Below are 144,179 nucleotides of genomic sequence, written 5' to 3'. Positions count from 1 at the left end.
GGTTCTGGGACTCAATCCCAGGCCTGTGGCTCCAGTGTCCATGGCTTTCCTAATTTGCTGCTGACTGCAGAGGTAGGTGCCCTCTAGGGTTGGAAGGGTACTTTATCTCTGACTTGTCTACCCTGACAGACTGAAGCAAGATGCCACCAAAGTCCCCCCAGGAACCATTGTGTTTATTGGGCCTAGTAGCAGAGTGTGGATAACGAGATGCCTGAAGGAGTGTGGGGGGACCCCAAAGTAGCCACACTGGAAAGTCTTCACCTAGCATGGATGGTGACCTCCCTGCAGCCACATAGAAACCCTCTCAGTTAATCTTTCCAGCCTATATATTCCAGCACCTCCTGAGTCTTCTATGCCAGGTGCAGTGGGGGCGAAATCACATAAAATATCTGGGAGGAGCCACTGGAATCTTGGGTAATGGTCCAGTGATCGCCCTTCCACCTTCTCCTCAAGCCTAATTATAATGGGCTGGGAAAGCGGCCACGGCTGATAGAGTGAAGACAGTCACTGTTTTGCTCAGCGATGGCTTGGCTTGCTTCCTGCTTTGGGATCCACACAGAGACAGCTAGGACATTAGCCAGGGCTGAGGTTTCGTCTGCAGGCTTGATGGAGGAAGGATTCACTTCCAAGTTTACGTTGTGTGAGATCTGAGTCTTTACCACTTGCTGTGCTGAGTTGGGCTTCAGCTCTCAGATGGCTGTGGGGTGGCCAGGAGCCCTTTGCCATACAATGAAAAGTAAGGGAGAAAGAGCACTCGCCAAACAGAAGATACGGTCTTTCAAAGGAATCTCAGAAGGGAGCTTTTGTTACTTTGTAAAGAAGGAGCTTAGGAAAGAGTGTAAACACTGGGATATGGTGTCCTATTAGATCATCTTTGAGGTGGTCTAGCATGGAGGTCAGAATGGCCAGCCCTACTCCCCATGCACCAGGTTAGGAGAGCATTAATGCAAGCCATCAAGTATGGACATCACCCTTGCGGACATCACCCTTGCTCAGAGTTCAGCTCAGTGAGAGCCTGACCTTCTCAGATCTTTGTCCCCAGCCTCCTTCCTAGGGGTCAGGATGAGTTCATGGAATCTGGCTTCTGTAAATGGTACTGAGTGTTGCAGCCACCAGTGGAAAGCGACTTCCGTCCAGCAAGCCTTGGCTCTCTTCTTCGCCTCACAGAGGGATCGATCTATTTGGTGATGCAAACATTTATCGAGCGTCTATTATGAAACCACACAGAGCCTTCTGTTAGAGAGAGAAAATGCACCGTTCTTGGCTCCCAACATGCTCCTGTGTGAGTGGAGATTGCTTTGAATGTGGTCCAGCTCTAGAAGAGGGGCTCAAGAGAATCTTTTTCACTCATAGCATGAGTCACCGCTCCGGTTAGCACAGGCTGAGCCGAGATTCAGAGCCGGTGGAGAAAGTATGGCCTGTGGATTTTTTTCACCATGGAAGATGAAATTTGAAGTGGTCCCTGGAAGGATGATAGGGAGTCGGGAAGGTGGTGGTTAAGGACAGGATCCTCAAATAAGGTTGCTGACACAAATCAAGGAGCCCAAAGGGTGTGGCACTCTCTTGGAGGTGGGGCTAGCCTCTATCAGGTGGATGCTGTAGATGGACTCTGACTGTCTCAGAGGTTGGTGTCCCAGCAAAAATGCACTCTAGGAAAAATGCATCAGGAAGACTTGCTATGCAGCATGTGTGAGCCTGGAAGGGAATCCCGCTCAAACGGCCTGGGCTGCTTCCCTTCTGATGACAACTGGCAAGTTTGGGGGCTTCTCAAGACCACCTTCCTATTCAGTATGGACTCACAGAGCTCAGCAAAGCCATTACTCTGACAGTGATGGCTTGCATCATGGAAACTCGCAGAGGAAAGAGGCCCACAAAGGTGGGGTCCTGGTGGGGGCCCACGTGGGGCCTCTGGGATCCTCTCCCATTGGAGCTGTCGACAGCAGTGACATGTGCCCACGAACATGTAACAGTGCTAACTCAGAAACCCACCCCAGCGTTGAAGCCAAGAGATCTTACTGGGGCTCAGCCACGTGGAGATGGTTGATTGCCTGTGTGGCTGACCTCAGTCTCTAGCTTCTCCAGGGGTCAAGTTGATACCACTAAGCCCATTGCCCTCTATAAATCACATTGTTAGCATAGTATGTCAGGTGTGCCCAAGACTCCAGGTAAAGAAAGACACTGTTATCAGGCAGGGCATTCCAAGGGCTCTGAGGTGGCCTCCCAGCAGCCACAGGAACATGACAAACTGCTCTTTGGGTAAAGTTAATCCATTACTGCTCTAGTAGCGATTTTCTTCCGGCTTGACACCACGATTGCTATCTTGAAGCGGAGCAGCTGTGATGACCCGCACCCCAGACCAGGCTTATTAACATTCCCTTGTAGAAGAAGTAGGGAGGCTCCCGGGACACCTGAGGTTCAACTACTCTCCTGCATCCTCATGCAGTAGATCTTCCTAGTGCTGCTGTGAGGCCACGCTCCTCCTAAGATTCCAATTGCTACCCCATAAGGCATAAAGAATTGACCGGGGTGGGACTTCTCTGTGGGACTTGCTGGTGATGTAGCTGCTCAGGAGTCACCCATGTTACCGTGGTTCACAGCTGGGCTTTCTTTGGTCTATCAGGGCTCTGTTTAAGGTGAATAGACATGTCTCCATATCTCTGCATATGTACAGCCTAGATTCATCCTGGTATATGCATCTCAGCAGAGAATATAGAGCTGTGCAAACCACCACCATCGTCACCATCATCACTACCAGTACCACCATCATTATCACCACCATAACCACCACCACCATCACCATCATCACTACCAGTACCACCATCATCACAATCGTCATCACCGTCATCATCATCACCACCACCACCATCATCACTACTATTGCCACCATCATCATCCCCACTACCACCACCACCATCACCACCACCAATACCACCATCACTATCATCATCACCACTACCACCACCACCTCTGCCATCACCGCTAATCCACCAACAAAATAACTGTGGCCCAAAGAGTCAGGGCTGTCTCTTGAATCCAAGATGAGAGAGTGGGGAGACTGAGTAGTTAGTGGAACTAACTCTGAAAGAGGAGACTTTTAAATGTTGAGACGTGAGGGATGAGAATAAGCCAGCATGTGAGGTGAGAGCTTGAGGGAACTCAGTCTAGGGCCACAGACATGGGTACAAAGCATAGAAGAATGGATATGCTGTGTTTGCATAGGAGGGGAATGAATGAGTTTGGACCAGCGATACAGAGGGAGAGGGGTGTGCAGCAAAGCTGACCTACATGTGGGATGTAGCTTATGGGTCACTGTAGGGAGCTGGAAATCTACACCTGCAGCATGGCAAACCAGTTCACGGCATGCGTTAGATTTCTGACTCAAGGGCAAGGGTGGCAAACTGGAAGCTAGTCATACTCCAAACCTTGGAAGGGATCTTCTGGAGACTGGGTACCCGGAGAGCCTCTGGGGGGAGGAAGAACAAGGGTGGATGAAGGGTCAAGGGACCATGATAAGAACAAGGGAAGAAGAAAAAAGAATATATATATATACATACAAATAGCTTTATAGGAACTGAGTTGACTGTATTTATAAATTTACGTGTGTGTATGTGTGTGTCTGTGTGCATGCATTGCACAGACATACACACATATGTACACAAATATGTAAATATATATAAAATAACATGTGCATATATAATGAATAAAATATGTTTAAAAAAAAAGAACAAGGGAAGAGCTTATCAGTGTCACCAAGGAATGCTTAGGGATTGTGCAGGTCAGAAGGGCAGCTCTGGGTGCCTGCTACGTGGTGGACAGTGATGATGCTGCAGTGGACAGTCCAGAGGTCTCCAGCACTGTGCCAAGCGAGTGAAGAAGATTCTAGAATCTGGAGCCCTGATCATTCTCTCAGTGGCTTATAGTTGAGGGGTAGCAGTGATGACCTCTACACCTCAGAATGACCTCTGCTAACCTAGACTACTCGGGATTTGACAGCCACCGCCACCGTGCCTGCAAAGCCAGAGCCCATTCCTATCATAGCTGGGCCTTGAAGAAACGTCGTTCTAGTTCTCTCTCCTCTTAGAGAAGCTCAACAGATGATAATGGGGTCATGCAGGGAAAGGGGACAAAGTTTAAATGGTTGATGTAGGAAGGGGCAACTTGGACCTCTGTCCAAGAGTCCCTTCCATCAGCAGGTCCTCCCTGACTCCTCTATCTTGAATAGCAACCACCTGAGCTGCTTTCTGACCTTCCAGGCTACCTCTCGGTGATGCACCCTGCTGGGTTCAGAGGCTGCCTGAGTGGGCTGTTATTTTTAGCTCTCTGCCTCCTAAGTGAAGATTGGCCATTGGAAGTCTCTGGAAAAGGGCTGGAAGACAGAAGGAGTATCAGTTTGGGGTACCCAGTTCTATCTGTTCGTTCCTCTTTCCTCCTCCCTTCCCTCCTTTCCTTTCCTCCTATTCATGACAGTATTTCAGTAGCCTAGACTGGCCTTGAACTCATCATGTAACCAGAGTTGACCTTAAACTTTCTGATCCTCCTGCCTCCACATCTCACACGCTGGGATTTCAGGCAAGCACCCATTGACTATTTTATGCGGTACTGGGCATCACACCCAGGGTTCTGTGCGTGCTATGTAACACTCTGTGCGTACTATGTAACACTCTGTGCATGCTATGCAACACTCTGTGCACAGTACACCACACTCTGTGCATGCTATGCAACACTCTGTGCATGCTATATAACGCTCGACAAACTGCATTACAACATGGGTGGGTGTTTATTCTGGGCTCATCCCTAGTGAGCAGCAGATGACTGCGGGCTGGCCCTCTTTACTCTTGGTTTTCACAACTGCCCCCTCCCCCCGAAAGTAGGAGCAGCCGACGTGGCCAGGGTGTCTGACTATCTCCATACAGCCCCTCTTGACCCAGTCCATTTCTTTGCCCCTTTAACTCAATGGCCCTGTAGCACCAGTTGCAAATGGGTCTGCTGTCTGCCTGTTGCTGACTGATGCCCGCCCCTCCCCTCCCTGCATCTTCATTCTCTGCCCTGCTTTACTGCTCTCTGAAGCACGGATCATTAACTTGGATGGTATTCCATATTTACCGGGCTATTTCTGCAGTGTGTCTCTCCCACTCTCTGAAGGCAAATGCAAACACAGCCTCTGCTTTACGGCCAACAGTGTCCCTGGTGCTGGGACAGCGTGTCCATGCCACAGATGTTCGCTGAATGATCCCTGATGGGTCAGGATCTGTGTGTCTGTCAGCACTCTGTCCTTCTAGCCTGTGACAACTTCTGGGAGAGGCTCCCAGGAACACAGGCTCCGCAGGTCCCAGCTAATACTGGAATCCAGGAGGACAGGAGTTCACTGGGAAGAGGAAGAGAGGCATTTTGTCACTGGAGCCAAACTCACATCTGAAAATAAAACGCTTTCACCTTTATTAGCACGGTTAAGAATAATAGTCCATTCTCCCGGCTTCTAAATCTTACTCTATCACTGTTTCCAAGCAAAGCCGCTGAGCACAGCACAATGACAGGCCTAAGGCGGCTACATCATTCTTGGTGTCTGGTGCCTCTGCCAGCGCTAGCCTCGGGGGAGGGGCCAAGGCTTCTCTCTTCACCTTGAAGACAAGCAGAGAGAGGAGAGGGTCGTTAAGGAGAAGGACTGGCCAGCCCAGATCTCTTACGACATGCCTCTTGTCCCAGCCTGACCCAGAAATGATGGTGCTATGGAGTCTGGGGGTTGAGACCCGGAATTTCTGGGTTAGGATCATGGCTGGACGTGTAAATTTTGTTCTAAAGGTCTTCCAAGGTCCTAATATTTTAGAATCACGCCTTTAAAATGTATTTAGTATGTTGGGGGTGGGGCGGGTAAGCATGTGAGCATGTGCCGCAACACACATGTGGAGGTCGGAAGCCGAGTTGCAAGACCTGGTTCTCATCTTCTACTGTGTGAGTAGGGATCAAATTCAAGCCATCAGACTTGGCAGCAAGCACCTTACTCCACTGAGCCATCTCGCTGGCCCAGACCCGGGCACTTACTGGCACACGTAGTCCTGAGACTAGTCTCTCTGGACTTCTGTTTTTTTTTTGTTTATCAAAACAAAGCTGTTTGTGGTAAAGAACTATAGCACTGTGGCAAGGATTAAATGAGTTAATGCAGATGAAGCGGCCCCTGGTAAGTGCTCGAGCATGTGTGGGCTGTGATTCTTATTAATCGGGTGCTCACTCTGCATCATGCAATAACCCAGGCAGAGCTTAGCATCCCCAGTGAGCGGATGAAGATTCCGATGCTGCTGGGTTAATCACCCTCATCCAAGGTCGTGCACCTTGCTGAGGACAGAGGTGGGACTTAAGCTTGGCCCCTTGACTTAGGTGCTGTGTGTGTCTAGCCACCTAGACCCATGGCCTGCTGCTGACTGCTCAGGTTAACGTTCCTTTGCCATCCGTGTGCCCACCCCAGAGCTAGCCACGGGTTATGGATTAGGCCCCGGTCTCTGAAGCAGATGCAGCTGTCACAGATGGCCTAAAGGAAGCCTAATGTGGTGGTGCATGCCTGTCATCTCAGCACTTGGGAGGCTGAGGCAGGAGGATTGAGAGTTCTAGGTCAGCTTGGGTTTGATAGTGTGACTCTGACAAAGACATTGAAAGAGAGGAAGTGGAAGAGGAAGGCTAGGGAGGAGAAAGAGGAAGAGAAGAAGAGGAAGGGAGGGAAAGAGGGAGAAAAATATCTTAAGCCTGAGAAGGAGATGGAGGAAGGAGGTTTATGGTCCATAGGAGCTGGGTACTTTAGGGACTAATCCAATATATCTCACTCAGTGGAATGACTGGGTACCCTAGAAATCAACCCAGTATCCAGCTCCTTCCTCTCTCCCCTCCCCCTTTCTCCCCCTTCCTTCCTCCCTCCTTCCTTACTTCCCTCCCTTCCTTTTCTCCTCTTTTTCCTCCTCCTCCCTCTCCTTCCTCTCTCCTCCCTCTTTTTCAATTTCTTTGTCAGAATGTCACAAGATAGCCCAAGAAGCTGACCTAGAACTCTGAATCCTCCTGCCTCAGCCTCCCAAGTTCTGGGAGAATAAGCCCAATTCCTCTCTGCTTTAGGGTTCTGCTGGACCACTTCTGGAATGGTGGCCTGAGGTAAGCCAAGGGATTTGAGAGCCTGTGGATGTGGGAGGGAGAGCCAGGAGGCGGAGCCCAGTGCCCAGCTGTGCTGGCTCCTCAGCAGACAGCACCATTCATATTGATCCACCCAATTTTCAGAAGCAAATTGATCTTGGCTTTCAACAACAGATGTAGGACAGCGGAGTCTGAGAGGGTTTGCACGTGGTTGACTGCCTCAGGCGGGCAGCCATACTCGGGAGAGCAGAGCCCTTTGTGATTCCCCAGGGCCAAGACCAATGGCAAAGCCAATGAAGAAGTGCTGCAGGGCTTTGGACTTTCGTGCCCACCTGCAGGGCATCAGGACCCTGCATGCCAGCCACTCTGGCTCTGGCAATGCTTGCCCAAGATGTCTCAGACCTTCAGATCTGGAAGGGCAGGGGAAGGCCCAGGTAGTGACCCAGTCAGGGATTGGGTAGCCATTCTATTGGGGGAGGGATTGAGGGACTGTCCGGGGAAGGCCAGATGTGTTGATTGGGATTGGGATATCTACAGCACAGCCTGTCCTAGACTCTGAGAGGCCAGCCCCAGGGAATGGTCTGCTCTTTTGAGACAAGTCTGTTCCCACAAAATGTCAGGACCATTTATTCACAGAGAAGGTGACATCTCTTTCCAGTATTAACAGGAGGGTGGATATAAACTATGGTAGAGCGACCCCAAATCCCAGCACTCAGGAGGTAGAGGTAGGAGAATCAGGAGTTCAAGGTCAGCCTTGGCTACATATCAAGAAGGAGGTCACACTCCATCTCAAAAAATTCCAAACTGGCAATAACTCCAAAAATATTAATACAAAACAAACAAATAGAAAACAGAAGAAGGGCTAAGAAGATGACTCAACTAATAAGAATACCTGTCGTGCAAGTGTAAGGACTTGAGTTCAAATCCCAGCACCTACAGGGAAAAAAAAACAGAGTGCAACCCTGTAACCCCAGTACTGTGGGATGTTGAGATAGGGGGATCTTGCTGGCCACTAGCCAAGCTCCAGGTTCAACGAGAGACCTTGTCTCAGGGAATGAGGCAGTGAGTGACAGAGCAGGACACCAGATGTTCTCCAGTGTCTCTCTGTGTGTCTGAACGTGTGTGTGCATAAATGCACACACACTTATAGAATAACATTGAAAAAGGGGTGGTTGTCTCCAGAATGACCGTATCACTTCTGTCTTCACAGACAGCATCATAGAACCCTCTCTGGTCTCTAGTGGTTGGCAAAGGTTAAAAGGACATGCCCAGTGGCTCCAGACCCAAGGAGGTGAGTAGACACGCCATTTGTGAGTCCTGAGGCCTCAGGCATGGCATGTACGTCACGGTGCCTGAGAGAAGGAGAGAGAGAGGGGGGGGGAGGGAGAGAGAGAGAGAGAGAGAGAGAGAGAGAGAGAGAGAGAGAGAGAGAGGGCAGAGCCATGCCCCTTAAACCAAGGGAGGTGAGAGCTATTGCCCATCACACAAACCCTCACTGAGCTCAGCAGCCTGAGGTGGGCACTCACTGTGGATAAAAATCTGTCTCCCTGCCAGCTTAAATTGCTGCTTAAAACGCTAATGTATAATTTAGACTACAATTTGAGAATGGGCGACACTGGGCTGCGGCAGCCACTCTCCGAGGTGGGCAAAGAGGCCCTGGAGGAAATGACAGAGTGAAGTCGTCCTTCTAGCATTGACTAGAGGGACGTACATTTCTAGGGGACAGTGAGCGCAGGGGCTGGCTCTTTAAAAGCAGGTGTAGAGGGTGTGGAGGGGGACTTTACTTTTCCTGATGACTTATACTTCCCAGCTCCCCCTGGGAGACACTAAGTTTCTTTTTAAGTTATTTTAATTTTCCATTTGCTTTATGTTTGTGATTACTTTGCCATCATGCATGTATGCGCATGACATGTGTGCTGCTTTCCTGAGGAGGCCAGAAGGGGGCAGTCAATCTCCTGGAACTGGAGTTACAGATGGTTGCCAGCCACCACGTGGGTGGAGGAATTGGACCCAGATTCAACTGTGCCATCTCTCCAGCCCTGTGAGAACTCAGGTCTGTAGGGATCCATTTTGACAAGGTGACATCCCTGCTTCTGAGCAGTTCTTGAGAGGGGACAGAACCAGGAGTGTCCCCTGGAGGGAGTCCATCACCAGTGTACCAGTTACTGGCCTCATTGCTGTGACCAAGTCTGACAAACCTAAGGAGGGAAGGCTTGTTTTGGCTCACAGTTTGAGGGGCTTGTCCATTGTGGTTGGGGAGGGTTGGGGGCGGGAACAGGAGGCAGCTGGCCACATCTCCCCCACAGTCAGGAAGCAGAGCTGAACACTGGTGCTGAGCCTACTTCCTTTCCATTCTGTCAGGGCTCTTGAGATGGTGCCACCCACATCCAGGGTGGATCTTCCCTGCTCAGGGCAACCTCCCTGGAAACATCTTCGCAGACACATCCAGAGGTGTGCTTTCATGGTGGATCTAAACCCACTCAAGGCATTGTAAAGATTAACCCTCGCTACAGGGACTCTGTCGGTTTCCTGGGAGTGGGCCCTGTTGGGAGCAGTTCAGGCACCGTCACCCCAATATTACTGTAGAGAGGCGGTATTCCCTCAAAATCTTGATCTCCTAAAACCTTGGTTTGGAAATGAGATCTCTGCAAATTTAATTAGTTACGATCAGGATGGCCTGTGGTGAACCCTGAATGCAATGTCTGGTGTTCTAGGAAACCGGCAGGACACACAGAAAGAAGGGCAGGTGACGGCAGAGGTAGAGAGAGGTGATGCATTCGCAGGCCAAGGCATCCCAAGATTCCCAGAAGCCACCAAAAAGCCTGGGACAGCTTCTACCTCAGAGCTTTCCAAAGGATGCCCCTCTCTATTTGTTTGGTTTCTGACTTCTGGCATCCATACCAGTGACCCATGAGATGATCACTTCTGTCATTTCAAGGTACCTGGTTTGCACTTGTTTGTGACCCCAGCCCTGGGAAATGAATGATGGCTGCAGGGAAGATTAGCCAACTCCAAGAGGGCTGCGCTGCCCAGGATCAGGTACATTCGGGCCCCATGTCTGACTTTCATCCTTTCCTTTGACAACTCTGGGAACCTGGAGGGCCCCTGTCACCAGTCACATTCACACGGCTGAGCAGCCTCCCTCACCTTTGGCCACCCACTCAGGGCTGCTCAGAGATGGGGCAACCAATCCCCGTCACCCCTCCTATATGCCATCCCACTGCCACTGAATTTGGCAGACTATGCCAGCATAATAGCTGGTGGGAGACTCTTGGCTGGTTGCTAGTGACGCTCGCAGCAGGCATACCCATACGCACACAGCTAATCATAAAAGGAGTTCAAGTTTATTGTCTGGACCATTTTGGGTACGGGAGGACAAAAAAAAAAAAAAACAATGTATGAATTCCAACGGCGAAAGATTTACTGGCTTTGTCGGCGCAGATAGACGGGCTGGCTGGAATTATTGCAGCTGGCAAGAATAGTGTTTTAGGATCTGCCCCAGGTATTAATTTGTGGCGGGCTTATCCTGTCAGGAGCACACAATGCTTGTGGTGGAGAGAACTAATACTTTAGAGCCCCTTCCCGCCAATCGGACAGGAGCTGCTGTCGGAGCTCGGGAGGCGGCAGGTCCCCTGAGCAAGGTTTTCCAATAAGTTCCAGAGGAAAGCGTGAGTCTGCTGTGAGCTATCATCGTCCGAGATTCTTGAGTCAGATCTGTCCTCACCCACGGTACCAGCTGGTGGACTGACCCTGAAGTCCAGAGTGACCCTTCTGTCAATTCATGGGGACCTGGCAGGCCCCAGGGTGCCAGGGGTAGGCCCCGTTCCTGAGTCCTGCATGGAGATCAGATGATCCAGACAGAGGGTTTAACAGATGCCTTGGGAGGAAAGGAGATTGGGGAGACCCCTGAAGACTCTGTGACCACTGTCGTGCCACCAGTTCCAGCTTTCTGGGTATCAGAGATGTCCCCAACAACCTGATTTTGCTGCATACCAAATTTGTATTATTATTGTTTTGTTATTATTGTTGTTGCTCTTTTTTTTTTTTTTTTTTACGCAGTCCAGGACTTCAGCTCATGGAAGGGTGTCCCTCACATTGAGGGTGGGGTTTTTTTTTCCACCTCAATTAAACCAATCTAGATAGTCTTCCACAGAAACACCCCAGGACTGTCTCTTGGGCGATTTTAGACCCTGCCAAGTTGACAGTCGGTATCAACTATTGCAAGAGTCAAACCAGGAATTAGTTCTAGAATGTGCTTCTTGCACCCTCCCTGGTCTCCATTTTGAGTTTGTGTGTTACGACTATCCCAGAGGTCTCAATGTATGTCTAGGCCATTCCCTTATTCACCTTCTTCCTCTGAGCCAAGCCTTCTGGGACCTGATGTGCACAGCAGACAGCAAAGCCCAGTGGGGGAAGAGACAGACCAGAAGTCCAGAGTCCCTGGAGTTCTGTGGGTCACCAATCTTCAGTGTACCCAACCCACTTCCTGCCCCACTGCAGGCTGCAGGAGCCAGCAGAAGCCATGAGGAGGAAGAATACAGCCACATGGGGAAGAAAGAGTTTCAGTGGCCACGGAGGACATGTGTGGCCTGGTGGGAAATTCTAGGCATTGGGCCTTCTGGTTGGCGATATATGTGCCTTTGGAGATGCTCCATGTAATTGGGGTACCTGTGAGTCAAGTCCAAGGCCAGGGTCCTCCGAATTTCATCATGAGACATGAGAGTATCTATGGAATTCCAGGAAGCTCCTTCATCAGGGCAGAGGCATTGTGGGAAAAGAATAGAGTCTGCCCCACTGCCTGGAGCCCCCAGGAGTGCTCCCTAGGGCCAAATTGCACCAAGGGCTTGCTGAGCTTGTAATAGCAAGGCATGCTTGCCTGTGTCTGCTGACCACTTGGGTCACCGTGGGGTGTGCCGTGGAGAAGGGTCCTGAGTGGGTGACTGAAGGGTAATGTTGGTCCTCTCTGGGACACTGTTGCTTGAGCAAGGCTGGGCCAGTTTCAGGAACAGCAGAAAGGAACTGGGGGCTGTGTGAGCAGGAGGCATATCTAGGTGGCTTTCTTTCTTGATAAAACTAGGGCATTTTTCAAACACTCCTAGCAGAGGACTCGGGAAATCTACCACCAGGCCCAGGCGGACTTATGGGGCCCTAACAAATGCACAAAGCCAACTTCACACTCTCTGGGGTTAGTGAGTTCTTAGTAGCACACACCTCTTCCTATACAGCTTCCTGTACCACTGCATAGCCCCCGAGGGCTACCCAGGAAAAGAGGGAAGGGCCCTGACAGTAGCAATTGGCCAGACTTACATCCCCTTTCGCCTTCATCTGGCTCCAGAGGGCACCTCTAGCCTGGGTAGGGCAGAGCTGGTGGTATATTTTCCACTGGCAGAGCCATAAACAGTAGCTGTAAAAGGTACAGGGGTCCAGATGTCCTCCTGACCAAGAGTGATTTAAAACCGAAAGCGCAGTTTTCTCCCATTGATCAGCCACCACAGAGCCATGCTTTCAGCCTGGGGGGGGGGGGGTATTTCCTCCTGGTCTCTGAACGGTGGCCTCAGGGCTGCACCCAGTATCCTCGGGTCTCTGCAGGCGGCTAATGTAGGCCGAGTTTTCCTTCCCACAGGCCAGCTCCGAAATAGCTACACAGAGACTCCTTATCAATTATAAAAGCTCAGTCGATCGTTTATGCTCGCCACCAACTAGCTCTTACAACTTAAATTAGCCCATATTTCTTATCTCCGCCCTGCCTCGTGATGGTACCTTCTTTCAGCATGGCATAATCATCTCCCGCTTACTTCTTCCCAGCATCCTCCTAGTCTGGCTCTCCCGCCCAATCTCTTTCTGCCCAGCTATTGGCCAGTCAGCTCTTTTATTAGCCAGTGAGAGTAATGCATATTTACAGTGTATGAAGATTGCTGCTCCTGAGGACCTGCTGAGTCTGCAGGACCTGAGCGGAGCTGTGCTGCAGAGCCAGCCACCATGGAGATGCCAATGAACCTGTGTCAGGGACAGCATCCAGAGCCTTCATGGTTGGAGCTAGGCAAACAGATCTCTTCAGTGAGTCTGTTTCGGTGGACCCAAGGCTCAGAAATATTCACCTTCTCAATATTCACAGATCATAGAAAAACAGTCCAAAACTTTTTTCCCTCAAACAGCATGTAGAAAAAATAACTAACTTTGAACTCCTTATCCTCCTGCCTCTACCTCTTAAGTGCTGAGATTACAGGCATTCATCACCACACTGAGACTCGAACCCAGGGCTTCATGTGCTAGGCAAGCAGTCTGCCGAATGAAATACCTTCCCAGACCAAGAATTTCATTTTGTTTTGGTGGGGCTAGGGATTGAACCCAGGATCTTGTCCATGCTAGGCAAGTGCTCTGCTGTCTGGCCACACTTCCAGCCTCTCATAACTCTCAAGCTGATTGCCCATAAAAGCTGGCATGGATAGTCACATCTCCAGATGTAAGGGCGCATCTCACTGATTGAGAGCTACCAAGATATAGAATTCCAAGACAGGGAATGGCAGCCACAAACTTTGCCCTACTAGCTTTGGATAAAGCATAAGGGAAGCCCTCTTGGTATAAACTCCTTGGAATTGGTCAGGACAGGCCTAGACGGCAAGGGGACTAACCCCGGAGGTGACCATCAGATGGAGGAACACATGCACAGGGGACCTGGAACACAGTGAGGTGTTTGTGTGAGATGCAGATGTCACTACGAACCGTAGAAGGTGTTAAGGAAGGGATTGGGTTATCTGATCCGCGGGGGAGGTGGAAAGGGCACTGATCCATATAGGAGCTCCCTTTTCTCCCCAAATCCAGTCTTCCTTCTGCAGCCTCCTTGGGGTTCTTTAATTCTGTTCTGCTAAGGGTGACCTTTGGTTGTCTGCAAGCTTGCCTCCTCAGCTTACCCTAGGCAGATCTGTGGGTTCTCTTGCTCCTGAGTCCTTGGTGGGGGAGGAATTCATACTTTTGTCCATAGGGGAACTCCAGTTCTTGCTTTCTGCTTTTTCTTATGAATGACTATTGTAGCCTTGGTCCTCTCTATGCATTCCCAAGAGTCCCAGGCAAGTCAGTCTCCTTCTGTTTTGAGCCCCAAGCTATCTAGTTTGGTGTCTGCTCAAAGCAGCTGCCCCGCAGCCACCCTCCTCATCTCGCACCCCGTAGCTCGGTAGCCTCATCCTCCACCTCTGTGAATGCTAATGGCTTGATATTTGCTTTCCCCTGCCCTTCCTTCTAGCCTTTCCCCTCATCAAATCTGCACCGCCACAAATTATCCGCTTCCCCGTGACCTCCTTTTCCTGTCTGAAGTCACCACGCTCTAAACTGCTTCTCATGGGCCGTGACCTCCCTCCCTCCCTCCCTGCTCCAACTCTGAGTCTGATGGACCCCAGCCCTCTTCTGCATGGCCCCCTGCCCTTGCCAGGCGCTCATGGCCCCCAGTCATTTCATTATAGCCCTCTTCATCTCCCTGGGAAGTCTCCACCACCATCCACCGTCACAATTAACTTCTTAAAAGGCTTTCTGTTTATAAAGCAGCATAAAAACAGGTCCTGCCCCGGGACATCCCTTTAATGCACAATTATTCTGGTGCGATGATGGAGACACTCGTGTCACAGTGGGACCTAGAGATGAGTTCTATTTTGTTTGCAATGAGTTTTCAGAGTTTCCTACAGGGCCCAGCTGTCTGCAAATAGCACGGGTGGGAGTGGGCTGCCTGTGACTGGAGACATCCAAGCGTCAGGTGGCCTTGGAGACCCTTCCAGAGTCAACAGGGTGTATTCGAAAATGACTATGGAAATGGCAGACTGAGAACCTTTCAGTGGTAGAGAAGAAGTCAGTCTGGGACAGAACAGGCGGGGTGGGAATGGCTCGAGACAGGTCTTAGGACAGCTTGTGCACGGTGGCGGAAGGACGAAGGAGACCTGGGCCTGCTAGATTGTGGGAAGTGGCTGTGATCACGATGTTTGGGTTGTGCCCAGCTGGAAGGGCCAGCGAGAACATGTGACCCTGTTCTCCAGAGGCTGTGGACTCGGGGGCTGCATAGAGACTACATGTTGTCATGGCGATGCCAGGAGGCCCTCACCTTGCCCTGCTGTGGGTCAGGTGAGAATTCCCAGCTGTGTTGCAGAGTGAAGGGTGCTTAGGAACTCCCTAAGGCCTGCCCTGGCTTGCTTCTGTCTGCTCCTCACTGGGATGCCCCTTCAGCTGCTGTGTGCCTTCCTTTACACACTGGGAGAGAACCTGGGAGAGGCCCAGACACAGTATCTGGATCATAACAGGTGCATAATTGTGTGTGCATGCGTGCATGCATGCATGTGTTTTGCATGCACGTGCATGTGTGTGTGTGCATGCCCTGCATGTGTGTGCACATGCATGTGTGTGTGTATAGGATTTTATTTTTTGAGATAGAGTCTCAGGATGGTTTCAGACTCACTGTGTGGCTGAGGATGACGTTGAACATTCTGATCCTCCTACCTCTGCGCCCCTTGTGCTAGGGGATAGATGTGGCCCACCATGTCTGACTAGAGGTAGAGCTAGGGATCCTACTTGCTAAGCAGAAGGCGGCCTACCAGCTAAGCTGTGTCTCGGTTGTGTGTATCTTTTTTTTTAACTAAATAAAGTTAAACAGATTGCTTACATGCTGTCTAGGCAGATTGCATTTTCCAAAGATGACCCTTATATCTCCAGGGACTCTTCTTTTCTTTTCTTTTCTTTTCTTTTCTTTTCTTTTCTTTTCTTTTCTTTTCTTTTCTTCTCTTCTCTTCTCTTCTCTTCTCTCCTCTTCTCTTCTTTCTTTTATTCTTTCGTTCTTTCTTCATTAACCATGACACTCCCCAATCCCTTGATCCGGGGAGGACTTCTAACTACCTTGACCAGTGGAGTACATGAAGTGACTTCAAGGTCAAGATTACAAAACCACCTTGTACTTTCAATCCAGCCCCTCTTTCTTTGGAGATATTTGCTCTTGGAACATAGCAACCATGCTGTCTGGAGTTTCAAAGCAATGCGCTCAGACAACTCCCAAAGGCATTCCAGCTGAGGGCCTACTGAGGTGTCCGCTGGCAGCAGGTGGCCATCATCAAATGCCCTGGATGATTCTAGCATTGAACTGTTGAGCTACCCACAGCCTTCTAGTCTTCCAGCCAAGGCCCTGGCCATCAGAGAACAGAGATGCATTTCCACTGTAGCCAATCAGAATTCCTGACCCACAGACATGGTGAGATGGCCTACAGGGAGTCTTGTTCTAATTTACTGAGTTTGGGGCTGACTTGCTACCCAGTAATGGTTAACCAGCGTGGTCAACAGTCACGTGGAGTCCTATTGCCCCCTTTGTGTTTCTGACCAGAGTGCAGTCTTCCTGCCTGCCAGTAGTTGCCAGGGTAACAGGGTCTCCTGCCATAAGGGACGGGAGCAGACTTTTCATGGAAGCCCCCCGACTGCCTTTCTTCGAAGAGTCAGTCAGGGCTTGATTGGTATAAAGGGTCTGCCTTTGAGATTTATTTTGATACCAAGTTTCTAATGTCAGACCTAGCCTCGTCTTTCCCCTCATGCAGAAGAGCAGACATGCTCAGGTGAGTTATTCAGACCCTCTTGGGTATAGATTGTGTCTGTTGCTCTGGTTTTCAGTGGAAGTTCTGATTTCAACCTGAAGGGGGTCCAGCATGTGGTGTGAAGAAGAGGGAAGGGTCCTGGAACTCCGTGGGAGAAGGGGGTCTCTCCTTCCTTTTACAAATTTGTAGAATGCTAATGGGTGCTAGGTCCCAGATCTAAGTAATTAGCAATGTTCTGAACACATTGGCTTTCTGTACTATTTCCGTGTCTCCACTGAGGGTTATCTGAGGGTAATCAGTCTAAACATTATTCAGATTCTGTCTAATCATTTCTTCTTAGACCAGCATCGATAACCACAGCTGTCTCTAATACAGCCAAGAGGTGATCATTTTCCACGGAAGGGACAGATGCACTGATGCCTGCTTTCCCAAGAAGACCCAGGATCCCCAGAGCCAGCCCATGGCTGCTAATCATTGCCTCAGTTTCCCACCTTGAAACTTTCCACAGGGGAATCTCAAAGACAGGTTTGTCCAGGAAACTACTCTTGGGACTAGAGAAATGGCTCAGGAGTTAAGAATACTTGCTGCTTATTTCTGAGGGGCAGCGTTTGGGTCCCAGTGTCCACATCAGGTGACTCACAAAGCACCTTTAACTCCACCTGTAAGGGATTCAGGCCCTGCCTCCACGAGTATCTATAAACACACATGTGCACATACACTCACGTGGACACACACACACACACATACACACACACTTAGCGCACATGTAAATAGTATAAAATAAGACTTTTAAAATATTAATATTTTTTTTAAAAAGAAACAAATTTTAGGCTCTCTACCGAAGCATGTGAGTTAGCATCTGGTCCTCTGAGTCAGGTCCCAGAAACTACCGTGTGGGTTTCCTCGATCCTCAGCAGGCCCAAATCCTTCATCCTCAGGGCCTCAGTTTCCACCCTCCCCAGCCGCTGCCCTAAAGCCAGGCAAAGCAGCCCCCTCCGCGACTGGGAAGGAACAGAAATTCAGGAGCCCCCGCTACAGGAGACTTATCTCCACCTGCCACCTGGATGGAGATACTCTTGAGAGCACTGGCCAGGTCTCTTTTTTTCTGTGCTGCTCCAGGCATTATTCCGTCCCCCGGCTCCCTGTGTGTGCTCAATAAATGCTTGTTGAACAAATGAGTCAGTCTGAGGGCAGCACTTTCCAGGCTCAGACGGCATGGTGGTGAGAGCCAGTCCTCCTACGGGATGGATGCCTGCGCAGTTAACAGGGCCACAAATGACCTAAGCAGCTTGGAGTGGGATATGTCTTCATGAAAAGGCCGTTTGGATCTCACCAGTCTACACCAGTGTGATGGAGGTACTGCTCACTGCAGGGGGAGCCAGGGCTCTAGGGATAGAAAAGACGACATCGGGGGCCCGGACTGAACGTGGAGTGCAAATTCTAAAAGGAGTGCACACATCAGCTTCCCTGGCATCCTTTAGGATACAAACCTCAGGATGTCATAGACTTAGCATACGCGCCTCCCAGATTTCATTGCACCGTGTGCTTCCAGATGCTTCTCTCTTGCCAGCCATCCATTCATCCACTCATCTGGAAATCCTCTCTGGGGCAGATGAGAGGGGGCCTCAACTGAAGTTGTCCTAGTCCAGTTTGGCAGCTCCTCTGTCTCTCCTGGCCCAATCTGACAGTTCCTCTATCTCCTCCCCCGCCCTTGGGCCCCCTTTCTGAGAGGAGGCAGAGCTCTGAAGAGGGCAGGGAGCACTGAGATCATGGATGGTGGGTGCTGTGCAGCCATCTGCAGCTGCCAGTCCAAGGACAACCACAGCAGACTTCAACAAACAGGGGAGAGAAGCGAGGCCACTCTGGGGGGTATCAGGAGAGGGGCCGTTCTTAAGAGATGTCTCTCAGGGGGACTGACTGACCTGGGCTTTGGAGAGTCTCAGAAGCTGGGCAGAGCCCTTGGCCTCATCTTGGGGAGACCCCGCAGCAGCCTGCTTCAGAAGGTGAGCTTCCATCCCCCCACCCCCCCATTAGCCTCCAACTCCACAAACTCTGGAAGTAAAACCCCAGGGCATAATCGGGTGTGGAAGGGAGAAGCAAGAGAGGGTATTACACCGTGAAACCCCTAACTGCCTGGCCTGGCAAATGAATTAACTTGTTAAACAAAATGCATACATCTGCATACATTTGAATACATGAATAGGATCCACCCAGGCCTTGCCCAGGTTTAAGTTCTCCAGGGAGGCGGAAATGAAAAAGATCCCAGGGAAAAGGAGGTTTGGATGGGACTCTTGCTGTACCTTAAAGAGCCCATGCTTTTGCATGCTATATTTATAGATTAAACACGAAAAGCATCTCCCTGCTGCATTAAAAACTACCCATCAAGGCCGAGGACTCCAAGGAGCAGTAAAATCAATCTCATTGCATAAAGACAACAGCAAGCAATTGGCATGACATTTTAAGTAAATGCTACAGCCATTTGTAAATGTTCATTTTCCGGGAGACCCCATCTATTATATGACAGCTATTTTCTTAGCATCCCAGTGTGAATTCAGTCGGTTTACAGATAAGCCCGTTGAGGAGAATGGATATCAAGATGTAAAGTGCTATAATACGGACAATTTGTTACCGCTACGCCACATCGCTCTGTCATTATGTATCTGCCTCTTTCAGGGGTTAGAAGGCACTTGGCTTTTTTCTCTCTAGGTTGATGTTAGTAAGTGAGGGGTCTAAGTGGGTGGAGAAGAAGTCAACGGAAGCGAGGGCTGAAAGGTGGGCTGGAGGTGGCAGACTCAAGGGAAAAGGGCCAGCCTTGGATACAGACCCCCCTGGTAATGACATGTCCTTGTCTGACAGTCTTCTCCCAAAGGAGCTCCAGGTGGAGAGACAGTTCTACCCAAGAGCAGCAGTGAAGGGGGCAGTCCGCTCATTAGAGACGACAAGGTCCCCACACTTCTTATACAGGGTTAACCACTATAGTTCTCGGGGGACCACACAAAGATGGGCTCGTCGGAGGAACCTTGGGTGGGCCCTCCGTCCTTAGGTCTCATCACTAGCACCCTGTACCTCTTGGCAGAACAGAGGGGCTGACAGGAACTGAGAAATAGCAAAGCTGCCACGGGGAAACTTCCCAAGTTGAAATATGACCAGAGAGAAACTGAGGGTCCCCTTGTTTCATAAGTCACCGTTAACTCTGACAACGTAGACATTTCCAAGGAGGAAATAAACGACCTCCTCGGTAAGCCTGGAGTTGCGCCGAAGAGGTGCCAGGTGTGGTGGGTGACAGATCGCACTGGGCTCCCAAGGGTGGGTGCCTTGATCAGGAGGGTCTTGGTCGTCAGGTGGTGAGGAAAGCAAATGCCTGGGCTGGAAGTTGAGTGCAGCTTCAAAAGGATGGCAGCGCAGACATAAGCAGCGCCGTTGTCATTCAGGGCACAAACCTCGGGGCCCCAGGGGCCCAGTGAGCAGTCTCATCCCTGACTTTATTGGACCCTGTGCTTCTAGCTCTTTCTCGATTGCCATCCATCCATCCACCCATCCATCCACCCACCCATCCATGGTGTGGAACAATTGTCTATATTCTGTCAATTTAAATAAACGTTGATTGGCCAGTATAATTATTAATTGGCAGGAATTATAGGCAGGACAACCAGACAGGAAGTAGAGGTGGCTCAGTGAGAACAGAAGTATTCTGGGAAGAAGGAAGCCCTTTCTGCAGTCCTGTACAGACACAGAAGAAGCAAAATGTGAACTGCCTCGCTGAAAAAGGTACCAAGCCACGTGGCTAATATATACTAGAATAATGGGCTAATGTAAGTTATAAGAGTTAATAAGAAGCCTGAGCTAATGGGTCAATCAGGTAATAACTAATGTAGACCTCCGTGTGATTTTCTTTGGGACTTAACGAATTGTGGGAACCGGGCAGAACAAGGACTGGACAGGACAAAAATCTCAGACAACACATCCATCCACCCATCCATCCCTCTGGCAAGCATGTGGAAGCAATTCTCTGACCCTGGGCAAGGAGCTAATCTTGCTACAGCTCCTGTGCCATTTCTGACACAGAACAGGGCATACATAGTTGGGTGAACAAATGACTGACTGAATGAATGCCTGCATGTCTGCTGCTACTCATCAGGTGACCAGACCTGCAGCAGCGACTTCTTTGGGGTTGGAGATGACTCTCTGCCTCATAACCATGGTTGATTTGGACACATTTCCTCAACAGGCAATCCCATTACCCTGAGCTAAAATCCCAGGTCTGGTCTGAGGGAACTGGGACCTGAGCACGTGGCTTCTGTCATTTGTGGAATAAATTCCTGTGACTCACAAGAGCCTGTGGCCCCAATAGAGTTGCTGACAGTGCAGAGGGGAGTCTGTGTCTCCATGATGAAGCAGAAAATGCAGGTCGAGAATTTTGCATGTTCTTCTAGGCCGTCCCCATTGCCATTAACCATGGAAGCTACCTATTTCATCCTTAGGATCAGGGGTGAGCCTGTGAATGCTACTCTCTGGGAAACTACTACTAAGAGATGCCCACTCTGACTTGAGGCCAGTCTTCCAGGAGTAAGTTACTCAAAACTGTCCTTTCTTGGCTATGTTAGTTTGTCATCACTTTGGCATGTGGTCGCCAAAGTCTGGAAAGTTTGTTGTGTAATGTCACCCTACAGGCTCATGAATGCTTGGTCCCAGATGATGTCACTGTTCTAGAAGGTTTTAGAAACTAAGGAGTTGAGGCCAAACTAAAGATAGTGGGTTTTATGGGGTAAACATTGGGGTAGCCTTGAACTCACAGAGCTCTGTCTGCCTCTGTCTCCAGAGTGCTGGGATTAAAGGTGCATGCCACAACTACCTGGCCTCTTGGCTAACGAGTGTGGCTAGCTCCACACTCTCATCTTCAGGCAAGCTTTATTTGTTACAGCACAAACAAAATATTACCACAGGTTGTCATTGGGACCTTAAGAAATGTTCACTTCTCTCCCAAGGAAGGAATCCTTGCAACAATCCAGCTGTAGATCTATGTATGCATGGTTTGATCCAATGACCAGGTCACAAGCCCTCAGGTCCAACCTCTTCCCAAAGTCCCATCTTTGAGCTTTGCATTGTGGGCAGAACCTTCAATACTTGTGCCTTAGGGGACATTTCAGATCAAAGCTGATGACGTCTTTACTCCTATACTAACTTTACTGGGTTCCACCTCACAGAGGGAACAGGATGGATAAGTTACACTTCTGAAAACTGGTTAAGGAATGATGCCAAGGGATGCTAAGGTGATGTGGAACAATAATTTTGTACACTATGGATATGTGTTAGTCTCATTCACTGAGAAAAAGTTGATTAGTACTCCAGGTAGCAGAGTGCCAACAAAAAATATGGGTTAAATTAAAATGTAAGAGCCTGCTAGTAATAATCCTGAGCTATTGGCCAAGAGTTTATAATTCATATAAGTCCCTGTGTGTTTATTTGGGTCTGGGTGGTTAGGATAGAAAGTTTGTCTACACTAAGGTCTCAGAGCAGATGAGGCAGTGAGTCCTTGGAGTTGCTCTAAAGTGACTTTCCCAGCACTTTCCTCATGGTTCCCAGATTGAAGTACATGAAGGATGTGTTTCCATGAATGGTCAGAGACATGTTTCACGCAGTGCCCAAGAAATATTGCCTGGTCAACAACACAGTAGACAGAGCCCCATGGAAGCCAGAGGACTGACCTAAGGTAACAGAGGGTTGAGTCCACGAAGGGATGGGTATAGGCTGGTCTGAGTTGGGGAACATTTGAGTTGATAAAGAAGTGTGTAAGTCTAAAAATCAGTTCTTCTAAGATAAATAAATGAGCAATCGCCTGCTGAGGTGCCACTGAGAGTACTTAGCTTAATCAAGCAGTGTCATCCTGAGGTAATTTAGAGGCTCCATTCATCACAGCTCTCTCGTCCTGTGTGTCACAGCTAACAGCCAGGCAGGAAGCAGCAAAGAGAACTAACTTCCAGGTCCTTCCTCCATTAAGCAGTTTTTGCATCTTTGGATAGAGGCAGAGGTGACAATAGGAAGAGCTGACAGCAGCGTGGGACTGTAGGACTGCCCCAGGTAGTCCCGGTCAGCATTGCTGGAGCTGGGAACACGCTCTTCAGTTCTTACGGCAGCAAACCTTGAAAGCTAGGAATTCTCACTTTAACAATAAACCCAGGGAGAAAATATGCATCTCCCAGCAAACTCGAGAGCATAATAACCATTGGCTATATAATAACCATTGGCTATATAATAACCATTGGCACACTGTACCCACAGTGAATGGAACCAGGCTCTCCTACTTGGAGTTGTGATGAACTTGAGCTAATCCTGGATCCAGATTCACAACTAACTCACCTGCTGCCTTTTGTGTGTGTGTGTGTGTGTGTGTGTGTGTGTGTGTGTGTGCTTGATTTTGAGACAGAGAGGAGTGGGTTCTGAAAACTGATTGAGTCACCACAGAGACTGAAAGCAGGGCGGTGTGGTGGAAAACACCACTAATTCTCGAATTTGGGTGGTGGAACAGGGGAATTAGAAGTTCAAGCTGATTTTGGTTACTTAGAGAGTTTGAGGACAGCCTGGGCTACTTGAGACACTGTCTTAAGAATACCAGGAGGAAGGAGAATTAAAAAAGAATAGAAATTTGGCAGGGCTAGGGAGGTAGGGCATTGGGAGATGTCACTCAAGATGAAGTTTCAGGTAGACAGGATGAGTAAGTTCTAGAGAGCTTCGTATAACACAGTGGCCAAAGCTGATGATACTGTTTGGCAGGCTTGAAGATCGGGAAGAGCCCATCTAAGTACCCGACACGATGCCTCTGTGGGTTTATCAACTCATTTCATAGTACCATCCATATCAAACTTATTACCATATAACATAAATATATGCAGTTTCCAGGTGTCTATTATAGCTTAATGATGTGAAGCAAAAAATAAAAAATAAAACTGCCAAGCCTGAATCCAAATCCTTGTTCAGTCCAGTAGGAGCCGTGCAGCCGTGCAAAAATTCCGCACCTCTCTGGCCACCTCCTCTTACTCCTCATTTTCCTCACTGAAGAGGAAGTGGCATCGCTGGGCCTGGGACAGAACAGACATCTAAGAAGTAGAAGCCAATGACAAGAAAGTGGGGTGACTTGTGGTGGAGGGGACGAGTGTGGTGGGTAGAGGCAAAGTCCAAAAATCCCAGGCTCTCCACTTTCCTGGAGCAGTTTCCATAGCAACAGAGTCCAACCTGTCAATGAGTGCACTAGATTTTGTGACATCCTATAGTATATAAAATTATCTGAAGGCCATCACAAAATAATCAAATCATATGCTCTGCTGTGCTCTCTCTTGGTGGGTTGTCATAAAGATTTGACAAAATGACAAGATGTCAGCTTGGCTCCTACCAAGTCAGACGTCCCAAGTTCAGCCCGTTGAGATGAGTTTTGCCTTTGACTCTGACATGGGAAAAGTTCCAGTCAGATTCAATCGTTTGTGTCCTTCTAATTAACCCCCAGATACTAACCTCCAATGCCCCAGCATCCTTTATCTCTCAAAGTCCCCTTCCTTCTCCATCGTCCGTAGCTCTGCTACAGAGAGCTCCCACTCTGAAAGTTCTCTCACTCCTGCCCAGCAGCCTTGCACACTGGTACCAACCTAGAAGCGGCCGCACCCACAGTGAATAAAACCAGGCTCTCCCACTTGGAGTTGTGATGACCTTGAGCTTGAGCTAGTCCTGGAACCAGATTCACAACTAACTCACCTCCTGCCTTTTGTGTGTGTGTGTGTGTGTGTTTGATTTTGAGACAGAGTCTCTCATAGCCCAGGATGGCCTCAAATTCCTTCTGTAGTCTTTGATTTTGTTTTTTTGAGACAGGGTTTCTCTTTGTAGAACTGGCTATCCTGGAACTCACTTCATAGACCAGGCTGGCCTCAAACTCAGAGATCTTCTGCCTCTGCCTCCTGAGTGCTGGGATTAAAGACATGCGCCACCACTCTCATAAACTACACACGCTTTCCATCTCCACTCATAACACACGAGACCACGCCCAAAGTGGGCTGGTATCTTAAAGGCTATTGGCTGAGGGAGTTCCCATAGCACCCCAGCACCTTCTGTAGTCTTCTGACCTTCCTCCTTCTTCCTTCCCCCTTCTGTGTGCCGTCATACCAAGCTCTAGGCTTAAGGCAGCCAGCTATGCCCTATCTCCAGATCTGAGGCAGTGAGTCTGGGTTGAGGCTTGAGAAAGCTCCAGTCTAACAAGCTCCGGGTGTTATGACGCTGAGCTAAAGGCTGGAGTGTAGGCAGGTGGTGTAGACAGCCTCCCACCTCTCTAACCTGGTAGCAGTGTGACGACCAGGGGTTCTCCATTGGGCCATGCTCTTCCTTCCTTCCTCCCATCTCTCCCTGGATGAAGTTCCTGCTCCAAGTCTACGCTTCATCACAGGGTGGCCCCATCCCTCCGTTCCTCCATCTCTGCATCCTGAGTACATATCTATGTACCCAGCTAGACGGAGAGAGACTAATTTTGCAAAATCTGCACAAAAAGCAGCTGAATTTATGTTCCCCCTGCAAGAGGAATGCTGCCGAGTGGAAATAAAAAGCAGGATTCCCGGGCACTTCCATTACCTCTTCATGTCACCATCTGTGACTGATGGCAAAAGGTAAGATTGCAAACAGAATCGCTTTCGCTTTGCCCAGAACAAACTCCGCCTGGCGCCAGAGCCTCCTGCAAAACCTAGGTTCTCCAGAGCGTCACAGACAGCTGCTGCCACCGAGGGAGAGAGAAGGAATCTGGGGACAGCAGCCCCAGTTGTCACCTAGAGCACCCTGGGGGTCCCATCTGTCACCTGTAAGCGAAGGCCCCTACAGGCACAAGGGAATCCAGCTTGATTTAATGGGCTCATTTTTCTTCCTTGTTTTAATCAGGGAATAATAATAATAACCCCCCCCCCTTTATATAGTGTTTTTCATTGCCAGTGTATCATCGAACACTTTACAGATTTAATAATGGAGTTTCAGAAATAAATAACGGGAAAGAATAATAGGAAGGCTAAACAACATATTTATGGAACTGTATTGTTGGTTTATGGCGGCAAGCAATTGCTCAGACAGCCAGCAGCAGGAGATGAAGACGCTTGCGAGGGAGAAAGAATGGGAATGGAGATTCCTTCCAGGTGCCTCTGAGGTGTGTATGTGTGTGTGTGAGAGAGAGAGCATGGGGAGCCTTCCAGGTAACTCTGAGCTGTGTGTGTGTGTGTGTGTGTGTGTGTGTGGCGGGGGTCAGAGGCAGAGAAGATAGAGGAGAAGATATGGGAAAAAGAGATATGGGGAGTCCCAAATCTGGGGAGGGCTTCCTGCTGGGGACAGGAATAGAGGACACAGTGAGATTCCTCTACCATGAGGCAGATGACTGGCCTACTTTGTCTTCTCTAGACACTCCCGCCAGGAAGGCAGGTATGTGATACTTGCTGGGGATTCGGCCCTGTAGGGGGATAGAGAGCCAGATAAAAGTGGAAGTTGGGGGCCAAGGAGATAATGCTATTTTTCACATGAAAACCTGAGTTCTGTCTTCCAGAAGCTGTGGGGGGGGGGAGGGGGAAGGCAGGTTTAGTGGGATAGGTAAGCCATCCTAGCACTGTAGAGGCGGAGCAAAGAGGACCTGGGCACACTGGCCAGCTTAGCCGGATCAGTAAGCCGCAGGCCAGCGAGAGAGCTTGTCTCAGAAGACCAAGGTAGATGGTCTGATGAACAAGTCCTGGGATTTAATTCTAGCGCACACCACACATACACACACACACATACCCCGCACTACACACACACCACACACACCACATGCCACACATATCCACATACCACACACACACACACAAACCACATACCACATACACACACACACCAGATACCACACACCACACACACATCACATATCACACACACACATACTCCACACCATACACACACCACACACACATCACATACCACACATACTACATACCACACCACCCCTACACATACCACCCCTCACACCACCTCCATACACACACACCACATACCACACACACACTACAAACCATACCATACCATACTAACACACACACCACACCACACATACACAAACACACACACACACACACCTTTCAACCAAGCTTGGAGCTGTCCATTGAATGCGGGTCTGGGCCATTCTCCACAGCCCCTGCGGTTCACACTTCCTATTTCTCCCCAGAGAGAAGCACATCTTCCTAGGGGTACAAGATGGAGACCTCCATGTCCACCATTGAGGCAATGATCTTCCTGGCTATGATCCTGGAACAGGGCCCTTGGAGGAAGAACCACGTTGTGTAGAACTTTCTTTGAACAGATTGCATGTGCCTTGCCGAGCCTGTAGCTGATGTTGGCTGGAGGACGCGTGTGCTCAGAGGTGAAAAGAAAGCTGAGCTTGTGGTGCCTGCCTATAATTTCAGCTACTCAGAGGCTGAGGCAGGGGGATTGGAAGCTCAGGACCTGGAGCTCCACAGTGAGTTTAAGGCCAGCCTAGAGAACTTAGTGAGGGCTTGTCTTAACATCTACGACAATAAAAGAAGGTTGGAGAGATGGCTCAGTGGAGAGGGTGTTTGTCACCAGTGCTGACAACCTGGGCTTCCATCCTTAGGACCTGTATGTCAGAAAGCGGGAACTGACCCCTGGAAGTTGTCCTCTGACCTCCACACACACATGGTAGCATGTGTGTGACCCTGTCACACAAAAGTTAAATGAAGCCTGGGATGCAACTCAATGGTAAAGTAATTGTCTCAGTATACACAGGGAGCATATGCATACATCTATACACGCATGCATGTATACATACATATATGCATGCAGAATACATACATACATATATACATGCATGCACGTATATATGCATGTGCAATTGCAACTTGCTGACAGTGTTCCAACATACAGGCCATGTGTGTTGTGCCTTCAACAGAGGAGGAAGCTGACTTGAAGGCCGCATGACCTGCCAAGAGACAGTGGGAAGGTGCCTCTGAGTCAGGACTGAACCCCGGGAGTCCGCCCCTCTTCCCTCCGCAAACAGCCTCAGTTGCAAAGGGTCAGACAAGGCAGCTTTGACCTTGATTCCTGAAAATGCACCACAGGCCACTGTAAACACCAGCCTTAACCTGTGGAGGGAGGGTCATGCCTACCACTCCTGGAACCTAAACACAGAAGCTTGTGGCTAAAGCCTGGGCCTGCTGCTGGCCACCCTGTTGCATGGTCCTGTGAGCACTGGCTCCCTGCAGGGACTGCTTCTGTCACATGCTGGGCATAGCTTCTATAGGGAAGTTATTCCCTGAGAAAATTCTAGACCCACACAGGCTTGTAAACAAATGTTGCTAACTTCACCAGCATTGTGGGTAGACTTTAAATTTATTTGTTCTTTTTATTGCCTTGGAAGTGGATCACTAACTCATGGAGCGTAGGCCCGTCTCCTCAGAACATCTCTGATGTCTTGCTGCCAAGCAGATGTAACTTGGTACCCAACTGGGTAGGCAGAAGGAAGAGAAGCCAAGAGCTGGGCTCTTTCCTCCCAGACTCTTGTCTCCAGTGATCCATGTCCTGCAGCGTTCTTTTTGTGTGCTATGTGTGTTCCTGCGGGTGTGCACACATGAACATACCCAAATGTGTGTAGAGGTCAGAGGTTGATGTCAAGTATCCTCCTCAGTTTTTTTTTTCTTTTCTTTCTTTCTTTTTTTTTTTTTTTTTTTTTTTTTTTTTTTTTTTTTTTGAGACAGAGTCTCTTGCTGAACCTAAAGCTCACTGATTTGACTAGGGTGGATGAACAAGACCCAGGGACCTGTATCCACCTCTCCTCAGTTTTGGCATTACAGATGCGAACCATCATGTCCAGCCTTTACATGGGTATGGGTGCTGGGGATTAGAACTCAGGTCCTCATGCTTGTGTGGTAGGCTCTTTACCCACCGAGCCACCTCCTCAGCTCCAGACCACGCATGTTTTTGAGGACTTAGTGTCTGTCAGGCATCATGCAACACCCCTTGATGGAGCATGGCTAAGCCAAACAGACACCTTGGTTCCTCAAGAACTTCTAGAACCTGTGGTTTTCATGAGAAGACAGGGCTCCAGGGACTCCTGAATGGCTGACCTTCAAGAGCCATGTCTGGGCTGCCTGGTGGTTGAAGACTCAGAAATGTGGGGAAAGCGGGATTCCTGTGTGTGTGGCCCAGGCCTCTGCTTGCCTGTGCTGCTGTGACTGTCACCAAGATGGCATTTGTTAGCATTTTCTGGCTGTCAATGTTGGCAGGTTGCAGCTCAGACCTCCCGCTGGGCTCCATGCTTAGCATTAGAGTCAGATAAGTCATTTGCATGTTTTTCTTTTTTTAAAAAAGGAAAAGATGCCCTCATCACTACTGTTCCTAGAGCTAGGTACACCCTTCCTGCACAGGGATAAAGGCAGGGACCAAAGCCACCTGGGCTCTGGGTGGTCTGCTCTCAGGGTTTCGTGAACTGTTGACATCAGCACCCGGGGACCTTCACCCTGGGACCGCTGTGGACAGAGCTCCATCTGGATCCTGCGAGGGCAAGGGCGGATACAACCCAAGGAGCCTTAAGCTCCAGAAGTGTAGACTGGGGCTGGGAGAGCATAAACGGGGGAACAGGAAGCCATGTGTGTTACCAAACATGAGACCAAAAGATGAGGTGACAGCTTTGGCTACTACTCGGCCGAGTCCAGCATCACCAAAGGGGTAAAGCCAAGGCCGGCCATTGGCAGGGACCACAGTCCCTCTCCAGGATCCACTGCTGACCTCTTGTCTCTGTCAGGCCAGCTGGCAGCTGACTCAAGTCCCCGAGATGGAGTTCTAACCTGAATGTCACCACCGGTATGAACCCCAAGTCTCACCTGTGAAGTTGGAGTATCTTGGCATGGCTTTCACGGCTCTGGAGGGAGCCGAATTGAAGCAGCTCTCAAGGGGATTTGCTGAAATGGACCTCCTGTCTTTCCTGGACCTGCCCTCAGACTCCCAGAGCCAGGGGAAGACACAGCCACTGGCTCCTCAATGGAAAGCTAATTTCAAAGCAAATTATAAGCTCTTGTTCATGGCTCCACACTCTGCCTTGCTGCACTGTTTTTTTTTTTTTCAAATAAAGCTTTATTGTACAGTATCTACAGTGATAACTGATTAGTATAGGACTCACGGCTGTTCCTGTGCTATAGTGGCAGCTGAGTAGTTGCCACAGGAACCATTTGAGGCACAAAGCCAAAACTATTTCCTGATCTGGACCTGTATAGAAAACACTTGCAGATTGCTCTGTCTTTTTTTGCTTGTTTGACTGGCTTGGGTTTTTTTTTTTTTTTTTTTTCATTTTGGTTTTTGGTTTTTAGTTTTTCAAGACAAGGTTTCTCTGTGTACCTCTAGCAATTCTGGAACTAGCTCTTGTAGATTAGGCTGGCCTCGAACTCACAGAGATCTGCCTGCCTATGCTTCCCAAGTGCTGGGATTAAAGGTGTGAGCCACCACCACCCAGCTAGATCTCTCTGTCTTAAAAGCCCAGGGCTGCTCAGAAAACCTACACCAGCAATTACTTGCATGGCCAAAGTCAAAGAAGGCCTCCAGCACTTCTCTCTCAAGTCTAGACATGAGAATCTCTTGCAGAGGGCAGGGGTCTGTCAAGCAGGGTCAGGATTCACTTCCACAACTAACCAGCAGCTTGAAGGGTCACTCTCCACCTCACACCCTTCGTCATGGTTGGCAGGAAGATATGATGCCAGGAGGCAGAACTGGTGGTCTCTGGTTTGGTTTAGGGAAACTAGACCCTGCCCCTGGTTAGGACAGAAGGCTAAACCATACTCTCTTTCAGAAGTCACTTTTCTGGTCTCTGGGATGAAATAGCTGACAGAAGCAGCTTAGGAAAGAGGGGTGGTTATTTTAGTTCAGAGTTTTGTGGTGGGAGAGGCATGACAGCTGGGGCTCTGTCCCTGGTGGGTAGAGCTTACTGCATGAACTGTAGCATCTGGGAGGAGCAGGAAGAAGGAGAAAGGAGAAAGGAGGGAGGGAGGGAGGGAGGGAGGGAGGGGGGGGGGGGGGGGGGGGGGGGGGGGGGAGGGAGGGAGGGAGGGAGGGAGGGAGGGAGGGAGGGAGGGAGAGCCTGGGTCAGAAGTAGGAAGAACCCCAAACCTCAATGCTCACATAGCAGTGAACCACTTCCTCCAGCCACGCCCCACCTTCCGAGACTTACAAAACCTCCCCAAACAGCTCCTCCATCTGGGGACAAAGTGTTTAAATGCCTGTGAAAGACGTTCTGCATTCAAGCCCGAAAACCAGCCCTATTCATGGTCTCTTGGACAGCATTGCCAGGATAAGGCCTAGCTGGGGTATTACCTAGCTATTATCACATTCTTCCCACCTATACCCTGCTTTTTCTCCATCTCCAGGAAGGAGTTAAGACTGCCCCCAGGACTCCCTGTTCTTCATCTTGAGGCCCCACAAGGTTCTCTTCAATAGACCAAAGTGGCAGCTGTGAGGTAGGTCCTGTCTGAACCTTGCTAAGGGCTCATGCCAACTGTCCTACTAATAACTACTATAACCAGATTGCTCTCTGCTGCTCTATCTATGGAGCTAGCATACTCTTCTGGCCATAGAGAATAGCTTCATCCCATTTTCAATAGGACAACTTTAAGAAAAGAAAATAAAGATCCTTGCCTCTGGTCACCAAGTAATAGAGTGTAACTCAGCTCCACTGTGTTCTAGAAGTTTCCACTACAATGTCACCAACTAAGAAATGGCCTTTTTTCCTTGTCTTTGAGTTAAGCCTGAGTATATTTTAAAAATATATCAATACACAGCCAATGTAATCAGATGTTTCCATCCTGACTCTTTGTTCCCAAATATCCAGTAGCTGCTTCCCAAATTACCACACTGAGGCTTATAGCAATTAGAAATGCTTGGCCAATAGCTCAGGCTTATTACTATCTAACTCTTACATTTTAAGTTAGCCCATATTCCTTATTTACGGGCTGCCATATGGTCGTACCTTTATTAGCATGGCGTGTTTGTCTCCTGCTCCCTCTGCATATGGCTGGTGACTCCTGCCTCTGTACTCCTTCCCATCATCCTTAGTCTGGCCACCCTGCCTAGACCTCCTGCCTGGCTACAGGCCAGTCAGCGTTTTATTAAACCAATTTGAGTGACAAATCTTTACAGTGTACAGAAAATTGTTCCACAGCAATCTCGTGTCTGCTGTAAGCATAACAACACTTAAGAACAACAATGAACTTCCAGGGGACACTGAAAGTTACATACCTGGCTGGAGGATTTGGGTTCTCACCTGGGGTCATTCATGTTGGGTGTGGTACAGACAGGAAAAGGAGGGGCTAAGTCCAAAGCAGCAACAGAGGCTGAGTTCCCTGGCTGCTTCTGCACGGTAATTATACAAAGATTTATGGGTGCCATGGCTTCCTCCATCGCAGATGTCCTGCCAGGATCGCAGAGATGTCCTGGCTTCTCTAGGGGTACCCACACAGGGGTACCTATGATGCATCATGCAGCAAACACATTGCCAATGAAGGATGGTCTGGGTTTCCAGTGCTGTCTTCTCTCCTGTGCAGCCTGGGTATCATTTTATATGTGTCTTTGATGAATAGTTGCACTTTTATATTCTAATTGGTAATAGAAACAGCGCTCAGAGTCTTGGGAGAAGCCCTAGGTCCCAGCTCAAATGGGAGATGAAAGTGTTTCTGATGAGAGGGGACGATGATCATGGAAAACAAAAACAAAAGCTTGGAAGTATAAAAGGCGAGAAGCTGGGGGCAGTTCTCAGCAAAGAGAGTATTAAGAAGCAAAGGCTTGTCTTGTGTGCACAAGTACACAGCAGCTGTATCTGTGGGCTGGAGGGGAGCGGCCTTACCTAGGGCATTCCAAGTGAGAAGTCAGAATTCTTATGTGGGTATATAGTAAGTGTGTGTGTGTGTGTGTGTGTGTGTGTGTGTAGGTACACTCAACTTTTGTACATATATCGAGGCCAAAGAACAACATTGAATGTATTCCTTTATTGATCCTCACCTTATTTTTCAAGACAGTTATCTCTCACTGAACCCTGAACTTGCCAATTTGGCTAGGCTGACTGGCCAGTGAACCCCCAGACTCCATCTGTGTCTGTCCTACCCCTCAGCTCTGGGGTTACAGACATGCGCCACCGTACTTGGCTTCTGCATGGGGTTCTGCCAATCTGAACTCAGGTCCTCAATGCTCAGACAAGCACTTTACCCCCTGAGCTGTCTCCCCAGCTTGCATGTCAGTGTTCTTGAATAACCAAAGAGAGAATGCTGGAATGTGGCTACCGGACACAGGAGATGACCAACTCTAGGGGTGATCTCATGTGCTAGACCAAATTAGTCTAGCTATGCCCCAGCCACCCAGGTTGTCAGAGTAGCTCAGGTTCATGACTATCACCTCCTCTCATTCCAGCCCCACCCACCCTGTAGCAGGAGCCCAGAGAACCCCCTCTTCCACATTCCAGACTCCTGTCATCTCCCATAGGAAAGCTCATAGCCAGTTCTACATTCAGGGCAGGATCTAACAAGTCCTAGGTCATACTGATGCTATGGGTACCACTTTTGAGGAGTGACTAAGGATACAGAGTGGGGAACCTACTCCTGAGAGTCTGCTCTTTGCAATCACAAAGGGTTTAAGTCCTCATATCTTGCTAACCCCGAGTTACTGGTTGTGTGACCCCCCCAACAGGTTACTTAACCTCTCTCAGTTTCTCGTTTGTCAAACAGAGGCAAAAATATGGTCAGGGGATGGCAGAAGAAGACATGATGTTAATTAAACACGTTGATCTGGGATGCACTGACCCTGCAGGGATCGGAAGGTTTGACTTCTATTGAGTCACTCGCCTTGCAGAGACCCGGACCTGATTAAGAGGTTCAGAGCCAGAGGGAGAGGTGTGCTCCCTAGGCAACTGCCTCAGGAGGCCACCATGTTCTGGAAGATGGTCTCCCAAGACAGGGGGCATGTCTTCTGTGTCGCCGTACTATGGGGGCCAGGAGGGACACAACCTGATTGCAGATCAGAGAGAGAAAAGGCACAGATGTGACATCTCTGTTGCAGAACAAAGCCAGGTCCAAAGAACAGCCAGCAGAAAGGGCTGAATAGAGGATGAGAGAGAAGGAGAGAGATGAAGAGACCCCCCCCCCAAAAAACCTCTGCCTATACACAGATTCCCCAGAACTAATAAGAGATCCAGACCCATTTAACGCCACGAGATTTGGAGTGTGTGCACATATGCACGTTACGATTCAATGAACTAGCCTGGGAACTGAACACAGGTGGGAGAGGAAGCCGGATGAATCCGCCCTGAATCCGCCCGGAGACAGGTCAGTGAGTTTAAGCAGAGCTCCCGCCAGCATGGGCTCTCTGTGGAACGGGATTCCGCGGACTGGGCTCTGCTGACATTTTAGGAAGATGATTTGTGCTGTGGAGGCTGCCCTGTGCTATGTAGATGTTCCGAGCAGCCCCAGCCTGTACCCACTGGATGCCAAGAGAACCCTCCCACCCTAGTCGTGACAACCAGAAAATGTCTTCAGACATTGCCAAATGTTCCTTGGGGACAAAGCCACCCTCACTCCACATATCCTCCCTTGGGACCGTGCTGTATCTGCGAGACAAGGGGCGGAGGGTCTGTGAGTGGGGTAGCCAGGCTGTAAGCCCCACTTCCTCTCTGCAGGAAGCCCTGGATGGTGGCTCTTCCAATGCTTTTTCCAGAGCTTACTGTCCAGACTGTTAGTTTCTTGCTTCCCATCCTCAGGCTTTGGTGAGAGAGGAGAGGTAGGCTCCAAGTGCAGTTGTCCAAGCCTCCCCTCACACACACACACCCCCACCAATCCCAAGCTTCGCATCTCCAGGGGCCCTCCTGAGGTTCCCAGGAAAAACATCTTTGGAAAGGGCAGGGCTGGAGCTGGCGCCGCGAGTCCTGATGGAGAAGCCAGGGGGTGCGGAGGCTGAGTGGGGGAAGAGAATGTTATCACAGAAGCCTGATTTCTCTACACACTCTATCAGCTCCCCATCTGCTCCTTGATTAAACGTATTGCCGCGCTCCCTCCCCACACGCCCGCTGCCAGGACGTCTCTAGAGCCCTGATTACATCTGTGGAGAGAGCCTCAAACCTCACAGATGAGCGGGCCTATCGATCAGCCTGGCAGCTGACGTGTGTTTTAAGATGTAGAGGCGGATGGGCAGTTGAACTGCCAGGCTGAAGGGTATAGAGGGCTCTTACCCTGAAGGGGAAGAGCTTTATCCTCCCCCTCCCCCCAATAAGCCCAGGGTGCTACTTAGATTCCCATCCAGTATTCCCTTTCAACTCTGAAACATTGGGTGACCTCCCTTCCCTTTCTTGCCTCAGTTTCCCTCTCTTTAGCCGGAGGATGTGACAGCCCAGCTGGTAGATGTGGAATGAGTGACCTTCAGAGTTAACAGCCTATGGTCCTGCCACTGACTCAGAGTCTGCCTGTCCTGTGAGCCAGCAGCCCAAATGTCCCCCAGGAGCTTGTTACAAATGCAGGCTCTCAGGCCCAGACGGGGCCGGGCCTAGACTGCCTGAATCAGGAACTACCCTTTAACAAGCTCCCCAGGTACTTCGTGGACACGTTACAGCGTGCCGACAGCTCCGTTCATTTACCTACTTCAGAGGTGAACATGTAAAAAAAAATCTCTCAAAGGGAATGACTCACCACCTTTCCCGGCCTCAGCAAACTTTTCACAGAGATTTTTCTTCCTGCCCGGGAACTTTAACCCTGAAAAGCAGGCAGCTTTGAAATCCTGGTGGTTTGAGCCTTGAGATGAAAATCTTCATTCAATCTGTCCCTCAACAAGTCTGGGGATGAAAAGCAACCCCCTTCAACCCCCAGAAAAAGGCCTCTCTTGGGAGATAGGCAGATCCCCTCTCTTGAAAACATGTCTGTCCATGGTGCGTTTGTCAAGCAACTTGCTTTCTCATTGCCGGAGTCCGACCAGTGTCCCCGTGAGCTTCACCATTCTCCTGAGACTCTGTATTAGTGCCTAGCTGTGGCTGAAACACATTATCAGAAGCTCAGTGGCTCAAAGCAATGGAGTTAGTTATTCTTTCGCAGTTCCAAAAGCCGGAAGTCTGAAGTCATGGTGCTATCAGGGTCTTCCTTCCCTTTGGGGGCTCCAGAGGGAAGTCCTCCTTGCCTATCCCAGTTTACAGTAGCTGTGCCTCTCCTCTCTCTGCCCAAGACTAGAGCCTCTCCCCTCCCTCACTGTTTTTGTGATGGTCCTTAGGATGCATCCTATGAGTAATCTCACTTTAGTTCTTAGTCACATCAAAACAAAACAAAACCATCTTTCCCACTGACCACAGGTGTGAGCCACATAACCGCAACTCACAGGGAATGGTTGTGGCTACCTTTAGGGGGCTACCTACCTTAGTCTCCAGTGGGATCCTATGTGTTACAGTTTGGATTGGCAGTGCTCCTTGCCCCCCTTCCCTCCCTCTGTCCCCCAAATCTCTTGTGTGGAAGGCCTGCCCCCTCCCCTATTGGTGGTGCTGTTGAAAGGTAAATGAATTTCATGGACGTTAACCTCAAGGATGGGCTAATCCATTGATGGGTTCACAGGAGAGCTGTTAGGAGGTGGAAGATATAGGCGTGACTTTGAAGGCTGTATTTTGACTGGGCCCTCCTCCTATCTGCCTTGGTTGACAAGGAGCTTCCCATGCAGGATTCCCACACAAACAGCCACCAAGTGTGTCTGAACCAGACGCCCGGGAGGGGAAGTGTCGATCCCTTCTGAAAGACACTCTGTGCAAGCGGCAATGGCCTGCAGTGTTTCAGGACGGACATGACTTTGCCAGCATGCCTGAAGTGGGGTGTGTTCCAGGCAGAGGGAACAGTGTGAGAGACTGTGAACCTCAGTATGCACAAATCCAAGAGCTAGGAGATGTGCAACATGGGCCAGAGACCCCAGCAACTCCGGAAAGAGAAAAGCCCCCTCCTCCCACTGCAGAGTGGCAATCTGTAGCTTGTGGGTCATAGAGACAACACAATATGGCTTTCTTTGAGAGAGCCGTCCTGTTTGGCTTTGCACTGGGGGCAGATTGCCCTGGTGCCTCTGCAGGGGTAGGTTGGATGAGGTTGGATGGGAGCCTGGATCATCGCTTCGGCATCTGGTGAGACAATCCGGGCAACAGATGATCAGGGCCAGCCCACGCTGGCGCTCTTCTGGCCTGGTGGATGACAGCTGAGCTGAAAAGTGAGCAAAGCCATCAGTTAAGCCAGTCTCACCCCATCTTGGCAGAGACAGAAGGGCAGTGACAGTGATGACCTAGTGTCCTTGGGCAATGCCCCACTCTGGTCCTTCACTCGGGAGGGTACCCTTAATCTCTTAGCCCCTCAGCTTCCCCTCTGCCTCCAGGAGCGAAATGGTCCTTTCTCTCTGCTCAACCAGTGGGATTTTTTTCGCTAAATATCCCCCAAATGTTAAACTGACTAATTTCTGTGGAGATTTTTCTTTAAGCCAGCCTGACACCAGTTTTAAATCAATTTGAAATCCATTGTCTACAGATCCACATGGAGAGGGTCCTTGGAGTACGGGTACCAATTATCCTCATCTGTCAGTGAGGACAAGGTGGCTGAGATGGGCTGGGGTGGGCGGGGGAATGCAGGTTATATGCTGGTAGGTGTTAGGAGCTGAAGGCCACTTACAACAAAAGGCAGGATGTCGGGGGCATGTTGTTTTCACTGGACACAGTGACGTGTAGTAGGCCTGGCCCCCAGTTGGTGGCGCTATTGAGAGAAAGCCCCTGCATGAGAAGCGATAGGTGGGGAACCTGTTTGCAGGGGCTGGGCCAGCTAGACTTTGTGTTGCAAGCCTGAAATCCCCACACTCAGAAGATGGAGGCAGGAGGGTCAAGAGTTCAAGGTCATCCTTGGTGCATACTACATTTGAGATCAGTCTGGGCTCAGGAGACCCCGTCTTAATTAAAAAGGGGGTGGGACCTGAGGTACCTGTAAGGAAGCAGAAGCCCTTTACATTCCTGGGTCAGGCCCAGGAATGCTGAAGTTCCCATTCCGTTCAAAGACTTTGGCCTTCATTCTCAGGTTACTCTGTCCCTTAAATAGCTGAAGTTGGGAAGCAGGGAGGACCAGGGCAGGGTCTGGGAGGGGTGTCAGTGACGGTGGGTGCAGGGAAGGTCAAGGGGACTCATTAGCAGTCATTTGCAGCCTGCTTTGGATCTCATGATCAACGAGAGTATTTGTGAATGAAATCAATCCTGCCCCCGATTCAGGGAGACAAGCCAAATTCCCCGGCTCCATCTTCCTGTCCAAATGGCCCTCGTCCCCTTCAGAATATTGCTTTGTAATAGAGCCCATCCTCTCCATCCATCCTCCCCAAGGGAGGGTTCCAATTTATCTCCCCTAAAGTGGAGGACGTGGGTGATGTGCTAATAGGGCCCAGCCAGACCAACAGACAAACTGGGCAGGAGTGGGCAGGGGGCAGAGGGAGGCGCTTCAAGGACAGACAGCGAACTCTGCATTGTAAGCAGGGCTGTAAGTAACAGCTCCCTTGAATCCACTGCCAATTCAACAGATGGATTATCCTCTAACGTCCTGCAACCTGGTCCAGCCACGGGAGCTAGCCTGTCTAATACCAACAGCCAATCCTGATGGCCAGGGTCTAGTCAGGTGACCAGGATCGTCCAATCATACATTCTGGTGTGGGTAGAGAAAACATAAAACCTGTTTTCAGTGGCCTTTGGGGGCAAGGGTCCAGCCACTGTGGTGTTAGAAGTGCCAGAGAGATTTTGAGGCCGAGCTTCTAGAATCCACTTGTTCTCAGTTTCCAACTTGCTTCCCATCCTCTTATCTATACCTTATGTTCCAATATCCTTCCAGAATATTCCCTTAGTGTGAGTTTCTGTTATTGGCAACCAGAATCTTCGATAGATAGATTCGGGAAATTATTCAAAATCTGGGGAAGACATAAAAATTACCCACTCCTGTGGCGAGTGAGATGCAGTGTCCTTCTGCGTGGGGACTGGGCTGTGAGGTGAGCTCCCCCCCCACCCCGGCCTTTTCCACAGCCACAGTGCCTTCCAGGAGGGTGAACGTTGGAACGCTGACTTCCGCTGTCTTTCTCACCGAATCTACCGGAAGCTTTGCTGCTGAGATCTTTCTGTGCTTCCAATGCAGCCAGTATCTCGGAGGGCGAAGCCACGGGTCCAGCCCACGCCCCAAGTAGTTCAAAGGGGCACAGAGAGGAAGACCTACACTCCCTCTTCATCCTGGAGCTGAGGCAGCAGTGGCTCTCAGAGACTGATGGAGAATGCCCCTGAAGTTGTGGTTGTGGCCAGGTGGGGCGCACGCCATTCCGCTGGCACAATTCACCAACGGATCCTTGTAATTCTCTCCTTAGGCAGAGGCAGCAGGCTTTCTCGTGGTTCTGACTTTGCAGCTGGGGGGGGGGGGGAGAAAAAAAATGCAAAGGGAGCATGGAAGCCACTCAAGGTAACCCAGGGAGTGCAGAATTTTCACCCAAGCTTCCAGAGGCGTGTGTCCCCTGTCTCCCCTCCCCTCCCCTCCCCGCGCACGCGCACCAGATTTGCAGAAATACTCTAGTCAAGAAGAATGGGTGAATGGGAGGAATGTGCAGGGCTGAACCGCAAGCCTAGATCCTTAGGGCAGCCTCCTGCAGCTCAGAGCCCAGTCTCCTGTGAGTTTCCCATTACTGTAGCTAGTGGCTTATTGCATCCAATCTGGCAGAGGTGGTGGCTATGGTTGGTGTTCTTACCCTGTCAAAGTCCTTACAGGCTTTGCCTCTGAAGTCTGTGCCACCTACTTGGTGGATGGCCTATGTGGGTGGCTCTGGTCTGACAGACAGGGAAGTCCCTAGAAACTGTGAGCTCTAGGCAGCTGGTCCCTTGAGGATGTGGCCCTGGAGCTCAGTCCCAAACCTGCTTCCCCCAGCCTGCACAGTGAATCTGGACAGTCTTCAGGCCTGGGTCTGGGACCTCTGTGCTGAGTTTCCGGGTAGACAGGGGAGCCGGTGGACATTCAGGAACCCACTAGGGCCGGGGGGGATGGCCCCTAAATGAGAGGTGCCCCCTCCTTGTTTCTTAGAATGTAGAGAAAGTGGCCTGTGGCTCCTTCCTACCCAGGGGAGACAGGAAGTTGTTGCCATATACCCCCCCCCAAAAAAAACCCTGAACTCCTGCTTCCATGGGCCTGATCTTATCTCTAGATAGATGTCCATCGTCCTGCGATACTGTCTGTGACCTGGGCCATGTGACAGTCACGCCCCTTCTTCATTCTTAGACACTGAAGAGAGGGACTCCCTCCTAACCCCTCAACCTTTCAAGGCCTTGAAGGTTAGAGGGACGTTGTAACTTGCTGGTCAGTAGTCCTCAGCCAGCCCAAGAGTATCACTGCTCATCAGTAACACCATGACAGGTGGTACCCTATCTCTCCTCCCATCCCTCTGACTCCCATCTCACTTCCCCTGCCCTCATTTCTCCTATGAGCAAAGCAGCCCAGCTTCTTTAGGCAGTCACCCTAGTCTAGGCTCACCTAGGGGGTCTTCCAAGTCATTAAAATACCCAGCCCTCTATCAGGATCAGAGCCCCTCCCCAGAGCTCAGCGTGGTTATCTGTGGGATACCTTCCCTCTGACACGGGAATCCTGGGTCTATGAGTTTATGATCTGCCCCAGACTGACCTCTACCGAGTCACCGAGGCCAAATGCCGCACAGACCACATCTGAAGCTCTCTCTCTCTCTCTCTCTCTCTCTCTCTCTCTCTCTCTCTCTCTCTCTCTCTGCCTTTCTCAGCTGCCAGGAAGTGGGAAGGGAGGGACGGGGACCACAAGGCATCCTTCAGCTGAGGCCTGAGAACAGACCTTGGTTGCCCAAGAGAATGAGGCATCCTCTGGGTAGCTTCCTGCCACTGGACGGCCATAGAGAAGTTCCGCTGGTGTCAGCAAGGAAGGTCAGAGGTCAGAAGAGAAGGGCCAGTAGGTGAGGAATACTGATCATGGATTAAGGACAGAGAAGTGGAGCCAGGGGTCCAGCAGGACCTGGAAGCCCATGCCTATCATACCAAGCACGTCTACAGGAGCTAAGCTCAGCCCAGGGCTTCATCCCAAGCCACATGGGGCCTGCGATACACTTTCAGCACTGCAACAGATACACTTTCAGCACTGCAACAATGTGTAAAACTAAAACACTAACCTCATGCCCAGCCAGCACTTTCGCAGCTGTGCAGACCTTTCCCCTTCTCAGGCCAGCTCTCGCCTGTCCCTCCCCACGGTGTCAGGAGAAGGCCTTCCAGATTCATCCTGCACACTCCTGGCTCGGGGCCACTCCCAGCAAATGAGAAGACCACGGATCAATGCCAGAAAAATGACCATCTCTCGTTCCCTCACCAGGGAAGCAGCGTTGGGTGCACCCACACAGGGCGTGAGAAGCGAGGCTCTCTGGGGTTGTTTGCTTAAATCCCTCAAGTTCTGTCCTCTCTTGGGGTGCACCTCCTGTAGCTCAGGGCCAACTCATTCATTTATCTGTCACCAGGACCAAAGCAGCCACGAAATATTGATGTGGCCATTAGAGTGTGAGGAGGGGTAGAGGGGCATGGCAGCAGGGCCTGCCGGCCATGGCTCGGGGGGCTCTCCCCGCTCCCCAGCACTAATGTGCCTGCGCGTTTAGACAGATCATTGCGCGCAGCTTGAAGCCCGGGTTAGGATTAATGGCCGGGTATTGTGTAGCGTTTCCTCTCTGGCTTGTGAATATATATTAAGGCTGCGTTCCCCTCGCAGCTGGAGTTAAAGAGCTGACGCCACCTCACTGAAGACTTGGAGGAGAGTATCCAGCTCAGAACCAATTTGGCTCCTAGGCCTGTCCCTACATAGCGAGGGTTTCTCTTTCTCCTTTGCTTTTGGGTATAATTAAAGCGGCTGGGAAGGAAGTCAGACAGAGCGAGGGACTGTGGTACCTGGAGACGCGTTGTCTTTGAATGTGAGCTCCAGCCAGAGCTCTGGAATGTGGATAAAATGACTCAACCTTTCTGAACCTCTTCTCTGGCCATAAGGTCACCTTTGCCATGACCCGGAACTGGGGTGCTTAGGGAAAGAACCCAAGGATACGACCGAGTTCCTGGTCTACAGTTCATTACCTCCGTCAGAGTTCTAAATACAGCACAGAAACTGGTTCTAGCTAGTTTAAGAGGTATTCCAAATTGTATGTCTGCAAAGACTTGGCTTCATGACAGGAACCACAGTATGTCACACAGGGTCTGTCCAGAAAGGACCGACCTGCCACCACCTCCATGGAACAGCAATATGGACTGCACGTAATGGGATTCTACTGTGGCCACCGTAGACTGTGTTTGGTTTCCATTCCCAGAGGTGGGACAAACTCTAGGCTAGGTCAACTCCACTCTCCTTCTTTTGTGTGTGCACAGGCATGCACGTGTGTGTATATGTGTATATGTGTATGTGTGCATGGATGTGTGTGCCTCCAAACATGTGCCAAAATAGATTGGCTATCAGGAATGAGGCTCACCTGATTATCAAGCAAGGAGTCCTAAGTACTGCAGGTGGGAGGCTGGACATCGGGGACCCAAGATAGACGACTGTTTCTAAATCATCCCCAGAAGGTCTGAGGCCTGGGAGAGTCTAATAAACCTGGAGACCCTATGAGCCTGGAAGCCATAGCCTGAGACCTAGGAAGAGCCTGCATTTGTATCAGGCTCCCGCATCCACTGTGGCTCCAGCAGCCAGGCTGGGGAGGGGGATGGCTCTCTCCCAATCTGCCCTTTTGTTTTATTCTGCTTCAGGTGGTTGGATGAGTTACACTCCTGTCAGCGAGGGCAGTCTGCTCTATCCAGTCTCCTGAGGCCACGGCCATTTCACCCAGAAAGACACTCAGACTTATCCTGGACACTTGTTAACCAAAAGTCACCCAACGACCCAGCAAGACGCTGAGGCAGTGAAAACCAAATTCTATGCAGTGGCAGAATGGGGGTGCTGTTCCCCAAGGTCATGCTCCTGAGATGAATTGAGATGTCAACTTCAAGGGGAGTAGACCACAAGTTGGAGCCCACTGGACTCAGGCTGCATGAGTTCAAATCCTGCCTCTGCAATGAAGAAGCTGAGCGGCAGGGCACAAATCAGTTGAGATCTCCCTCTGTCTCTGCTCCGCCCTCTGGAAAGCAGGGATGATGACACCTTTCTGCAAGGGCTGGCTTGAGCCTTGAATTCAGAACGTGAACTAAGAGTGTTGGATAAGCAGCCGGCACTTAACACATGCTGCTCCTCCCTCAGAGAAGATAGGCTATCCCAATGCCCAGCTGTAATGCCTGAGGTCTAAGGAGACCTGTGAAGTCCCTGCCTGAGATTCCAGGCTCCATGGGCCTTGCTGGAGACTTCCCGGCTGATTGAGACGGTGATCTAGGCACACAGCTCTAACTGCCTGGAGATACTGTCCCGATACTCCTGCCTTGATCCCACCTCTGTCCTCACAGAAAGCACGTTCTTGAAGAAGATTGGGCTGGTTGGCCTGAGAATAGGGTCTCAATTGGCCATGGACAATGGTGACCATCTGCAGTCTTTTCAGTAGCAACAGAGGTGGCACTGCTTGCGGGTGCTGGGTCAGAGGCTCAGCCTCTGCCCTTGACCTCCAGTTTTCAGTCCCTTGTCCCAGCAGCCATTCTGATCCCTGGCATCTTGAGGGGTGCTCCTGACCGTAGAGCCCCAAATCCCACAACAGTGTTAAATTACAAGGCTGCTGGGTCTTGCCTGCACAGGTGCCCACACATGTGAACCCAGAAGCAGAAAGAGAGTGGCAGAGGATTTCAGGTCCCTGTGTCAATGGAACAAGAACCTAGGGAAGCACTGTAGAAGGCCACTGTCTGTCAAATAAGTATGCACACTCACTTGGGCCAGACTGCATGGAGGTAGATCAGATGTGGGTCTGCAGACTGGGAGACAATCTGTGTGGATTCTGAATATGCCCCAGCGACTCATGTGTTGAAGGCCTGGTCCCTGCCCAGCTGACTGCACTATTGGGAGGTGGCGAGAACATTAAAGGTGGAACCTAGGAGTAGGCCATATAGAGTGGTGCCCTTGAAGACGGCATTGGGGTCCCTGACATCATCCCTCCCCGGCTTTCTCTCTCCGCTTCCCAGTCACCAGGAGGTGAGCTGTTCATTCGCCATGTGCTTCTGCCATCACAAGCTGCCTTACCACAGGCCCCAAGATCACAGAGTCAGGTCATCACGGTCAGAAACTTCTGAAAGCGTGACCCTGAAGTAGCCTCTCCTCCTTATCAGTTGATCTGATCTGACGTTTTTTGTTTCTGCAGCAGAAAGCAAACCCAAACCCTGGTGTATGAGTTTGGGTTTGGGTCCATGGAGCTTATGTGAGTGTTGATTCCAAGGATGGACATAATGGTGGGGGGGAGACTGAGTCAGGAAAGGAAAGAAAGATAGCAAAGGATGTGTTAAGATACAGGCATAGATCCAATGTTCACCTGTGGGCGACCCCCTAGAAGGCGGGAGAGCATCCTCCAAGTGTGTACTTAGCATATTTTGCCACTGCTTTCTGGCTGCAGCCTGACCCTGAGGGGTGGGATTAACCTAGGGACTGAAGCCTGCTCCTGGCCAAGGACCACAGGACCTGAGCACAGATGACCTCTGCAGGAGGTTGTGGGCTGATGAGTGGGCACTGGCCCATCTGTTTGAGGAGTCAGTGTGCCCCTTGGCCTCAGAAACTCAAACTGGTGTTTGAGTTCTCCTGGACGACTGGGTACTATAAGTCCAGGACCAATCCCCTTTCTCACAGTCTCTATCACTCTTCCCCATGTGGAGCGGCCCTGTAGCTAGCTAAGGGGGCATCTTCTTCCTTAGAAAGGGAAAGGAAACTGAGGTTTGTGGAACTGGGAATCTTGGCTGTGTGGGCCAAAGGGAAAGTACGAAGGATGAGCAGGAAGCAGGAGGAGCCCTTAAAGCATCTCTCGGCTGTTTCAGGGCTGGAGATCTGCACTAAATCTCTGGAAAAGGGAGTAATTACTCTGTCAGCAAAGGTGATATAATTTTTAAGACTCGATTCCACGGCCGTAATTTTTCCTCATCCTCCCCGCATCTCATGGGGGATTTAGGGGCCAATTACCTGTCAGTTTCCTGAGAGGTGCTATTCCTAGACAGGGAGCTATCACCTGCCACAGCTTCCCTGAGACTCACTGCCAGCCAGGTGGCTAGGGGGGAGGAGTGACAAGAGGAGCTTAGGGGTATGCCATCAGTTGCCCCAAGGGGGAGGGCAATTCCTGGAGATTGGGGGAGGGGAGTTGGGACAGATCTTTACTGTGCTCAAAGCAACCCCCGAGTTTGTGGTGCCCTTGAGGATTTTGTACCAGTCAGGTCAACCCAATCAGAGACTTAGGGACAAGGTGGAGAGGAAAGAGCAGGGTCTGGTCTCCAAGATGGAAAAGTCTTCCAGCACATTGCAGGGAGTCTTAGTCTGTTTTCATCGCCGAAACTAAATACCATAGTGTAGCCAGGCTTTCTTTGGTTCACCAGCCCCAAAATGATGACACAGAGACTTATTAATTATGAAATCTTGGCCTTAGCTTAGGCTTGTTCCCAACTAGCTCTTATAACTTAAGTTAACCTGCTTATATTAATCTACATTCTATCACGTGACTCTCTACCTCTCCTCCATTCTGTAGTCGATCTCCCTGTGTCTGGCTGATGAATTCCACAAGCCACCGATTCTTCCCCAGTTCCTCCCTCTTTCTCCCTGGAAGTCCCACCTATTCTTTCCTGCCTAGCTATTGGCCATTCAACTCTTTATTAAACCCATCAGAAGGTGACTTAGGCAGAGACCCATATTCTCACTGTACAAAAGGATTATCCCACAATACCATAGAATGAGTAACTTTGCAGAAAAAGAGATTCTTTCAACTCACACTTCTGAAGGTTAGGAAGTTCAGACTTGGTGGGTGCATCCGCATGGCCCTCATGGAGGGCAGGGCAGGGCAGCAGCATGTGGTAGGCACTGAATACCCACCCAGCTTGGGTCTCAACTCTTCTTCTTCTTAAAGCCTCAGACCTGGGCTGGAGATAAAGATTAGGGATGGAGCACTTGCCTAGTACATGGGAGACCCTGAGTTCCATTCCCAGTAAAGCCAAGCAGAAATAGCCACAGCCTATTGGGTTAGAATCCCATGCTTATGCTATTTAACTTTAATAATGTAGGCAAGGACCTGCTTCTATACTAATGCATAAAATGGAGTTCCGTCTCTCCCTCCCTCCCTCCCTTTCTCCCTTCATTCCTCTTTTCCTTCTTTTTTTTTTTTTTTTTTTTTTTGACATGATCTAATGTAGCTCAGGCTGGCTTCAAACTCACTATGTAGCCAAGGATGACTCTTGAGCTTCTTATGTGTCTACCTCTTTCTCCTACAGTAGGGCATTACAGGCCTGCACCACCGCTCCTGGTTTTATATAGTACTGGGGACAGATCCCAGAGCTTCATGCATGGGTTGGGGACAGGCTCTGGGGCAGCAGGGTATCTTCTAAAAGAATCTGAGCATCCCAGGGAGGTGGAACCCTTGCAACCCTTGCTGTACAGAGGGAGAATTGAGGACAGCTGTAAGCAGTTGGCTCTGCATAAATGAGCCCTAGATATGGGCAGCCTTGGCCAGTTCTTTACCCTCTCTGTGCCTCCAGTTCCTTCCCTAAGGATGGGACCTGCCTCAACAGATTGTTGGCCACTGTGTGACAGTCAGTTTTCCTTCTATTGCCTTGTTGCTGAAGGGTGTCACTCTGTCTCTCTTGAATACCTTAGAGGATAGGGAGCTCACAGGACACAAAGGCTTCTATGTCTGTTTTGGGTCAGTTAATTGACCTTAACCAAGTCAGAATCTCTTCTGTAGTATCTACTTCTTGGGGTCATCTTAACCAAGTGCCACTCATGTGCCCCTTGGCAGGTTCTGGGGCTCAATTGCAGGTGCCAAAAGCCGCTTTATGTTCTCGTGGGGACTCAAAGAGAGTCTCTCTTGTAATCCCCTCACTCTGCGAACCGCCAAGTTTCCACTCTGTTAAGGTCAGAGCACCCATGTCCTGGGACCCCTTGCTGCCTGTCCATCAGGGGCACAGGCTGTGTCTGACACAGTGAAGTCAGCTGGCCCTCATCTCTGTGTTCAGTGAGCCTCGGGATCTCGGAACCTCCCTCTAACAAAGCATCTGCTCCAGAGGCCCAAGTAGCCTGGCCAACTGACAACATTGTGTTCTGGGTCATCACATGCCTGGGGCTCAGAGGAGAGCAAGGGAATTCTGGGATGTTCTCTATACCCAGGGCTCGCTCCTCTCCCTGGGACTGTTTATCTCCAGAAGTGTTTCATGAGAAGGGAGTAGCTATGATAATGTGGGCGATGGGTATGCTCACGGCTGATGTCTGGCATGATAGGAAACCCACCATTCTGCCAATAGAGCCTCCTGCTCTGCCCATTCTCAGGCTGAACTGGAGTTGGCTCCTTCATTAACATGCTGCCCAGCCTAGTGGACAAGGTGGGGTTGGTCCTGGAGCCAGATGTCTAGTTCAAAGCCTACTTTTACTGTTCCTCATGATGGAAACAACACTAATTATTCTTTATTCGTCATCTCGATGATGGGGATAGTATCAGGGTGGTTGTGATAGCCAAGACTTATAGAACCCTCAAGAAGAATGTATCTCAGAAGTATTTGCCTCTGTCCACTCGACAGAAGCGGGAATCAATGGGAGCCAGCCCTCTGAGCATACCTGGGGCGGGGGGAGGGGGGGATTAGCTTGATCATGTTCATTCACGTGGGAAGACTTGCCCACATGGGTGGCACCATTCCCATGGCTGAGAACCTGGACTGTATAAGGAGAAAGTGAGTTGAGCAGCATTCTTGTTCTCTGCTTCTTGGCTGGATACAATGTGACAATTCCTCAAATTCCTACTATTCTGGCTTCCCTGTTACAATGGACCATCACCTGAAATTGTGAGCCAGTTCAATTCTTTCTTCCCTAAAGCTGGTTTTTGTCGTGGTATTTTATCACTGCAATTGAAAAGAAACTAAGACATCCCCAAAGCAGCCAGTATGGAAAACCGTTCCGACAATTTGTCTTTGACTCCAGACTTTTGGCCCCTTGTGAATAAAGAGATTTTTGAAGGGGGTAGCCATGCCCCCCCCCTTTTGTGAGGACAGTATCAAGATTCTTATGGCTTACCTACGTCTACTCTTTCCAGACTTCCCGTCACAGGCTCCTTCTTCATTGATTGCAGAGATTTTCACTGGGCCTATGAGCTGGCATCGGGGCACCTGCTCTGTTGACCTTGGGTTATCTGGATACAATGCCAGAAGGCACGCCAAGCAGTTGGCATCTGCTGTGAAGGCGTCACCTCTATTGGGAAGCCTCACTCTGTTTTGGGGCTTCCTCCTCGTTCTCCACATTTGGCCTACAGATAGATTGCATCTCCTTTTGTCCTTCCAAAGGTCCCTGTGGAGGTGGTGGAATAAAAGCAGGACCTAGTGACAGACCATCGGAGCTGTGCCTTCCAAAGGTGGTTCTGTGCAACCCATGAGATCGCCATAGAAACTTAACATAAAAGGAACAAGAGTAGTCTCACCATCTTCTGGGTGTGAGGACTCACGGCCCTCCCACACTTTGCCTTCCACTTCTGACTGGTCCATCTCAGGCCACAGTCATCTCTGACTGGTCCATCTCAGGCTACAGTCATCCTTGAGGACTGGAATAGAGGAAGAGACAGAGAATGAGCAAGGCTTTCCCCACTGTTACAGTTTGAATGTGAATGTCCTGCTCAGGCTGTTGCCTTGAATGCTTGTTCTCCAGCTGGTGTTACCATTCTGGGAGGTGGGGCCATTTCAGAGGTCTTCGAATGATGAGGCCTTTGGGGCTGTGCTATCCCTAACTACCTCTTGTCTTGTTCTCTGCTTTCTGGTCCACCATAGTGCGAGTGGCCTCCCCCACATGCTCTTTCCACCATATCAGGGAACCCTGGAGGAGTCTAGGCAGGATAGGAGGGTTGAACAGACAGTCATGAGCTGGCTGTTGGGGAAGGGCAACCACCAGCATCAGGAATGGGGAGGATTTGCCCGCCTAGCTCCGACCCGCCTACACACCACACGCTGCTAAGGCTCATGAGGTTTGCTTTCCATCACGCAAGTGGCAGCAAGTGTTTGCACGTGGAGGGCCCTGAGTGTCACCTACTTTGCTCTTTATTGTGGGGGGAGGGGCTAGATCATGTATTGGCCAGAGGACAACCTCAGCTGTTGTCTGAGAGACTCTACCTACTGCCTTTAAAACAAGGTCTCTCGTGGGTCTAGATCTCACCAATTAGGCTCTACTGTGCCCCGTGAGCCCCAGGAATCTCTTTTGGTATTATGAGCATGCAACAATTTACCCATCATTTTTATGCATGGTTGCAAGACTCGAATGCTGATCTTCATGCTTGCATAGCAAACACTTGACCGACTGAGCCAGCCCTCTCTTTAGCGCCATGGAGACTTGTGATAGAAAGGTGGAGGCTGAGAAAGGATTGCATGGGCATTGAGAGGACCCAGCCTAGATTCTCTCTCTGAGCTGGCTGCTCGTGACCTCTATACCACACGGTCTGACCTCAGGCTCCACATCGGTAAACGGTGATCAACCGCGCCATCTCCACGTGGTGACTGAGGATACAATGCCAGAAGGCACGCCAAGCAGTTGGCATGCAAATGTTCTCTGTAAGTGTGTTGCTTCTATTTTTACTGGAAGGCAGAGAAGGGGGCTGTGTACCATCGCTTTCTCCATTTCTCAAGTCTCAGAGTGTCTGAGCTCAGCCACTGTCGGGACATGTAGGTGTCTGGATATGAAGTAATGTATACTATGTCTCTCCACTTCTCAAGTCTCAGTGTAGCAAGCAAACCATCCCTGGGACCTAAAGGCCAGCCCTCTACCTTAGAACCACGGGAACTGGGTGTGCAAACGCCGTGCACGAGCCAGGCAGTTGGCAAAATAATTGAGTGCTAGCTTGTCATATTTTAATGAAGTTCTGGAGTTAGAGATTTATAATTGCTAATGAGCCAGGCTAATAATTAGTTGCTTTATAATAAGGGTGATGATCACTCAGACAGAGGTAGAGAGAGCCAGGCTCCTGCCTAATTTTTCTCCTGTAATTATGCGACATGCCCAACTGCCTGGAACGGCTCTCACCCTTTCGTCCTCTGGCTCCAGGACCATGCCTGGTTTCCATGGCACCATCCTCGGTCTCCTATCCCTCCCCAGCATCTTGACTTTGGGGGATCAGTACTCCTGGTAATGGACAGAGCTGTGGTAGAGAGGACAGGCAGTTCAGAGGAGCTCCTAGCTTCTCAAGGGCAGAGGAGAGAGAACCCATGGTCCTTCTCTACCATCACCAGGCTGATTCACTGGCCAACCCTGGGTTTGCCTCTGTGGGAAAGAGCTGAACAAGACTCAGGTCTTCTCCAGCACTGGGCCTCTAGTGGTCACTCTGAGCAGTGTGAAGCTTTAAGAAGAAAGGTAAAGGGTACAAACAAACCCCAAATCTCTGCCGCGACTTAGCCTATGGGTCCCAGGGGCACACTGGAAGGCAGGACCCTGGGGAGTCTGGGAGAATACTGAGGGAGGTGGCTACAGATGAACACCCCGCCAGTTGTTTGGAGGTTGGTTGACTCTGGTTTTAGAACAAGTATCTAGAATGATTGAACACAGGTCAGACATCCTTAGGCATTTGGTGTCTGCTGTGCGTGCATGTGTGTGTACTTGCGCACGTGTTAGGGTACATAACGTGGAGGTCAGAGGTCATCATTGGGAGTTATTTGTTGTCAGGATGCCATTCACCTTGCTTGCTTGTTTTTTCCTCTTTAAAAGAAAAATATTCATTTTTATTATTTCTAATTACGTGTTGGTGTGTGATTTTGTGTGCATGAGTGTAGGTCCTTGTGAAAACCATAGGGCTTAGATCCCCTTCCCCCGGAGCTGGAGTTACAGGTAGTTCTGAGCAATCAAAATAGGTGCTGTGAACTAAGCTCAGGTCCTCAGCAAGTGCAGCCAATGCTCTCAACTACTGAGCCGTTCATTGCTCCTGCCCCTCACCTCGTTTTTGAGATTGAGCCTGGGTCTCACAGGTTTGGCTAGGCTGGCTGGCCATGAACCCCAGAGCTCCTCCTGCACCCCCTCCCTGGTGTTGGGGTCACAGATGTGCACCACAGTCACTGGCACTTTCGCCTGAGTTCTGGGGATCAAACTCAGCTTCCATGCTGACAAGACAAACATTTTACCCACCGAGCTGTCTCTCCAGCCTCCTGACACCTATTTTGAATCACACAAACCGCCTAGAGAATTCCTTCATTTCTCTATGGCAAGAATGCTATGACCTCACTTGTGAACCCTCACACTTCCGGTCGCCTCCTGAGGCTCCTGTGGGCATGCATGTGGGGTGCGCTCTGGGATGCCACTGGTATCAAGCAAGAAATAAAACACACAAGGCACTCCAACTGGATGTGGGCTTATGCCCTGGGGTCCATGACAGACTTCGGGGGTCATGTGCATTTGGGTGGAGAAAAAAATGCAAAAACTTTCTTTTCTGTGAGCGCACGGAATCCACAGAACTGTAAGTGGTGCTTGGGGCTTCGCCCGTGGAAAAGAGGTGTTTTCATATTGCGTTAGCGCAGTGGCAGATACCTCAAAACATTGTTTATGCTCATCTCCAGCTTGAAATTATGGCAGTTATTAGACCCGTTGCAAGAGCTTGTTGCTCACCATGTTAATAAAAGATCGCTTGAGCTCCTATATATTTGGTTTTTAAAATACAAATTACTACAGCTTTTTAAGAAACCGGTTGATAGCCGTGTTTCAATGTAATTGCTCCTCTGCATAACTCCATGGATTTTCTCTCCCCTCCTCCTCTCTGTCCTGTTTCCCAGCTCCAGACCTTCCTGTGGCTGCTCCTTCCCAACCCACTAACTCAGCAGAGAGGGATGACTCCTATAGGAGACGTGGCCCTTAGGATGCCTGGAGCACATATCCCCTGAGGGTGCTAACACATCCCCGGAGACTGGGAGGGGAAAGACGGGATGGAGGCTGGATGTGCTGACTGACTCCTGCCTGGAACCCCAGCATTCTGGGAGGCTGAGGCAGGAGTGTGGCTGTGAGTTCCAGGTCAGACTGGGCTATAGAATGAATTTCTAGACCAACCTGGGCTACACTATGAGATCCTTCCTGAAAAGAAAAAGACCAAAGAAGAATAAGGGGCTGATCTTTTGTCTCCATTGACTCTTGGCTGACCAAAATGATGTCTGCCGGGCTACCCTGAGGGCTGGTGGTGCTGCTCATGGTCCATGCTTCTCTTTCCCCACACTTTAGAGCCTGCACTTGTGCTTTTGTTTCTGAAATGAGGAGATGGGTGGAACATTCTTTGGAGTTCTGGGTAAGTTTAGCCAAAACCATGGTCTGTGTCCACTCTGTCCATGATGATTGTTGAGCTCCTCCAGTATGGCAGCTCAGGCAGTCCAACCAGACGGTGAGATTCACTCAGGAGTCCAACCAGAGATTCAACGCTGATTCTCTTCCTTCCAAGTCAAGGAGCAAAACTCCATGGACAAAATCACATTCATTAATTCAGTAAACGCATCGCCCTTCTCTGTGGTGGTTTGAATAAAAATGGTCCCTAAAGACTCATACATTTGAATATTTGGTTCCTAATTGGTGGAAGTGTCTGGGAAGGATTAGGAGGTGTGGCCTTTTGGGAGGAAGTGTGTCACGGGGGTGGGTGTTGATGCCTCAGAAGATTAATGCCACGCCCATTGTGCTCTCTGCCTCATGTTTATCATTGAGATGTGAGCTCTCAGCTCTTCCTGCTGCCATGCCTTTGTTCCGCCATCATGGACTCTAACCCTCTGAAACTGTAAGCCCAATTCAATGCTTTCTTTTATAAATTGTCTTGGTTAGAGTGTTTTATCAACAATAGAAAAGAAGCTTAGATACTCCCCTTTGAGCACATGACTGTCCCCAGGGGTCAGGCCTAGGCTTGGCTTTCATAGCCTTCGGCTGGGCCTGGGATACATTGATTAGACAAATAGCATTTTGATCACTCATGACTGCTAACTAATCAATAATAATGAAAATAACTTAGTAATGGGGCAGTGAGAGATGACAGAGGGAGTGTCATGTCCCACAGCAGTCTCAGCTGTCAGCAGGCCTGGAGGCCACCACCGCTGCATGTGTCACTCCTGATATTGTGTTCCGCAAGTAACTTCAAATTCAAGATTAGATTTCTTGGACCTGTGGCCAGTAAGATGGCTCAGTGAATAAAGACTCTTGCCATGCAAGGCAAACGCCAAAGTTCAGTCCCTGCAACCCACACGAGGGCGGAAGGAGAAAACCCGCTCTGTACAATTGTCCTGTGACTTTCATACACAAGGCATGGTGTGTGCCCTTCATCTCTTCCACACACACAAATGCGCGTGTGCGCGCACACGTACACACACCACATATAATTATAATAATTAATAATAATAATAAAAATTTCTTGGACATATAATGGTTTCCATATAACCCAGAAAGTTTGGCTTTTTTTTCTTTTATTATTACATTTTTTTTTTGGTTTAATTTTGTGTGCCTGTGTGGACACCCACAGCGAGGCATGTGTCAAGATCAGGGATCAACTTGTGGGAGTCCATTTTCCCCTTCCATCATGTCAGTTCCAGGGACCAAACTCAAATTGTTCAGCTTGGTGACAAGCACCTCTACCCACTGAGCCATGTCACTGGCCCTACCACGGAAGGTTTTAAACAAATACATGACTTCAAGAATTCCATTCCTTTGTTCCTCGAAATCACTGAAATGCTCATTTTCCATGATGCTCCCCAAGTTGCCTTATCGCAAACAGACGTGCAAGTCTTCGCTGCCACGCAGCTGGGTTTGGGAGTGATGGTGTGACACAGAGAGCACTTGGTTCCAGTCTCCCTCACCTCTGCCCTCGCCGGTTCTGCGCTGCGGGCTGTCTCAGAATGTGTTTGCACAGGATAGAAGCCACTTTAAAGGGAGAGAAAGCAGAAGAGGAGGAGGTGGTGGGGCTGCGAGGCAGAGAGGCCACAAACCGCATTCTCGGATGGGACCAGAGAGGGGTGTTTCTTCTCGTCCATTTGCATCGATAATTGAGCATTTTCTGTCCACTCACCCGGTACAGCCTGTCTTCAAAGACAACTTTGTGTGCTCTGATGGGAATTGAGTGAGCCTGGAGCAGGTGGAGAAATTGAGCAAATTAAGGCTGAGTGTGTATGTCTTCCTGCATAGAAGGTGCAGGACTCACCCAAGAGGCAGTGGGCTTGCTTCTGCTTCTAATAAGACCAAAGACTTCTTTGGCTTTGTTTTTAATCAATGGTACTTGTGGAATAGAATTCCTGGGCTCTAGAAGACCAACCTCATTCAAGGTCATAGTCCCTGAGGATGAAGGGTAATAGTTGTCATTTACTGAACATATACTAAGCACCAGTTCCTAGGATGGGGTCTTATGTGGGTCACCCTCATTTAGTTGTAGAAACCCCCAGGATGTGTGCACCAGCTTCCTAACGAGATCCTGAGCATTAAAGGAGGGAGATAACTCATTGTGACAGCGTATTGTGTAGCCATGGAGCCAAGGTCATAATCATAAAGTCTGGCCCTAGCTTTGCTCCTCAATCCACACTGTGCAAGGGGGTACACCCCAACATTCAATATCATGGGAAAGTCTTTGGGGTGGATGACAAAGTCTTCATTAGACATTTAGTAATAAAGTCAGCTATATATTATGGATAGATAGATAGATAGATAGATAGATAGATAGATAGATAGATAGATAGGGATAGAGATGAGATTAACTGTTAACTGGAGTTATCCTACACAGGAGATAATGGTCCTCCCCAAAGCCACAGATTACCAAGTAAAAAGCTCATTGCCATGTGAGGAATGAGTCCCCTTGAGTTGTTGATTACAGATGTCCTGAAGACTCCCCAAACAATAACTCTATTGCCACTACTCTTGGCTGCCTCCCTATGATAAGACCCAATTATCCCAATGATAAGACGCTATTGCTGAGGACAGCACACACTTTGGCCACAAGGCATGGAGAAACCAAGTATGTACTGGCCAGGAAACTTCCTCCACGCTAGCTAGCTCTCCCAGTACCAGATAGTACTATGTAGACTGATGGAGTGGAGGGTAGTCATCAATCATCTTATCCATCTGTGAGTTCTGTAAACAGCAATAATGACATGTGGTAAGATACATCTGTGGGTGCAATAGTGGCATGGATGTTAAAGGGTAACCAACCACCTTTTGGTTGGATGCAAGGTCTACTCCACAGGAGGAAAAGCATGCCTAGTCCTGTATACCTGGTCAATAATCCATGGTTGAGGAGTTCACAGGCTTCAGGGGTGAACCTACTACTATTTTTCTACAAAGTAAGCATATATCAAACTGCCCTCTAAATTTATATCTTTGTACCCATAGATTAGTGCAGCTTTCAGACCTCATTAGAGAAGTTTCTTTGTGTTGCAGACAGAGGGTAATACAGAAACTCACATTTGGTCAACTTTCAGAGAATAAGTGTTTATGAAATGCTCATCTATAAATGGGACATTTACAACACACACACTCGCACACACACACACACTCTCACGCGCACGCACGCACACACACACACACACACACACACACACAGCTTAAGGAGCCTTGAGGAAGATGGAATGAAAAAAATTGTAAAAGCCAGAGGTTGGGTAGGACCAGAGTGGAGACTACATCTTCTTGTAGTCACAAACCCACACAGCTGTAGCTGCCTGCACATGATCATCAGAAGTGCAAGTAGGTCAACATTCCAGCATAGCTGGGGGAGCTTACCACCCCGACCCCTAACCAAGTCGCTTTATCCAGCTAATGGCTTCTGAGGGAGGGATGGAGTCAGTTTTGTTTAATGATGTGGCCCTTGTTAGGTCAACAACACTCTAGTGAATGTTCCCACTCTCAAGAGTAAACAGACAGCATAAACAGGAATGGGTGAGTTATTTTAAAAAAAGACATAAAATTGGTAAGGAGTAGAGGAAAGAAGTAGGAGGACTTAGGGGTAGGAGTGGGAATAAATATGGTCAAAATTACCAGAGAATTGATAAATTATTATATTAACAAAAATAAGAAAAAGAAAAACAAAGGAAACAGATGGCCCCAGTGCATAGTTCAGGCAGCTTCATGCTGGGCCAAAACTCTCCCTGCAGGTCCCCTCCTCTACATTTCACAGAGAATCATGGGAATGATGCAACAGCCTCAGATTAGAGTCAGCATGTGGAAGACTCAGTCTCTTGTTCCAGTCCCAAGACCCTGTGTCGCCAAGTCATTGGCCAAGCCATTGGGGATGTGAGTGCGGAGGTCGGTAGAGAATGGTAGGGGAGGCATCCAAACTTGAGGCTAAGAATTTGCTCCAAATGCCTCCTCCAGGAAGCCTACAAGGATTAGCATGTAGCTTGTTTGCTTTTCTTTTATTACTTATTTAATGAAGACAGGATCTCCCACTGTAGCCCATACCTGCCTCTCACTTTATCGACCCATCTGGCCTTGAATTTGTCACAGTCTTCCTGCCTCAACCTTCCAAACTCTGGCATTATAAGCTTGAGTCACCATACTTCACTTTGTCTGTCTGTCTATGTATGTATGTATGTATGTATGTATGTATGTATGTATGTATGTATGTGTATATGTATGTATGTATGTATCTATCTATCTATGCGTCTATGTATGTATGTATCTAACCTTGTAAAAAGTAGGCATGGTGCTAGGCATGTGGCTCAGTAGGCAGAGTGCTTGCCTCCCCCACACAAAGTCCCAGGTTTGATCCTTGGCACCACCACAGACAGAGGGGTGGTGGGTCAGGCCCGTAATCTCAGAATTCAGTTAGAGGTGGGAGGATCAGAAGTTCCAGGGCATCCTTGGCTACATAGCTAGTTTGAGGCCAGCCTTGGCTACATGAGACCTTGAGTCAGCAAAGAATTCAAAAGTCCTCACATCGCTCCCTTTGGTCCTGGGGATGGCTTGGTCTCTGTGCCCTGAATCTTGTGTGTCAGTCATCTTCCCCTGCCTCCTCCCATTAGCACTGGAAGCTGGAAGGGAACCCAGTTCCCCAGCTGCCTCCTGGCTGCTGTGCTCCAGAGCACAGTATTTAAATCCTGTTAAATAACCTGTTTTCATGGGAAATCACAGCCAGGTTAGTAAATTCCCCGCACGCTCACTCTTTAGACAAAACCAACATCCCGGGTCCCCAGAAAATTGGCCATTGTCCTGTAATGGTGGAATTGAATTGAGCAAATGGTTGCACTTTAAAAAAAAAAAAAAAGAAGAAGAAGAAGAATTTGTTTCCATTCAGGCAAAAACAAAAGTTCAACCCTCTGCTCCGGAAATGTCCAGGTCACGGCCCATTTCTCCGCAGGTATAAAGGAGAAAATAAACACCTTTGCAAGGCAAATGATTAATTCCAGCCAGCGTTTTGGAGGCTCCTACTGACAGCCGGCTCTCTGGCTTTTTAATTGGTGGCCACAGCTAAGTTGGGCTGGGGTGTGATGTCAGCTGAGGGAATGCAAAACTGCAATTCCTTAACTTTCTGTGGGCTGCTGCTGGGAGCCTCTTTCCTGACCATTGTGGAAGATCCTGGGGGTAGGGGTGGAAACTGCTTGTACTTTCTGTAGCTGGGTGGTGTGGTCCTGGTTTCTGCTACAGTCATGGTTAGTAGCAGTGGCAATAACAATGTGCCCTTAGTAGGCACCACTGCATAAACCATCCCAATCTTAACAGACTATGGAAGAAGGCTGGAGATACATAGCTGCACAGATACTGCTGAATTCAGTAGCATCATTGTTTCTGAGAGAGGCTCAAGTATCTAGACAGCCACCAACTTTGTTACACTTAGCTAGCTGGCCTAAATGGTGTCGTCTCCCCTATTCTTGAGACACTCACGCCAAACGAATTGGTCACCTACTACTGCATAACAAATAGCCCCAAACTTGATAGCTTAAAGCACCCATTTACCAACTGGGATTCTGTGTGCTGCTGATTTAGGGTAAGCTCAAGTGATGTGGAAAATTCAAGCTGAGCTGAGTTCATCCATACACCTGCTGGGTGGTTGGGACACTGGTGGCTGGAGGATGGCCTCAGCCTGCTCAGCAAGATGACTCGATATCATGTGACTCGTCCTAGGGAGATGTAAACAAATGTCTGTTCACCTCCGGTAGGACACCAGCGATGATAGACTGGAGAAGTGATTCTATGTACCCCCACCTTTGAGTTCATGAGCTTATTGAGGTTACTTAGCAGCACGTGGGTGACCCGAATGTGAGCGCATCACCCTCAAGTTCACAGGGTGTGAGTGAGCATTCCTGAAAGTTGCATCCCTGGAGTTTCCTGCAGGACTTGCAGGCTGCTCAGCCGACTGGAGAGCCCTCCCAGCAATTGTTTGCTGTTTGATAACCAACTGGGAGGTGGGGCCTTGTACATCTTGTGACTTTCTGAGCTTCCTCCAATTCAAGAGCCTCTCTCCTCCCTCCAGAAGGGAATTTGCCAATTTGAAGGGAATAGGTCCTTAAGACTGGGGCTTTCTGAGACACAGGCTGGTCATCCATAGGCTGACTCAAACTTGTTCCTGAGTACTGTCAGGATTCAGTTGCAAGAATGGGAGCTTCTTAGTGACTAGATAATGACACTTTGGGGCATTTACACAATGGAATATCCAGCTGGTAAGAAATGTGAAATTTGCAGATAAATGGATGGAGCTATAAACAAGCAGCCTGAGTGAGGTAATGTTGACCCAGAATGATAAACATTGCATGTTTCCTCTTATGTGTGGATTTAACCTTTAAGCTTTAGATAGGTGTGTTCCAATTAGTGTTAGTATATCTACAGAGGTTGGGTATTTCATAAGGGACCAGGGGTGAGGAAGGGATCTTCCAAAGAAATGGAAATAGAATATAATATTATAAAGAGATAAAAGGGAAACTAGATTGGGAGGATTAAGTGGGGAGGGGCATGGGAGAGAATACAGGTAGAGACAATTAATACTGAAGGCTTTTTGAAAAGCCTTGTGGAAACTTACTACTATAATAGCTTCTTAAAATAGATACATATATGAAAGAAATATACATGGAGATGATATATAATAGGGAAGACAATGTCCCAACTGGACATCATATGCCACCAAGAAAAAAAAAAATCCAGGTTCCAGAAATGGTGTTTTCTTGTTGAGTTATTGGCTAAAGGGCTCCCATAGGCCATTCACCTATGTCAAACATAGGTCCCATTGTCAGCACTGTTGATAATTCCATGACTTGACAGTAAGGCCCTATTGCTGAAGACATCACATACTTACTGTCACCATAAGGAGGGATTATTCTGGTGCTTGGCAAGAAGATTCACTACTATTGACTGGCATTCATGGTGCTGAAAGGTGCTATACAGACTATCAGAGGAGAAAAGTAATTGTCCCTCAGTCTCACCAGTCTATGAACCCTGTAACCTATGACAGTGACCTACCCACAAGACAGACTGATGCAATAGTGGCATGAATGTCGTGGAAGTAACCAACCAATTTTTGATCGGATTCAAGGTGTCCTACATGAGATGAAACCTACACCTGACATTGCTAAGGAGGCCAAGAACTTGAGATCAGGAAGGCCATAGGGGAAACCCGACTGCAATTACTCTTAAAACATAGGAATAAAATGATGACCAAGGACATTGTTGTATCCATTGCTGTATCCACAGATCAGTGCTCTGCTTAACCTTCATCAGCAAAACTTCTTCTTGCACTAGATGGTAATTAACACAGAGACACAAACTGGACAGTGTGCAGATGAGACATTGGAGCCCTCAGCACTAAATAGGATTGTTTTCATCAAACCCTTCCCCTCCAGGCTCAGGGGTCTATGAGGAAGAGGAGACAGGAGTAAGAGCCCAAGGTGGTGGATGACTCCAAGGGAAGCCTGTTTCCAGACACAGCAGGGTTGGTGTAATATGAGCACACAGAGACTGTGATCACATGCTCAAGACCTGCCTAGATTTAAGTCAGACAATATTACAGAATAGAGAGCAGAAGTGGACATAAAATTCCACCCCTAACAGAGAAGTTCTTTGTAGTTGATGCCTGACAGGAGATGGAAAAGTTAGTTTTCTCCAATGAAGTGACACTGGGAATAGCAACTGCACTCCAGGGAGGCCCTCATGCTCTGGGGTAGTTAGCAAACACAGAATGGATGTTACAGTTTTTTGTTTGTGCTTTTTATTGTTGCTGTGGTTTGGTGTTCTGTTTGTTTTGTTATTTTTGTCTTTTTAATCTTTGTTTGTTTTGTTTTTGAGAAAGAGAAAGGACAGTGGAGTTGAGTAGGTAGGGAGCTGTGGAGGATCTGGGAGGACACTGGGGTGGGGAAAGGACATGATCAAGATGCAGTATGTGAACACATTTTCAAAGAGAAGGGAAACTTTTAAGTCTTCTTTAGAACGGACACCTGCGTTGGTTATAGTAAGATAAAGGCCAGTTCTGATTCAACAGTGTCTTGTACCTCTCTCCACCACTCATGGCCACCCAGACCCCCAGAGTGTGACTTGCTTTGGAAATAGGGTCTTTGAGGATGTAATGAAGGATTTGCAGTTAGTGGTCCTAGATTTGGGACGAGGCTGAATTCCAACAGCTTCCCTTATAGGAAGGGAAGACGCTGAGACTGAGAGGTAGGATGGTGTTTGGAGAGGTGCAGACGCAGCTAAGGAGTGCCAACTCAGCTGGAAGAGATGCATGGGATGGAGTCCCCACTGGAGCCTCAGGACCCTACCAACACCTTGACTGGATTTGAATCACCTGATCTGCTGGGTCTGAGACACTCAGACAAGGGGACACAAATTCTACTTCTTAGGAGCAGGAGGGGAGCCGCATTTGCAATCTTGCACCTTGGTTTTTCTCAGCTCCCAATCCACTATTGGCATTTACCTTCAAATCAGAGCTGCCATGGGATGGCAGACACCAGCCTGCCACAGCCCGCTGGTTCTGTTTCAGCACAGGCTCCTGAGAGGCGTCATCGCTCTCACAGCTGCCTCCCTTACAACAGCCTTTCCTCACCAGATTCCTCACCACATCCGACTGGACTTAGGCCACGTCATTGTTGTCTGAGCAGAGCCTAGGAAGGCAGGATGGCTGAGCGACAGTGTGTGGTAGCCTGAGCTCCTGGGGGCATCTTCCTCGCCCTCTAGTCAAGTGGCCTGGACTGACCTGGACCTTCCTTGCCCATTCCATAAATCCAAGTCTGTCCCTAAGGCACAGGAGGAGACTCTGTATTGACAGAAAGACCGTTTGGAGAGTCTACACTTCATGCCCTGAGGCTTGCTCTTTGGGGAGACTAACTAGAACTCTTTGGAACCATCAGTCTATGTGCTCAGAATTCCCCCTGGACACGGGGCTCCCTGATGCAAAGGCACCCAATGCCTGGATTCTGTTTTAAGAGCTAACAGTGCCAAGGAGGCACATCAGCCACACAGCAAAGTTCCTGGAACTCCAGGCAGTGGGTTACAGGCCAGGGCAAAGAACATTCGACAGGAGCCCTGCGTTGGAAAACTTTCTCACCAGCATTAAGTCACCAGCACCAGCAACAGGGAACTCCCGGCTCAGAGACCCTGCTGCAGCAGCCTCTCCGGTAACTGAGATCACAGGTAGGCACTGTGCCCCCCTGAGCACAGCTTTCTCTTGGTGACTGCACTCCAGGAAATAGAGCAATGGGAGATGGATACTGGGAGGTAGAGATTGCTAGCGGAAGGAGATGAGGGATGGGTCAAATAGCTCCCTCCGATTCATGTTGTTTTGAGACCCCAGAACATGAACTTTGGTGGAAATGAAGCCACCACCCATAAGTTTGGTGAAAATGAAGTCGCGCTAGAGCAGAGTGGCCCCTGAGCACCTTATTACCACTGCCCTTATAAGAAGAAAAGACAACCAGCTATGCAGGGCCAGAGAGAGACCACATGTGGCAGAAGCAGAAATGGGCATGATGCAGCCAGAAGCCAAGGATCTCTCACAGTTTGGGGAGGCAGGAAGGACCCCTGTTCCAGAACCTTCAGAGGAGTGCGGCCCTGACTGCACCATCACTCCAGCCTAGAGCCTCCAGGGCTATGAGAGAATCATACCCTGTTACTAGAAGGTTGTAGGTTGTATCTTGTTACAGTGACCATAGGATACTCAGATGAAGTCATTTAGACACAGGAAGATGTGTACAGATGCAGCAGGGAGAAGGTTGTTGGGGCCACAGCAAGGATGTTGGGGGTGGCAGCCAGTGCAGAGATGGATCCAGATAAAGTTGGAACCTAGTAGTAGGGTCCTGTGAGCCACTGTGACCCTTTGGGTCTTATTTTATGCACAATGAGAAGTCACTGACGGATCTTAAAAGAAAAAAGAGGCCATAGTTTGAAGTCCCTTATGAAAATATCACATCAAGCTGAGTATGGTGGCTCGCACCTTTAGTTCTAGCACTTGGGAAGGCAGAGGCAAGAGATTCTCTGTGAGTTCGAGGTCAACCTGGTCTCCAGGGCGAGTTCCAGGACAGCCAAGGGGGAAAAGGAAAGGAAAGAAGAGAGGAGGCAGAACAGCCCGCCGTATCTTCGCATGATTAGATATGGAGTCACCTTAGAGCACACATGATTCCACTCTTAGGGAATGAAAGTAGTCACTGCACAACACATGGGTGTTTACAGCAGCTTGGAGTAGCTCAGAGACAGGCATCAAAGATCTCTGCCAGGTGACCGTGAGTGGACACGGAACACATGGTCTGTGAAGGGAGTATTATTTAGCTGGGAAGAGGAACAATACAAAAGCAGGCTAAATGAAGGACACACACACAAAAGACCACCTAAGAGTCTGTCATTCTGTACAGAACCTGGAACTCCACTGTGACAAGATGACAGGTGATGGCTTTGGATTGGGAAGGGGCAAGGGCTTAAGGAATACGGAGTCTCTCCCTCAGGTGGGGAAAATGTCCTGAACTGATGATGCCGATAGTGCACACACATGGAACATGCAAGCAGTCACGGAGCTACTCATGTTGAATGGGTGTGTTCTCTGGTACATGATTTATAGCCCAAGAAAGCTGTTTTAAAGAGAGAGAGAGATTGTAGAAGAGGGGAGGCAGAGAGGGAGCTGCAGAGCCTGCCGAAGAGGAAGGCGTGGGTGAGCCTTAGAATAGAGGCGGCAAGAAGAGATGAGAGCAGCTATTGGCTGGAGGCAGTGTAAACAATGGATGGAGAGATGAACAAAATGTGAACTGCGCACCCAGAGGGATCTTACTCCCGTGTAAAAACATTACATCAGGCTGGGAAGCTGGCTTAAGTGCTTGCTGTGCAAGCCCGAGGATCAGAGTTTGGATCCCCAGCTCCCGTGTTGATGCTGGTCTGGATGGGCATGGCGGTCTGTGATTCCAGCCATCAGAGGGAGGAGAGGGAGAGGGTACATCCAGATCAAGCTGACAGCTACACTAGCCAAATCGGCACACTCTGGTTCAAGTGAGAGACTCTGCCTCAAGATGTAAGGTGATCCACTTCCGGCCTCCACACACCTGCACACACGTGTGGCCACACAATACAAAAGCCACATATACATATACCCACATAACACACACACTCACACACACCAACACACAGAACCATTACACCAAGTGAAATAAGCCAGGCACAGGGATTGGTCATCATTATCCCTCTTCTACAAAGCTTCTAGAACAAGCAAGTTCACAGAGTGGGCGAACAGAGCTTCCCGGAGACTGGGTGGGGGAAAAGAGTGAGAAGCTATCACCTGGCCATTACTGCATTGGATGGAATAGTGAAAGTTCCGGAAACAGCTCCGAAGTCACACCGTCTGAATGTTTCTGAAGCCATCAGATGACACACAGCCGCTTAAGCAGTAAGTCATGTGGCATTTGTGTTTGTTTCCCCTTGAAGAAAACCAAGACAAAGTGTGTGAGGGGTGGGCACAGATCCACCTTCTGAGATGTGAGGCTGGCGGGAGGGGGGATGGCAGGGAGGGGAGGTGCATAAGGCGTAGTTTTGGGAATGGTTTCATACAGCAAGGCACAGGCAGATGACCCAGCTCTACAGCGTGGAGGGCCAGACAGTGTTGAGGACAGGAGAGAATGGCATGTCATGCCTCCTCTTAGGCACCCAACTGGGGCTTTCCCTCGCACAGTGCCTTGACAATCCAAGGCTGGGAAAGGTTGGACATTTGAGGGACAGAGGAGAGAGATGAGGCTAGAGACTTGGCTCTGGAGAGGGTGAGTTGGGACACAGTTGGGCACCACCAGATGTCCTTTGGGTCTTGGGTGTGGGCTGTTTTCCCAGTGCAGAAGGGAGCTGAGACAGAAGAGGTCACCAGGTGTCCCGCAGGTGTCCCACAGGTGTCCCGCAGGTGTTCCACAGGTGTCCTGCAGGTGTCCCGCAGGTGTCCCGCAGGTGGAATAGAAGCAGCATGCTCAGCAACGTCACCTCCTTTGCTGTCTTAAACATCAGCTTAATTGAGATGCCATTTCCAGGCCTAGACTTCACCCACTCAAAGCATCCAGTCCAGTTGCTACTGGTATGTTTCAAGTGGGTAAAGATCACCCTCATGAATTTTAGAACATTTTTCTCTTCTAAGACCTCTGCACTCCTTCACCATCACCAATAGCTAAAGTGACTATGTAGAGCCTCTCCTCTGCAGCTAGCATCCCTCGGTGACAGCTTCATGCCATGCTGTTTCTCCCTTCTCCTGGCCTAGACTCTATGGCTGTCAACTTTCTCAGATGGAACCACGTCCGTATCCCCTCCTTGCCTGGGGTGAGGGTTGGAGTAGCTGCCTTCAGATGAAGGATCACCAGAAAAAGGGAGAGAAGCCAGGACACAGTGCTCCAGAGGCCACGGGCTCTGCTGAACATGTCCAGAAAACTGAAGGCCTTTCCAGCTGCTCCCTCCTTGTAATTGCTTTGTGCTTGGAAACCTCCAGGCACATTGACCCTTGGTTCCTCCCAGGAAAGAGGGAAGCTGGGAGGACCCTGTGTCACCCCTCTGTTCTCCTCTCATTTCCTGGCTCCTGACTGACTTCCTTCTCCAAGAAGGAAGGGAGCTGCTGGCCACTCTCCATTCCCAGACGCACTGTCCTCTCTGTGTCCAGCCTGAATTTCTCAGAGGAGGAGCCATAGGGGCAACAGAGGCAAAACCAGCCTGCCTTCAGAAGACTGAACTCCCTGGAGGCTCCAGGAACACATTCTGGGGTAGAAGGAGGGGGAGCATCACACAATCCTTCTCTCCCCTCCCCCCATACCCTGCCACCCGTCCTCAGAAGGGTGCTCATGTGTTTTCACACACCAGTCTTATATTTAAAACAAACAAACATTTAATCGCTTTTTCCCCCAGGAGGCTGGGCATTTGCACTGCCTCCCCACCTCTACACAAGTTAACCAGCTGGTTTGGGGAGGGAGCCAGTTGTTGGTATTCCACAGGTCTCAGGACCCGCCCCCTGGGGCAGGGAAGGCAATTCCTTACAGCCCAGGTAGTCCTGGGCTTAATTGAACTCCAACATAGGGAAAGAAGGCTTGGAGCTTCTAACTACCGAAAGTCTGGGAAGTCTGAGTCCTCCAGAGGTCTTGAGAGGAGTAGCCCAGTGCCCAGAATCCTTGATGGAGCCAAATGTAGCTTTCTCCTCCTCTTCTGAGAATCCTCCCCCCTTCTTCATTCTTCCTGCATCCCTAGGGGAAGGGCACAAACTGGCTCTGTAGTCCGAGGAGCCAAGCTTTGATTCCATCCCTAAGCTGTGTGACCTCTCTGGTCAAACTTACTTTAGCATCTGCGAAACAAAGCTTAGAGCATCTACCTTGGCAATCACAAGATGAAAGAAAAAGAGGGGGTTGCAGAACATGGGCACATCTTCTTATGGTTCCCTACCCAACCAGGAACAAATACCTGATGCACGGTTCCCCCGGGACCAGGGCACAGGAAAAACTGGCCACCAGCACTGTCCTCCCCACCCGATAAAAGCTCAGGAGAAAGTGACCGCAGTGGAGGACAGGCCAGGAGTCTGCCAAGGGCCCTGGGTGAGAAGAGAGGCCTTCAGATCATTAAAACCAGAGTTTGGCCCCATGTGGAGAGACAGCCTCACAACACAGGCTTCAAAGGTGGGGGAAGTCCCAGATATTTGTGCCAGGACTCTGCATGTAGCATCTAAGACCGCCTGAAAGAGCAGCGATGGCTCTGGGTATCGTCAGGCCCATTGCCTTCTAGAAACAGACACCCTGCTCCTCCCCGAAATGTCTCCATGTTCGCTACCCTCATTCCTAAGGGCTTTAAAGTGCTGGGGGGGGTGGGGTGTGGAGCAACCTCTCTGTAGGGAAAGGAAGGGCTGGGCCTTGAGAACTGAGTCCTGAGCACAGGGTGCGGAATGGAGGGGTAGGGGGGATGCGGAAGGACCCTGCAGTTGAAGGCCCTGGCTGAAGCTGCATCTCTTCTCTGCTTGTTGGCAGGCTGAAGGAGTACCCCCATCTAGTGTGCGTGTGGGTGGCGGGGAACAATTATTGCCAACCCCAGTTTCCTGTAGAGCCAGTTACACAGAGGGAATCTTCCAGAGAGAGCAGAGTTGGACCCAAAAAACTGTGATCTACAAATCTCGGCACTCGTGGAATCCTCCTGCTCCCTGGTCCCCATACCCACACCCACCTTTACTTGCAAGAAAGCCCACAAGCACCATCTCCCCTGGGAAGGCTTCCAGGAATGTCCCCAGAGGAAAGAGTTCATTGGTGCGGCGCCTGTCTCCCTAGCCATCTTTGTCCGAGTTCCTCAGGGACAAAGGTTTTATCTCCGTTGTCCCTCAGCTTTCCTCTGGTTACTGGGTTTTGCTAGATATGGGAACCCACAGCTCCTGAGCGTCCCAGCTCGCTCTCGGAGGTTCAGAATCGCTTTTTGCACCATGTGCGCCACGCAGGCCATTTAGCGAGAAAAGTGAAGGGATAATTTTCTGACCTTAATATGCAAGCTGAGATTTTCTCAGCAGTTAATGATCAAAGCGCTGCCCCAGCCTCCTTAGCCCCAGGACGGGGAGGCCGCCGGGCTTAGTAAATGGCTTTAGACATCACTTCAGCCTGGACCTCCGTAATTAAATTTTACATGTTAATCTGAACGGAGTCGTTTTTGAAGGGCTTCCCGTCAGCCCAGCAGGGCTAATTTAGTGAAGCCTGGGCCAGCAAACAGAATGGCCGCCACCTGCAGGTCAGGCACAGGAAGTCATTTATGCTAATGAGGTTGCTTGGCCTGCCTGAGAGGCATTGTGGGAACAACACCTATCCTGTTAATAGGTTGTGATTTTTTTGCCTTGGTGTCCCAGGACCATATGCAGCGCCACCTGCAGGTATGTCTGGGTTGGTGCAGGCTGACTGATGACGTTCCTTCCCTATTGCACTATCAGACAGATAGGGGTGATCCCCAAATCTTGCCATTCCTGTACCTCTGGCCATTTTAACTATGTTGAGAATCCTATTGGAATATATGGCCATCCCTTCTCGCTGTTGAAACTTACTATTGTAGAACTTTCTTTGGTTCCATGATCCTTCCTGAAACTCTTGGCTTACTGCTGTCAAACCTGGGGGGTCACACCCCATGCCCCAAGTCAGGCCCAGCCAACCTATCTTCATATGTCCATTAAAAGAACCAAATTAGTAGTGCAAAGTAGAAAAGGGAGATTTAGTCAATGTGGCCACAGTGGGAAGAGAAAAACGGATCCAGAAAACCTCTCAAGTTTGTCTTCAGGGTCTCCAGCAAGACTAAAGTTTACATGGGGGCGGGGCAAGGCTCTGCACATCATGCACCTGTATTGTCTGGACTTCAGTGTTAGAACTGTGTGAAATCTCTTTCCAGTTCTCCCTCAGCCAATGCCTTTTCCTTCTCCCAGCTTGAGATTCTCAGGGAAATTCCCACATTGGGTGAGGGGGGTGGTCGTTGGGGACAAGTACCTTGTTCACCAGTCTGGAAACTGGATTGGGAGATGTAAATGTCTCTTTGCATTGTCTCCATTTCTGCCTAGCCTGTCATATTAGTGGCTCCCAGTTGGGGAGAGCAGAACAAATTCTCATTGGTTGAGTACCTTGATGGACTTCTACGTGCAGCTTGGGACTAGGGATTCTGAGCTCTGTTCAAATGCTTTCACCTCACCCACCCTCACTGGGGGCAGGCTAGCTTTCCAGAAGTCCCTAATGGAAGGCCAAGGAGGGCGACAGCCTGGACATGCCTGCCCAGGGGCCTGCAGCGCCGCAGGAGGGAGGAATAGGTACCCCCCCAGAACAAAATGTGCCCTTTGTTGCTATTTAGCAAATGGGGAAACAAGACCCAGGGAGCTTAAGGGAAGGAAGTCCAAAGGGAGGAGAGGGATGAGGGATGGTGTGTGATGGGAGAGACTCAGAGATGGCATAGGCTCACGGGAATTCTGTGACAAGTGGAAGGCATGGGTTTGGTGCTGTGGTCCCCCCACCCCCCGCTGTGTGGAAATGACATGTTACAGGCAGCCTGCAGTTCTGAGGCAGATATGGTGCTGTGGAGGCCATGCTGGTGACAGGGAAGTATACTCTTGCTCCCATAGAAAAATGCTTATGTCCCCCAAATTTAATGCCTATAAGAATCATAAGGCTGGCGTTATGGCCAAGTTGACAGAGTGCTTGCCTAAAATGCATGAAGACTTGGGTTTGACTCTCAGCATCACATAAGCTCTGCATGATGATGCACATTTGCAATCCAGCACTCTGGAGCTAGAGGACCAGTTCAAGGTCGTCCTCCTCTACAAAGAAGGTCAGGGCATCTTGGGCTACATAAGCTGTGGATTGCGTTGGGTGGGTTACTCAGTCTAGGGGTTTGTAACCCACCCTGCAATCAGTTATTCCAGGGTCACGGAGGGGCGCTACCTGGAAGGGAATGAGCTAAGACAGAAGAAGGAGGCCAAGCAGATTTGTCAAAGCCTCCGTTTATTAGGGACGGGTTACAGTTTATATATGGTAAGGAATGGGGGGCAGGGCACGGGATCTCGCCGCGTGGTCCCGGTCACGTAGGCCAGGTTACGTTCGGACAGGTAGGCCAAGAAGTCACAAGTTGCCACACCTAGTTCCCTGGATAGCTGGAATGTGAGGCGCGTTCAGCTAACAGATAAGTTAATTGGATGTGGGGCAGGTTCTCTCAATAGAACATAATTATGGGTGTGAGGTTCTCTGCAGACTCCCCAGGGTGATGGTTCCTGTAATGATTTTTAGGGGGGAAATGGCTCGTGACAATAAGCCCTGTCTCAAAGTTGTTGTGGAAACTAGCTCATATTCAGAATCCCTGGGTGTGGTGATTTGAAAGAATATGGCCCCCAAAGGGGAGTGGCGCTATTAGGAGGTGTGGTCCTGTTGGAGTAGGTGTGGTCCTGTTGGAGGAAGTGTGTCACTGTGGAGGCCGGATTTGAGGTCTCTTATATACTCAGGCCATGCCCAGTGAGATGGGCCCCTTCCTGTTGCCTTCAAGTCAAGATATAGGACACTCGGTTACTTCTCCAGCACCATGTCTGCCTTCATGGCACTAGGTCATACCATGATGATAATGGACTAAATCTCTGAAAATGTAAGCCACCAACTAAATGTTTTTTCTTTTATAAGAGTTGCCATGTCTCTTCACAACAATAGAAACCCTAATTAAGACCCAGACTTTAGGTGTAGAGTCTGAGGAATCTTGGGGATCAGAGTATATATAGCCAGGCAGGTTGGTTCTGATCCTCAGATGGCCTGGATGTGGGTGGCACAAGGAATTTCCTTAGAGGAAATGTCCTCATAAAAATAAAGCATCCAGAGGCTTTATTGAGTTTCTCATTATAAAGAATGCCTAGCGGATGAGACATTCTGTCTTCAGAAACACTGGGATATCAACACACACTGGGAAACGCAACAGGACAAAACGGTTGTCATAAAGAAGACTCTTACAGAGAATAGGAAATCGGATCCTGCTCTGTGAGGCCCTGATACCAGTGTATTCCCCAAGCAACCCAAATAGATAGGCAGTGCTACCCAACTCCGGAAGCTTAGCCCAGGAAGGGGCCAGCCACTGTGTAGCAGGGATTAACCCGGCAGGCTGCAAGTGAACTCACCTGCTAGACCAGAATAGGAAGGAAAGCTTACTGAGGACATCATCAGGGGACAGCTGACTGAAGTCACTAGTATAGTCTGCAGTAGAGAAAGATGGTTGATGGGTGTCCTCTTGGTTAGGGTGTTTGTTTAGGCACAGTTCTTTGGCATGCAAATTCACAGCATGCAGAGAAGAACGTTTGGGACCGGCCAGCGCACAGTTCTGAGAGGACAATGTTAGCTGCTGTGCATGTCACTTCCAGTCCCTGTCCTTAGCTTTTACTTGAAAAAAAAAAATGCAGTGTTGAATCTGGGTGTGGTGGCATGGGCCTGTAATACCAGCATGCAGGAGGCTGAAGCTGGAGGATTGCAAGCTGGAGGCCAGCCTCAGCTACATAGCAAGACTGCAAGCTGGAGGCCAGCCTTGGCTACATCATAGCAAGATTCTGCCTCAGCTCCCTCTGTCTTGTTGAAACTTTGTCTCCTTGTGCCCTTGCCTGTCTTGCTGGCTTCTTATGGAACATGGGCGATGCTGGGGAAACCGCCAGAAAGTGGGCGCAGGTGCGGACTCAGCTGAGGCGTTTGTCAGATCCTGTGGCAAAGGAGGGAAGGATTTTGCCTGTGAAACCACGTAGAGCTTTTAACCATCTTGGCCCCAGACAAAGAAGATATTCCGAAGAGACACTGTGCCCTGCCCCGCCCCCTTGGGCTGTCAGAGCACTGAAACAATGGACCCCAAGGAATTAGATCATTGCTGGGGAAAGGAGAAGGCTGAAGGCTGGTGCAGCAGAAGGGGAAGCTGCTCTCCCAGGACAAGAGCTCACAGGGTCTGACCACTAGCCCACACTGCCTCGCAGGACAGACTGGAGGTGAGAGGATGGGTCCGCCATGCACAGGACCACACCTTGACCAGGATTGCTTAGTCATGCATGCCTCTTGTCCTCTGTTTAAGCCTAAATCAAATGTCAGGACCGCCCCCATGGACTTGGGGGAGTGGTCACTGGACTGCTCTGTCCTTCTCCCCAAGTGGCGACATGGAATAAACCCCCCTTTTTAATTGGTCTGTTGAGGACCAGTGCTGAGGCTAGCTTGTTAGAGCCCAGGTCAGACCCTGGCAGCTTTGTTCCTTGAACCAGTTGCTTGTTTTCACGCGCCAGGGGCTTGCTCTGCCGTTCTCTGCTCTGGGTTAACCCCTGGCTCCCAGCCATTCTTCATCTTCTTGGGGTCCCCCATTCTGCCTGTCTAATCTGGATTGACACACCATGGCTGCTAAAAACAGTTTTGGTTTTCTAAAACAAGCGCTGCTAGTGTGTGTTGGAATTTAGTATATCCTTGATCGTCTTCACCCAAGAAGGGATCAAGCTGTACCAGAAAACACATGCATGGATCCGAATATGAAAACTGATTGGTGGGGACAAGGGGGGGTTATTCAGCAGATAAGCGTACCTGCACTGTGCACACAAGGACCTGAGTTTGAATCTCCAGCATCTATGTAAAAACTCTGTTATGGCTGTGCCTCTTTGTAAGCCAGCACCGGCAGGACAGAGACAATGGATCCCAAGGGCTCCCTGGCCGCTAGTCTAGCCCAAAAACGAGCTTTCCATTCATGGACAGACTCAGGCTGAGAGGGATAGAGGATGGCACCGGACGTCCTGCTCTGACCTCTCTGTATGCACACACGGGTTGAGCACCTGCTCATTCCTATGCATGTATATACATCTACCACACACACAACAACAACAACAACAATCACACACACAGAGACACACACACACACAAAGTGATCCACACCAGAATGAGTAAAGGATATGGACCTGTGTCAGCTCCGGGTGTCTCTGATCAGCACCCTATCCCACAGTGCTGGCTGTATATCCCTCATCTCTGGTCCTGTATTTGAAGAGATCTGTTTCCTCCTTATCCAGAGGCCTGCATGAGCTAGTAGGAGCCTTTCCTGGGGTTTCTCATACCGAGGTATGCATCAGCCTTCCCTCCAGGCCCCCACCAGCAGCAGGTCCTTGGCTCCCGTCCCATTCCTCCCCACCTGCAGCCCCCCTCACCAAGGTGAGCTCCGCAAATGCTTCCTGCCTGGGAAAAGGCTCCAGCTGCCGATGGTAGCTACCGCTGTCCCTGAATGGGGACCACCTGGCAGCAGAGGAAGGCTTGGCTTTGCTTTATTGAGGTGGATCAGCTTAGCAGGGAAGTGACAGTTGCCGAATCCTCGAGGAAGCAGAGTCGACAATTTACTCTCAAAAAGAGCTAAGAGGTTTACAGTAGTTCCGGAGCATTCTAAACAATCATGGGTTTTTATCTATGTCCCCGAACCCCCGCTGCACACTGGAGGCACCTAGAGAGCTTTGGATAAAAAGACCCGTCTCTCAGCAGGCACGGTTAATTGGTTTAGGGTGGGGACTCCACATCGGTTTTGAAAGCTCCCGGGCGATTCTTACATGTAGTCAAGGTTAAGATGAAACCTGTGCTCTGCAGACTTCAGTGAGATCAAATACACCTGCAAGGCTGGGTTTAAACTGCAGGTTCCACCGAGGGGGGCTGAGGAAGAAGGTTTGGGGAAGAAGGAATGCAAGGATTTGCATTTTTAGGGGCTTAGTTGGTGCTTGCCTTGCTAGCAAGAGGACTTGAGCCCCAAGCCTAGAATGTGTATAAAATAAATAAATAAATTCAAGCCTAGTGTGGGGCTGCTGATGACTCATAGGTCAAAACACTGACCTCAAGGCGTGATGCCCTGAGTTCAATCCCCAGGACCCTCCTAAAGGTGAAAAGGATAGAACAGGCTCCACAGAATTGCCCTCTGACCTTTACACATACACCACGTACACATGTGTACACACAAAATAATTTGCATTTCAGACAGGGTCTGGCCTGACCCCCTCCCACCCCGCTTTAACTACAATTGATAAAGAAGGCATTAGTTGAGAAGGTCTCCACTGTCCTTGTGTCTTTAGACATTGCTATGACAATCCTTAGGATTAACAGTGACTCCAGCAGACTTCTTTCCATTGCATTTCTGTTTTCAAAGGAAGGCTAGTTGGGGGGGCGGGGGGAATTACCCGATTACCCAGGTACCCAAGACTTCATTCCTCTGCTGGCCTTGCAGGGCCTACCCTGCCTCCTTGGTCTTCTGAGCCTACGAAGATCTGTTCACCTGAATTTCAGGTATGGGTGTGTGTGTGTGTGTGTGTGTGTGTGTGTGTGTGTGCCGCTGCCTTCTGAGTGCTTCTGTGTGTCTCTGTCTGTGTAACAAGAACCTCTCTGTGCCCTAATTGAGCAAGCAGAACTCTCTACCCTCCCAAGTGGCATCATTTCTAAAACATGGTGCCTCCTGGAAAGAAGGCTCATGGTGGGAGCAGGGGATGTTTTTAAATGGACCACCACCTCTCTACACCCCGGACATAGCTGCTGGAGTAAGCAGCTCAGCCCACCTCTCCTAACCAGGCTCTGCTCAGCAGCCCTCTCTAGCTTGTGTCCACAGAGTTAATGGTAGGATCCCTGCTGCTCCAGGAGAGACCAACACTCCAGGAGCCTGAGTTTGTAAACAGACTCCCCAAGTGCTCAGATTCTAGGAGAATGAGGGTGCCCGTCTCATTTCCCCTAGGAAGCATACAGACCTCAAGTTGCCAGACTCGGACATCTGAGAACCACTGGTGGCCATTTGCACCCCATCCTCACCTGGATAATGGGTACAACTCAGCTAGATGTGTCCCCCTTTTTCCCAATTCCTCCCTCTCCTCAGAGTCCCACGTTCCTTCTCCATACACCCAGGGATCAGAGACAGCTTGGATGCAGTCCTGTGAGGCCACCCTGTTTTTCTCTAAGACCTGTAAGAGACCCCCATTCTGCCTCATAGTTCTGAACTCTCATCACAGGCTCTGTTGTCTGTCTGTCTTTATATCCATGTCATTGATGTATTAACTTAGCATAGAACTTCCACCACCACAGAAGCTGAGCTGTTGTGGGGAGCCCACAAGAGACAACCACTCGGTACACAGTTTATGGCCAGGCCCATGAAAGTCTTCTTACCAGCCGGATCTACACTCAAGTACTCGGGACCTAAGCGTCACACCGAGTGTCCAGAGCACAGGGTTTTTAGAGGCAAAACCCATCTCCTGGCGTCTCACTCTTGGCAGCTGCAAACAGTTTAACAGAAGCTGCGATGAGTAGTTAGCTGGAGGAAAGGTTTGCACAAGTAGGCAGTTTAACAGAAGCTAAAATAAACTAGTTAGGACACCCTGATGCTGGGATCCTAGAATAGAGCTGGGAAATTTTTCCATGGGTTCACCATCAAGGAGATCAAATTCTAGTTAAGCCTGAAATGACCTCAGCAAGATGGAGGAACCTCTGCACTGTCTTCCCTGTCACAGAGTGCCATCAGAGAGCATCTCAGGCCTATAGTTGAGATGTCACTTCCTTATTATTAGTTAGTAATAACCTAACTCTCTGGTGTTTCCACCAATATATTTTAAAAGTGCCTTTCTTTCTGGCCTTCTTTGTTCTGTTACCATAAAGCTTCATGAGAGTGTTTCCATGATGGAACATGGAATTTGGGGTGACCCAGATCTGCATTCTCAGGCCACTCATATTTGTCTCCAGATTCAACCATCTCTTATTTATTTATTGAAGGTGAGGATGGTGCCTTTGTGTCTATACTCTCCATCTTTCCAACCAATTCTGTGAGATCTACCTTCTCTCTTTCTACTGCAGCTAACCAAGGTCAGCCTCTAGACTCCACAGGAGATTCCAGGAAGTTCCCTATGGCTGGGTGCCTGCTCAAATTCTAGATGGCCTAAACTCGGGTGGGACAAGGGCAAGGAGGTGAGAAACCAAGTCCGGATTATCTATATTGTCTTTGAGATAAAGGCTATAGGGCTTAAAAGTGGAGGTGGGGGGAGCCAGGCTGGAGGAAGAACAAGAGACTGTCCTAGGGTCAGGGAGGAGGTGGCGTAATGTGTCCTAGACAGCAGGGGACCCAAGAAGCCAGTGGATGACTGGGCCTTTCCACCAGGGCGTGTAAAGTACAGGGAGCATTGTTTGTGAGTGGGGGAACGGTAGCAATGGTCCAGATTGCCTCTCTCTCCCTGGACTATCAGGGGGATGAACTTTCCCCATTTTTAATGTAGCAGAACCATCATATCGACAGGCACTCCAGTGAGGAAGAGAGAGAGAGAGAGAGAGAGAGAGAGAGAGAGAGAGAGATGCTAAGACACTGCCGATTGCCAGCCGTGCCATTATTTTATGTAACCAGAAAGGGGAAAAATATCTACCAAATAAATTACAACATTGATTGCAAAAATGTGTCCAACTCTAGAAAATAGAAAAATATGAAAGAATGGTGTCTTTGAATCAATAACATACAGTAATGATAATAAAATACTAAACTCACTCTTATTTATGACATCCTTTGCCAAACTCTTTACTCCTGTCTCCTCCCAGAGCCCCTCAGGAGCCCTTCGTGGCAGGGGCTATTACAGCTCAGAAAAAGCGAGGCTTAAACATTTGAGTGAACTGGTCTCTCTGCTGGAGGATAGGGTGTTGAACTCGGAGTCTTCCGGCTTCTTTACAGTGAGCTGATAAGCAAGTTGGAGCGGAGCGAGGAAGGATATTCTCTTATTGTAGTTTGTCAGAAATGAAGATGCTCAATAAATAATTGAAGGGAGAGACTGGTCCACACTGGCAAAACACATTTGATGGAGGCTTGCTAGGGGAGCAGCGCTGGAGGAAATCGCTGTTCGCTCTCCAGAAATCTAACTAGCAGGTAGTATGTAGCACTAGCCTTCTCCCATCCTCGCCCCAGTGCCTCTACCCTGGGAGAAACAATCCCATCATTTTGGTTGCAGTCTGGATGTTTTAGGTGTCCGTACACACAGTAGCGATGCGGGCACTTTTGGGCATATGGAAAATACGCTTCTTTAAAACTTCATTTCTTGAGGCCAAAGAGGTGGCTCCGTGATCAGGAATCCTTTCGGGTCTTACACAGGACTCGGGTTTTGTTTCCAGCACCTACATAGCAGGTCACAACCAGCTGTAACTCTAGTTCCATGGCCTCTGAAACCCTCTTTTGATGATTCCAGGCTCACACATGCACATGGTTCCCATACACACACTCAGGCACACACATGAATACACATAAAATATTTTTTTTTAAAGATTCAAGACAGGGTTTCTCTGTGTAACAGCCTTAGCTGTCCTGGAACTCACTCTGTGGACCAGGCTGGCCTTGAACTCACAGAGATCTATCTGCCTCTGCCTTCTGAGTCCTGAGATTAAAGGCTTGCACCGCCACTGCCCAGCGTAAGTTTTTTGTTTTGTTTTAAACTTCTTAAAAAATGTATTTTATTCAGTGGCCAGGTAGGGGGTTGTGCTGACTTAAGGGTTTTTTTGTTTGTTTGTTTGTGTTTGTTTGTTTGTTTGTTTGTTTTGTAATCCTGACACAGCCAGGGTCATCTGGGAATGCTAACGGATACAATGGCTCCATCAGATTGCTTTTAAATAAGTCTGTGGAGGCATTTTCTTAATTAATGATTGATATGGAAGGGCCCCGACCGCTGGCCTTGGTGCCACCTGTGGGCAGGTGGTCCAAGGTTGTATAAGAAGTGAAGCTGGGCGAGCCACGAAGAGCCAGTAAGCAGCGTTCCTCCATGGCCTCTGCTTCAGTTCCCGCATCCAGGTCCCTGCCTTGAGTCCCCAGCTCCAGCTTCTCTCAGTGATGGACTCTTTGTCACCTGGAAGTGTAAGGATAATAAACCCTTTCTTCCTCAATTTGCTTTTGGTCATGTCGTTCCATCACAGCAATAGAACGCTAGGTAAGGTATGGCCCAAGAATTCCATTTCTCCACATTAACCCAAAAGACGTACAATATATGCCCAAGTCTCTGGACCTCCTACATGGGCCACCTGGGGGATTAGGCAGCTATGTGCTGAGAAGCCTGGCTGAGAAGCTCTGGGCATGTCAACACTGTATGTTAGCATACACAATTCTACAGAAAGGGGGTGACAGTCCCCTTCTTTTGTACTCACAGCAGCATGACTGATGTGATCCTCTTGAGTAGGGGGAAGGAAGGGACTCCCAGATCTCGGGTTCTCACCGTCACTTGGGCATCTGAGTCCACTAGACAGCATATTGGTGATGCCGTCCTGACTGCGCCGTGACAGGGACAGCTGGCTGCTTTTGCATGAGCCAGAGGGAGTGTATTCATTTTGCATTGCTGCGACAGAGCAGGAACGACTTTGTGACTTATTTAGGCTCACAGTCTGAGGGTGTCTCGGTCCATTGCAGTAGAGAGGACATAGCAGAAGACATGGCCGTCAAATCATGGGGCAGAGACTCTTCACAAGGCAGTGTATAATGAAGCAGAGAGAACAGAGGGGACAAAGAACCAAATATCCTTCGTGCATAACACCTTGCAGAGGGCTTTCTGGTAGTCGTTTAGCTGGGGAGCAGAGCACCTAGTGGGGGCCAGGTGTGGGAGATGTTGGCAGGAGAGTGAACTCTCTGTCTATAAGTTCAAGCCATCAGACTGATGATCCCACGCGGGAAGAGTAAGATGGAGGTGTGCGCACACCTATTACCTCTTTAATTTAATCATATAAATTTAAGTGATCGCACATAAAAAGCTAATGCTACAAGGTGTGACCCGCCTCGTGCTGATTGAGCAGTGCAGATGGCACGGGAGAGGAACTGCCTGGAATGAGAGCGAGTGTGGCATGCGGTGGTCAAGGCTCCCTGGAGAGAGAGCTCCGATGCAAGCAAGACTCCAGTGACCCACTTACCCCGAGTCGGCCCTACCTCTGAAGTCCCACAGCCTCCCAAAGAAAGCACAGCGGGATAGGGAACAAGTCTTTAAAATGTCTCCTGGGAGGGCATTCTGCATTCAAACCACAAGAGGAGGAATCATTATTTCAGGAATAGAACCGCCAGGTGGATGTGGGCAAAAACCCGCCTCTTGCCCCTTCTCTCCTCTTCCCAACTCTTGATCCTCTGCTCTGCTTTTTGACATCCTGCCCACCAAAGCTGTCTCTCCAGTGAACCCACCAGTGACCACCTTGTGAGGCAGTAGCTCTTAAACCAGGAAATTACCGTCCTTTGCCATCTGCTCAGTCAGCACGAGCGGGTCACACCTTGTGGTATTAGCCTCTTATTGAGATCACTTAAATGTATATGATTACATTAAAAGAGGTAATAGGTGTGTGCACACCTCCATCGAGCTCCTTCCCGCGCGGTATCATCAGACTGATGGCTTGAATTCCTTGTAGGCAGAAACTTCGCTCTCCTTCCAGAGTCTCCTGCACCTGGCTCCTGGTAGACGCTCCACGGCAGAATGACTCTCAGAAAGCCCTCTGCAAGACGGGAAATGCTAAGAATGCTCGGAGCACGCTGGCGGTGAATTCTGACGATGCTCTTTCAAGTACTTCTGCAGCACGACGGACGTTGCTTCTGTGAACACAGGGGAAGGCTCATCTTGTGTCCCATCCACACAGTGGGCGCAATGCCCACACATTCCCATTCATTTTAAGAAACTCTGGTTGACTCCCATAACCCTGAACCCTCCCTGGAGCTTGTATGCAGCCAGAGCTTTAAGAGGGAGACAGGTGAACAGTTCAAATCCTGCTCTACTGGTGACCTGACCAAGTCTCCATCATCTCTGAGATTCTTTAAAAAGAAAACTCTGTGTGTGTATGAATATGATTTGTGTGTGTGTGTGTGTACACATTTGTGTGAGTGGGAGTGTGTGCATGTTTACGTGGGAGTGGGAGTGTGTGCACGCCGTGTGTCAGAGGTCAATCGCAGGTGTGGGTCCTCATCTTCCACCTTGCTTGAGATGGAGTCTGTTGTCCTTTGCTCTTTGCACACTAGGGTAGCTGTCTTGCAGGCTTCTGGGGGTTCCGTTTCTCCTTCTGCCGTAGGAGCACTGGGGTTACAGATGCATGATATATGCTACTGCATCCAGCTTTACAGGGGTGTTTTGTGCAGCGAGTGCTCTTACACCTACCCCGCTCCATCCTCCCCAACCCTCTGGCCTCATCCTTGTGTGAGAAAAGAGAGTAGGGGAGCTCAATCCCACCATGCCCAGCACACCACATCCGATCTCAGCCCAGGGAACTGCATCACCAACAGGGTCCAGGGAGGTTCTTGGGCATCCGTTGTTGTTTCACCAGCCAGCGCTTCCCCTACAAGAAAGCTGGGCAGAGGGTGAGCAGGGCTGGAATCAGTCATCAACCACAACACAGCTGCGACAGGGAGGCAGCGCCACGCAGAAGCAATCTCCCTTTAGAATTCCAGGCCGGCAGTGTGTGCCTTGGATAAAGTTCAGGTAATCGTGCCTGCAGCCTGCCGCCTGCCGCCTCCCTCCCCTGCTCTCCGCAGCTCCGAGCTGACGGAGTTATAATAATTGGGTGCTTCTGCTTAAGCTCATCAGCTCCGGCTTCCTGAAAGGAACGTGGCAATTAGCAGTCCTCACCCTGTAATAAAGCCTTTAATATCCACTTTCATGGTTCATATTACAGTCATTCAGGCCTGTCCCCTTGCACACGGCCTGTCAGGCAGCGGGGCTGTGGTGCCCACTAGGGAGCTGCCCCCACTGAATGGCTCGGCACACAATGGTTCCAGAGGCCTCTGCAATCCAGGCCAGGCAGCTGGGGAGCAGGGTTGGAAATGAGAAGGGATATTTCTGCCCACTGAGACTCCAGGGGAGCTGCTGGGGAGGATGGGCAGGAGGCAGGGGATGTGGGGCAGTATCCCCGCCTCTCCTGTGAATCTCTCCCCATCCCACCAGACCTCCAGGCTCGCCTACCATTGACTCATCACTCTACAGTTCCACTACTGGACATTTCAGAAGCACAAGAGGTGGTGCTGTGGGCGAGCGTGGAGGTGGAAGGTTCTGGATGGCGGCTCTGCATGTGTGTGCACCTGCAGATTGGCTGCACACTTTTTGGGGGAGATGCCTTTGCTAAACAGTAGGTACAGGGAGCATAAATGTTGTCAGGAGGGAGGCAGCTCCAGCTAGTGCCTCTGGTCACCCTCCCCTGGGCAGTGGCCATCCCAGGAAGTACCTTACCTTCTCTGTAGAGAGCGCAGGCAGCGGGCAGGGTCTTCCTTCATTTCACAGCCAGTCGTGAATTGGCTAACAATGAATACTGCTCCCTGTGTGCCCTCATGGAGCCAGAGCAAAGCATAGAGAATAATAGCAGTGTATACAGTAGGGAAGATAATAGGAGTAAAGAAGGAAACAGAAGGAATGACCTGGGCGGGAGGGGTGCGTCTGTATTAGTTTCCTGTTGCCGTACACAGTGCCTGATAAGGGCAATTTAAGAAAGAGAAGATTACTTTGGGGTCACAGTTTAAGAAGGAATATGGTCCGTCATGGTGAGGAAAATGTGGCTGCAGAAGCCACGAGGCTTAGCAATTCCCATTTCATCCACAGTCAGGAAAAAGAGACTAGACAGGGAGCGATGGTAGGCTGTAAAGCTTCAAGCCTACCCCCCAAGAGTGACCCAAGTCAAGAGCAGAAAGTCAAGAGAAGATGAATGCATGTGTGTCTCTCAGTGCTCAGCTCTCTCTCGCCTTGATGCCATCTAAGATCCCCTGCCTAAGGGATGGTGCCACCCGCAGTGGGCTGGATCTTCCCACATCAATGAAAACAATGGAGACACTTCCTCCACAGTCATGTCCTCCACCAACCTGATCTATGTAGTCTCCCACTGGGACTCCCCAGGTGATTCTAGATTGTGCCAACTTAACAATTGTAGGGGTTGCCAGGCCCAGATATTCAAAATAGGATTGCAGGGGAGAACATGAATATTCCCTCTTGAGGTACATGGTGTGTGTGTGTGTGTGTGTGAGAGAGAGAGAGAGAGAGAGAGAGAGAGAGAGAGAGAGAGAGAGAGAGAGAAAGAGAGAGAGAGAGAGAGGGAGAGAGAGAGAGGAGAGAGAGTTTTGTTTTTTTGAGACAGGGTTTCTCTGTGTATCTCTGTTCTGGAATTCACTCTGTAGACCAGGCTGGCCTTGAACTCAGAGATTTGCCTGCCTCTGCCCCCTGAGTGTTGGGTTTAAGAGCCTGTGTCACTACCAGCTGGTTTTTTAAAACATAGGTAAATATGTCTTGTGGATGGCTAGAGTCACAAATCCTAGAACTCAGAAGACAGACATGAGATTTATCTAAACAACTGAGCCATAAGGCTTAGAACATGGGATTCGAGGAGGTTCTAGAGCAAGTTTCTGTAGGTTACCAGCATCTGAAGGTTATGAACTGAAGAGGGGATGAAGAGAGAGAGAAGAAATAGGGTGTGTGTGTGTATGTGTGTGTGTGTGTGTGTGGCGGGGGTGGGGGATGGGGCAGCTAGACGTGTGGCAGAAAGCCAAGGACAGAGCATTCAGGTCGGAGAGGCAGGCTCGTCGCTCATGCACACGGCAGTGTGAATTGCCAAAATCAGGTTTCCAGCATGTGCAGTCATTAAAGGGAGGAAGGGAGGCAAGTGGAGAAGTTGGTACCTCTTTTCCTGGAAAAGAGTAGATTAAACATGTCTCCCGGGGGTAGGTAGCCCTCTGTAGAGGAAAAGGGTAGGATTTGGTGAACTAGGTGTATTGCTTGTCTGAGGTGACTAGGATGTGCCAGACCTGTGCAGGCAGTACTTTTAATTTGCTTTCAGTTGCTATGACCAAATACTTAAGACTGAGTATGGTGGGAAGAAAAAAAAAAGATTATTTAAACCACAGCTTTGGAGGCTGAAAAGCCAAAATTGGGTATACCTATTGGTTCAGACTCTGGCGAAACCCCTGCTGCTCCACCCCTACCGCCACTGCTGCCTACATTGCATTGTGGCTGAGGAAATCATAATACAAGTGGGTTAGAATCTTGGCAGGAGTGCCTTTGAGAAGGACAGAGCATATGGCCAGATGTGGGGAGGGAGGGAGAGAGATACATAGAGAGAGGTCTCCTTTGTTCATTTCCTGGCCCATCTGCGCCCACAGCTGATTGGTGAGTACCTGCTCTCCTTCGGAACAGGTCCTCCCCACTCATTTTTCTGGGCTTGACGCTGATCTCCCGTGGAAACATCTTGTGATGGTTAACGTTGTCAACTTGGTAGGCTCAAGAATCACCTGGGAGACAAACCTCTGGCATGACCACACAGGATTCCTAGATTGGGTGAATTTTGAGAACGTGCACCTTAACTGTAGGCGGCACTATCCCCTAGGCTGGGGTCTAGAACTGAAGAAGAAGAGAAAATAAGCTGAACAGTTGTATTCCTCTCTCTCTCTGTTTTCTGGTGGCGGATACAATGTGACCAGCCACCCCCATGATGGACTGAGGGTAGCCTCAAACTGTGAGCCCAAACAAACCCTTCCTTAAGTTGTGTTTGCCAAGTATTCTGGCACAGCAATGAGAGAAGCAATCCTTTCCACACATTTATTTACCAAGTCCATAGTCCTCAGTCCCATCACATTGACACCCAAATTAACATCACAGGTGCCATTTTGAGGTAAAGATGCTAAAATTCATCATAGTAACAAAGGAATTTGGGGGTTTGAGCTAAAAATAAGGGATACACTTGGGCCCAGTCTCTCAGAATAGACTTCTTCTTCTCTTTTTCATCTGTGAGTGTTAATTGTCAATTTGCCACAGCCTGCAATCACCTGGGAAGGGAATCTCAGTTGAGGAATTTTCTGAATCAGGTTGGTCTGTGGGCGTGTCTACGTAGGTGGCTGTCTTGGTTATTAATTGATCCAATCCACTGTGGGCAATGCCATTCCCTAGGTGGGACCTTGCAAGTATCAGTGTGAGGAAAGCTAGCTGAGCTAGGGAGGTGCCTGTCTTCTCTTTGCTCTTGACTGTGGATACAATGTGACCACTGTCACAAACTCTTTCCACTCTGACTACATTGCTACGATGAACCTTCACCTGGAACTGCAAGCCGGAAAAACACCTAAGCTGCTTTTTGTCAGGACATTTGTCCCAACAACAGAAAGGAAACTGGAATGTTCCCGAACTCCCAGAGCAGCAGAAAGGCAGACAGCTCCCCCAGCAGGCTGTCCTGCTCTGGGGGTGAGCACAGAAACCGTCTCTCTCCAGCTTTCCCATCCTTCTGCCTCCAGCTGGGGACGACTTCAGCTTTTCTCACTTCCAGAGTCATTTCTTCTGGGTCCAGCCTCTTACAACACCCGCTCTTCAAGTTGTCACCTGCTCACAGAGGTGCCCTGAAGTGGGTGGCAGGGAGCTAAGGAAGGCAGGGGAGGGGGACTGAGAAGAGTGGGTTGGTTTCAGGGGCGAAGCAGAGGGCACGAGGGAAGGGCAAGGCTGTCTCTCCAGGCCCCCCGCCAGCCTCTGCTTACCTGCCGAGCCCAGCACCACGGAACCCAAGCACATTAAGGGTAGGCAGGCAGGTGCTCAGAGCCTCTAATGTCTCTAATGTGTTCCATTACAACCGTTCCACAATAAGGTAATTATGCGAGGAAATAATAAACGTGTCCGTCTTTCTGGAAATATTTTTACTTCCAGCAAGAGGGAAGCAGCGCCATTGTTTTCGGAGAGCATCTCTGCTCCTGTACATATTAATTAACTGTGCTCCGGCTCCAGCACCTCGCGGCATTTGTATTATTCATAAATGTCTCGGGGATGCCGTAACTTACGTACTCCCCCTTCCTCGGCTTGAAATCGTTTTTTAATTTCAAGTTCTTTTTTGACTAATTGCGCTTGGGGTTTGTGCCTTCTGTGCTAGGGGCTTCACTCCCTAAACCATAGCCCCCACACTTCCTCTCCTCCCCTCTCACGCTGCTGCGATGAGAAGCTCTGATCTGCAAGGTCTTTTTCAGGTCCCCAAAGATGCAAGTTTGGGTTCTGTGTGGGAGGAACATCTTTAAGAGCCCTGCGCCTCTTAGAGTTTGGGTTTCTAACTCTTCCTCTCAGTCTCCCCATGTCCCCCCTTAACCCTCCCACCGTGAGGCCATCCCTCCCTTCCGTTCTCCACCTTGCATCTCTCTTTAAATGAATAGACTATGCTTTTAAACAGTTTGCAGGGGGAAATGGCTGGGAAGTACGGAGAGTTCCCGAGCGCCTCCTGGCTCCCACCTCAGTTGCTCCCGCTGTGAGCATCTTACATTAGTATGGTGTGGGGTAAGGGCACTAGGGCAATGGATTACTCTAGGCAAAGCCTACAGTCTGAGTTAGGGTCACAGCTCATCTTATCCATGCGGTGCGTCTGGGCGAAAGTCTAATGTCCTGTATTTGCTATCTAGAAGCGTCTCTCTGCCCTCAAAGCCCTCTTTACCCCACCCATTCAACCTCTCTCCCTGCTTTGGTGCCTTGAACTTCTGGCAAACAATGATCTGTTTCTACAGTCGGAATCAGACTGTGTGTACCCTGCTCAGATCTCCTCGCGTGTTTCTGGATTCAAATCTTAGTTCTTGAGTGCATGGAGTCTGCCCCATGGCCAGGCTGTGAACTCCTCAGAGATAGGGACCATGTCATCACACGGACTTTTCCTGGCTCAGTCTGGAAATGGGTCACAGTCTACTGAGATAGCAAAGGTAAAGGCAAGGGTTGGTAGAGGCCCCAGTTCTCTGTCGTTGGTTTAGCAAGATGGTTTATAAGATCTGAGACTCTGAGGACAAACCAACTGGCCCCTAGGCTCTTAGCAGGTTTCTCTATGCAGAAATTGCTAGCCCCGGGAGGGTGGTGGTAGGGGGTGACTTGCCTTCCCAGTGTTTCCCTTCATCTCAATGAGCCTGAGGTCTGAGGAGGCTGAGCAGTGACTTACAGCCATCCAGGAGAGACAGGGTGTGGCACCGTTGGCCTGCAGGGAAGCCAGTGGACTGGCCACCGCAATCTAGCCTTCTCATGTGGAGCTAAGTGAGACTCTGCTCTGCATGGGTGAACCTGGGTTGTCCCACCCTCCCGGGTTGTCCCACCCTCCCTCACCCTTGCCCTGACCTCTGCCTATGGCCAAGTCTGGAAAAGGTAAGCTCTCTCACTGACCCAGCCCTTTGCTTCAGGACCTTGGACAGCAAAGAGCAAGCCAGAAGCAGCCCGTCTGCCACACTTAGCTGAGATGTTAGCCAAAGGTGTGTCTAGTAGGGAGTCTAAGACAAGAAGACCCAAGGCCACGGACTGGGTGTACTGATTTCTCCTCCTGGAAGTCCCTTCTGCTACATAGCCCCTAGCTACTGCGCTGGAAATGCTCAGAACTTTTTGACAAGCACAGATCTTCTCATTCTCTCTAATCTCATTGATCTCTTTGCTTTGGGACAGAAATGGTGGCCGCATTGCGGTTGACAAAGGGCCGGAGGAAGAAGAATGGTAGTGGTAACCCAGCGACACAGCCAAGAGCCAAGACACTCACTTTCTGCTGACGCAGGCAAGCCGCTACACCAAGCCTAACTTTGACATGCTGAGAGCCAGGTGCCCAGGTGGGCGCCCTCGAGGGCAGCTCTCTCTAGCTACCCCGATCCTTTGTTACTCCGGCTGTGTCAACACAGTTGGCTACAGTGCAGATTCAAAGCCTGGGAGAGGACTCTACCCCCATGCACTCAGGGCAGGGATCCAAGGGGCCAGTGCTCCGTAGGAAACAAAGCCCTCCCAGGGTGGCCCTTCTCCAAGGCTCCAGTTACCATCTTCAGTTGTGCATAAGGAGCTAAGTTCTGAATAATGGACAGATGGGAGTGGAAGTAAAGGCTTTGAATGGGAGGTCTCTTGGCCCGTGTGCCCGGAAGGGTCCGTATCGAGGGACATAAGCCAGGGCAAACACAGTTCTTCTATACCAGGGGCACACGATGGCACCCTCCTTCTCATCCCATTCTTGGGCTGGGATGCCTGAGCGTAGCTCATGGAGACTGGAATTACAAATGGGAAGGCTCCCTGAGGGACAGCAAGCCTCTGGCCCAGCAACAGCGCAGCTGGGAGGAAAGACAGACACCCCCCCCCACACACACACCGCCAACCCTGCTGCGCACAACTCTGGCTGTGCTGTCGAAGTAGGCTCCAGCTGGTGCCCTCCTCTCTGGGCCCCTAGCCAGTCTGGCTGGTGTCTCTACAAGTCTGGGAAGGCATGGGTGAAGGCTTGAGAATAGAAGGGAAATAGCTCTCCCTCGGAGCCCTGACTGCTGTTCCAGCTCACCGGCAAGGTGAGGCCGTAGGTCTTTCCACACTTGAATCCCATTGGCACTCCGTTCTTCTGGCTATGAGCAGCAGCTCATTAGCAATCCTGGGGCAGGTAGGCAAGTCCCTCTGGGAATGAGCAGCCGACTTGGCAGAGGTCGGATTAGTCTGTCCTTGCCTGATCTGCAGAGTCTTGCCTTTCAGCTTTGATGTTGCATGCTCTTGGGTGCCAACTTCACAATGCCACGTATGGACTTTATGGGTATCAGGCCATTTGGACACAAGTTTCTGTCATCACCACATATGTAAAGTGGGGGCAGTCAGCCAACCCTGCAACCCTGCTTGTCAGGGTCAGGTTGCCGGGTGAATGGGAGAGCCTAGAGTCCAGCAGTCTCATGCTGCCCTTTTTGCTCCTGTTCCCAGGATGAGAGAACCCAGTCCCTTTGTCTTTCCAACCAGCTGGAGCTTACTTCCTACCCCTCTGGCCCCTTCGTCTTTCCTTCTGCGTTTCTCCTTGCTCCTTATTACCAGACTTTGTGTATTTTACAGAGTGGGAGAGGTCTGCCGTTATTGTCATATTTGCATCCCATAAATATGAGACAGGTGACTATTCCATGGCAGGCCATGCACCAGGCACAGGGCTTAGACCCAGGAGAAAGACGAGTGTGCATCTTGCTCACATCAAAAGGGTAGACCGGTGGGGAAAGCTGGTGTTGAACAAGTGATTTCCGTAGCAAACAAGGTTACCACCACCCAGCATGGGGCAGTAGCATCAGTCAAAGTAACCAGGAAATGTGAGCCCACCAAACAGAAGGCATGAGCCAGAGGAAGAGGGTGGAGGGATGCTGTCACAATCAAAAGTCATCTGGGACCACCAGAAGTTGGGACAAGAAAGATCTTCCCAGGGCTGGTGGAGGGACACATCCCCAAAGAAACTGCTCTGTTTTTATAGAAGCAATTCCTAAGGTTGTCCTTTAGAGTCACTGAGTATAAGATCCAATGTCCCCTTGCCATTGTTTGACACTTAAGTGGTGACCCCCAAAAAGGAGGCTACTGATATTTCTTTCTTTTTTTCCTATCAGAAGAGAGCTATGCAGATCATCCAAAGGGAATTTCAAGTCATTAAAATATATATATCCAAAAGGAAGAGGCCAAAACACAGCCTGGCTTGACCTTGGCTCAGAATCATCAGCAGATGCTCAGGGTGGCCATTCTCACTGTACGCGATGTTTACAGCATCCCCCAGCTGCCTAGGATATGTTCATAAGTCTTGGGCGATAAACAACTCCTTCCACGAAGCCAGAAGTCATCGGGTCAGGGGCAGCCGCAGCCCGTCCGAGGCTCTCTCTGTCAGATTGTTTCTGGAAATGAAAAAAGGATGTCAAAGTCAAGAATTGTAGAATAAACTACTGACTTCCCGTCTGCCCCTCAGGGACAATTACCGGTTTGAGAAACCCATGTTTAGAGTGTGTGAAGCAAGCCATTCGATATGCAGTTTCCAGGGGAATAGTAAATAGACATTGTAAGATGGAAAAGGCAGGAATTCCCACCTTTGCTCACGGGCTGGTAATAACGAGGGCCAACAGGCTGGCACATCACGGATGGTGGGGCAGGATCTGCTGAATTGTTATATCCTGTATTCATCTGATTTCCTGGTGCTGTGATAAAACACTGATCAGAAGCAACCCGGGCCAGGAAGCTGTTTATTTGGTTTACAGGTTATAGTTCCCTCTTCAAGGGAAGTCAGGGCAGAAACTCGAGGCAGGAACCGAATGAATCAGAGACACTAGAGATCACTTAACTGACTTGTTCAGCTCCTTTCTTATACAGCCCAGGAGCACCTGCCCAGGAGAGGCACTGCCCACAGTGGGCTGGACCCTCCCACATTGTTAATCAAGAAAATGTCCCCACAGACCTGTCCTTTCCTGGGTAGCTCTAGTTTGTGTCATGTTGACAAAATTCCCACATGCACTCTGATGCCCAGAGGCCAGGAGAGGGAAGGCTACCGTGAGCCACAGGGCGCATTCTAGGAAGTGGTTGTTGCTGTTGGGTTGAACGCCCCAAGGTGACCCTACAGGACAGCTTCAGGGGCATGACTGCCTGGTCTCACTTCTTCCTTTTCAATCCTGAGAAGCCAAAATAGGAGGCTGTGGATAGGGTCTATTCAGACCATTTCAGAAGTAGAGAAAACTGCAGGGAGGGGAGGTGGAGACAAAAAGGGTTTGACTCAAACTTCGTTCACACCCATCTTCATGGCTTGCTTCATGGAAGGCCTTCTTCTATTCCCTGTCGTTTAAAAAAACCAGGCAAGACCCCTACTAACTGAGCTACTCTCCAGCACAACTTTTTTTTTCTTTTAATAAGATACAATGGCTCGATAAATTCACATGCCATGGCTGGGAACCCCAGTATTAGAGCTGGACATCTTTTGGCAGACTGCCCCACTCTGTGAGCCCCTGGGCAAGTTACTCATTCTCCATATATCTCAGGGCTCTCTAGAGCAGTGGTTCTCAACCTATGGGTCACAACTCTCTTGGGGGTCAAATAACCCTTTCATAGAGGTCACCTAAGGCCATCAGAAAACACAGATATTTACATTAAAATTAATAACAATAGAAAATTGTAATTATGAAGTAGCAACAATATTTTTATGGTTGGGGGTCACCAAGCATGAGGAACTGTATTAAAGGGTCCCAGCATTAGGAAGGTTGAGAACCATTGGTCTAGAGTGAAATAGACACGGTAGCATCTTCCCTTAAGAGAGGGTGATCCGTGGAGAGTGGGCCCAGCAGGGAAAGGGGCTTGCTGCCAAACTGGGTCCACATGGTGGAAGGAGAAGACTGATTCCAGCAAGTTGTTTTCTGACCTCTACATCCATGCCCAACCACGGCGAGCATGCACCCTCTCCCACATATAAATAGACAAGTTTTTTTTTGTTTGTGTTTTTGTTTTTGGAAGAAGAGGTAAGAAAAAACAATGATTATAGTGCTCACAGGCCATCACAAATGGAAAGCTTCCACCCCGATCTCACATGGCAAGTTAGAGTTAAAATGAGGTGTGCAAACCATACCATCAAGTTATCATTTGGTGATGTGTCTGTCTAAGAAGCACAGAAAATGTTTCCTGTTTGTTTGTTTGTTTGTTTGTTGTTTTGAGTTTGGATCCCTTCCCCCAAGATGTTTCATTATGGAAATCCTAACAATCCAAAAGTTTAAAAAGAGAATCTCAAATTCTCTGGTCCCCGTGCTTCAGATAAAAGTCACCTGTGCCTGTCTCTGCCACTGTCAACTACGCTCTGACTGGAGCAGGTTTGTGTGAGCTTTGTTTCCAGCTCCTTCTGTGCTGTGCATTTTCTCCACCTTCCACATGCTGGGCCAAGGCAGCCAAGCACAGGCGTGGCAGTTAATCTACAGAGTAAGAAACCTCCCCCAGAGCCTCGGAAGCTGGAGTGAGGTCCTCCCAGGGCTCGACAGGAGAAGTGCTCTGGCTGAATAGGAGCACAAGCAGGAGTGTGGGCTTGGAACCCTCACAGCATTGGGGTTCCAAGCCCACACTCCTGCTTGTGCTGGGGACTTTGACTCGGGTCCTCATTCTTCTGCGGCAGGCACTTTACTGACTGAGTCCTCTCTGCAGCCCCTTCTAGGGCTTTCCCATTGGGAAGGTGGGTGGTTCGGGGGCTCAGTTACAGAGCACTGGATGGAGATGGTCCACAGGTTGTGTAAAGGGGAACCTCTGCCCATCAGGCGGCTTCTGTGATGTCACAACTCCAGGAAATACGACCCCTAAGCTACCAGCAGCCCAGCCAATAATGTTTTCTCAGGGCTACTCTCCAAGCCCTGGGCAAACACCAATTAGTTCTCCTGTGCGGCTTGGTGGCAGCCTGGGGAAATCCTCGTGGAGGGTAGGACTTTCTCCTCATGAAAGAAGTCAGAGCTCAGAGACCTGGAGTCTCCCGGACTGAATGTGCCAGGGTGATGTCACCATGTGTCCCTTCTTATACCCAACTTAGAGGCGCAAAATATGGCCCCCTTTCAGTTTCTTTAGCGCTCTCTCTCTCTCTCTCTCTCTCTCTCTCTCTCTGTGTGTGTACATGCATACACACAAATAAATCTAGAGACAAAGAGGAAGTGAGGTGGAGAGGGGGCAGATGACTGAGAGAACTCACAAGCATAAGGTATGAGGACGAGAAAGGGAGATTTCACAGAGTTTAAATATAGGAGTATAAATATTTGAAAATCTGTGGAGCTGTGCATGTGGGAAGATGCAGATTGAGCTTATGGAGTCAGGTCCCAGGAAGCGGCATCCTTGTTCTCCTGAAATGCTATGAAAAGAGGGAAAAGAGGGCTGTGTTGTTAAAGACTCTCTCTCTCTGTCTCTCTGTGTCTCTGCCTCTCTGTCTCTGTCTGGCTGTCTCTGTCTCTCTCTCACACACACATACACATGCACACACACATAGGGTTGAGGGAAGATACACATGGAATAGGCACAGGCATGGATACACAAACATGCTTTAAAACTTATACAAGTGAGCCATCAAGATGGCTCAGAGGGTAAAATCTTTGCTGTGCAAGCCTGATGATCCGAGCTTGAGTCCCAGAGGCCACGTCAAAAGCAGAATGTGACTGTACACATCTCTAATCACAGTGCTTCTATTGGGAGATGGGAGGCTGAAATGGGAAGGTCATGGGCCAGCTAGGTTGATATTTACAGTGCAGCAGAAACAGCAAGATGGCCTTGCACCAATAAGGTGGAAGGAGAGAACCAGCTCCTGAAAGTTGTCCTCTGATCTCTACAGGTATGCCAGGGAGTATGTGCCCTACACACACTACATATATACACCCTAACAATAATAAGAAGAAATATATACAAGTTTCTGCCTTGTAATATCCATGCACCACACATAGATGTCTGAACACTAGTGTATGAAGGCACAGCCATGAGCAAGACTCCATCCCCTCTCCTAAGGGTGCTGCAGCCAGCTGATGGTCCTAACTGAGACATAGCCCCCTACACATGAAGCCACAGTGTTGGGGTGCTATTGAGGCTGCATGCTCAGGGGCTAGGCTTCATCAAAAGATGAGCGGGGTTATGAGCTCATTTCACTGGCCTCATCACAGTCCCACAGAAGATAAACATGTGAACGTGTAGGCTAGTAAGTCAACGGCTACCCTGTTAAGTAGCAATAAGGAGAAGATGGCTTTAGGGAAGGTCTGTCTATGCAGGAGGAGTGAAGCCCTCAAGGGCCAGCCAAGCCTTCTGTGGGCCTCGAACTTCCAGGGCTGGCATGGGGATGTAGTGGGAGGAGATGTTAGCCTGCAGCTTGGAAGGTTGATGTTCTGATAAGCTTTAGAGGTCTGAGGTCACCCCCTATGTCCTCCTAGGGATGGAATTTACTCTCCCTCTATCCTGGAGTAATGTGCCCCCCCCTGTGATCCTGAAGACTGTAATACTTATTGTGTTGCTTTCTGGTTTGGGCAGTAAGGGACAGGACTATTCCCTTTATGCTGTGGGACAATGGTCTTCTACCTTGTAAAGATTTGTCACTTGTATTGTTTTTATAAAACACTGATTGGCCAGTAGCCAGGCAGGAAGTATAGGTGGGACAACCAGAACAGGAGAATTCTGGGAAAAGGAAAGGCTGAGTCACCTAGACACAAAGGAAGCAAGATGAGAATGCCTCACTGATAAAAGGTACCAAGTCACATGGCTGACACAGACTTTAGAGATTGATATAATATGGTTGTGGGGTAGAGAATTTCTTTGAGGACATGATCAAAATATTCTAAAATTGGCTTTGGTGATAATAACTGTATATATCTGAGAATATACCTCAATCATCATGGCATAGTATCCTTTAATTGAAGAATTCATGTGTGCATGTGTGTATATGTTTATCTGGCAATAGGCTTCTGAGCATGCCTGTGGGAGAACTATCTTTATTACATTAATTATCTGCTGTGGGATAATCCTTCTGTATGCTATGATTATGTATTCCTCTCATTGGTTAATAATAAAGTTGAATTGGCCTATAACCAGGCAGAATAACGCTAGGTGGGAAAGTCAAATGGAGATACAGGAAGAAAGAAGGATGGAGTTGAGAGAGATGTGAGCCAGCTGCCAGAGGAACAAGATGTGCTAGAGGACAGGAAAATCCATGAAGCCACATGTAGATGAATAGAAATGGATTAACTTAAATTGTGATAGCTAGCCATTAATAAGCCTGAGCTATTGACCAAACATTTTGTAATTAAGATAAGCTTTTATGTGATTATTTGGGACCAGGTGGTCAAAAGAGTAACACTCTGCCTCTGTCTACAATTATATTAACTGTGGGTAGGGCTACACCCTGGGCAGAAGATCCTGGACTGTATAAAGTGGAAAAGGTGAGCTGAACGCTAATGTGCATACACATCCATGATCAGATCCTAATCATGGATGCCGTGACCAGCTCACTGAACCTTGTGCTTCATTTCTAAGGAGCCGACCATCTTGGTTTTTTTGAAGCAAGTTTTGTTGTTGGCCTGCAACTCTCTTATGAGACTAGTGTAGCTGGCTACCCAAGTGACTTCCCCAGTGCTGGGATTACAAGTATATGCCACATCTGGGGTCTTCACGTGGCTCTGGGGAATGAACTTAGGTCATAATGTGTACACAGCAAGCACCTTACTTACTGAGAAAAAAAAAAAAAGCATTTGGGAACTGGAGAGATGGCTCAGTGGTTAAGAGCCCTTGCTGCTCTTCCAGAAGGTCTGAATTTGGTTCCCAGCATCAACATCAGGTGGCTCCCAACCACCTGTAACTCCGGCTCCAGTGTATATAAAACCCTCTCCTGGTCGCCATGGGCACCTGCACACATATGGTTGGCATGCACACATAGCACATACATATATAAAAATAACAATTTCTTTTTTTAAAAAAAAAGAGGTGGATGAAGTAGGGCATGGTAGTGTGTGACTGTTATCCCAGGACTTGGGAGTTGAGGCAAGAACTGGGAATTCAGGATTATCCTCAGCCACCTAGGAAATCTGAGGCCAGTTCAGGCTGTGTGAAACAATGTCTCAAAAATATCTCAAAGTAAAAAGAGACAGGTGAATACAGAAGATCCCAGTTTGGGAGCTGAAGAGATGGTTCAGCAGTTAAGAGTGACTACTACTTTTATAGAGGATCTAAATTTGGTTAGAAGCCTCCATGTCTGGTGGCTAACAATTGCCTACAATGCTAGCTCCTGGAAATTCTGTGAGACTTCAGGGGATCTGATGCCCTCTGCTGGTCTCCACATGAACCTACACCCATGTATTCATACCCCCATCCCCCTCACACAACATACATGCATGCATATAATTGAAAATAACATAAGTCATAAAGAAAAAAAAACACCCAGCTTTGAGTCACACAGTTGTGACTTTTGGAGTCTCGCCTCTGCCACTTCCTGGCTTCAACGACAAGACATTCACCCCCTTGAAGCAATAGTCTTCTTGAGGTAATAGTCCTTTCACTCTAGGATTGCTGAGCAGGCTCCAGACTATTTTATAAAGCAATTGAAAAGTTCCTGGAACATTCTGGGTCCTTACTTTTAATAATTCTTAATAATGATAATTAACAGCTGAAAATTACATAGAACTTGCTACTAGAAATCACCATTGCATATGAAATTCTCACTCATTAGCTGGGAGGGTAATTAGAGTTGAAGCAAGCCTCCCTCTCCCAATGAGACTTACCTGGTAACTTGGATGGTTTAAGAGTGGTGGTAAGGGTTGGACACATGGCTCCGTTGTTAAGAAAAGATCCTGCCCTTGCAGAGGACCTGAGTTCAGTTCTCAGCACCCATTCCAGGCAGCCTGTAATGCCTGCTCCAAGGGATCTGACACCTTGTCTGGCCTCCTTAGGTACCTGTATTCATGTACACAAATCCACATACATATACATAATTTAAAATAAAGCAAAAATAAAAAGAAGGTGGTTAAAACTTTAGAAGACACTGAGAGTCCTGGTCAGTCCAAGGTCATCCATTTGTGTGTGTGTGTGTGCTCACTTTGCTTGTGTGTGTGGAAATCAGAGGTAGGCATCAGGCATCTTGCTGTATCTTAGTTTTCCAGAGTCTTTCCCTGAACCTGAGCTCTACTTATAGGTGTTATAGCCCTGAAGGGAAAGGCATCCCAGCCATCAGAAGCCAGGCTGTACCTACAGCTCAAAAGAAAAAGGTATCCTGGCTGCAGGAAGCCAGGCTACACCTGCAGGTGTTACAACTCTGAAGAGAAAGATATCCTGGCTGTGGAAAGCCCGATGTTATCCACAGCTCTGTTTTGGTTGGGAGTGGCTTCCCCACAGGAATGTAGCCGATAACTGCTTCCTGCCTCAGCAAAAGCTACTTTTGCCATGCTGCACTCTGGCAAAAGAAGGCTATCACCCAGACCTCATTATTGGGAGGGAGGGATCCAAGAGAGTGGCTGTCTCTGCCCAGATGGAAAAAGGTAGCTCCCAACTAAATAGGTAGAGGGTTTATATAGGGCTTCTTTGGGGTGGAGTTTTTCCCGGGTGAAGATTTCCAGGGTGGGAATTGGTCGGATTTCAGTCTCTGAGCTTGGACAAGCTCAGAGATGGACTGGTTTTGTGCTCAGTGTTTGGTGGGTTTTTCTGTTCAGGTATTGGTTGGTTTTTCTGCTGAACTGGTTAGGGGCAGAGTGTGCATCTTTGACTCTGGTTTCAGGGCCAGGGTGTGTTCCCCTGGCTGGCCCCTTTACCTTACAATACTCTTGGCTAAACCACCCAGCCAGCAATCTACCTGTCTTCACCTATCAGAGTTGGGATCATAGGTCTCTATATACCCACACACCTGACCCTTCTAGTGGGTGCTGGGGATCTGAATTCAGGTCCTCATGCTTGCACAGCGAGCTCTTTATCCACTAAGCTGGCCTCCCACCCTGATCATCTAGTTTCTAAAACTGTCAACCTCAAAGAAACAATGATCCCAATTCAAGGGCTGCATAGGCCATCAGAATTCACACCAGAAGTGAAATCGCTCATTAAAAAGAATTAAGTGGGCAAAGCGGGGGTATGCTTCTGTCCTGACACTCCCAAAGTGGGTGGATTCAGACCAATAAGGGAGGGCTGTGTTAGCTTTGCATATCCTGACCCAGAGATCCTTCTGCAAGATTCAGAGAAAGTAAAATGGGATTTATCGCCAAGGTTTGATGCTAAGGGTATCCCCTTAGACTCCTGGCTTCTCTCTCTCTCTCTCTCTCTCTCTCTCTCTCTCTCTCTCTCTCTCATCTCTTGTACAGAGTCAGTCTGTTTATTCATCTCATAGAAAGGGGACTGGAACTAGTCAGTGCTAACCTCTACATCGTGGCAAAGAAGAGTTGATAGAGGGTCTGTATTCTGTTGCAGGCAGTGTCTCCTCTCCTGCTTCTCCAGCTCCTGAACACAACAGCTTAGAAGAAAAGGGATAGAGATCAAGATGTCAGATCCTAACTCATCACCAGGAACCTGGCAGGGCATGAGTTCCTCTTCCTAAGCCCACAAGGGAGCTGAGGTCCTGCTGTGTCACAGACACTGGCAGAAAACAAGACACTTAAGGCTCAGCACAAAGGAGAGATCGCAGCTCTCATCGCGGTATCCAGATGGCATTATCTGTGCACCTGTCCCTCCAGCCACAGCTCCCACAGACTGTATACAGAAAGCCTGGTACCTGCGTAGACAATGGAACAAGAGTGGAGCCTTGAGCTTAGGGACTGTGTCTTTCATCACGGACAGTAAGCCTGCCACTTTCTGCTCAGAAGGCAACAGCATCTCTCCCAAAGCTGTTTACCAGGTAAAGTTCTATAGCCTTCAGAGCAAAGACAGTTGGGTCCCTGCGTACAGGAAACAGAAATATCAGTCTTGGGCCAGCAAGACAGCTAAGTGGGTAACGGTGTTTGCCACCAACCCTGATGACCTGAGTTCTGTCCCTAGAACCTACATGGCAGAAGGAAAGAACTGGCTGGCTGATGTCACCCTCTGACCTCTACATGCTGGGACACATGTGTACACAAACACATATACAAGAACATGAACACAAGAAATAAAAATTTTTCAAAAGTTCTTTTTTTTTTTTTGAAACATGGAACTGGTAGAGAATAGTCCCCCAGCACTCAAGAGCTCTTGTCAACCCTTGTCAAGACTCAGTTTCCCCTTCTAAAAATTGAGTATGATACCCAGCTGACGCGTGACTGGAGAGAATAGATAAAATGTCAGCATACATTTCTGTTGACGGGATAAAACACCATGCCTAAAGCAGCTTCTAGAAGGAAGGGTTTCTTCTGGCCTAAGGTTCCAGAGTTCATCATGGCGGGAGGAGCGGCAGCAGGCAGGCAGGACAGCAAGAACATGAAGCTTGGAACTCATATCCTCAGCTGCAAGCGTGAAACAGAGAGCAAAATGCAAACCAAGCAGGGCTGTATAATCCCAAAGCCAGTTCCCTAGCCATTCTTGCTCCAGTAAGGCTGCTGCACCTCCTAAACCTCTCCCCAACAGCACCACCAACTGGGAACCAAGTGTTCAAATTCTTGAGCCCATGGGGAGGGGGTAGCATTTCCCATTCAAAACACTACAGACTTCCTAGCACATAGTTCATGGTGTACGTAAGACATTCAAGAAATAGTCACTACTGCTCCCCTACTACAATCTTTTTCAACTACACAGCAGTTTAGCAAAGACTTTGAGGGCCAGAGGGGCTCTGTGGATAAGGTGATTGCTGTGCAAGCATGAGGACCTGAGTTCAAATCCCCAGCACCCATGTAAAAATGGGGCATGGTGGCATGTGCACCTGTAATCTAAACCCTAGGAGGGGGGCAGGGACAGGAGGATAGCTGGGGTTTGTTGGCTGCCAGCCTAGCTCCTGACTCAGTGAGCAATCCTGTCCCAAGTGGGCAAGGTGGAGAGCGATCACAGGCAGGATGACAGCTAATGTCCTCTGGCCTCTCTGTGCAAGCCCGTGTGCACGTGCACTCTGCGTATACACTCCACGAACACAACAGACCGGAGGTGGTGCAAGCTACACTTGCTCAGACTGGCTCTCACTTAGACCGGTTGCCATCATACCCATGTGTAAATTTCTCATGACTGTTTGGCTTTGAGGTGGTGGCCTGCTTGGCGGAGAGAATGTGTGTCTTGATCCCATTAGCGGCATATCAAACCTGATCAGTGTTGCTGCAAAGACTTACTGATGAGCGCTTCCAAACTTTTAAATAGAGTTTCGGAGATGCTTAAATAGTCTGGGGAAGTCATTACCCTCTCCACATTTGTGTGTGTGTGTGTGTGTGAGGGGGGGTATGTGTATGCGTGGGGGTGCACATGCGTGGAGGTCACACTAGGTGTCTTCCTCAATTTCTCCATTCTCCACTTTATTTTTTGAGGCAGGGTCTCTCACTAAACCTAGAGTTTCAAAATGGATAGGCTAACTGGCCAGCAAGCCCTAGGGAGGCGCCTCCTCTGCACCATGCACTGGCAATATTGCCACACTTGCTTTTTTTTTTTTCCACAGGGTGCTGGGGATTCCAACTCAGGTCTACACGCTGTGCAGCCACCACTTACCCACAGAGCTATCACACCAGCCCTCTTCTGGAGAGAACATCAAAAAATATAAATTCCATCGCCTCCAATCCCAACTAAATCACACTCTCTGGGGAGCACGGCTCAGGCACCAACAGTTTGAAAGCTTCTCTAGGTGAAAGCAGCAAGGGGACGGGTGTTGGCACTTTCCCAACGCTGGCGATTACTCACTCGACCACAACAATTTAAACATGCGTCTCTCCGGTGCTTAAGCCATTTTATTTGAGTGTAATTGGTCCAGCTCTGAAAAGGTCATCATGAATTTGCAGGTGCAGCGTGAAGCCCAGTAGGAACTGTGATCAGGGAGAGGGAGGGAGAAAGGGCCATAGCCAAGTGAGAAGTACATGGGGTGTGTGTGTGCACGGTCGGGAGGTGGGTGCTTTAACTGAGAATAAGGGGGAGCCCCTGTAGCCTTTGGAGTTCCATCATGACAAGAGGCAGATCCTATATACCCAGGAAGTTCTGGCCATGAACACTCACCCATGTTCTCAGGCTTCCTGACATCCACAGCCAGCATCAAGCATTCTGTAGGCACACTCAGGGTTAAAAATAGCTTCAGCCCTTGCCTTGCTCCCGCAGACTAGATTAGAGGATTAACTCTTTGCCTCCTGGCAGGACTGTGGGGTCCCTCTTTCCTTCCTTTCTGTCAGTTTGGGCAATCGATAGGATCAACTGGAGTTTTCTGCTCCCTTCCCTCCATGGAGCCATCCTTAACTTTGCTTTGTGAGGATGGCAAGAAGGAGAAACTGAAGCTGGCCCAGTGCTGGTGATGCTGCCTGCTCTGCTTAGGAGCTGGGTTCCTGGCCTGCTCACTGCAGGTGGGGTAGAAAGGGGCAGGAGCCAGGACCTCCAGGACTTCCATTCCCAAGTCTGAATTTGGAATTTGCTTTGAGCTCGTGTTCAATCCCCCTCACTCGTAAACATGCAAATCACCCAGGTAATTGGGACACCTGAAGTCCATGTGAGCTCAATCTATCTAAATAATTCAGGCTTCGGGTAAATTACCAGAAACTCAGTGCAGTGGGGTTTGCGCACTGGGGAAGGCCTGCCAGCGCCTTTGTTTCTAAATGGAAACTGTGTTTTCCTCTTGGCACCTGATATTTAAAAAAAAAAAAATAGCACCAGGCATCACCTAGTGGAACCACACTGCGGGGAGGTGTTCCATCTTCCTTGAAAGCCCAGCCTTGAGTCCCAGCTGAGCCCCATCCTGAAAGTCACTTGGCATTAGGGCTTCCCACAGAACTCAGGTGGCATTTTGTCAACCCCCTGAAGGAGCCTTTTTTTTTCTAGATCTGGGGGCATGGCTGGACCCACCTAGAGGTGAAGAAAGGGTGATGACGTCAGACATCGAGGGCTTGAGGGTTGTGGGGACACTCCTTTTAGGAGGTGGGTGACAGATTGAGTATCACGGGGAAAACTGGGTCCTAGAACCATTTGGTATCCTTCCCATTCTAAATTATAGCTCTTCAAACAGAAGCGTGGAGGCTGCATAGGCATTTGGGAAAGCGGTGCTCAGCAATGTTAACTCAACCTGCTTGCGGAATGACCTTGGACCCATCCAGACTCCGTTTCTATCCCCACACACCACCCCCAATTTTCCACTTTTCTGAGCCTGACGGCATGAAAACAAGGTCTTTGTTTCTCTGTCTTCCTGGGCACCTGCTGCTCCGGTCCCACCCACCTGAAGACTCTCACAGGCCTAGGCCTATGACATCATGAGTTCCGTCGCTGCGGAAACGGGCAATGAGGTCAGACAGCAGGGGTCTGATGGCTTGGGGCAAGGAAGGGATGGAGGGGTCAGTGTTTGCAGAAAGGAGCTTGAAAGGTATTAAGAGGTGGCACACGGGAGGAAAACGTAGCCAGCCAGCTTCGCCAAACAGGGAAAAGGCTGGGACTGAGACTCAAAGTGGATTAGCGGCCCCTGCCTGAGCCGCAACCCGCCCAGAGCCGGCACTGCACCCCGGAGCCTGATTGCCTATTCTGAGCTGGTTCTAATCGTAATTTGTTGGCTCAAAGGTCGGAATGGACTCCTAAGGAAGACAGATTTCCTACTGGCCAATCCTTGGGGACTGAGCTCTCGAAACCAATTGGCCCAAATTTCAGCTGTGTTCAGGTTTTAAATTCCCACTGGGGTGAGAGTAGTTCACACGGGGAAGAGTAAAAGGAGCATCAGAGGGAAGAGGCAGTTGGGGGCTTTGAATTTGGGGGGCTGTATGTCCAGAAAGGGCAGAGGCCTCCCTGCAGGGGAGACAGGGAGGGACAGCGAGAGTTGATGGAGCCCCAGGAGCCCCAGGGAACGGACACTTTATAAATCACAAGCTCCTTCGTAAAAATGGAGTTTAGCCTCCCCCAGCTTTGCTTTTGAATTTATTAGAGGTTTCATTTCCTTGGGTAATAATTCATTATCTCGTTCCCAGTCCAGGGAGCGGCGCTGGCCCAGAAGTGGCATTTACCTTCCTACCTCAAAGTGAAGCTTTTCTAAGCTATGTCATCTCGTGATCACTCTTGTCCCCAGCCCCATGACAGCTGCATCCTTAACATGCCCAGGACCCCATACGACCCCAGACAGGGCTGACCATGTGAAGGACCTCCCCAGCAGGGCTTCACAGTCTCCCCGCCCCGCCTGCACCCTGCACACTTCAGCCTGTCTCTCCCAAGCTGTGGGCTGTCTTCGGGGCCCTGCGCCTCTCTATTGTGACGGAGACAGCTGCAGACGGCTGAGATAGAGCTGTTCTTCCAGATTCCAGATAACTGCTGCTGGGGGGGGGCTCCTTGGAGAGATGGGGGGGGGACACACAGGTGACAGCTTAACTGGAAGATCTGAAAAAGCTATTTCAATCCCGTCTCCATGTGGGAGACAGGCGGATGCCCTTCTGTGGAATGAAACTTGCTCTCCTCCATCATCTTTGCTGAGAAAGGAGGAGGGGCCAGGAGACTCTTGATTTTTCACGAGGAAAACATCCTTTTCCAAATTCCATCTTGTCTGGAATCACACACACACACACACACACACACACACACACACACACACACACACATACAATTTGGTGTTAGCCAACCCCCACTGCAGAGCATGCCTTACCCAGGCTCATTTCTTCACTGTGTTCTTGACCTTTGACCCGATGTATCAATGAACAAAAGTCTCTGCTCAACTGATGGCCAAGTGGCCTGAGATTTATGTCACACTGTTATTAACTCTTTGGGAATTTCAGATATGTAGACCATGTATTTTGGTCACCGTCCCTCCCATCTCCATGCCCTTTATTGTTTCTTACTGAGTTCAGTTTGTGCTACCCCTGTATTCACAGGTGAGGGCCTATATACTGCTGTAACCTTGACACTAGAGCATGGTTGACCTGCTAGGGACCACATCCTAAATAATATCGACTCTCTCTCTCCTAGAAGCTGTTATTCATCAATAACTCCAAGCCCATGAGCCCCATCCTCCCTTCCTGTTGGATTGTTGACTGGCTTGACCTTATACACTGTTTTGTGTTGGTTCTCCCCATCCTCTGGCTCTTAGTCTTTCTGATCCCTCTTCCTTGATGGTTGCTGAGTCATGTGCATGTGTGTGAGTGAATGTGTGTGTGTGATATAGATGCTTTATTTATGGCTGAACAGTCCCCAGGGAAGAAGAGAGGGTCTCACCCTTCTCCAGAACTGGCTGTGCACACATTCCATCTCCACCCTACAGAGGAAAGGGTTAAGGAAAAGGGAGTGGGAAAGAAGGCCCAGATCCCACAGGGGATTTCCTATAAACCAGCAACGGTGGCTCCTGGCATCAGGGCCAAGGATGCTTTAGAACTGGCGAGTGGGATAAGAACTTGCAGAGAGGTTGGGGTCTACTCGTGCCCCAGTTTTCTCCTTGTGACCTCCAACTCACCATGGTCCAGGCCAGTGCACCCAAGCTCTGCCAATGGGAGAAAGACAAGGAATATTAGAGCCCAACTACACACCCCATTCCTGCCTTCTCCACTCACTGCCAGGAACTGGAACTAGACTTGGAGAGGGGGTGCTCTTGACCCTTCTTATGTTTGAGTCTTGTTTATCAAAATGGTAGCATGCATCAAGTATGCATGGCTGAGTGGTCCCTTCAGGTGGGCAGTAGCTGACCTCCTGGCAGCACAGTTGGGTGTCTCCACCACCGGAAGCTGCCCCATGTGACAGCTGAGCATCTCATGGTAGCACTGCAGGAGGCTGTGGCTGGGGTACTGTCCTGACTGCTGTTAGAGGAGTCCCCCTGGGGCCTCCTGGCATGTGTCTCTGTCATTTCTAGTTAACATCACACACAGCAGATCTCTTTCATGTCATTCCTGATGGCCTCCTCCTGCTGGGACTGTTTCCATCCCCAAAGTGTGTTTTTGTTGTTGTTTTTTTTTTTGTTGTTGTTGTTGGNGTGGAGTGTAGGGTAAGCCAACACCATCAGAAGTGGGGAAGTGGGGCTGCAGGTCAGCTCTTGTGTGGCTAGGTCTCTGCTCTGTGTGTGTGTTTTTTTTTTTCGAGACAGGGTTTCTCCATAGCTTTTTTTTTGGTTCCTGTCCTGGAACTAGCTCTTGTAGACCAGGCTGGCCTCGAACTCACATAGATCCGCCTGCCTCTGCCTCCCGAGTGCTGGGATTAAAGGCGTGTGCCACCACCGCCCTGCTTCCATCCCCAAAGTGAAAGTAGAGCCTGGGTACACCCTCTCAGAGGTCTGAGTTCAAGACCAGGCTTCGCTGTGAGCCGCATGACTTCAGGGGAGCCACACAATTTCCCTGAGCATGGGTAATTTCATCTGTTAAAAGAGCAGAGGAGTGGTTAGCAAGATGGCTCAGTCTGTACAGAGCTTGCCTTGCAAACATGAAGTGCCAAATTCAATCCCCCCAATCCATGTGAAAACCAGGCATTGGGCCAGAAGAGGGGGTCATGGAAGTGCTTTCTGCCAAGCCTGATGACATAAGTGTGATCTCTGGAACCCACTTGACAGAGAGAACCCACTCCAGCAAGTTGTCCTGTGACCTCCACCCATTTTCTGTGGCACATGTGTGCCTACATACATACTTATGTGCACACACAAGTGCATAGACACATATACACACTAATAAGGCTACTTAGCTGTACTGTGATCAAGTTTCCTAACAGTGGGCACATTGTAGCACTCAAATAGGTGTTGGTTTCCACTCCCCTGCCAATCAAATCCGAGTAGTTGATGTAGCAGCATCCTCAGGGAACTTGCTGATTTCCAAGCTCAGCTCTAGACCAATACAGCCAGGCCTTCTGGAAGGGTCCAGCTATTTATGTTCTAATAGGTCCTTTGAATGGCTTTGTCCCATTTGGAAGTGCGAGCAGCAAGGGTGTGACATTAAATGCCACATAAAATAGAGCACAGCCACCTTCATGTCGTGTGTCTGCAGAGGGGGATAGTACATGTGTGAGGGCGGTCTGCTGAAGCATCACAACACCCTGTGTGTTTGGTGCTGATGCTGATGGCACACCACACAGAGGTAGAGACATGTTCGTGAGATGGAGCCGGTGGAATCTAACCTCTAGTGTTCTGCCTCCAGAAGCAGTGGGCCCGCTTCTTGGGAGAGTAAGGCGATGGGAGGAAACGGGTATGGAGGGGCGGCCCCAGAGCAGCATGGGACAGGGTGTGTCTGGAGAATCAGAATCTTATAATCGCTTTGTGACAGGCATATCTAAAGTGGGGTGTTTGCACTTCCAGCCTTAGCTTTGTTGAAGCGGTAGCTTGTACTGCAGAAGTGGACAGGCAGAATGGAAGCAGCCCAGGAGGTCAAAGTGCAGAACCTGGAGGAGGAAGGAATAGTTACATCAGATAGGAAGATGAAACGCGGGGGAGGAATTCTATTTGAGGACTTCTTTAAGCTCATGTTCTCTGATGTCACAATCCTACAGCTCCTTACCTCTTCGCATGCCTCTACCAACAATGCAAATCAGAGGCGTCCTGGGCTAATGCTTGTTCACTGTCCATATTGCTCACCAGGCTGTGCACTCCATGGTGGCAAGGGTGATGGCCCATGAAGAAGCCAGGGTTTATGATGGGACCGTGGTACCTGGCATGAAACATACAACTGATGTTTGCTGAATGGATGAATGGATGGGTGGGAGGATAGATAGATGGTTGGATGAATAGATGAGCAGATGGATGAGTGGATGAATAGATGGATGGTTGAATGAGGAAATGGGCTGGTACGTGGATGGGTGGATTGGTTGATGAATGGATGGGTGGGATGGGTGGATGTATGCATGGATGGATAATGGACAGATGGATGGGGGATAGAAAGATGGATGGATGGATGGATGAATGGATGGATCAGTGGATGGATGGATCAGTGGATGGATGGATGGATGGATGGATGGATGGGTGGATGGATGGATGGGTGGATGGATGGGAGATAGAAAGATGGATGGATGGGTGGGTGGGTGGATCAGTGGATGGATGGATGGATGGATGAATGGGTAGGTGGATGGATGGGTGGATGGATGGATGGATGGATGGATGGATGGATGGAGAGATGGCTGCGTGGATGAACAAGTGAAAACACTGGCAGCATGCCTTCTCCCACTGTGATTCACAATTGTCACATCTGTTTTCCTTCTAGCCTGAGATCCCGATGGCCACCCAGACTCTTAATCAGCTGCATGTTATCATTCACAGGACAATGACTGGTTTCATGTGTTTGGTGGCACCCAGTTAGATTTTATTTCTTATTCTTTTGGAGTGGCAGGGTCTCATGTAGTAGCCCAGGCTGGCCTGGAACTCATTCCGCAGTGGGAGACAGCCTTGGACTTCTGATCCTCCCACCTCTACCTCCCTGGTGCCAGAATTACATGCTTGGTTATGTGGTGCTGGGAACCAAACCCAGAGCTTCACATACGGGAGGCGAGCTCTCACTCCTACAAGCCGCATTACTATCTTGTCACGTGTGTCCTTGCTCATATGAAAGTTCTCTAGGGTTCATCTATGATCTCAACACTCAGCTCAAGAGGTAGGGCCAGGAAGACTGAGTTACAGCCAACCTGGGCCTGTAGGGAGAAATAAGAGCGGCGGGTGACAGACATGCACACGGATTCTAACACCCTGAAGCTGAGCCAAGCATCCTCATTCTCGGGCACGAGAACAGAGCCAGGGCAGAATTCCACCTTCCCCAGCAGCTCAGTCTGCAGAGTGGAGAACTTGAAGATTCAAGGTAAACAGTTCCTGCCAAAGGCCTCTACTTGACCCTCTTTGTAAACCTAAGATGGTAAGTAAACCCTCAATTAACCTCTTCTCCCAGATTCTGCTCAATACAAAAGGTTTTGCTCCAAAGGGGAATGCTATTTTCAAACTACCTCTGTTGCTATATGGATAGCCAGCCAGAATAGGTCAGCGCTCTGCCTGTGTGGCCAGAAATACCTGTTCTCAGCTGCCAAGGAGGTAGAAAAGGCCATGCTACTAGGGAGGTGCCTGTGTCCCTGCCCACTGTTGACCTCCCAAGCTCCTCTTGTGGTGTGGGTGCAGGGGGGCATTTTCACCTGTGTTAGAAGTCTCATTGAAAGAATCACACCTCGGGGCTGGAGAGACGCTCAGGAGTAAAGTGCTTGCTTTATAAGCCTGAAGACCTGAGTTCAGAGACACAGAACTCATGAAAACATCAGGCACCTGGGGCTGGAGAGATGGCTCAGTGGTTAAGAGCTCTGGCTGCTCTTCCAGAGAACCCAGCATCCATATAGGAGTTCACAACTATTTGTAACTCCAGTCCCAGAGGCTCTAATCCTCCTCCTGGCTTCCTTGGTACTGCACACATGGGGTACACATACATACATGCAGTCAAAACACATAAAAATAAATATTTAAAAGTCATTGGAGCCAGAGATTAGAGAAACAAACCTTGTGTCTCGGGGATATAGAAAAGGTAAAGATAAAAATAAAAATTCAGGTGCAGTGGCATGCACCTATCACCAAGCATGGAGGTGGGGATGGGAGGCTCCCTGGGGCTCACTGGCCGGCCAGCTTAGCTACATCAAGGAGCTTCAGGTTCAGTGAGAGACCCTGTCTCCAAAATAAGGTGGAGAGTGATTGAGGAAAACATGAGAGATCACCCTCTGGTATGCTAACACACACACACACACACACACACACACACAGAGAGAGAGAGAGAGAGAGAGAGAGAGAGAGAGAGAGAGAGAGAGAGAGAGAGAGACCCCTATCATAAGGTCCTTGCTTTCTCTTTTCTTCCACGGGCTCCCAGATATTTCTTGATCAACCCATAGCCATCTTCAGTAGACAAAAGGATGCTTTCACATACAAATGGATGGACAGATAGACAGGCCCAGGAATTGTGTTTGGGGAACATGCCGAAGCTAGCATCTCAACCTTATTTTCATCCTTAACTTATTTAGCATGAACCAAAAGGTCAGGCTGCTGTGTTCAGGGCACCTTCCAGGCAAGGAGCCAAGAGACGAGAAGAGCAAAATAAGATGATGTGGCGAGAGGCAGCTCAGCAAAGGTCGCTTTACCCCAAAAGGCCTCATCTCCAGGCAGAGGGACACGGCGTGGGGATATTGATTTGCCTTAGCCGCACCCTCTGTATATTCATGAGGCTGTGACTTGGATATTCTCAGGAGTGTTCCAGATCTGAATGTATTGACCAGGGTGGAAGCCACTGTTTTTTTTATCTAAGAAGCAAAGGTAATAATGGAGGCCAGGGAAGGCAAGGGGATGGAGAAGGGGACAAGTAAGGAATAGTATGCAGCCAATTAAAATACCCGAGGGTCTGAGAGACAGGTGTGGGGGTAAAGATGCTTTTGTGCCGAGTCTGACTCCCAGAGCTTGATCCTTGGGACCTACAGGGTAGGAGGAGACAATCAACCTTGACAAGTGGCAGGCTGTCCTTTGACCTCCACAACTCTATAGAAATAGCCCTCCTAGCACAGATGGTGTGCGTGTGTGTGCGCGTGTGAGTGTGTGCACGCGTGTGTGCACAAGGAGTCTTTAATGACCTGGAAACTGCTCACAATGTAAAATTAAGCTCGAAAAAGATTACTATGTATTTGGGGCCAGCCACACACTATTTGTTGAAGGACTGGGAAGAAATAGACCCAAAGCTTCTTAATATGCCTTTATTCGGCCTAGTTTTGATTTTTTTCTTCATTTAAATACTCCTTAAAAGAAAAACTTAAGATGTTCTCCAATAAATTCTAATTATACAGACATATCAATTCAAATTTTATGTATATATGTATGACTGCACCTGATTGCCACTGCAGCTAATCATTTGGCCTGTAGTCTCCAGAGCTATAGTAGGAACGGATAACTGAGCACACATGGGCTTGGCATTCCTTGTCTGTAATCCTGGAGACCTGTTATGTTTTATAACTTTCTCTAAGTTTGAAATAGCTGTATATCCATCACCAGAGTACTTGGGGACAGGACCCTGTATTTAAGCAGAGCAATTGTCTGTATTATTTAGTGTTTAACTATATACCTGGCCTGGAGGGGATGCAGGGCTTTAGGGACCCTGTACTTCCACATGGGCCCAGACTGACAGGATTGTTCACGTGTGGTGTTACATCCGTTTTTAAAAAGTATCAGATTATGTGCCTAGAAATCTCAGGTCGGAGGAGGGAGCTCTGCTCAGCCCAAACATCCTGCTTCATGTCTGCTGCTGGGACAACACATCCTGACAGAGCAACCTGGCAGAGGAAAGGTCCACTTAGCTCTCAGTTCCAAGTCACAGTCCGTCGTGGCAGGGAGGGTCAAGGCAGGGACTTGGAGCTGCTCCTCGTCACGATCAGGAGCAGAGAGAAATGAATGCATGTGTGTTTGGTGCGGGGCTAGCTTTCTCTGCTCTTATACAGCCCAGAACTGACTTAGGGAATAATTCCTCCCACAGTGGGCTGGGCCTCTCCACCATAGTTAGCCTAATTAAAGGGAAAAAAAAAAACACTCAAAGACATTCACTAATCCACCTAATGTAGATAATCCCTTGCTGATACTCTCTTTGCAGGTGATTCTAGATTGTGTCAGATCAGCAAAGCTAATCATGCCATGTGGGCATGTATATACATAAGGATTTTCAGAATATAAGAAAGGAAGCAGAATGTTGTAGAGTATAGCAGTAACCCCTGCACTTGGGAGACAGGGCAGAGGGATCCAATGGAGGCTCAGCCAGTGTGTTACAGAAATGGAGGAGACAGATGGTGGACTATGGCCCCCAGGAAATTCTAATGGTGGAATATAGAGTTTGGGAGAAAAAGGAACATCCATGGTAGCATGGAGCCATGTTGCCTGAAGGAGGGACCACAAGGGCCATTCTGTCCCCGTGGGCTGTTCTCCAATAATGCAACAGTGTGGCGACTCCCTCTGAGCATGACATCTCATGCTCAGTCAGTAACTATGGTATTCAGGCAGTGCAGGTGTGTGTGGTGTCTGTGTATCTCTGTGTGTGTGTGTCTGTGTGTGTCTCTGTGTGCGCGCTTTCACAGAAGTCTGTGGAGAGTGATCGCTTTGCTATGTCACATAGCGATTGACCCAAACAGCGTCTGATCTAGTTGAGAGATGCATTACTAAGGGCACCCTGGCATGGTGGCACACTGCTGTAATCTCAGCACTTGGAAGGAGGCAGGAGGACCAGGAGTTCAAGGTCACCCTCTGGCTATATGGCGAGTTCAAGGTCAGCCTGGTCTTCTAAAGGAGACTTTGCCTCAAACAAAACAAATGAAAAACTGAAAGGCTCAAGGCCAAGACCCAAGATGACAAGGGATACAGCCAGCCTCAGGAAGTACCCGAGAGTCTCCTGAGTGTCCCCTGGTGGGAAGTTTGGGCAAATGGCATTATGAAGAGACCAACTACACTCCAACCTCCTCTGTTGCTGAGCCACATCTTGCTCCTGGCTCCCTAAACATCCATGGGATTGGATGGGAATTGCTCACTCAGTCAAGCCTCTGAGCCACTGAAATCAGACGACAGGATGAGGAGTGTTGGTGTCAATCAGCACACAGCAAGTCTCAGAGCACCCATGTTTCTTCGCAAGAATTGGGGCAGAAATGAGGAGACAGTTTTGAACAGAAGAAACTCCATGCAAATAACACTTCAAAATAAAATCTCCCAACTGGGTGTGGTGGGCCACACCTATAACCCCAGGATTTTTTGATAACGAGGTAGGAGGATCACAAATTCAAGGTCAGATTGGGCTACATAGCAAGGGTCCAGTATCAACAATAACAGTAACAATGGACCCTGGTGGTGCCAGACATCACTAAACAAATAGTCAAAGTAGACAGGTATGTAGGAGAAAGCTGCAAGGTCCCCCAATAAACTGCTACAATCAGGAGGCTCGGCCTGCCAAGGAAATAACTGGGTATTGTCAATGATGTCATGAGTCTTTGGGCTAGAGAGCTGCAGTAGATGTTGGTGCCTGTTACTTCAGGCGTTTAGGACACAAATATTGATTTCTGGACTCAAAGATCAACACAGAGTCCACAGCAGGGCAGCTTCACAAACGGCATTTTCTCTTCTGGTCAGTTTAGGCTTGTAGATTGAGGGATTGCTTTAAAAATAAACTGTGTGTCTCGGTGTGTGAGATGTGTGTGTGTGTGTGTGTGCACTGTGTGTGTGTGTGTGCACTGTGTGTGTGTGTGAAGCATGCCATGGCGTGCTTGTGGAGGCCAGAGGACAACTTACAGCTAGTTCTTTCCCTCTGCCATGTAGGATCCAGGAACTGAACTCGGGTTACTGAGCTTCAGAGAAGACATACTATTATTTGAGCCATCTCTCAGGCCCTCACTTTGATTTTGAGGCAGTGTCTCTCGTTTCTATTGGATAATGCTCCCGGCTAGCTGGCCTGGGAGTTTCCAGGCAATTCTCTTGTCTCTATGCCTCCTGTCTTATTGTAGGAACACTGAGGTTACAGACTCGTGCCAAGGCATCTGGATTTTTAAGTGGATTCTGGGTATCTGAACACTTGTTAGTCTCATGTGTGGCTTTCATGCACCAGGACCTTTTTACTGGTCCAAGAACGGACTACTTTTGACAGAGTCCAAGAGTAGAAATCTGATGAGCAGCCAAGTTCATGCAACCCTGAGGTGAGAGGCTTGTAGTCCTGGACCCTGGGGACTGGATAAGAATGGAGAAGCAAGGTCCCACAAATCACCAGGGTCCCAACATCCTACTAGGGTCCCTCTACATATTACACATTCTCTCTCCAGTCCCCGCTTCTGTTGATGAGGCCAGTGTATGCGCATGGGTAGGAAGTTACATTGTGGAAGCTTCCTGTCTATCAGTCGATCTATCAGCAAACACCTCTAGCTGGTTTGCTTTGTGCCAGGCCTCTGCTAGGCACCGTCATAGGAGAGGCTCTCAATAAATATTTGTGAGCTTTTGGGAGTATAAACCTATGAGCCTTCCCTTGGCTGAACGCCAGCTCCCCCCTCCAAGTAATTCCAGCAATTTCCCTGGAAGCAGGGTCCAGGGAGAGGGGGTGCAGTGGAGCAAGAATTGCAGATGCCCAGAAGGGGGGAGGTGTGATGTCCCTCTCACACCAGCATCTACCAGGCTCGCTGAGTTTTGCTCCCTGTCCTTCTGCCAGCTTCCAGAAAATACACAGAGCCACTGGCCTCGCTAAACACCATCTCTCAACCCTGGCCTTTGCCCCAGTGTGTGCCTTTCTCTCCGGCGCTTAGTCCCGCTGACTCAGTCTGCATTTTTTGACTGTGGGCTTCTGTCATGTGAGTCCCCACGTCCAGTGGCTTTAGGGGCTCATGGATCACAAGGTCCATGCCGAGGCAGCCACGTCCATGCAGTCACACTTGGTTATAAATATCTATAGAGTGCAATACCAAATAATTGTGGGGCATATTTCACCCTGCCTGTTGAACACATCGCAAGAAAGGAATTGATCCCTGCTGTTTCATTTATTAGATGGTGTAATACCACAAAAATCGTTTCCACAATATCCCAAACTAAATCATTTATTCTTGACAAAAATCCAATAAAGAGCTCGATCCTTCTCCATAGGCAGATAAAGTACAGATTAATGGGGCTGCCTAGATCAAAAAATACTGGGAAAATGAAAGTGAGATAGAGAGAGAAAGCTCCTTCCTCCTCCTCACTTCCCCAAGGCTGCCTCGGCTCAAGGTTTTATTACAAAAAGCCGCCTAAGTATTACAGGCTAATCCGTAAATCCCAGCCTAGTAAAATATGTGACGGATTTGTAAATCGTGCCCTTTTACAAATCAGATTGAACTTTTTTTTTTCTCAAAGAGTTTGCCTTTCTTGTTCACCCTCTCTTCTCACTTTCCCCTGCCTGGATGCTGTCCCAGACTCTACTGTCCCAGACTCTACTATCTCAGACTCTACTGTCCGAGACTCTGTCACCAGAGCCTAGGTTTCCCCCACCATTTTTCGAGGTTGGCTCAGCCCTGCTCTGTGACCCCTTTCTTTTTTTTTCTTCTTTCTTTCTTTTTTTTTTGTTCCTGTCCTGGAACTAGCTCTTGTAGACCAGGCTGGCCTCGAACTCACAGAGATCTGCCTGCCTCTGCCTCCCGAGTGCTGAGATTAAAGGCGTGTACCACCACCGCCCGGCTACTGTGATTCCTTTCTGACCTGATGTATGGAGGGTTGGAATCAGAGATGGATCAAGAGTCTGGTGTACATCACTATGCACAAAGAAGTCAGATGCTGGGGGCAGCATCTAGGCTGAGGTTGGCATCAGGCATACCAGGAGGCAGAGTCATGGGCTCACCTGTAGCCAAGGGCAAACAGGTCAAGGATGGCACTTCACATTGTTTCTGTGGAAGAGAAAAAGACCAAGTGGGTGAGCCTCAGAACCTAGGCCAACCCACCGGAAGAGGCTTGCCAACTTTGCTAGTCAATTTTTGTCAACTTGACACCACCAATGGTCAGCTGGAAGAAGAACCCCAGTCAAGGGACTGCCTTCATCAAGTTGGCCTACGGGTATGTCTTGGGGGTGTTTTCTTGACTGATGTTTGATGTAGAAGGGTCTATGGTGACCTACGGTGGCCCAGCCCACTGTGGGTGGTGCCATTCCCTGGCAGGTGGCCCTAGGCTGTATAATAGAGCAGGCTGAGCAAGCCATGGAGAGCAAGCTAGCAAGCAGCATCCTCCCATGGTCTCTGCTTCAGCTCCTGCCTCTAGGTCCCTGCCTTGGCTTCCCTTGATGATGGACCATCACTTGGAAGTGTAAACTGAAACACTCTCTTCCCCTTAGTAGATTTTGATCAGTGTTTTATCATAGACATGGAGCAGCAAACTAAAGCACCACCCGAACATATCCGTCTCTGTGTCCCATTCCAGCTCTTATGCACATTGAACCATATGTGGTGTGTAGTTCCTCACAGTCCATCCAAAGTGCCGATCCAATGCTCTCCACTGTACACATCAGCTCTCGAGGATCTAAGGACCTCAGTGTGCCCTGGATCAAGACTAGGGGTGTCCCTTGGATATAGGATACACCATCATAAATCCATCCAAGTCTGGGAAAGTAGCTAAGTTACTCATCTTGCACATTCTGCTTAAAGTTCTGGTTGCTCAGGCTGGTTTTGAGCAGTCACTGTCCACCACTCCCTTCATAGAAGCCAACAGACACATCAGCAACTGGCTGGACAGTCATTTGATTCTGAGCTTGAGTCTCAAATATGGCACTTTCTAACCTGTGAGCATTGGCCAGGCCACACAGTCCTTCCTAGGTTGTTTCCCCAAAGGAAAATGGGAATGATATTAGCTATTTCATAGTATAGATTGAGTCAGCGCTAAGCATCCCTCCTTCAGTAAGGCTATGGAGAAAGTTTGAGGATGCAGAAAAGCCCAAAAAGCTGCAGGGTGGACAGCCTTCCCTCCACCCACAGCAGGAGCAGGCTCTCAGCCCTGCTATGGGAGCCTAGCTGGAGCCTGGCAGAAAGTCTTTAAGGGAGCCCACACTGCAAACTGCTGAGGAGCAGAGAATGCTGGAACCACTCCTGTTGGTGCTATGTCTTGAGTCATTTTTATCCTGGGAGATTGTACCCAAGCAGCCCAACAAAAAAAATGTCTGTTCCCTCTTGTCATGGATTTTCAAAGCCAGGGGAAAGCGTGAGCTGGGATGGTTGCCTGGCAACTTTCCTTCCAGATCCGGATCCCCACGACCATCACCTCCACCACACACATGGGTGCACACACAGAGAGAGACATGCATACACGCGCATATTCTTACACACACACACACACACACACACACAGAGAGAGAGAGAGAGAGAGAGAGAGAGAGAGAGAGAGAGAGAGAGAGGGAGGTGGGGGGAAGGAGAGGAGAAGCTACCTCTTTGGGAGAAAGATGGAAAGGAAGGAGCTCACAGGCTGGAAGCCAAAGGAAGATTCCCTTGCCTCAGCAGATGGGAGGAGGGAGTGGGTGGTGCTTNTCACACACACACACACACACACACACACACAGAGAGAGAGAGAGAGAGAGAGAGAGAGAGAGAGAGAGAGAGAGAGAGAGAGTTTGGCCCATTCAGTATAAATGCAGGGTTGGAGAGGAGGGAGGGAGGGGTACTGGGGCCAGCAGTTCCTGGAATGGCGTTTGCAGCTTTACAGAAACGCAATAAAATGGTAATTGCCTTAGAACTCTAACTGCAGCTCCCTCCACCCTTACCCATTCCATTCTTCCATTTGCCATCGCAGAATGGAGCTGTCTCTCAGATTCTCGAGTGGCGGTTGCTGAGAAAGCCATTGCACTGCTCCACCTCCATCTTGTTGAAGAAATGTGATGGGTGCTTCTTGAGGACCTGAGTGTGGGTCGGCGGCACCCATATATAAAGTCAGGTGCAACGTCTGTCTGTCCCTCCTGTACTGAGAGGGGATTCAGGGAGCTCACTAGGCAGCCAGCCTCGCTGATTCAGTGAAAGACTGTGTCTCAGAAAGTTAGGTGGAGAACACCAGCTTGTTATCTTTAGCCACGGCACGAGCCCGTGCACGTCCACACAGACGGGCGTGTATACGTTATGTGCATCCACGCTCGTGTGCACAAGTGGTTGATTTCTAGGGAGATGTGGAGGAAGGGGGAGACAGAGGAAGGGCGAGGGGGCAGTGAGATCCAAAGGACCTCATTCTCTCGGCTCATCACACTTCAGCGAGACCCAGAGAATTCAAGCCGCCCAGTGTGTGCGGGGATGGAAAGGAACATGGGGCTTCCTGGAGAGGAAGCCCTTTGAAAAACAGTATATGGACAGGACATCTACCTCCCGGGAACATCCTAGAAAAGGCAGGGCTGTGTTTCGGGAAGCGGAGGGATGCAGAACATGACCTCAGCTACCCCCACGGAGCCAGGGCGCCCTTCCATCCCTGTAGCAGCCATCAGACATCCCCTGCTTCCCTCATTAACCTTTTTATCTTCCGGTTTTCCACCGAGAGTTCACCTCGGGGACCTGGAGAGCTGCAGCCGGGTACCTTCCTGCTGACCCTGATCTCAATGGGGCAGCTCAGAGAAGTGTCCTGGTGCCGTTGTCCTGTGGAGCCTCCCAGGCATTTGCTCCTGCCCTTTGGGGTCCTGGCATTGAGATGCAGTCTGCAGCCATTCTGACCATGGTATTAACAGAGCTGTGGGTGACACTGGCGGTGGCAAGGCAGGCAAGGGAGGATAAGCACAGGGCCCTGAGCCCCTGGGTAGTGTCCATGGAGAGGAAGCAGGTTCCAAAATTCTGTGGTTGGAGGAAAAAGAAGCTAATGAGACACTGTATTTTGAAGGTCTAATATAAGAGTATTTACAAAATGACTTCAGGACAGATGGCTTGAAAGGGGGAATCTGAAAGAGGGACTCTCATTCAGGTACATGGCCATCCCTCCATATACCCATCTCCCTAAAGGTCCAAGTTAACAGGACATGGGAGTGGGAGTGGAGGGTCTTAGTGTAGCCTGGAGGCTGGGTTCAAACCCCTTGGTTACTACCTGGTCCCATTCACATGCTCATGTTGCCTTGAACAACCAGGTCCCTCTTGGTCACAGGATCTGATTCCCTTTAGGATGATTAAAAAAGCTTAATTACATGTATTTACTTGTATGTCAGCACACATGTCATAGTCTGCATATGGAAGTCAAAGGACAGCATGCAGAAGTCGCTTCTCCTGTGTGGGCTCAGGGGATTGAACTGAGGTCGTTAGTCTTGCTTGCAAGCATCTGTACCAATGGAGCCATCTCTCCAGCCTATCCTGAGAGGTTTTACAGGGAAGGAAGGCAGTTAGCAAGCCCAAGAGAGTATCACCTATGCGGCGGCCTCAACGAAGCCAGTCTGTGTAGGGTTAGGCTATTCTCATATCCCCAACTCATCAAAAGCAGCAGAGATCTGTCAAATGGGGCGGGCCCCTGCCATCCTTGCTCCTGCCGTCACCCATAAGATCACAGGATGATTTGGGTGGAGGGACCGGCAGAGCATACCCATCAGGGTCAGGGCGGGTTTCTCAGTAACTTCTTATTTATTGGCCTCCTCCAGTCCCGCGGTCACCAGTTCTGCTCAATATTTTATTCTTGTTGTACCTGCTCAGAAGCAGAGCTGCGGGCAGTTTTGATAAATGGATTGAAAGGAAGGTTTGTCTGGTTTCGCCGAAGCTTCTATAAGTGCCTCTGGATCTTAGGCTGAAATGATATTTTCCCAACTTCCTGCTGTGATCTTACTCCCCAGCGGCGCTTCTCTTTCTCCCTGCTCGCTCTCCCTGTGCACGCCACCTCCCAACCCCCACACAGGCACACGCGTGCCAGGGTGCACAGATCTGTAGACTCACTCAGGACCACTCAGGGCACCAATGTGTGAGGGAACAGAGAGTATCTTCCAATGGACTGGGGAGCCCATGTGACACTCATACGCACAGATGTGCCCTCGGTGCACACGAGGGCAGATGTGCATGCCGTCTGAATTCAGCTAGTCTGACTGCAGGGGAGTTCTGGATGAGCACGCGTAGAGATGAGCAGATCCCAAGAGGGAGAAGCCTGGAACTCTGGAAATCTCTGCTGAAGCTCCCATGAGCTTCAAGGAGCCCTGCCCCCATCAGCTGGATACCTCCAGCCTTCCCCTTTCCTCCTCTGCCTGCCTGCCTGCCGGCCTTGGAGGTCCCACTGGGCCAGCTGGAAGCTGTATCCAACCACATCTGAAACGGTTCAGGATCTGGATCTGTGCCTGGCTGCCTGCCCTTTTCCATAAATAACTTGCTGGGCCTGGCTCCTTGCCCTCCTGGTGATGTCATTGGCGTGGGCCCGGTGATGAAGTCATAGGCTTCCCTTCCGTGGGCCCTCCCTTTGGGTGGAGTGTGAGTCTCCCCCTCCATTCTGTGAGTCCCCCGCCATTTGCTGGGAAGCTGCCTGTCTGTCTGCACCTCTTCCTGTTCCCATCCGGCCAGGTATTGGATACAGGCTCTCCACCATCTGGATCGACTAAACATGATGGTGCCAGACAGCTCATCTTCCCTCCCCATTGTTTCCAGGTGACACCAGACTTTTCCGTTTCAAGGGTGGCAGAGAGTTGGCAACTCGATGCAGCTGTGTGCAAGCTGTCCCAGCTAGGTGACATGAGACGAAAGCCTTTGCACCTCTGTGCCTCAGTTTCCTCACCTTTCAAGTGAAGATACTAGTACGCGCTATCCCAGGGCTGGCTAAGTCTTCTGTGGGTCCACACTGTGAAACACTGAGCCTGGAGTATCGGTGCGCTGAGTGGGCCCATCACGTGACTACATTTCCATGAAGCTCTAGTGTTGTATGTTTTCTTCTCTGTGACTTCACAGCGGTGCTCACGTCCGGAGTGGAGTGGGGCAGCTATCTCACTTTCCTTGGCACATTTCTTGCTGTGTCGCCAAGGATGACCTTGGACTTCTGACCCTTCCGCCTCCATCTAAGAAGTGTTGGGATTCCTCATCCCCATAGCGTTGATATTTTTTACTCACTTCTGGTACTACTTGCCTTAGCACTGGAAGCTGAAAGAACCAGGGAGTTGCGGCTCTGGTGGAGCGGCTCTGAGGTGTTCAAGCCCTGACTACCCTGTACCTATGGACAGAAGGAAGTGGTCCTCCTCCTCAGATGATCTCAAGGGAGCTCCTGTGGTATAGGAGTTTCTTCTGTTTATGTGTTGCTTTCATTGGTTAGTGAATAAAACTGCCTTGGCCTAGTTGATAGGGCAGAACTTAGGTAGGCAGGGGAAGACAGAACTAAATGCTGGGAGGAAGAAAGGCAGAGTAGGAGAGAGACACCATGGAGCCACCAGAGACAGACAGATGTGCTGAATCTTTCCCGCTAAGCCACTGTCACGTGGCAGTACAAAGATTAATAGAGATGGGTTAAACTGAGATATAAGAGTTAGCCAATAAGAAGTTAGAGTTAATGGGCCAAGCAAGTGTTTTAATTAATGCAGTCTCTGTGTGATTATTTTGGGGCTAAGCTAGCTGGGCAGCCGGGACGAACAAGCAGCCTCCTTGCAACACTCCTAGGATTGTCCTTATTTTCTATATGAAGAAAATGAGGCAGGCCTGGGGAGCTATCTCAGCCAGTAAAAGCTTGCTGTGCAAGTGTGAGGACCCGAGTGCAACGCTCAAAACTCACACATAAGCCAGGCACAGAGGCGTGTTCTCAGAATCCCAACCCTAGGGGATGAGGCTAAATCGGTCCCTCCCTGGGGCTCATTGACCAGTCAGCCTAGCTAACCTGTGAGCCCTGGACCAGAGAGAAGGTCAAGGCACTCTCTCTGTCTCTGTCTCTTGCTGACCCCCTCTCACACACACACAAACTAAGGCAGAGAAATTAAGCATCTTGCTACAGGGACAAACATCAGTGGCCTAAGACACCATGGACTTGCCCAGAACCCCTGCCTGATTCCCAGTTGTTTGCACCAAAAACCGTTCCCTGGAGATCATGTCTCTGAACTCAGTAGTAGAGGTGAGGCATGTTTTCTGGGTTCCACGTGGTGGCCATGGAGCCTCAGGTACTGGGTCGGTGAGATACACACCAGATTTTGATGATTTTGTATGGGAAAGAGAACACAAGAAAGCTCAGGAATAATTCCTTGGGATTTATTATGCGTCGAGCTGATAATGTTTCTCATGTGTTGAGCTAACTAAAGTATGCCATTACCATCACCTGCTTCCTTTACTTTTATGAGGTGGTTATCAGAGGCTTAAAAGCGCATGCGTGGATCTGGTTAGATTTCTCTCGGGTGGCTCCGTTCTGGTGCCTGGCTGAGTACTGAAGAGGGTTTGCTACTTTTCCCTGGCCAGGTTTCTGACCCAGTTAGCAGAATGCCATCAAAGATGAGGGCTGCTGCCTTCTGCCAAAGTAGCCACCCATCCCTGCTCTGGGGTTTTGAAGGGACAGATCAGTTGAGCAGGTAAGACTTCTTAACTTCCTCTTCATATGGGATCCAGAACACTGAATTCGGCCTTACATACTTGGGAGAGAACCTCAAGTTGTCCAGGTGCCGAAAGGATGCCACGCCCTTGGTCGGGGCCACACCTAGCAGCCTATTCTCCATTTACATAAATCTTCCTCATCCTTCAAAACCCAAATCAGAAGTTACCCCCTCCAGGAAGTCTTCCCAGGCTCTTTTTGTATATGTATGTTGTGTTGTGTCTGTGCATACATGTATCTGAGTCCATGACCATGTGCACATGTAAAGGCCAGAGCCAGACTTGGGTGTCGTCCTCTACAGCTCTCCATCTTATTACTGGGAACAGGGTTTCTTGCCTTTTTGGCTAGGCTGGCTGGCCACAGAGCTCTCAGGATCTACCTATCCATAACCTAAACAACTTTGGTGCTACAGGCCTGTGCAGCCATGCCCAACTTTTTAAAAAAGTATATTTTATTATCTAATATGTGTATGTATTTGTGTGCTTTGTATGTGGTATTGGGGGTTCAAACTCAGGTCCTCAGATCCCCATGCCTGCAAATGCCATCGCTCTAGCTCCCACGTCACCTTCAATGTGCATTTCAATTATGCTGGACCATCAAAATTTATCAAAATGTTACTAAACCATGGATGAGGGTCTTCCCTGAGAAAAGTGGTATGAACATAAATCTCCATTCTCTGACAAGGTAACTACTGGGATAATTCTTAATTCCATGGGGGAAAAATGAGGCGCAGAGCAATGAAGTAGCTCACCAAGATGGAAGTGTTTAAAAGCAGAGAAAGCAGGACTGGGGCACTTCAAGTCTAGTTTCAGGCCGACTTTCTTCTGAAGACCAAGAGTCTCAGTTACAGCCGTGGTATCCCTGGTAACCCTTAAGGGACAACAGCATGAACCAGAGCACCTGTTCACCCACTATTAAAATCCCCACGGCACCCAGCCAGGTCCTGCATACAGTGGGTGGCCAATAAATGAATTAGATCAGGAACAGGATGGCGGCTCTTTAAAGCCCCCATCTCTACGGTGCCTTGCCGTTGCCTAGATCTCACCCTGGCTCCACACAGCTCCGTCTGCACTGTCAGCCCAGTGTCTCTCTCCATCGCCTCCCCAGGGTCCTCTCTGCACCTGCTTAACACTCAGTTACTGTCATTCGACCTCTGCCAGCCGGGAATTAATTCCCCAGGTTACCACTGCATAAAAACCAAACTCTCTTTTTATGGTCTCGGCGTGTGATGCCCTTTCTTTTTATGCAGGCCCCACCACACTGCCGGGGAATAAATAAAGACAGTGCAGCTTTCAGCAGCTTTTATTTACTGTAGGCTGCAGGCTCCCTGGGCCTGGAGTTACACAGAAGCCCATCCGCTGTGGCCAGGTGCAGGGGAGATGAGGGCACCAGAAGGATTCTGGGTATGGGACATCTAAGTCTTGGGGCTTCCTAGATCCTCTGCATGTCCTGTCCTCACCAGAGATTCTCAGACCCCTTTCTGGGGCTGTGTGTGTGTGTGTGTGTGTGTGTGTGTGTGTGTGTGTGTTTGCACATGCATGTGCTTATTCATGGGGAGAGACAGGGTCTCTGGTTGATTGGCTAGGCTGGCTGGCCAGCAAACCCCAGGAATCTGCCTGTCTCAGCCTCCCTAGCACGTGGATGGCATCCACTCACTACCACGTTCAGCTTTGTTTATGATGCCTCTGGGGACTGAGCTCAGTCTTCACGTTTGCATGGCGAACCCTTTCTCTTCTTCGCCCTCTTCCTGCCTCACCTCCTGCTCAGAAGTTCCTGGTGTGACCCACTGAGCAGCAACTGGAAGGGATAGCCACTTGGTAAAACAGCAAGCCAAACCATGGCCTGGTAGAAATGGAAATGGTGGGCACAGGGTCCTAGATACATCAGTCACTCTCCTCCCACCACAGGTAAAATCACCAGAGGAAATTTCTATTTATTTATTTATTTATTTATTTATTTATTTATTTATTTATTTATTTATAAAGATTTCTGCCTCCTCCCCGCCACTGCCTCCCATTTCCCTCCCCCTCCCCCAATCAAGTCTCCCTCCCTAGTCAGCCCAAAGAGCAATCAGGGTTCCCTGCCCTGTGGGAAGTCCAAGGACCACCCACCTCCATCCAGGTCAGAGGAGATTTCTTTGGGGCTTCCAGACAGTGACCTATAATCCCCCAGGGGTCACTGACTTGGTGGCCACCTTGGGAAGGGAGCCGCCTACTGGAGTTCAATCTTGTTCAGCAAGCTCCCATCTTGCTTGTGTGCCTGCCTGGCTCTGCCCCCAGGGGACCCAGACTTTCCACTTTCTGTTCCTGCCTGCGCATAATTTCCCCCACAATGTTTTCTATTGGTCAAACAGGAGGATAGCTCTATTGTCCTGTTTGCTACCGAAAGATCTGGTCAGGTTAAGTCGCAGCTCTGTGGTGGGGGTGGAGGCACCAGACTGTGGAACAAGCCACTGCTTGGTGGTCCTGTTGATCCCGCCGCCACCAACCTTTTGCCAAGTCCATCTCTGTGTCAACCATTGTCTTTTTTTTTTTTTTTTTTTTTTTTTGCAACCCCTGGACTGTAGAGATGGCTTAGCTGTTAACATGTTTCCTACAAGACCATGAAAACCTGAGTTCAAGCCCTCAGAAATCATGTAAAAAAGCCAGGCATGGTGGCATGTGTATGCAATTCTAACCCAGGGGAGGGAGACAGGAAAATCCCTGGGTCACACTGACCAGCCAACCTAGTCTAACTTGTGAGCTCCAGGTCTCATTGAGAGAAGCTTTCTTAAAAACCAAAGTGGCCAGCACTCTTGTAGCAGAGGCAAGCAGAGCTCTCTGAGTTCAAGGCTAGCCTGGTCTACAAAGAAAATTCCAGGCCATGCTCTGTTTCTCTAGTTTACTGGGCATCCTGTTGTCAGCCTGCCTACCCCAGTCCTGGCCATGGCTTGTGCTTCCAGAAGGGACTGTGGGGTCTGAGGATACTCTGCCCTCAGAAGAGGGTTATGTCATAGCCCCCCCCCCCACTGAAGACTATGGGGGAGGTAGTTGTCCCTTCTGGATAATAGAATGGAGCTGCTGTCCCCTTCTGTCCTAGAAACCCCACCTTAGCCTAGACTCCCTCAGCCTCTCCCTAAAATACAGCTCCCAGGGCCCCTGTGAGCTCAGCTCCCCTGTGCAGTGGCCTGTTAGTTCACTTGCTTCCCACCCGTGTGTGTGTGTGTGTGTGTGTGTGTGTGTGTGTGTGTGTGTGTATGTGTGTGTTTGCAGGAATAGCAGAGTAGCCTTCGGGGCTAGTTTCCACACCCACCTTTGCAGCTGTCACACACGGTGACACTGTGGCCCTAGCTCCATGGGAGAACCAACACACAGCCAGGGTGAGGCTATATCTGGGGCTTCCCAAATGTTACACCCCCGTCTTCTTGCTCCCCAACCTCCGCAAGAAGTTCCCGGAGCAGGGAGAGCAGCTATTTTAGAGATAATTGCTTAATTAGGGGAAAATTACTTAAATTTCAGTGGCAGCACCGGCAGCAGCGGCAACAGTTATGGTCGTAAAACCCTCCAGTCTCAGTTCCCTCAGAGAGGGGAGGTTTGCTCGAACCACGCCCGCCCATGGTCGCTTCTCCTAGGGGGCAGAGGAGGGAGCAGAAGCTGTGTCAGGGCCCTTCACCCATGCACATACACACACATACACAAACACAAACATGCACGCACGCACAGCGTGGTTGAGCAGTCCCTCTCTAAACACACATCTGCCCAAACCCCGATGTTCTGATGTTCTGTGTGGTGATTAGAGATGGAGCCATTAGAAGGTGGAGAGACTGTAATGGTGGCACAAGGGTGGGGCCCTCAGGGTTGGATTGGTGTCGTTATTAAAAGGACTAGATCAAGTAAAGGCACTTACAACCAAGCCTGATAACCCGTGTTCCGTCCCCAGGTTCCATATGGTGGAAGGAGAGAACTGGCTCCCTCGAGCTGTCCCCTGACCTCCACATGCATTCTGTGCTATGCATGCACATACCTAAGCACCAGACAGACAGACAGACAGACAGACAGACGACTGTAATAACCACTTTAGGAAGGAGAGCTGCACTTTGCTCACTCCCTCTCTCCTCCCCTGCCCTGTGTTCACGCTTCAATATCAGACTTCAGCTTCCAGAGTGCTGAGGTTTGAATGTCAGTTACTAAAACCTGAGACCCAAGCCTATGGTATTTTATTAAACAGCCCAGGCAGAGACAACCCTGCGAAACTGATGGTAAAATCCTGGCACGGCAGGCTGCCTGGTGCCTGCCGTACCTACTCTGCTGAAAGAACCATGCAGACAGCCACCACGAGCAGGGCGTCCGCAAGAGGACACAGCTGTGTTCCCAGAAACTGTGATGAAAGCTAGTGTGTGGGGGCGGGGCCTCCCAGGCCCCTGAACCAGAGTTTGCCAGTATAGAGACAGGGAGCTGCCCTGTCTGCTCAGAGGTCCTTGGTGCCTGAGTAAGGGCCTATGGGAGCAGTCCAGCCGCCCCCCCAACACACACACACACACACAAGGCCAGGTGGTTCCCAGCAGGGACTGTGCTCGGCTTCAAGGCCGCTGTAGATGTGACTATGAGCTTTGGGGACATACAGTTCTTGTGATGTGATCTTGTGCCAGATATCGAACTCCGAGCGTTTCCATTTTCCCGTCCCCAAATTGATAATAATCGTCGCTCATTCCTGCCAGGGTCACGAAGGTAATGAATTCAGATGGCTCGGGAACTCGGAGCTGGTCGGCACTATGTGCTTGCTGGCACCGGCTTCCAGAAACAGAATTCAGGGGGAATGAGTTGGGGGTCTCAGTGTTTGGACTTCCAAGAATGTTCTTCATAAGAAAGCTTAGGGGGTGTCCAACCCCTAGTCTGGAGGCCATGTACATCCCAGGATAGCTATGAAGGCAGATCAACACAAAATGATAATCTTAGTTAACAGTGTCAGGTGGACTATTTTTGCAATTCTTTTTATAATATTATTGTGTGGTTTAAAACATATATTAATTAATTATTATTGTGTGCATGTATGACATGAGTCTATAAGTACAGGGGTGTGTGTGTGTGTGTGTGTGTGTGTTTGCCACTGCATACATGTAGAAATGACAAATCCTTGTCTGGTTCTCTTCTTCCACCTTGCTTTCTGCTCTTCTGCTTCTCCAGCTGGCCTGGAACTCCTCGGGGGGGGGGGAGATTCTCCTATCTCCACCCCACTCTCACCACAGGGTGGTGGGGTTACAGAGGCATACACCCCACCACATCCAGCTTTTAAAGTGAATCCTGGGGACTGAACTCAGGTCATCAGGCCAGCACAGTAAGCATTTTACCCATAGAGCCATCTGGCTCGCCTGACAGCATGATCTTTGAGTGTGAACTTTGTTGATGGCACCATGGCCCAGAAAAATCAAAAGGTCAGACACCCCGTAAAAGATCTATCTTATCCCCCCCGCCGGCTGACTACCATCCCTGCCCTCCTCCCCTTCTGATTGTGCTCCCGAGTACCCACTGGACCCCTAGGGAGAAAGCTCGGTGTGTAAGCTGCACTGCCACAAAGCTGGACTTTAGGTGTTGGTATCAGTGCCAGGAGAGATGGTGTATGTGTGCCTGCTTAAGGGCCAGCTGCTAAGGGTGGGGCATAGAGAGGGACAGGAGGGAAACTCTAGTAGTAATGACAATGACCTGGAGATGGTGGCAACCTGGAGCCCAAGGGAGTTGAGACTGTGAGTGCAGAGAGCGGAAGCCAGCGAACTGGGAGGTAGTGCAGTTTGCTGCCCAAGCACAAAGACGCAAATTCGGGTCCCCAGCCCCCCGCATAAAAATCTGGGTACTACAATATGTGCCTGTAATCCCAGGGCTGGGAAGGTGGAGAAAGCAGGATTCCTGGAGCTTGCCGGCCCGTCAGTGGAGCGTAATTGGTGAACGCCAGATCCCAGAGTTAGACACGGTCTCAAAAAGTAAAGTGGAGCGTGATTGAAACACCCATGCATGCACATGAACATAAACACACACACATGCACATATGTGCACATACACATGCACAGAGAGGGGGAGAGGGAGGAAGGGAGGAGAAAGAGTCAGTCAGAAGTAAGAACTACTCCAGATCCAGTCCCAGGGGAGCTACATACCAGGGCTCAGAACACTCAGGAAATAGGGATCTCACCACGGACGCAAGACAAGCGGCTGCATTGCACTCCAGGGAGAGCGTTTTTCAACCAGGAGCTATTGCTCTTGCACTCAGGTGAGACCCTAGAATGGTCGTGGGAGGGGAACAGAACAGAAATTCCTGCTCATGTCCATGTGTTAGTGAGTGGCCAAAGACCCAGACCCAGGGACTCCCTGGGAAACCATTCCAACCTGAATCAAGTGGTGTGTGCCTATGACATGACCAAGCAACATGACGTTAGATACAGTTGCCCCTAAGCCCCAGTCAAATATTTTGTGTGGTTTAAATACTGTCTGGCTCAGTGGTCCTCAACCTTCCTAATGCTACGACCCTTACATACAGTTTTTCATGACCCCAAACATAAAATTATTCCATCGCTACTTCATAACTGTAAATTTGTTACTGTTATGAATCGTACTGTAAATGTCTGATCTGCAGGGTATCTGATTGGCAACCCTGAAAGGGGTCGAGACCCACAGGTTGAAAATCACAAGCTGGTCTGGCCATCAGAAAAACAAGGACTCGACCTTGGAACTGGAAGCCACAGTGGAGATTATCCACTCACTGGGGAACTTGTGGGTGAGCCTGGGCTGCTCGCTCGCTCGCTGACTGTCTTTTATGCCCGCCTTGTCTGTTTACGAGTGTCTACCTAAAGCAGTTGGGACAACTGCCTGCTGCCATAGCCCTGAAGAGTCTCATTCTTCCCAGAGTCTTCTCCCTCCTGTGGGCATCAGGTGGGCCAGAAACCAGGCCTTTGGGGGTCAGGCTAGGCAGGGCCCAGGCCACTGGGGCTCTGGTTCTCATAAGGCTTGACAGAAAGAAAATTCGAGGCCAGCAACTAGGCACTTAAACTTTCTGATCATGAGGTTCAAGCTGCCCCCGTCACACCCTGCTATTCCTAGGCCTGGCATGGCTGCATACCGTGTGGGACAGACATTCAGACAGAAAGACAGGGAATTATGCACGCCTGTGAGTGTCTGTTCGCGTACACGACAGATGTGCGTGTGGGTGTGGAGGCCAGAGGCCGGTCCCAGGCATTATTCCACCAGAACCATCCATCTCTTTTGTGACACAGCTTCTTTCCCTGGTCTGAAACTCTCTCCAAGGAGGCGAGGCTGTCTGGACCGCGAGCTCCAGAGATCCCTCTGTCTATGTCTCCCACCTCTGGGATTACAAAGCACAGGGTGGCACAGCCCGATTTTCACTCTTGTTGTTTTGAATGGGTTCTGGAGGTGATGTCCAATATAAGACAAGCACTTTGAACCATGTCTCCAGATCCAGTGCATGCTTCTGACTTTTGCATCTAGGGCCAGATGAATCTGTGACAGTCTCCAGTCCTAGGGCACTCTTGTCTGCAGCAGTGTGGCCTTAAAGAGCTCTGGCGCAACTGCTCACCTGTGCAGCCAGGGGGGCCTGAGCTCTGACCTCAGTGCCCTCAGCTCCAAAACCAGCCTCCTGTTTTGGCTCCCTGAACCCGAGCTCTGCCTAGGACTGTGCTTCTACCTCCCCAGCCTTGCCTTCCTCCCTGCTTTTATCAGCAGCTGCTTCGGCTCTTCTGAAACCACGTCACATTCCTGCCCCCTTCATGCCCTATCTGGGCCCTACCCCCACCCCTCGCCACTATGTCACCAGCCTGCTGGGAACAGGCGTTCTCTTGAGCCTGCCCCTCTCCTCTCATTATCACCCCTGCTACCATTTCTCTGCCCTGGTCTCTTTGTTGCCTGTCATCTTGCGTCCCACCCCCACCCCATCCCTGTTCTGAAGGCAGTAGATCCTGGACTCACAGTGACACCTGGAAGCTGGTTGGTTAGAAAGGTAAACTCTCCCCCACAGCCTAGACTCGAGCCAGACACTCTCAGGGTAAAGGTCAGTGATCTGTTTACACAAGCCCTCCAGATGACGCTGTCAAAGCTGAGACCCAGTGTTGTAGATCATAATAAAATGGCCCTACACTAGCCCAAACTGGAGTATAAAAAAAGGTTTCTCTATTTAGGGGTAGATTCACAGATCAGCAGTCCTCTGCATGAGTGGGGAACAGGAACTGAATCCAGCAACCAAGGGGCCACGCACGTTTTTACATCTGTATATATAGTAATGTGGCCATGCCCAAAGTGGGCCAGTATCTTAAAGGCTATTGGCTAAAGGAGTTCCCACAGCAAACCAGTGCCTAGCATATCCTCTCAGCAGCTTCAAGGATATTCTTTCCAAAGTCCAGGCCAACTCCTTGAATTCTCCTACATAGCACCCAAGGGTTACTCTCCTCTCCTCTCCTCTCCTCTCCTCTCCTCTCCTCTCCTCTCCTCTCCTCTCCTCTCCTCTCTTCTCTTCTCTCTTCCTTTCCTCTCTTTTCTTCCCATTTCTCTCCTCTCCTTTTTTCCTCTCCTCTCCTTTTCTTTCCCCTCCCATCCTCTTCTCTTCTGAAATCCTTCTTCTTCCCTCCCTTTCTCTTTTTCCTATTCCCCTTAAGGATGGATTTTAGAATGGGCTTGCATTTCCTGGACATGTAGCAATGGCTGGACAATCTAGAAGTGGGGTAGGTAGTTAGTTGAGAAACAGAGAAACAAGGCTCAACCTACAGGTACACATATTTTGGATTTTGAAATTGACACCTAGGGGCCATCGTAGACCTGCTAATTTTGAAGATGGATTAAGCCAAGAGGCACAGTGCCGGTCTTTGTGCAGGATGCTCATGCCCAGATGAAGAGACCCAGCTCGCATGTGGGGTGGGATATTACCAGGGTCCCTACATCTAGCTCTTAGTGCTGCCCTTGAGCACCTGACCCAGGCCCACAGAGCCTTTTTAACCCCAGTCAATATAGTCCTTCAAAGTCCAGCTTCAAAAATGGGGGTGAGGTGGTAAAAGGAACATGTGGATGGGCCCTTGCAGCCTTCTGCCCCTGGCTGAACAGATGAGCTCAGTTTGGCCCGATTTCCCCCTCATCCACCTTCCTAAACAGTTTAAGGAGAGCGCACTGCTCCTCCCTCCCCTCCTCCCCACAACCATCTGTTCAAGCTTCTTCACAGTGTCCTGAGGTCCTGTCCCATTTGCCTTCTTGGAAACACCCTATTACCCTTCAGCAATGATATGCTAGAGATGGGCTCCGGCTAGCCCCAGGTCGCCTAGCAACCCTGACAGGCAGCCAGCCTGGCCAGTCACCTGTGGCTGCTGATATCCACCTGCCTCCAGAAGCTACACGGAGTCACAAATCAAGTGTTTCCCCCACCCCACCTCCGCTCTCCCTGCCACCAACATCTGACCGTCTTCGAGCCCCTAAAGAGGCAGCCCGATGACCACCGCTGCTCACCTCACCCTTTGCCCCCACCTGAGCCCCATTCTGCAGCTTAATCTGTGACATTTAACATAAATAGTTTTCTATTCCCAGCTGACCTTTAATGGCTTTTTATCATCAACTGTGGTTCCTGGCAGTCGTACAAAAGCTGCTATCTGTTGCCTCCGTCCCTCCCGATAGAATACCCAAGGAGCCCCCCTAGCCTTCTCCATGTGAAGCCGGGGGGGCCCTGGAGATGTCTGTTGAGCCTGGAGCACGCCACTCTCCACCAGGAAATATCGTTCTGTGTTTCAATTAGAATTAGTGGGGAAGCCGGTTATTAAGTGGTTAGTTATTAGGGTAATAGAGACGCTCCACAGTATCGGGGGCAGCTGCTCGCCTTCTGCTAATGGCCCCTTCCAGCCCTGAATCCCTCCCTAATGCTCTAATGCAAATGTGTAGGATGGAAATGGGAGGGAGCAGGTCAGAAGCCCCCTACTGCCTCCTGCCCCCCTCCCCGCCCAGACCATACCATCCCCAAGAAGTGAGGTGCTGAGGTCACTTTGGCCAGCCCAAATGCATATTCACCCTCCCAGAAGCAGAAGTGACTGTCCAGGCTGGTGGTCATGGCCCTGAAGCCCCTCTGAGCGTCTCTCGTTGCAAGTGGACTTTGTGGCCACTGGAGGCCTCCCTCCGGGTCTGGGATATTCTTGTTGCTGTGCTGAGGTGGAACCAAGAATCTTGCATATATGTTCAGCACACACCGTACCACTGAGCTGCAGCCAACCCTCAGGTCTGGGTTTTGGCAAAGGCTCTATAGATTCTGAAGGTGCAGAGAAGTGACCAAGGACTCCTAAGCTTGAGGGCAGTTAGATGACTCCAGATAAGTCACATGACCTCTGGGGAGTATTCCAGCCTCTCCTTGAAATCATAGGTTTGGCCTCATTCCCAACCACCATTCTTCCCAAGGGCACCCAAAGAGCATGTCTTTCATTGTAGAAGCAAGTCAGAGAGACGTTCTATAGTCGCAGTAGCAAAATCAGACGGAGCCTGTCAATGTCTGCTGTGGGGGTCCTGGCCCTCTGGTCCTGTTTCACTGACCCCACACTCTCCTGTTTAACAGAGATGCTCTCAGAATCCCCTCCAGCCACGTTTTCCTTCTCCTCCCTGGCTAGGCTGAGTAGCAGCGACTCTGCAGACGGCTGTCTGTGCCCTTCCTGCAGCTTTCAACCTTGTGCGCCATGTGACCCCAGACGTCACTAAACCCTTGGGCCCTGGCTTTTCTACATGATGATCACATCGTGGGGGTCAGTAGCCAATACAAGGGAAGCACCTGCCCAGGGCAGCAAGAGCAGAGCTCGGTCCAGGCTGGGGTCATTAAAGCTTGCCACCAGGTGAAAATGAAAGAGAAATGGCAGCCCAAGGTGGCTGCCTTCTCTGAGCACCCTGTGGAGTATTTGAGAAGGGAAAGAAAAAAGAGACAGGGCGCCTGGAGATGCAGGAATGAGTGGGGCCAGAGTGGAACAGCTAGGAAGGGGAATGGGTTGAGGGATGGAGAAAGAAGAAAAGAAACAGGGGGTGAAGAAGAGGAGGAAGGGAAGGGAGAGGAGGGGGAAGAATAAGAAAGGGAGGAGGGATAAAGGAAGAGGAGGAGGAGAAAAAGGAGGGGAGAAGAGGGAGCACCCTGGAGTTAGAGGAGCACCGGTGGGAGGTGGGAGCCAGCACCAGGAGAAGGGCTTAATTTGTTTTCTTCTGCTCAGCTGTGCCTACAAAAAAAGCAAATGAACCTGAGGAGCCCAGACAAAGTAGCTGAGACCTGATGCTGACATGCACTTCGGACCAGGGAAAATTATCTTCCTAACCTCTACCTCGGTACCATAATCGCACTCTGGCTCTTGTGGGGAGGGGCTGCAGGAGAGCCCCTGGGTTTGATTCCCTTAATCTTTGACACCACCTGTCACGAAGGAGTGTGTAATTAGGACGCACTGTACCTTCCCAGCAGCCCAAGTGCCTGGCAAGACGCGAGTCACCGCGCCGCTGCTCCTGAGCCGCAGCAGTGGACTGGCCGCATTCTTAATTGGTTGATAAACCTTTCTAGGAATCTGTCCACTTTCTCCAGGGATGGAGCTATGATGGCTGGGACTGTCCTTCATAGAAAGCACCAAGTCATATCCTCAGGGAACCTACCTCTAAGGGACCAGGAGTCCTATTGTTGTGCTGTTCTAGGGGCACAGGGGTGGTGATTTAACCCTAGTCTTCTAGTCACTGGTCTGAAAATGTCCACACATGTTCCTCAGAGCCACTCCATGTAACCGGATAAATCTAGTTGCTCACGCATCTGAACCTCCATTCTAAATCCACCTAACCTGTTATACTCAGCTCTGGGAGAGCTTGCTACCACCCTAAGAGCACCAGAGGGGACACACTTGCCAGGGCAGGAGAAGACTCATATTTTCCATACTGGGTAGCCAGAAAGGGTTGTAGGAGTTCTGAGGTTATGTAAAAGCAGAAAGGACCTGGAGGTGATTAAAGGTCCCAAGGTACATCTTTACAGAAGGGAATCATGGGAACTGGATCACCTGGTTAGAGCCAGGGTCATGCTTACTGCTGATCCCACATTGCAGGTGTGTTTGCTGCTACCCAAAAGAGGACCATTCCTCCTCTCCCTGGGACCCCAACCTCTCCTTCCGTGTATAGGAATCTTACCTCCAACCAGTACTGATCTGAATACCTGCAGATATGGTTGGCAATGTTCCTCTCCTCTAGGCCACCCTACTCAACATGCGCGTTAAAAGCCAACAAAGAGCCCTGTGTCTGTTCATCCATCCCACAGTTCAAACATCAGACTTCATCTTTGAAGTGTGGAGCCAGCCAGAGTAGTAGGATCTGAGTAAGGGACCCTGGCCCATGCTTAGATCTCAACAGCACCCCGCCAGGCTTGGGATTCATGAGCAAGGCCAGGCTACCCTCTTCTGGGACTTCAGGATTCCAGAGGTCAACATAGCATTATGACAATCCGTTGAGTTCCATGTAAATTAGACCAGCTGCCAAATAAATCCCAGCTTCATCCTGGTGCTGTGTGACCCACTGGCCTGTGTGCCATTCCCCACCTTGCTCAGCTCTGTTTTCTTAAGTGCAAAGTGGTAACCAAGGAAGTATCTGAGTTCTGTTCAGAATTGTGAGCATCAGAGGTGACAGTGAACATCAGAGCTTGGCACAGGGGGACAGTGAGTGCCAGAGCTTGGCACAGGGGACTAGCGTTCCTTCTCGTCAAGGCCTTTGACTCTAGGCAGGATAAGTCTATCAATTTTTAGGACCTACGCTGCTCCACAGAATGATATCTTCCAGGTCTCCCTGGCCGCGATCATCCTCCAGGATGCCCAGTGTAGCTATCCCAAGGACCACTTCATTGTTTAACAGTGGACCCAGAGAAGGAGGCTGTTGCTACAGCCTGCATGTGTGTGCACGCCCAGGGCATATGTTAGAGACTTTATTTCTTCTATGGTGGTAGAGATGACACCCAGGGCCTTATGTACACTAGGCAAGCATTCTGCCACATGGTTCCATCCCTTGCCCTCTTTCTACTTTTCATTTTGAGACAAGGTCTAAGTGAATTACCCAGCTAGGGGTTGAACTCACTTCATAGCCCAGGCAGGCCTTGAACTTTCGGTCTTCCCACCTGAAACGCCTGAGTTGCTGGAGTTACAGGCCTGCACCACCAGGTCCAGTGTGACTTGGAAACAGTGTTGGGATATGGGTCCCAGTAAAAGGTGGTTTATTTATGAGATGTGTTCCAAAAGTAAAACCAGTCTAGTTAGGCAGGATGATGGGGACCAGAAATCCTAGAGTTTGGGAGGATATGATGGGGGACCAAGAGTTCAACATCATCTTCAGCATGGACTTCAGGGAAGTCCAGGCTGGCTTGTAATCTGCGAGCCTGTCCTTGTTGGTTTTCTAGTGTTGTGATAAACACCATGACCGAACCGACTGGGGAGGCTCATATATTCCAATCAGTCTGTGGTTTAGTTTTGTCAACTTGATACAAACTTAGCAGTATGTGGAAACAAGGACCCTCAGGTGAAGAACTGTGGCCATCAGATTGTCCTGCAGCCCCATCTGTAGTGCACTTTCTTGATGGATGTGTGATGGTCCCGGCCACTGTGAGCAGTCACACCCCTGGGCAGGTGGTTCTCGGTTATGTAAGAAAGCAAGCTGAGCAAGCCAGTAAGCAGTGTTCCTCTATGGTTTCTGCTCTGCTCCGGCTTGAGTCTCTGCCCTGACTCCCCTGTGTGTCAATTCTTTTTTTTTTTTTTTTTTTTTTTTTTTTCTGTAGATGTGATGAGATTCCTTGACCCAAAGCAAACATGGGAGGAAGTTTATTCTGGCATACAGTTGCAGAGGGGTCAGAGTTCATCATGGCAGGGAGGCATGGCAGCCTGAGCAGGACACTTTGACTTCAAGCTCACATCCTCAACCATAAGCACACAGTGTGTGCATGTGGGGGTGGGAGGGGAAAACTGGAAGTAGGGCAAACCTATAAAACTTTCAAAGCCCGCCCCCAGTGACATATTTCCTCTGGCAAGCTCACACCTCCTAAACCTCCCCAAACAGCATCGCAAACTGAAAACCAATAATTCAAATACACAAGTCTATGAAGGCCATTTGTTTTATTTAAGTCCCCATAGAGATGCCTCCAAAACAAAAGAAAAAAATGGATTTAGCCTTCTTTTATGCTCTCTCCTTCCTTCCTGTCTCCCGTGTCCTCTCAAATTCTGTCTTCCTCCCTGGGCTGAGAAAGCCCAGAGGCCTTGATAGACTCCTTACTCTCTTGCCCTTGAGTGTCCCAATAAATTTCTGAGCATTATAAATGACCCATCTCGGACATTCTGTTGTAGCCAGTAAAACAGACCAAGACCTTTGTATTTTGCTCTGGCCTATGTTATGGCCTAAGTTATGACTAGAGTGAATAATGATACCACCTCAAGGATTACCTCAAGATGACCTCTTTGGGTCACTGCCCCTTCAGGTCTGGCCTACAGACAGGCTGAGTCACCATTACCTGGAATCTTGTTGAGAGACTCAGAAACCCTTGGGGTCCTTGGTCCAGCTCACCAAAACAGACCTGCATTTTGGGTCAGGTATCTAGGATTGCTGTAGGGTTTCCAAGAAGGCCACGCAGGTCCTTGTCCTGACTGTATTGTTTCAGAGATGTAAATTATCATTAATTACCACCATAGAACCAATATGGCCAATAATGTCACTTTTTGAAAAAGGAAAATCTGGGGATTGTTGCCCTTACCCTTGATTCTCAGGTTCTTCTTTCCCTCTCTCTCTTTTTAGGGGGGACTAATCTGAGACAACTCTGGCTATCCAGGGACTCATTTTGTAGACCAGTCTGGCCTTGAACTCACAGAGATCCACCTCTACCTCCTGAGTGCTGGGGTTAAAGGCATGTGCCACCACTGTCTGGCTCTTAAGTCTTTTCTTAAGAGAGAATTACGATGATAATTCTTAATTTCTTAAGAAAATAATTCAGATCACTGTTCTGATAATTCTCTCTTAAGAAAATAATTCAGATCACTGTTCTGTTGCTGTGAAGAGGCATGCCATGATCAAGACAATTTATATAAAAGGAAATTTTTAATGGGGGGGGAATTGCTTATAGTTTCAGAGGATTAGCATGTAGATGGAGACTGTACTTTCATTTCTTGGTTTACATTAGTCCGTTATCATAGATCACGGCAGGGAGCACGGCAGGGATCATGGCTGAGAGCATGGCAGTACTGGAGCAGTAGCTGAGAGCTACACCCTGATCTGCTGGTGGGGGAGGGGGTGGAGATGATCCCAGCATGAGGGTTTGAAACCTGAAAGTCCGCCCCCTAGTGACACACTTCCTCCAAAAGGCCACACCTCCTAATCCTTCTCAAGCTGTGCCACTCCCTGATGACTAAGCACTCAAATATATGAGCCTATGGGTCCATTCCTATTTAAACCACCACACAAAGTAACAACCATGCCCAGGTGACCTAAACAGTGTGTATGTCTTCTGAAGAAGGTCACACGGTCAGACCCACCTTCCCCATAGGAGGTAGTCAGTCAACTGATGCAGGAAATGCATGACTTGCTGTCCATTGCAGCCATGTTACTGCTGGGTGATTGTTTCTAGAAATTTCTTCCTCTGCTGGTCTGAAAGATGACTGCCTGAAACTCCCAACCAAGGTCCCTCTTCAATCTCTTACCCCATACAGAATAGCCTAGTTTTTAAAAAGAAATTACAGCATTAGTTTTTATATATGTGAAGAGGAGGATTGTTTCTGTTACACACGGAGGTCAAAGGACAACTCAATGCAGTCAGTTCAAATCTCTTTTTACCATGTGGGCCCAGAGCTCAAATTTAAGGTCACACTGGGCTTGATGACAAGAAGTCTTACTAAATCACTCTGAAAACTTCATTAAGATAATATCTCTTATCATTTTCCTTTTGCTGTGGTAAATGGGACGCTTGTTCTGGCACTTAAAACCCTAGCAACTCTTTAGGGGTCATCATTAAAACCACCACACTGCCCATTCATATGGACACACTCTCTGGCCATCGTCTTTTCCCTGGGCAAAAGCAAATCCAGAGATCCTTGAGCAGGTGTGTTCACTGGGTATGACCAGAGTGCCCCTCTTCTGATAGGGTAGCTGAAAGACATTGGGTGGTCCATGGTGAGCAGTGCATACTATTTGGATAGAGAATTAGATAAGGAGGTTTTCTGCAGCAGAGATAAGAACAGAGTGAAGTAACTGGTTTCTGAGACATGAGATTCAAGGAAGTACTCACCAGCAGGCTCGTCCTGGGCCTGGTGACCTTCAGAACATGAGACCTACTTAAGTATCTAAATGTGCATGAGAGGAGTAAGGTGCAGTCCTACATCTCTGCTCCCCACAGCACCCCACCAGGTTGTGAGGGTCACAGTCCTTTCCCTGCCTATTCCCATTAGAGATGGTGCTGGGTAGAGGAAATAGGAGGTTGATGGGTAAGCTTTGTTAACCAATTATCTTCAAGAGGTGGTACTAAGTTGGGGTGTGGCTTTCTGGGACCTGAAGAAAAATGGGCACACAGTCCAGGTGCTCTCTCTCTCTCTCTCTCTGTGGTTCCCATGCAGCACAGCTGAGCTTGGACTTCTTGATCCTGTTTCATGAGTTTTTCTCTTATAATAACTAAAAGCATAATTGCTTTATCTTTTAGCTAGCCTGATTACTTCCTGAATTGAGCTAACTTCTACAGTTGGTGCCAAATGTGGGGCTCAGGTCTTCAGTGGCCATAGCCAGCCACCGTCAGACTACATGCCATTCATTTGAGTATAGAATTCCCACACAGCAGCCCTGAGTAGCCATTGACCATGGTCCTTCATATTTTCTCATTAAATATCTCAGAGAACCTTGGCCACCCATTACTGTGCAGCTGGCTTCTGGGTCCAGTATGGGATGTGGGCTTCCCGCTTTCTTTCTCTCTTTGTGCTGGTGTGGGTGCAGACCAGTCATGGACTTCTGCCTAGCACACAGTCTGTGATTTACACTAAATAACTGTTTTTAATCTGAGCATATCTTTCAGCATTTAATGCTAAAATCAGATTCAAACCAACCACTTGGCTACAAGTGCACCACAACACCTACTGGCAGGTAACAGTTATTGCACCTACTCCAGCTCAAACTCAACCACAGGTAAGATTTATAATTTAAAATATAAAATATAAAGTTATAATTTAAAAGGGCAAGATGATGGACAATTTAACAATTCAGGAGTTCAATAGCCTTTTCACTTATACCATGTATGATGTTATGCAAGGTTTATATTATTTCCCTCCTACATCCCTCTATTTGACTACAGGGATTAGCTTTGTCCTTCATATTTTCTCCTTAAAAACATGGTTTGATAATACGGTCAAGAATGAAGTGCTTTTAGAAATGATACAGTCTTTACAGACTTATAATGACCAACTAAAAGGGAAATTCAGCACTCTGGAGAAGGACACTACTCAAGTAGCATTATCTCCCTTCTCAGGCCTTCAGTGGGGTTGAAGATTAGATAGTCATAGTTACCTTCCTCTTATGGTTTAGCCAAGCCTATTTCTGATGCAAGACTTAGACTCTTTGGAATAATGTTCATTAAAACATCTATCCTATATTCCTTGCTTAATATTGTTTATGTTGTTTGTAATTTTATACTTGATATCTGCTCCTATTGTATATAGTTTTGTATTGGGTTTGGATCACTCTTGTTTAGACAAAAGGGGGGGTGATGGGGAAGCTTTGTTAACCAATTATCTTCAAGAGGTGGGACCAAGTTAGGGTGTGGCTTTCTGGGACCCAGAGAAAAACGGGTGCATGGCCCAGGTGCTCTCTCTCTATGGTTCCCATGCAGCACAACTGAGCTTGGACTTCTCGTTCCTGTTTCGTGAGTTTTTCCCTTATAATAAATAAAAATATAATTGCTTTATCTTTTAGCTAGCCTGGTTATTTCCTGAATTGAGCTAACTTCTACAGGAGGTCACTACGAAACCCTCCCCAAGGTTAGCACATCCTGTTGGTGGTGGCAGACAGGTTATGAACTTATGTGAGGTTTGTCTAAGCATGGCATATGAGTCTATAAAAGTTTTCCCATGGATCCAGGTTTAAATTGGAGGCTGAGGTTAAACCTTGCCCAGCATGGTACCCTCTGGGCATCTTCCATGGGGTCTCCTGCCATCACCATACCTGGCCAAAAGTTCCAGGCAGTTTTCCTAGCCTCCCTCCTCCCAGTCTCCCTTTTGCCTCTACTCAGAATTCCTGCTTTCCAAAACACTCTCCCAGAACCCTCTCATTGGACCATTGCAATGCCCTTGGCATTCATTCATTGGCTCTTTGTGACCAAGGCTGAGCTTCCAGTTCAGATAATGAATAGTCTGCCCTTAACTAAACAGTCCAGCATCGGGTTCAGGACCAGGCTCCCCATCCAGCCCTTTCTACTGCTCCTTGCCGCCAAGCATCTTAGACCAGACAGCATGTATCAATATTCAGTGGTCCAGAAGAGGCTCAGGACCAAAGGTGTGTAGTCTGGTCTCCTCTGACAAAGAAGAAAATTGAATGAACATTGACTCCCAGACTGGCAGGAAAGAGACCTGTTATTTATTTATTTATTTATTTATTTATTTATTTATTTATTTAATATATGTGGATGGATATCTGAGGTCAACCTTGCAGGCTGTTCCTCAGGTGCACCTTTTCATAGCCCACATGCATGCCCATTGGATCCCCTGGAATTGTGGTTAGGGATGGTTGGGAGCCACCATATGGGTGCCTAGAATCAAACCCGCGTCCACCAAAAGAGCAGCACCTGCCCTCATCTGAGCATCTCTCCAGCCTCACCACCTTGCTTTTGAGACAAGGTCTCTCACTGGCCGACTGGTGAACTCTAGGGGATCATCTTGTCTCATCCAGTTCTGGGATTACAAACGTTTGCCTCTTTTGCCAGTGTTTTGTCTATCTGTCTGTCTGTTTGTTTGTCATGGGTTCTAGGGATCAAATTCAGGACCTCAAGATTTCAAGACAAACACTTGCCTGACTGAGCCATTTCCTTCTGCTTGCAATCTGATTCTTGAACATGCCAAGAGCCTCCACACCGCCACCAACAGATGGCCAGACTCAGATGGATCAGAAGAGCCAGTGTGTGCTTGACTCCCAGGAGTGCTAAATCGCTAAATCAGCCAGCACCCTCTCCTGCCTTTAAAGCAGGGATCTCTGGCTTCAGTAACCAGTGCTTGATTGAACTGCCCACTCCTGGCCTTTTCCCAGGGGCTCTGTTTTCTAGACAGGACTGGGGAGCCAAGATGGCTGCCCTTTGTATTCCACACTCTGCCGCTGCTATCCTGCCCTGACTCATGAGACATGAGCCCCTCCCCATCCCTTAGCCTCCATTAGCATCCAGTTCTAACAGGCAGGTGCTTCCAGCATTGGCAAGGAGCCCCTCATCCAAAGCACTTGGGATGCCCCAAATGATTGCTCTCCATCTGAGCTGGCACAGTTCGCTGGGACAAGTACCACCTGTAGGTTACTCAGACCGCAGCCAGTGGGTCCCTGAGCTGTTCAAGATGGTATTTGTCCTTCCTGCCAGCAACAGTGGTGCCCATCCCAGAAAGGGCAGAGAGTCATCTGCCAGTTGTCCTCAGACCTGGTTCTTTAGTCTGCATGCATCTAGTCCTTGAATGTATTATTTACTGACCTGAAATCTGTCGCTCAACCTCCCTGAATGTGGACACCCTCCTCTATTAGTCAGGGTTATGATTTGGATTTTAAATGACCCTCAAAATCTCTTGTGTTGGTGACTTGGTGCTAACCTATGGTGGGTTTTTTTGTTGTTGTTGTTTGCTTGTTTGGGTGGGTGGGGGTGGGGAAGAAGGGTGGCACAGGGGTGAGGGTGACAGATATTGCTTGGATTATAGACTCGTCACCTCTGGATCTGGACAGAATTTGTTTCTTTAAGTCCTTGGAAGCACTAGCCAAGGAGTGTGGTTACATGACGACCCTGTGTTTGGGAAATACCGAGGCGAGGCCAGCATTTCACAGCTGCAAAGCAAAGTGAAAAACCACTGTGCTGAAAGAGGCCCGGGGGACTCTCACTGCAAGACTCCGTCTAGCTGGGACACACTCGTGGGCTTTTGAGTCTCTGTGTGTTTTCTGTATTTACTCTCCACGGGACCCTTTCACTACAAAGCACGGGGTTTATGGTTGGACTTTCTGGAAACTTCTTCTCTGAGGACCATTCTTCACCGAGAGTTTTCGCTCTTTTTTTTCTTTTTCTTTTCTTTTTTTAAAAATTCTTCCTTCTGCCCCCTCCCAGAAGACTAGTTGAAGGGCAAAGCATCAGGAACCTAAAGCATGCTGGGTGGGGAAAGGGATGTGGGGTTCCCTGCACCCTTTGCCCTGACTCACAGGGCCCAGCCCAGACCATCTCCTTTATCAGAACATGCTGCAGGGCTAGCTGTGCTCCGTGTTTTATGGCCCTATCATGTGTGAGATCTTGCCCATGAGGGGGAAGCTGTCAGTGCGAAACATAGATTTCAAGACAGACGTTCTGCTGCAAGATTATGAATAACCCCTCTGATCATTAGAGCCAGAGCATTTTTTAAAAATCCAATTTGTTTCTCGCTTCAAAACCCATTTCGTCTGCTTCCCGTCATCTGCGTTATGGAGGGAGGGCTGAAGGCTTCCAGAGTCTTGGCTCCTAGAGACATAGTACCCTTAGAAACCATCCATGCCCTTCCTCCAACACCCCTGTTTCCCCTGCGATAACCTGAGAACCAACGCTGGCAACCCAGCCCAGGCGATTCTATTGGAAGGAATCTCCGTTACAAACTGACAGAGCAGGAGAGAGCCTGGACACTGGGTCAGTGTTCCCAAGACCTGAGCAAGACCAGGCCATGACTGAAGCCCAGGGAAGCATTGCTGAGTATGTCCTTGCAGAAGGTACAGATTCCGACTGGCCAAGTCCAAAGCCAGCATGCAGGCAAGATTCAGAGAAAACAAAGGAGCATGAAAAAAAATTAATCACCCCATTGCTGCTTCTTCCCTCAACAGCCAGAGACACCGGCACTGGGGCCTGGAAGGTGGGGGTGATACCCCACGCCCCCCTTGTGCATGCAGACTCCTCTCTTCTGCAGTAAAAGCTGACACATTGGAACACGTGCCTTCTTCCCCTCACATCAGCCCACCACAGGGACATGAGCTGTTCATCTTCTTCTTGGCTCAGTTCGCAGCCTCCAGAATACTTGTGAGGGGCACCTTGCCCAGTTCTGAGCTCTGATGAGGCACCAGGGCCCTTCTGAGCACTTGGCACTCTCCCAGGTTGCATTTTGTCTGTTCATCCACCTTCAGAGACCAGACTGGACAGTGTCTTCTGGCTGGGCCAGGCCAAAGTGGACCATGTCTTCACTGTAGGCCACAGGATGAAGTTTCCAGGAGGCCTGGGATGCAGAGGTTCAGCCCATCTGTTTCATCTCTCACAAACCCTCCTCCCTGCCGCGGACCCTGAGCTGTGGGCTGCAAACAGTGCACGAGACAGCTCGTGCTCCGTGCCCTGGACAAGGTCAATGTCCTGGAGAGAAAAGACAGGAGAAGCTTTTTACAGAACCACCTGAGTTCAGGAACGGGGGTGTGGGCAGAAAGAATCCACAGCCCTGAGAAGATGGCTTTGGACTCCCAGAGGCAGCTGGGGAGGGTCAAGAGGGAGGGTGACTTGAGCCAGGTCTGCAAGGACAGCTATCAAGTTCATCAGACTTGCTTGTCCTGCAGGAAGCCATCTCTGAAGTCACAGTCCCCTGAGGTGATCAGCGTCTCCTAAGGTGACCCATTTGCTCTTCCACCCTCTTGAAAACATCTAAATTTCTGTCTCGCCTCAAATATAAACAGTGTGAACTCTTCGGCTCACCAGACCATCCTGGTGACTTGCTTAGGACATAGTGGGTACACAGAGCTGTAGACTAGATATTTGGGGAATAGAAGCACGGGGAAGAGAAGTGGGGACAAGGCCCAGTGGAGGCCAGAGTAGAAAAGACCTTAGCAAAGAGTGACAAGCATATACCAAGCCCCTGGCTCCCAGAATTCTCCAGACTCCCCTCCCCAGACACTGGGGTAGCCTTGCCAAGAGAGCAAGAGCTATGAGGTTTCCCTCCCTAGCTCCCAGATGCATCTAAGGTTGCCATGGAAAAGGTTCCAGAGAGATCCTGGGCCCAGGCTACCTCCCCAGCAGCAGTGGAAAGACTTGCCCTTATCCCAAACCTCATCTTGGGCACCTTGGTGACCCAGCCCAGTGTCTCGGGAGCCTGACTGCCCCACTTCTGCCTGCTCTGAGCCTCAGTCCTTTTAGCTCGAATTTGTAAATGGGCTTCAGCCCAAGCAAAAGATTCAGCGGGAATCCGGCCGGGTTCCCAGACGCTTAATTGGAGCTGGGCTCTTCATTACCCGCACACCTGTTCCCCAACACCATATGGTCCGAGGTAAATAGACTGTAATTGTTTATCCAGAGTCAATTCTTCCATGAGTGAGTGAGTGCCGGTGGGGGCCCGCAGCCTCCTCAGCCTCCTCTCGCCATTCCCAGCTCCAACCTCTCCAGGAAACTGAAGGACAAACCCCTCGCAAGGTTAAGACGCCTCGCATGCTGCCCCAGCAGAACACATCTTGGACAACTCCCCCAGCTCCGAAGAAAAGCCCCACCCAACTCTGCCAGCTGGCGGACACTTGGCAGCCAGGCTTCTCTGCCCTTGCCTGTGTGATCGAGCAGGAAGGCACCTCTCTGGCCCTGGGCTCATTTTTTTTCTTCTTCTTCTCCTATGGAAGCCAAAGGATGTCTGAGACAGACTGAAACAGTGCCAGCTCTCTGGCCCCCATCACAGCTCCACCACCTTTCTACAGCAGCCTGAGCAAAGTCTGTCAAGTCTCAGAGCCTAGGCCAAATGAAGACACGACCTCAGTGCCACACGGTCCCTAATAATAGAGGGGCTAGCGTCGTTAAGCTGGCCGCTCATGGAGGAAGACTGTGGATTGCTCATACTTGAAGGCTTAAGTTGGTGAATGCCCTTAGTCAAGGTCACCCAGGCAGGGGGAGAGAGATTCTCACCCAGTTCTGTGAACCCCAGAACCAGATCCCTCAATCCTGCTCCATTTATACTGTGGATAACACACCCAGCGAGCCTGGCCTGGTGCCTGTCATCCAAGAGGAAATCGATAAATGCCCGTTTTCGTGTCTCTGTCCTTCAGTGGACATATCCTGCCTTCCATCCTGGCTCCAGGACCTGGGCAGCATCCAGAAGCTCGGGCTTCAAAATGTCCCCAAGGTGAAGTATAAATAGGGCAGATCCTTGTCCCCTCTTCGCTTCCTTGGTCTCAACTCTTGGTCAGTCACCAGGGAGAGGCATCACTTCCTCCTCGGTCTGGCTGTCCCCAGATAGTCCTAGACTGTGGTGCTACTAAGCATGACACTCATGCCCAGGGGGAGGAAGGCTGCTGGAGCACCCATAACGGTCTCTGGCCTCCAATGTATGGCCTCCGGAGACATCAGGTGAGTCCATTGTCGGGAAATGCCAGAGCCAGTTATGTCTGGGAAGATGGCTCAGTGGTAAGAGTGCTTATTATGAAATCAAGAAGACCCAAGTTCAAATCTTCAGCATCGATGTAAAAGGCAGGCAACTCCAGCATTTGTGGGGGTGGGGTGAAAACAGGTGGATCCCAGGAGCTTGCTGGTCAACCGGCCTGTAAACCGGAAGGACAAGGTTCCACTTCAGTGAGAGAGGCCCAGTCTCAAATCAGAGCAGAGAGAGAGAGAAACTGCTAGCATCATGCCTATGCTCACAAGTGTGAGCACTGATGTCACACATGATGGAGGTGTGTGTGTGTACGCACGTGCGTGTGTGCACATGCATGCGTATGAGCACACACACGCACACAAAGAAACAGCCAGAGCTCCTGTGTATTCTTGAGATCTGGCTGATAGTCAGTCCCAGGAGGCAGACTTCTCAGTATGGGGAAGAAAAGCAGAGCCTCTTAGATGCCTGGACACTGTAGACACGTGGGGCCTTTCTCCAGGGACTCTGACAAGGCTTCTTCTAGTGGCTGTTCCCTCCCCTGCTCAGAATTCTTCACTCCAAGCCCCTGCCTCCCATCCTGGCTGCCCTGAGGATGAATGGCTTCCTGGGGCTTAAGAAAATGGATTCAATGTCCTCTTAATTTTCACCGAATCAGCCCTTAATATGATGAAGGGCTTCCCAGCCAATCCCCTCTGATGCTCCTCCTCCCTACCAGATTATACAGTCTACCTGGGCCGGTCAGGTTACCATAAAGGTGAGTTCACGTCCCCAGCCCAGGCATTCTGCCAGGCTGAGAAAGGAGGCCGAAGGTCACCTTCTGATTGCTATCAACCCCCTGGATAGAGATACCCGCACCTGTTGAACCACCAAGACAGTTCCCTGTATCAAACATCCTGCCTGCCTGGGAAGAAGCATCGCCCCAAGGGGAGCTGAAGGGAGGGGCAGAGAAGACTCTGGAACCCTCGGGTGATTACACATTCTCTCTCTACAGGAGGTCTCCCGGGCCCGGGGGGGGGGGGGGGGGGGCTGGAGGTCTCTAATTCCCACAGCTCCCCTATTATTCGGTGGAAGTCAGGGGCTGAGATAGGAGCAAGAATTCTGTCATCAAGAAAAAAAGAAATATGTAAGAAAAAGGGGGGAAAGAGCTTTTCCTAGCAAGTTTTCCAGGCGCCCAAGGGGACAACTTTGAAGGAGCCTGGTGCCCTGAGCAGTCGTGGCTGCTTCCCACAACTTCAGGAATGGGAAGGAGTTTTAAAAGATATTTAAGCTGCTGCATAAATTGGCCCCTCTGGGGATGCACGTGGTTCTGCCTTAGTCCAGAGGCTACAGGGCTATTTTCCACCCCAGGCGTTGGGCAGGGGGTTTCAGGATTGGCTGATGGGAAAGGGGCAGGGCTTCCTGCCCTGAGCCTAGGGTGAAAGCAGAGTGCTAGAATCAGGAGCTCCCCCCTCCACACACACACACACCCTCCGCGCGCGACACTCTTGGAATGGGAGCCTCAGAGAAACTCATCATTGGATCTCACGAAGCCCTCCAAAGGAAGTGTGTCCCTCAGCGGAGACCATCAATGGAGAAAGGGACGGGAGGAAGATGCACACTTAAGAGTCCCTCTCCGTTTTGATAAAATTCCTAATAAAAGCAACTTCAGGGGAAAAGGGCTTGTTTGGGCTTACGGTTTGGAAGTATAGTTTACCATGAAGGGGAAGCCAGGGTGTCAGGAGCCTGGGACAGCAGGTCACATTGCATCCACAGTCAGGAAGCAGAGAAGGACAGAGGGCTGATTAGGCAGCTTGCTTTCTCCTTTTCATCTCCTCCCAGAGTACAGCCACATTTAGGGAGGAGGGTCTTCCCACCTCAGCTATCCTAATCTAGAAACTCCTCATAGATATGCCCAGAGGTTTGTCTCCTAGGTCTATAGCCCCATCAGTTGACAATACTAACCATAAAAATACAGAGCCCCACTCCATGGCAGTCCCGGGGTGGGCATTTAATGAAACAGTTCAACCCTCTACCACTACCTTGCCATTTCACAGATGAGGAGACTGAGGCTTGGACAGTCAGCATCATGTGCCCAAGGACATACGACCAGAAGGACCAGTGGCTTCAAATCCAGACCATGCCTCTCTTCAAACAGCCCCTTAGAGAGGGTCTAGGAAGGGCAGGGCTGCTGGTTAGAGTCCTCAGTTGCTCATGTACATGTTTGTATGGACTTTATGAGGTGGCTTTGGGCCCTGGGGTGAATGCGGGAGGCTGTCTGAGTTGGCAGAGACTGAAATCCCAGAGAAGAGCGGTTACCCAAGCTTCCTCCTCTGACCCGTCTTCTGCTGTGCACAGCTCCTGGGGGTCTCTCTGTGCTCCAAGCACCTACAGCTGTCCAACTGGGGCCTTTGCTTAGTTGTGGGGGGAAGCCATGCTCCAAAGCAGAAGAAAAAAAAACCTTAGGGATCAGACTGAAATTGAAGGGTGAGACTTCCTGTTTTGAACTGGGCTTGCATCTTGGTGATCCCCAGCACCACAGAAAAACAAAAGACCTCTTCCCCCAGAAATGACCTGCCCTCCACTCTGCCGGATGTGTTTCTCCCAAGCTAAGCCATCCCCCGTGCGTTCCTTGTTCCTCCTGCCCTTTAGTTTCTTTATCAGGAGGAAGAAGTCTGTTTTCTCCTGGAGAGACAGAACTAATAACCAGATTACAGGAACTCCCAGACAGGGGCATCAAATATTACACAGAGGCTCCAGGTTCCTATCACTCCATCTGTAGTGTTCCGTGGCTGCCGCG

Source organism: Alexandromys fortis, unplaced genomic scaffold (assembly GCF_014885135.2).
Source record: "Alexandromys fortis isolate MF-2015 unplaced genomic scaffold, M_Fortis_MF-2015_v1.1 scaffold_39, whole genome shotgun sequence".
NCBI lineage: Eukaryota > Metazoa > Chordata > Mammalia > Rodentia > Cricetidae > Alexandromys > Alexandromys fortis.
Note: the sequence above shows the minus strand (reverse complement) of the source record.